The sequence below is a fragment of the Ovis canadensis genome, chromosome 1 (assembly GCF_042477335.2).
Source record: "Ovis canadensis isolate MfBH-ARS-UI-01 breed Bighorn chromosome 1, ARS-UI_OviCan_v2, whole genome shotgun sequence".
NCBI classification, from domain to species: domain Eukaryota; kingdom Metazoa; phylum Chordata; class Mammalia; order Artiodactyla; family Bovidae; genus Ovis; species Ovis canadensis.
In genome coordinates, this window is record NC_091245.1 from 84,710,622 (window position 1) to 84,854,800 (window position 144,179).

Genomic DNA, 144,179 nt, shown 5'->3' on the forward strand with positions numbered 1-144,179 from the left:
TAAATTAGAAAGCACCATAGTTCAGTTCAGTTCAGTTCAGTTCACTTACTCAGTCATGTCCAAATTTTTGTAACCCCAAGAATTGTAGCAGGCCAGGCCTCCCTGTCCATCACCAACTCCCCGAGTTCAATCAAACTCATGTCCATCGAGTTGGTGATGCCATCCAGCCATCTCATCCTCTGTTGTCCCCTTCTCCTCCTGCCCACAATCCCTCTCAGCATCAGAGTCTTTTTCAAGGAGTCAACTCTTCGCATGAGGTGGCCAAAGTATTGGAGTTTCAGTTTTAGCATCAGTCCTTCCAAAGAAATCCCAGGACTGATCTCCTTCAGAATGGACTGGTTGGATCTCCTTGCAGTCCAAGGGACTCTCAAGAGTCTTCTCCAACACCACAGTTCAAAACCATCAGTTCTTCGGTGCTCAGCTTTCTTCACAGTCCAACTCTCACATCCATACATGACTACTGGAAAAACCATAGCCTCAACTAGATGGACCTTTCTTGGCAAAGTAATGTCTCTGCTTTTGAATATGCTATCTAGGTTGGTCATAACTTTTCTTCCAAGGAGCAAGCGTCTTTTAATTTCATGGCTGCAGTCACCATCTGCAGTGATTTTGGAGCTCCAAAAAATAAAGTCTGACACTGTTTCCACTGTTTCCCCATCTATTTCCCATGAAGTGATGGGACCAGATGCCACAATCTTCATTTTCTGAATGTTGAGCTTTAAGCCAACTTTTTCACTGTCCTCTTTCACTTTCATCAAGAGGCTCTTTAGTTCCTCTTCACTTTCTGCCATAAGGCTGGTGTCGTCTGCATATCTGAGGTTATTGATATTTCTCCTAGAAGTCTTGATTCCAGCCTGGGCTTCTTCCAACCCAGCGTTTCTCATGATGTGCTCTGCATATAATTTAAATAAGCAGGGTGACAATATACAGCCTTGATGTACTCCTTTTCCTATTTGGAACCAGTGTGTTGTTCCATGTCCAGTTCTAACTGTTGCTGCCTGACATGCATATAGGTTTCTCAAGAGGCAGGTCAGGTGGTCTGGTATTCCCATCTCTTTCAGAATTTTCCACGGTTTATTGTGATCCGCAAATCAAAGGTTTTGGCCTAGTCAATAAAGCAGAAATAGATGTTTTTCTGGAACTCGCTTGCTTTTTCAATGATCCAGCGGATGTTGTCAATAAGTCACTTATTATTACACACACCAAACATTACACAACAGTAACCATCATAATAGTATTTTAAAAAACAGAACAGAGCGAGGATTTATTCTTCTCCCACTTTGTTCTGTATTCCACTTTGCTCTTGTACCCACATCTTCTCCTCTCCCAGAGAAAACAGTCTCCTCCTGCTTGGGGATGCTATTTCCCCTCCCATTCCACTTGGGTACAGTGCTCTTCTTCCTTCTAAGGAATTGGAATTCAGTGCATTTTCTTTTTGTTCTTTTCTTAACCTCACTGCTAGTGGTTCCTTCCCATCCAGTAGTCACTTTGCAGTACTTATATTACTTAAATTTGTTCTGTGAGTGAAGTGAAAAGTCATTTAGTCATGTCTGACTCTTTGTGATCCCATGGACTGTCGCCCATCAAGCTCCTCTGTCCACGGAATTCTCCAGCAAGAATACTGGAGTGGGTAGCCATGCCCTTCTCCAAGGGATCTTCCAGATCCAGGGATTGAGCTTGGATCTCCTGCATTGCAAGGGGATTCTTTACCATCTGAGCCACTAGAGAAGCCATTAAACTTGTTCTAGCTCATTATTTTTAGTTAACATCTGACCCTATTAACTAAATCCATGTAGTTAAAATATTATCTTTCCTCAGTTTTTCCCAACACTTCACTCTCCTTAACGTTCTTCTACTTTGAGAACTACTTGTCAGTTTAAACTTTGTTGCCAAGGGTTCTTAAAGGCTGGAATTTTCCTGGATTCTCTTTGGGGAACTCATGTCCCTTCATTCTACATTCCCATGGATGTTCTTTTCTAACCTCACTGCTTCCTGTGCCAACTCAATGTGGTGATTCTCCAGGCTCATTCTATCATTATTTGTTCCATGTTCCTAAATATAATTCTGATTCTCACAATTCCCTGCTTAAAGTTCACCAAAGATTCTTCATTTCCCTCAAACTAAAAGTCAAACTTACTAGCATACATTATAAATTTACACCGTTTCCCTCAAACCGTATCCCTTCCTGTCTCATTTCCATTTCCCTCTTTCTTACCGAATTCAATAGTTTCCTGAGCCCTCCCAGCTCCATGTCACTCGTGATAAAAGTTGCTCTTCTAGACTTTGTCCTACAATGAGTCCACACCTGTCTGAGTCCACACTTCACATCGATGCCTCCTATCACATGTATCTTAGTGTACGTGGCATTTACCCCTAGGCACATTTCCTCTCCTCTGTGGTCAGACTAGTTGCCACCTTACCTTTGTTCCCATTGCACCCTGAACTTTACCAATTCAGCATTATAAGGTAATGCAGGTTTCTTACTTATATCTCCCTCTATATCATGTGCTCCTGGAGGATGGAATTCATGTTTGCCAAGGTTGTGGTTCATATCTGTGAACAGCACAGTGCAGTACAAGGGCTTAATATGTCTTGCTGAAGAAATTAATTTGCAAGAAACTGTATCATTTCTCTGAGACTAACTGTAACTCAAGAGTTTAATACTGATCAACATTCCATAAACCATTTTGTGTGAAGCCATTCCCATGAAACAGTGAACGTTTAAAATTCTTATTATACACAGAGAAAATCCAACTCAACTAATGTGATGAAAAACATAGACACAAGACACTGTGTAAGCGACTATCAAAAGTACAAAACTCTCTTAAAGTGCTAATAAGAAAGAAATACTAATGAAAAAAATAAGAATGCAATATATAATGAGATCCATGCTACAGGAAAAGTTCACAGGGATGCAGAACTACAGAAAAAGGAAAAAATTATTACATGTTAGTGCATTGAACCACTCAAAAGTCTAGATTGTAAAGACCATCAGGCTGGAGTTAGAGCCCAATAACACCATCAAGACGATAAAGGATAAAATCTGGCATAAAAATTACCCCCAACTAGAAGAGGCTCATCTCTCCAGGCAAACAGTAGGAAGATGGCCTCCCTCTTTCTGATTACACTACCCATATTTGGCCCTGCATCTGAAGGAGCTGCTATTAATTCTTCAAATTTGAATTCACTCTGTCCAAGAGGGTATTATTCTGCATAATTGCCGTTCACCTAGTTTAAGTCTAAAATTTGCCAGTGTCAGTAGGAACTGAGCTGTTTTAAAATGTTGTTGCATGATAACAAACAACCAAAGAAAGCATCTTAAGGAAACAGACAATCTATTATTCTTCTTTTAAAAAACATAGACTCTCTCTGGTATTTGACATATATGTGTGGCAACTTTAAAATACAGCCCAAAAATCTTTGATCCCTCATCAAGATATGTGGCTATTGCCTCTGCATCTTGTATCTAGACAGATTTGACTTATAGGTCTGCTTAACCAAAAGAGCACAGTAAAAGTGACATGATGTGACTTCTGAAGAAAAGTCATAAAAGGCCACAAACTTCCTCTGAGTTCTCTTGGAATGCTGTCTCTTGACTTTAACTTCTAAGATGTTCTCTCTCAGAACCCAACAGGCATGCCATAAGAAAATTTAAGACATATGGAATATGTCCCAGCTGAGACCAGACATTTGAGTAAGAATATCTCCAGATTGTTCAGACATTTAAATCTTCCCATACAGGGCTCTAATAATTGTGTTGAGATAAGCAATACAGTGTTTTGTCCAAATTCCTGACTCATAAAATTCAGGAGTATAATAAAATAGCTGTTGTTTTTGTAATGCTGATATTGAGGTGACGTGCCTGGGAAAGGTATTTCCTGGTTTCATGTCTTCATTAAAGAGAAAATGATGTAGTGATGTTGTGTTGACAATGGGTCATTAGCACACCTGGCAAGTCCTAGTAAATAATGTGTCAGTGTGGAGAGACACAGGACATATTCAAAAAATAGCAAATCTATGCCTAAACTGGAGTCTATGGTAGAGCATAAGAACTGAAAAATAAGTTGAAGCCAAGTGTGTACTCTTTTTCTGTAGGAACTAGGAAAACAAACAGCAAAGAAAACAAAATATCTGGTAGATAAACTGTAGAAAAATAATTCATAAATAAAACTTGGTGATTGCTCATGTTGGATCTGGAACTGAGATTAAAAGTTAGAGATACCAAGGCTAACAAAAGCTATACTTTCCCGTCTAAGTGAATGTTTTCTATATTTCAGGTATTTTTATCTGCCATCTTGAAAATTTTTGCTAAACCAATGTATCACTCATAATATCACTTATTTAATATTTTTCTTTAAATTAGTTTGTTGTTGTTTAGTTGGTAAGTCATGTCCAACTCTTTTGCAGCCCCATGGACTGTAGCCTTTCAGGCTCCTCCATCCACAAGATTTCCTAGGCAAGAACACTGGAGAGGGTTGTCATTTGGGATCTTCCCAACCCAGGAATCAAATCTGAGTTTCCTGCATTGGCAGGCCAATTCTTTACCACTGAGCCACCAGGGAAGCCCAAATATGTTCATTACATTAAATTAATAATTTTATCTCACAAAGAAGATTTAAATCCTTGTCAAAAAATGGAATATATCTATATATCACTCTATAAAATAAAAGATATTGATATCAAGCCTGAACCTACTGCCCTGAAGATTTCTGATTATTTCATGCAAATAGAAACTGTTATCTTTCTTTAGCAGAGGGCAGGGGTTGGGGGGAATGGAATTAAACTATGACTATAAAGAAAGTTACACCAAAATTTATGCCTTCTTGCCCAAGAGACAAATTGTACATATATTGCCACAAGGAAAAAAACCATGTACTATTTGGGAAAAGCTCCTATAAGAGGCTTTCCTGATGCAAGATTATGCATTTTTTTTTAAATATTTGTATCAGTGAATAGAGAGCAACTTGCTCCCAGAGAAAACACTACAGGGACATCACAGAACAAAAAACACTGCTAAAGTGAAATCAGAGAAGTGTGCTGGGAGGTCATGCAGGCCTGTGACTTCTGCCTTCAGGGGCTTCACAGAGGCTCCTTGCAGGGATTGTCTGATCATGTCCCTGCAGCAGGGCTGGGGACCAAGCACCCACCCCTCTCTAGTTTAGAAGCCCTGCTGATGGTTAAAGTCATCCCACTTTTGACCAGAAGACTAAAGCACTGCAAGTAGCAGAGCTGAGCATTGTCTTGGACAGAGGAAAAGAAACACAAGTGAGGAGCGAAAGCAAACAAAAATCTTCAAAAATCTTTGAGGGGTGTGTGTCTCTTTTCTATGTCTACCTCACTGAAACTAAAAGAAAAAGAGCAGAGCTTAGTCCAGAAATGGAAGACAAGTCTGGTTTTGGAGAGTCCTAAAATAGCTATGAAAACAAAATAATCTTTCTAAATTTTGGCAACATGTTTTCACCTGTGAAGGTTTTACCCCTGAGATATTTTCATCCTTGCTCTTAAAAAAAAGATGATTATCAACTGCCACAGGAGCATAAAGTCATACAACCATCAAATATTCTGGTTTTCTTTGCTGTCATCAGGGCCTGAAAGAACACTGTAAAGAAATACTTGGTGAGACAGTTTTACTTAATGTTGCCTGAGAAACAAGACCAAGTTCATTATTGTTGATCTTGGCATTGTTGTTTTGCAGGTGAGATAAATCATTCAAATGCAGTTAGAATAATCCCTGGTGTGTGGGAGTTCATTTTAGAAAGTTATTACAGAAATACAAGTAGGAATGAGACAAAGTCTAATTTATTATAACAGAAAAACTAGGCTAGATTATCTAGAAAATATTTTAGTGAGTGATGTGGTGATAGTGAGACAGAGAGGGTTTGAGAACAGCCCAGTGGTTTCTAGATTAGAGGCAATTTAAACAATTATGTTGCTAATATAAAAGGAATACGTCAAGGCTGTATATTGTCACCCTGCTTATTTAACTTATATGCAGAGTACATCATGAGAAATGCTGGGCTGGAAGAAACACAAGCTGGAATCAAGATTGCCGGGAGAAATATCAAAAACCTCACATATGCAGATGACACTACTCTTATGGAAGAAAGAGAAGAAGAACTAAGGAGCCTCTTGATGAAAGTGAAAGAGGAGAGTGAAAAAATTGGCTTAAAGCTCAACGTTCAGAAAACGAAGATCATGGCATCTGGTCCCATCACTTCATGGGAAATAGATGAGGAAACAGTGGAAACAGTGTCAGACTTTATTCACTGCAGATGGTGACTGCAGCCATGAAATTAAAAGACGCTTGCTCCTTGGAAGGAAAGTTATGACCAACCTAGATAGCATATTGAAAAGCAGAGACATTACTTTGCCAACAAAGGTCTGTCTAGTCAAGGCTACGGCTTTTCCAGTGGCCATGTATGGATATGAGAGTTGGACTGTGAAGAAAGCTGAGTGCCAAAGAATTGATGCTTTTGAACTGTGGTGTTGGAGAAGACTCTTGAGAGTCCCTTGGACTGCAAGGAGATCCAACCAGTCCATCCTAAACGAGATCAGTCCTGGGTGTTCATTGGAAGGACTGATGCTGAAGCTGAAACTCCAATACTTTGGCAAAGAGTTGACTCATTGAAAAAGACTCTGATGCTGGAAGGGATTTGGGGCAGGAGAAGGGGAGGACAGAGGATGAGATGGCTGGATGGCATCACAGACTCGATGGACATGCGTTTGAGTGAACTCCAGGAGTTGGTGATGGACAGGGAGGCCTGGCGTGCTGCAGTTCATGGGGTCACAAAAAGTCAGACATGACTGAGCAACTGAACTGAACTGAACTGAATATGAAGTAAGATTACAGGAAGGAGGGCAGATTTTATTTTGGACAGGGGTTTAAAATAAATTTCTGTTAGAGTTCAAGTGCATGTAGAGCACTTTGTTGGATGTACCCAGGAGGCAGCTTGTATGTTGTGCTTAGAAATGCTCAGATCTAGTGATAGAGACTTGTGATTTGACACCCTCTGCTCCCTGGAATCATAGGATCGAAGAGAGAATGCTCAGAGGTGGGGCAGAGCAAGAACATGAGAAGACCAAAGGAAGATTCTGCAGTTAAATCCTATATGTAGAGGGATGTCAGGGAAGGTGAGGTGTAACCAAAGATCAGAGTGGCAGGAGAACACCAGATGCAGGTAACTCTGTCAATAACACAATGGTTAGAAACAAATTGATTGAAAATCAGTAACCCATAAAAGGAGAAATAAAGTTTTATGAGATACTAAAAAGAGAGGGAATGGGGTAAGAGTTTAATACCTGTTGTACCTGATTTCTCAACTTGTTCTATGAGTGGCCATGCTGTCACTTTAACTTTGTATTTCTTTCTGTCTTTCTTTCTTTGGTAAGATTTTGTTGTTGTTGTTGTTGTTGTTATGGACTGTCTCTAAAGTCTTTATTGAATTTGTTACAATACTGCTTCTATTTTATGTTTCAGTTTTTTTGGCTGTGAAGAATATGGAATATTAGCTCCCCAACCAGGGATTGGGCCCCCAGCTGTGGAAGGAAAAGTCTTAACCACTGGACTACCAGGGAAGTCCCCTCTCTTTGCATTTCAAGCCCATTAAATGCTCTGGGTCAAGTATCTCCCTTCCATCTTAATCCTGGCTAACTCCTGCTCATATCCACGTTTGCCTTTGTATAATCTCCAAATGAAGTTTTTTCCTAGTGGCTTAGCAGTAAAGGATTCGTGACAATGCAGGAGCTGCAGGTTCAATCCCTAGGGCAGGAAGATTCCCTGGAGAAGGAAATAACAACCCACTCCAGTATTCTTGTCTGGGAGAGGGGCTTAGAGGGGGCTACAATCCATGGGGTCACAAAGAATCAGACATTACTTAGTGACTAAATTGCAACATGTGAAGTGCAGATTTTGCCCTTTCTCCATTCTCTTATAAAAACATGTACCGCACTCCATTTGATACTGCATGTCTTCCTGTGTGGAAGCCTGTATGGCTTCCCTGGTGGCTCAGACAGTAAAGAATCTGCCTGCAGTGCAGAAGACCTGGGTTTGATCCCTGAGTCTGATCCTTGGATAGGGAAATCCCCCAGAGAAGGGCATGGTTACCCACTCCAGTCTTCTTGCCAGGAAGATTCCATGAACAGAGGAGCCTGAGGGGCTAGCATCCACTGGGGTCACAAAAAGTTGGACACGACTGAGCAACCAACATTTTCACTTTCATGACTGATATACTTTATTTCCCCAACAAAAATAGGAGCTCTTGGAAGAAAGGATGTTGTGCCTCTTTCTGAATGGAGCAACACTTGACACACTGAAGATGCTTCACATTTCACAGCCTCTTGATCAGAAATGAGGGAACTTGGCTGGAAGAGGCTCATCTCATACAGTTTTGATGGTATTAATTGGAGGTGAAGAAGGACTTAAGCAAATACATTAGGGAAAATTACAGCTTATCAGTGAAGTGTGCATAGTGAGAGTGGGCTTGTAGGGAGAGACAGAAAAAAAAAACTAATTACCTAATTTTCACTTCTAATGCAATATTCCCTGGTTATTTGACCACCAACTTCTGGGAATATCCTGTAATCAGTCTATTTATTCTCTACCCTTAATTTGTGTCTCCAAGTTTTCCTTGGCTCTCTCATCCCTGGCTTGTTGCCCTAAAATATCCCATTGCCTGATGGAACACTGCTTAGCATATAAATCAGTGACACTTTTGTCCCTCAGCATGGGGACTAGGAACCATATACTCTTTGAAGAACCTCAGTAAAACTGGAGAGGTCAATACATCTTACTTTCAAGGAGGTGAATAATTGCTTACCTATACTAGTTTGTTACTAGATTTTTTTTTAAGATATCTAGGTAAAAAGCCTCCCAACCACTGTCAGTATAACTTGTATGAACCACATAGGACAAAACAATATAAGGCTTAATTCTGCTTTTTTTTTTAAGGTGACTTGAGAATACGTCTCAAGTATAATTTATTTATCAAGTATTATTTATCAAGTATAAATTAATTTATATTAATTTAGGGATCCAAACTTCAAGTCAGTTCCAGTCACCTCAAGTAGTATTTGTTATTCTTCTGTAAATGTCAGATGATATGCTGATTCATCAGGATGAGAAATAAGATAGACACAGAACTTCTTTCATGTCTCTCACAATCTGGTAGGGAAATCAGATGAAGGTTTAATTAAAAATAAACAAGCAAATAGACAAATAAATAAATGACAGCATAAAAGACAAAAAAGTTTTTAGCATGTTGACAGTGATAAGATATTCTGACTTTTGAAAAAAACTAGTTTTAAATTTTCTTTGGTTTTTTTGGCCACTAAATTTTGTCCAACTCTTTTGCGATCCCATGGACTGTAGCCTGTCAGGCTCCTCTGTACATGGGATTTCCCAGGCAAGAATACTGAAGCGGGTTGCTATTTCCTTCTGCAGGGATCTTCCTTATCCAGGGATTGAACCTGAGTCTGCTGCATTGACAAGTGGATTCTTTACCACTGAGCCATTAGAGGACCCTAAAGTTTCTTAGAGACTCAATTAACTCTGTAAACCTCAGTAAAACGTGAAGATTTGAAAACTGTCATTCACATTTTTCCTTTCCTTTAGAAAGCAATGCTATTTTTATACCAAGAACAAGAGCAAGATCAAAGGATTCTCAAACTCACCTGTCCCTTTCATCCACTTACCCTCAGGTTTCTAAACTGCCAGTATGATCACACATTATCCCCCTGCTTATACATTTTCAGCAGGCTCTTGTTACCCACAGACCAAGCTTGAGTTCTTTCACATATCCTATGGGTTTGTTTGCGTTTTTGTCATCCAACCACTAACTCTAGACTTTCAATTCTATTTCTACCAAATACCTCCACCACCTTAATGGACACATCACACACACACAGACACTTTATATTTTGTAACAGAAAACCAAGAGTTCTTGAAATATCATATGAAGGCTTACACGGTCTTCCTTGCACAAACTTTTATCTTTGCCTGAAAGTTTTCCCTACCATGTCTGCCCTCTCTCTGACTTCACACTCCAGACTCCTTCCTCCTTTAAGATATAGAGGCTATGTCCTTATACTCACCTAGGAAATGTTGGAAGAGTCCCTCCTCCCTGTTCATGCTCTGTGCGCTCCCATGGCATCCTTTGCATGCTCTGTCTCAGCATTTGCCATATTGGATTTATTCACATATCTCCTCCACTAGACTACAGAGACGGTTATAGTATTTCCATCTCTCTAGTGCATAAACCAACACTTGCCATATAGTATGTACTCAGGACACATTTACTGAATAATGCATCTGTCCAAAACAATTTGCACCACTAATAATAATAAATATTTCACACAAAGCAATGATGCTTAAATTTAAAATAAAAGCAAGTAATAAAAGACTATTCAGTTCAGTTCAGTCACTCAGTCATGTCCAACTCTTTGCGACCCCATGAACTGCAGCACGCCAGGCCTCCCTGTCCATCACCAACTCCCAGAGTGCACCCAAACCCATGTCCATTGAGTTGATGAGGCCATCCAACCATCTCACCCTCTGTTGTCCCCTTCTCCTCCTACCCTCAATCTTTCCCAGCATCAGGGTCTTTTAAATGAGTCAGCTCTTCTCATCAGGTGACCAAAGTATTGGAGTTTCAGCTTCAACATCAGTCCTTCCAATGAAAACCCAGAACTGACTCCTTTAGGATGAACTGGCTGGATCTCCTTGCTGTCCAAGGGGATCTCAAGAGTCTTCTCCAACACCACAGTTCAAAAGCATCAGTTCATCGGTGCTCAGCTTTCTTTATAGTCCAACTCTCACATCCATACATGACTACTGGAAAAATCGTAGCCTTCACTAGATGGACCTTTGTTGACAAAGTAATGTCTCTGCTTTTTTAATATACTATCTAGATTGGTCATAACTTTCCTTCCAAGAAGCAAGCATCCTTTAAGTTCATGGCTACAATCACCATCTGCAGTGATTTTGAAGCCCCCCAAAATAAAGTCAGCTACTGCTCCCACTGTTTCCCCATTTATTTGCCATCAAGTGATGGGACTGGATGCTATTATCTTAGTTTTCTGAATGCTGAGTTTTAAGCCAACTTTTTCACTCTCCTCTTTCACTTTCATCAAGAGGCTCCTTAGTTCTTCTTCACTTTCTGCCATAGGGGTGATGTCATCTGCATATCTGAGGTTATTGATATTTCTCCCAGCAATCTTGATTCCAGCTTGTGCTTCATCCAGCCCAGCATTTTTCACGATGTACTCTGCATATAATTTAAATAAGCAGGGTGACAATATACAGCCTTGACGTACTCCTTTTCCTATTTGGAACCAGTCTGTTGTTCCATGTCCAGTTCTAACTCTTGCTTCCTGACCTGTATGCAGATTTCTCAAGAGGCAGTCAGGTGGTCTAGTTTTCCTATCTCTTTCAGAATTTTCCACAGTTTATTGTGATCCACACAGTCAAAGGCTTTGGCATGGTCAATAAAGCAGAAGTAGATGTTTTCTAGAACTCTCTTGCTTTTTCAATGATCCAGTGAATGTTGGCAATGTGATCTCTAGTTTCTCAGCCTTTTCTAAAACCAGCATGAATATCTGGAAATTTATGGTTCATGTATTGCTGAAGCCTAGCTTGGAGAATTTCGAGCATTACTTTGCTAGTGTGTGAGATGAGTGCAATTGTGAGGTAGTTTGAGCATTCTTTGGCATTGCCTTTCTTTGGAACTGGAATGAAAACTGACCTTTTCCAGTCCTGTGGCCACTGCTGAGTTTTCCAAATTTGCTGGCATATTGAGAGCAGCAGTTTCACAGCATCATCTTTTAGGATTTGAAATAGCTCAACTGGAATTCCATCGCTTCCACTAGCTTTGTTCATAGTGATGCTTCCTAAGGCCCACCTGACTTCACATTCCAGGATGTCTGGCTCTAGGTGAGTGATCACACCATCGTGGTTATCTGGGTCATGGAGATCTCTTTTGTGTAATTCTTCTGTGTATTCTTGTCACCTCTTCTTAATATCTTCTGCTTCTGTTAGGTCCATACCATTTCTGTCCTTTATTGTGCCCAAATTGCATGAAATGTTCCCTTGGTATCTCTAATTTCTTGAAGAGATCTCTAGTCCTTCCCATTCTATTGTTTTCCTTTATTTCTTTGCATTGTTCACTGGGGAAAGGTTTCTTATCTCTCCTTGTATTCTTTGGAACTCTGCATTCAAATGGGTATATCTTTCTTTTTCTCCTTTACCTTTCACTTCTCTTCTTTTCTCAGCTATTTGTAAGGCCTCCTCAGGCAACCATTTTGCCTGTGCAAGGTCACAAAGCTCCATCCATAGTTCTTCAGGCACTCTGTCTATCAAATCTAGTCCCTTAAATCTATTTCTCACTTCCACTGGACAATTGTAAGGGATTTGATTTAGGTCATATCTGAATGGTCTAGTGGTTTTCCCCACTTTCTTCAATTAAATCTGAATTTGGCAATAAGGAGTTTGTGATCTGAGCCACAGTCAGCTCCTGGTCTTGTTCTTGCTGACTGTTTTGAGCTTCTCCATCTTTAGCTGCAAAGAATATAATCAATCTGATTTCAGTGTTGGCCATCTGGTGATGTCCATGTGTAGAGTCTTCTCTTGTGTTGGAAGAGGGTTGGATTACTGTGATATTGAATGGTTTGCTTTGGAAATGAACAGAGATCATTCTGTCATTACTAATTTGGCAAGGACTAAAATTCTATTTATGTAAAAGCTGTCATATATCAGAAGTTAATCTGGGACTCGAAGGTACAATCTTGGTTCTTGGAGAGCATTTCAAAACATCAGTAAGTGTCAAGTACTTTTTTTTTCCTTAATGGCTATAGAGATAGGTTGTTGTTAAATGCTCCGGCCTCATGGCACTCTATATAATACTACAGACTAACACTTGGATGGCCCTTTAAATAATATTTATAAACATAAGCATATAAAACACTTAGCTGAGAACTGCTAGATCAAGACACATTTACAGCGAACTTTAAGCCACATTGAATTTTCCTCTTTTAACTTTTTTAATATATATTTCACAATAATCTTACTATAGCTTGCATTCATATGACAACCTAAATAGTTTCTGATTTTTATGGCTGGTTTTCTGTAGCATATCTGATGTAAAATGAAGTTTCAAATGCTTGCTTAATGAGGAATTTTAAATACAGATTATTTGATTCCTCCTTGCAACACTTTCTACCAAATGCCCTTGTTCTGCAGGAAGTTTCATTAGTATGTGCCCTGCTCATCCTCCCAGCCCTCATTGCTTCAGACAAGCATGGGTTTAATCGAGAGAAAACCTAGCTGTGACTGTGACTCAGGTGTGAAGGCTGTTTCTCTCAGCAAATTAAATCCAGTAGAATGACTGAGTGTTCTTTTCTATACCCTTCTGATAGATTTAATTCTGCATATTAATTGTTCTTATAGCCTCTACTCTGTGATTGTTTTCTTCAGGATCTTATTGAGGGTGATTGATGTTTAGATAAATTTGATGGTTTTATATAAAGAAAGAAAGATTACCATGTGCCAGCAAGAATACTAGGTCATAAGATCTTAGATTGGCTTACATAGGAATACAATATTAACTCATGCTGTTGCAGATTTGAAGAGTCTGGTAAATAAAATTTAAAGTCGATAATTAAGGTGTGAAAAAAAAAGTTAGTTTCTCAGATCGTTTCTAATATTTTTCTTTGCAATATCCAAACAGATATGTCTTTTGGTTTATCAGTTAACTCAATTGGAAAGATATTTTCTTGATCATATTCGTGTGTGCATGTTGTGCTATGTCACTTCGGTAATGTCCAACTTTTTGTGACAGTATGGACGGTATACAGCCTGCCAGGCTCCTCTGTCCATGGGATTCTCCAGGCAAGAATACTAGAGTGGGTTGCCATGCTCTCCTCCAGGGGATCTTCCTGACCCAGGGATCTAACCCACATACCCTGAGGCTACTGTACTGCAGGCAGATTTTTACCACTGAGCTATGCAGGAAGGTCAATCATATTCATAGTGATGCTAGAAGAACTGGAGAAAATGAAGATTTTAAACTTTCTGTTTCCACTACCGCCTCACCCCCATGCTGAACTATTAGGATCTTCAAGACAGGATGGGAGCATTGCTTAGAGGATCCATATGTGATTCTCGGACTTGAACATTACTGTAATATATTTAAGTTTACTTAGTCCAAGTATAAATGTATCATTTTTAAAGCAGCCCTCATATACCTTCCTCCCTGATTTCTTTATATTTTTTTATTATTCAGCACATAATTTTATTAATAGCCTCAAATCTTTTCTGAAATCAGGCAGAATATAAAAACAAAATGAAATGAAGAAAGTTAATTCAATATTTTCACATAGGAAGAAAAAGGAATCGATAAATTCACTTTCTAATTATATTTCTAGTTTACTTTAGATTATCAGAGTATCATTTAACAAAAAGCCTCTGCTTTGGGCTGCTAATAGTTTATGTAAAATGTCTTTGCTAAACTAGACTCCTTAGGGTGAAGCAAGTTCACTTGTGAAATCCATCCACATCTTTATTAACTAAAGGCCATAATGAAGGCAGAATTTCTTGCTGAAAAAAAAATTATCTTGGGTATAGATGCTAATCTAAAATCTACTTCATGAATTTGCTTATTTTTTTCCTGCTCCCTTCAGACATTAGCCAGCTAAAGCCATTACACATACATTAATTACACCAATTAGTCCCAACTGCACACACACATACATTCAAGACTTGATTATCTGAGCTAAAAGAAGTGGTTAGGCATGACACAAATAATACAAATGAGCAAAAAATTCAAATCCCAGGTACATTGAACTAATGAATGCATTATATATTTTTGGCACAGCTCAGTTACCTTATTATGCTTTTCTTAATTTAATAATGCAATTACCTTACATTTCCATATTCTATCCAGGTAATGATAAGGAGAGCAGGCCCAGATTTATAAATTGCTTTGGGAAAAAGCCAGTCTGCAATTTAAGGATTTGGTCACATCTTCTAGTCCTTCTTTATTTTCAAATATGTCTTTTATACCTACTTGAACATCCCCTACCTTGTTGATTTAATGCCCACAATGTCCAACACACCCAAGAAAGATTCAGTTCAGTCGCTCAGTCATGTCCGACTCTTTGCAACCGCATGAGTCGCAGAAAGCCAGGCCTCCCTGTCCATCACCTTACCCTACAGATATAAGTATTCATTCATTCACCTCCTATAATTAAAGGAAACTGGAGGGCAGACAGTCAGTCCCTACCTAAAAGTAATCCCAACTTTGATTTCCTTGGAGTTTGGGGAGTTTATTACTTTGTTGAGTTAACTTACATAAGGTTTTGCTAGTTTTGATCACCCTTTGACAACAGTGTGTAATGCGTTGATTTCAAACTTTACTGTGCCAAACAAAACAATTTTGAGAGCCTGGTTAAAACACAGATTGCTGGGCTCCCACAACCAGAGTTTTCAAATTAGTTAGTCTGGGAGGGTATCCAATAATTTGCATCACTTACAAGTTCTCTGGTGATGTGGATGCTAGTAGTCTGGGGATCTCACTTTGAGAATCATTAGTGTAAAGTTGGGCCTCCCAGGTGGCACTAGTGGTAAAGAACTTTCTTGCCAATGCCAAGACAGTGGTTCAGTCCCGGGTTGGGAACATTCCCTGGAGGAGGAAATGACAACTTACCCTACTATTCTTGCCTGGAGAATCCCACAGACAGAAGAGCCTGTTGGGTGACAGTCCATAGAGTTGCAGAGAGTCCGACACAACTGAAGTGACTTAGCATGCCTGCACACACAGTGTAATGATAAAGAATGTTGCTTAAACCCAGCATATTTAGCTATGTGACCTAGGTTTAACCTTGAGCCTCAATTTTCTTATCTGTAACCTGAGGGTAATTATAGCAACCCAGTGCACAGAGTTATTTTGGTTACTAAATGAGTTATATATTTTAAATGCTTACAATGATCCCTAGTAAGTGGTGTTGATTATTATTACTGTTGTTGTTTCTATTTACAGACATAAGTCATCCAGAATAATCATAAATGAATTAACACTAAAAAAAAGATCAAAATGCCTTTCTCTGAAACAGCTGGCTGAGCACTGGACATTGGGAGAAAAAGAATGTTGATAGACCAGTCCCTTAGAGTAACTTGAAGAGGAAGATCTTGGGAAAGCATGCAGGCCTTTACTATATTATAATATATTTCTCAAGGCAGGAAAAGAATACATGACAAAAGTGAGGGAAAGGGTACTAAGGAGAAAGTCCTTGGTTTTTCTCTGATGTGCTGACGCTGGATTCACATTAGGGATTCAGTAAATATGTGTTACATGTCTATTTGGCTATTTAATCCCTGAGTGAGACCTGAATACACAAATGTGAGCAAATCTGAAATGTTCTCTGCTTTCCTATCGCTTAAAATTTAGTTTAAAAAAACATTTCACTCCATGTGGAAAAGCAAATGGCACAAATACCAAAGAGGGTCTTATTTCTTTACAGATATCCAGTGAGACTTCTCAGAAAAAATGATTCAATAGTTACAGTCCACAAACATGGCAAGTTAAGTCAATAGAAATTTCTCAGTTTTCAAAATAAATAGATGATAGAGAGATGTATGAGTGACCAGATGGATAGATAGATAGGTGTTGAATCAAAGCTTATTGAGGGAATAAATTTTTCTAGTTAACAATAATTTATCGTATAGAAATTAAATAATAAGACCAAATCTAAAAATAAGACCAAACTTTTTAACAATCTAACAGAAAGTTAGAAAGTTATAGAAAATTCAAAGAAAGAAAGAAAGTTATAGAAAATTCAACTTTTCAGAGGCTTAAATGAATAAGAAATAATTTTTCTTAGATAAAAGAAACCTGGAAGCAAGTAATATCAGTTTGGTGGCTGAAAACTTCTGGATCCATGGCTCTGAAATTCCTTCAGCCTTTCTGTTACAGGAAGGCAGACCCCTTTTCAGGGCCCAGGAGTGGGCTCTTGTCTAATGCTTAGAAATGAATTGCCTGAGAAGACGCATGTGCTGACAAAGCAGGAGACTTTATTGGGAAGGGGCATCTGGGCGAAGAGCAGCAGGGTAAGGGAACCCAGAACTGCCCTGCCACAAGGCTCACAGTCTCAGGTTTTATGGTAATGAGGTTAGTTTCCACGTTGCCTCTGGCCAATCTTCCTGAGTAAGGGTTCTTCCTGTTGGCACTCGCAGCACCCAACCAAGATGGATTCTAACGAGAAGGATTCTGGGAGGCTGGTAGGACATATGGACTGACATCTCCTCTCTCCTTTTGACCTTTCCTGGTAGTTGCTTGTTAGTTCTGTGTTCCTTACCAAGATCTTCTCTCCTAAGATAAGTCATGCAAATGGTTACTGTGGTGCCTGACCAGGGTGGGTGGGCACCCCACTCCAGTACTCTTGCCTGGGAAATCCCATGGATGGAGGAGCCTCGTAGGCTACAGTCCATGGGGTCACTAAAAGACACGACTGAGCAACTTCACTTTCACTTTTCACTTTCATGCATTGGAGAAGGAAATGGCAACCCACTCCAATGTTCTTGCCTGGAGAATCCCAGGGACAGAGAAGCCTGGTTGGGCTTCCGTCTATGGGGTTACGCAGAGTCGGACACAACTGACGCGACTTAGCAGCAGCAGCAGCAGCCCCTAACATTTCCATCCTGATTGTTACCTCATGGTCACAAGACAATCTGCACTATTCAAGGCAGAAAAGGGATGCATTTTATACATTTTTTCCCTACTTTTCTGATATTCTTTAACTCCCCTGCCCACACCACCTACAAATATATTCTTCAAGCATCAAGGTCAGAATTGATTCACCAGGTGACTCCAGGGGCAAGGCAGAATGGAGAGTAGAAAAGGAATTGTCATAATTTCCCTTAGTTAAGCATGACCCCCTTTCTTAGGAGGAGTCTGAGTACAAAACTGGCATCCTCTTACCTAGGAAGAAGGAGCAACTGACAGTTTCTGCTACAAAAACATGCAATTTTGGTTTATAGGTTCATTTACAGTTATTGGGCTTCCCTTGTGGCTCAGCTGGTAAAGAATCTATCTGCAATCCTGGAGACCTAGGTTCAATCCCTGGTTTGGGAAGATCCCCTGGAGAAGGGAAAGGCTACCCGCTTCAGTATTCTGGCTATATAGTCCCATGGGGTCGCAGAGTTGGACATGACTGAGTGACTTTCATTTTCTTTCAAAATACTTGGTGCATATGATGGTGGAAAACTAGCATTTTAACAAATTATTTTCATGAATATCAACACTATCATGTACCAAGCATTATGATGAGTTCTTTTGCATTCTCTATGTTTAATCTTCACAATTTCCATTTTCTGCTGAAGAAATCAAAGGTTTAGAAAGGTCTAACAACTTGCTAAGGGCAAATAGTTTGAGTTAGAGATTGAAATCCATGTTTGTACAACTTTATCTAGAGTTTCTATTTTTCCTAGTTTTCCACTTATGTTTTAATCCAATAATTCTTTCTAGGTATAACATTTGCTATCCCTTGGAGGAAAATACTTAAAATTATTACTGACCAAATCATTGAAGTTGTTTTTATTCGAAAAATAATTCAAGAGAAAATTGACTTAAAGTCAATTCACTTAAAGTCACCAGCTTACTTCTTTTATTCACTTTCAGTTTTCCTGTCAGACTTGTGATGAGTCAGGCCCAGTTTGCTTTCTTTCCTCCCAAGTTAACTGTTAACTCCTCTGAGGGCCAGGATTGTCTCTTATATATCTCACTTAACCTATTCCCAGAACACATGGGAGAGCGAAGTGGTCAAGAAAGAGTTGCAGGAGTCAAGTAGTATAAGTCAGAAGCAGAGTGACCCTTAATGTGAAATGTCAGCTAGAAATGTAATAGATGAAGAATGAGATTATTTGATGGTAAAAAGAAACTGCTAAGAAAATTTCCACTTGTGCTCTCTTTATGACCTATGTATTCAAGCCCAGAGTAAAAGAATGTAGAGTTCACTGGCAATAGTTAAATGCATGGATGACTGCACTCAAAGCTTCTAGACAATGGATCTTTCAAAAGAATACATATGTGGACTGAGTTCTGTCTCTATATTCAAGTAGAAAAATCATCCCCTAATTTAATCAGAGATAGAAAGTGTGAAATGAAATGAAATGGGCAAATGAAAAAGGAAGGAATATAGTTGAATATTTATAGGAAAAAAAATGATGAGAAAAAGTGAAGAAGGATCTTAACAGCTAGAAGCCCCAACTTGCACAGAAAATATTCTCTATTTAAAAAAAGAAAAAGTAAGAAACAACTCAAATGACAATCAAATGCAGAATGATTGAATATATTAGGGTATGTACATAAAATAAAAGTTATTCAGAGACTACAAAAAATACTAATGTATACATATATCACATATGTCAGATTTTATACCATTTAATTCTTATAGCCACCTTATAAGTAATATACTATCATGATTCTTATTTTCTAGGTGATAAAACTAAGGCACAGCTATGTAAAGTAAGTTGTTCAAAGTCACACATCTGGTAAGTGAAAGAACTGGGATTCAAACCTAGGGAGATTTTGCTTAAGCCCTGAGCTGTATGAAATGACCTAAACTCACTATTAACCTTATATGAAATGAACAAGTCACTGAACAGCAGGTATGCTCGTGGTCCTGTTTTTTTCTTAATGTAATATATAACTACAAAGAAAGAGTGAGTAGAACAAAATCAAAGTTAAAGAAGAAAATGAGGCAATTTAAAACTCTCTGGCACATCCCCAACCAATTACAAAAAGCATTAAATTGTGTTTGGGAGATGCAACACTGTGAAATTCCTCTAAAGCATTTAGCTGGCTTTGAAATGCCCCTTTGGCAGTAAGAGAAGATCATTTTCATATCCCCTCTATGGATCCGCTTGATTGCGTGTCAGCTCTATTAGGAAGTTGCTTCTCGCTGATTCAAGTTGACTTTTTATTAGCCACTTACACCTCAAGCATCAGACACATGACCATTTGGGGGTTTAAAAGCTGCCATCACTTAGATCCAGGCAGGCTTACTTCTTGGCTATGACCAAGACACAGCGTTAGAATTTGAAGGTTAACTGAGTGCACTATTTTGGGGGTTCTTTACTTTTACTACCTGCTTTTAATTCTTCTGTGAGGAGAAATCTATGGAGAATGAAACAAACCAAGTGACCCCAAGCAAGTGTGGGGGAAGAAGAGAGTAGTTCTTTGTAATATAGGATTTCTCTCCAGCAGTAAGCTGACATGCACTAAAAGATAAAAGTGCCAAGGTCAGCCAGAAGCTCCAGGGGGTCCTTTCCCAAGATGGCCAGCCTGGGATAATTACCCTCACACAGGAAAATTACCTGAGTTGTCCCTCAGGCACAAAGACAAAATGAATCAAAGCAGTTGCAAAGCTTGGTTTTGTCAGACCGCCACTTTTCTGTTTTCAGTGCTTCGTGATTCTTTGCGTGATTTACTTATCCGTATAAATTTTGAAAGTAATTCATTAATATGAAAGAAAGGTTGGAACTTGATCTTTAGTGGGAGAGGGATTTGGAGTAAGAGGACTACTCATGAATAGACTGAGTCTTTCCTCTCCACCCTCTTGTAAGCATCACATCTACTTTCGTTATATTCTGACCTGAATTTCTTAGATCTGGGGGTCACTGAGATGTTATGAAGTGTTATTCCACAATTCCCAGTGAAATTTGAGACCCATGTACAAGAGAGGTACTGACAGGGGGCATCAGGCTTAATTTTTTATGTTATTTTATATCTTGAAAAACTTAAAATAAATAAATAAATAAAAATGAAGGCAGAGAACAATCCAAAGGGGGCTAGTGGGCTAAGACGCTGATTGGAAGTACAATTTTCAAGATCCCAGCTCTGCTACTAACATATCATTTGTTGTTGTATTCAGTAGCTCAGTCGTGGCCAACTCTTTGCAACCCCATGGACTGTAGCCCACTAGGCTCCTCTGAACATGGGATTCTCCAGGCAAGAATGCTGGAGTGGATTGCATTTCCTTCTCCAGGGGAATTTCTTGACTCAGGGATCAAACCCAAAGTCCCCTGCATTGGCAGGAGGATTTTCTTTTTTTTTTTTTTAACCACTGAGCCACTTGAGAAACCCATGGCATATCATTTACTCTAAGTCAAATTGCTTAATCCTTGTTGTTTCAGAATTTTCTATATACTAGAAAGAAAAGAAAACTTGTTATACTGATATACAAAATTTGGAACTAAATCAGGCATCACCACTGATCCCACAACTCATTATATAGAAGAAAAACCAAACATCTAGGGCTTTCATAAAGTTACATGAGTGGTAAGGTATAAAGATTCAGATGTCTGGACTCCCTGCTTGAGAAGTTTCCTGCTACCCTATGTTAACCATGGGCCAAGAGCCAGTGGGAAACTTAAGATGACAATAAGTCTAGTTTTTTGTTTTTTTTTTTTAGGTGGGGCTATTTACCTCATGGTTGGATGGCATCATGGACTCAATGGACAGTAGTTTGAGCAAACTCTGGGAGATAGTGAAGGACAGAGAAGTTCTGGTTTGCTGCAGTCCATGGGGTCACAAAGAGTCAGACACAACTTAGCAGCTGAACAACAACAATTTACTTCATATTTCTATGCTTCCATTTCTGTAAGTAGAGAATGAGAGGTCTAGAATTCCTTATACAAATAATTTTTAAGATTCAGTGACCATTCAGAAAAACAAATGAGTAAAGCAACAATAACCAAAAGTATATAGAAGCTGAGTGGAAAATCCTATGACGTCACTAAAGGATATGTGCTTGCTAAGTCACTTCAGTAGTATCTGACTGTTTGTGACCCTGAGGACAATAGCCCAGGCTCCTCTGTCCATGGGATTCTCCAGGCAAGAATACTGGAGTGGGTTGCCACGCCCTTCTCCAGGGGATCTTCCTGACCCAGGGATTGAACCTGCATCTCTTGTGCCTCCTACATCAGCAGGTGAATTTTTTATCACTAGCACCACCTGGGAAGTCTCACTAAAAGGATGGCCAATGAATTATTAAAGAAATCACCATCTTGTCCAAAGGCAACAGTATGTGGCGCTCAGGTTCTAAAGTGAGGCTTCCTGGAATGAGCGCCTACCCTGCAAGATGCTCCATAAAAAAGAGGGCTCCAAGATTGGATAGCTAAGTCTGGGTAACCAGAACATTGTATATAGCATGTGCAGAGATTACATGATAGTTGAGCACCTTCAAGGCTATAAGAAATCCAAAGTAAAGAAACCTATGTATTCTTGCTTAATATTGCATTTACTATACATAAATGACCAGAAAACTCTTGTTTATTCATGGACTATTAATATGTGATATAAGTGTTCTGCACAACACATAGTAGGAAACCTGAGGGCAAAGTAAAGAAGGCTTCTGTTGCCCATCCCCTTAGCCCTTTTCTCAGTTCAAGGCCATCTCCTCAACCTGGATCTAGTTTCCAACAACTCCTCTTCTGTCCTCTGGTAGTTCTCACCTTGGGGATTCTGGGTAGAGTATCATGCCCAGAATTCCTGTCTTTGTTGTGAGCTGGGGAGCAGGAGAGGGAGGGATATCTGGTACTAAGAGGCAAGATAGAAGCAGGGAAACAGTCAACCACTTTGGACATGAATGGGGGCTGGATGGATGACTGCACCAGTACAAAAAGTAAAAGCCAACACCGGACTCAGGCAAAATGATGTGGGTGATCACCCTGTTGCTCCAGGGGTGACTCTCAGGCTGCCACTAGTCAGGGGCCTCAGTAGGGCAGTTGAACATATCTCATCATATCAATGTCCTTTTCCCTTTTCCCTTTTCTTAAAGTAAAGCTATAGAGTTCCTTCTGAGAATTAATTGCTCCTTTTTCTAGGTTTGCATTGGCTCTTTGTTTATATTTGTTTATATATATTGCCTAGTTTTATAGCATAATTTGCATGTCTGCACTCCCAGCCAAAATATAAAGTACTAGGAAGTACAGCATCTACATTATTCATTGTTTCATCCTTAGAACTCTGCACATAGTGGGAACTTAATAAATGGTTAAATGGATAAACAAATGATGATAAATGCAAGAATGACAGAGAGCACAACTTGTAGATTAACCAACAATTGTGACACCCCAAATTTATGCTTTTTTTCATTCAGGTTTAAAGGCTATAAACATGTCAGCAATTATTTAATACCCACCTGCAGCCCCCACATGCTTATAGATCACATCCCCAGCCTTCACTATTCAAACTTATTGTTCTTACAAAGAACTGATGCTTTTGAACTGTGGTGCTGAAGAAAACTCATGAGAATCCTTTGGGCAGCAAGGAGATCAAACCAGTGAATCCTAAAGGAAATCAACCCTGCATATTCATTGGAAGGACTGATGTTGAAGCTGAAGCTCCAATACTTTGGCCACATAATGAAAAGAGCTGACTCATTAGAAAAGACCCTGATGCTGGGAAAGATTGAGGGCAGGAGGAGAAGGGGACAACAGAGGATGAGATGGTTAGATGGCATCACCGACTCGATGGATGTGAACTTGGGCAAACTGAGGGAGATGGTGAGGAACAGAGAAGCCTGGTGTGCTGCAGTCCATGGGGTTGCAGAGTTGGACACAACTTGGTGACTGAAAAACAACAATGGAATTCTAGCCCACAGCACACCTTTTCTTTTAGTACTCTTTAAGCACATCCCTTGGTGTCCAAGGAAATCCTGAGATATTGCTTTAAATTGTCTTAAAAGGTAAAGAGTTTGTATAAAAGGAAGAGAAAATACCTCAATTCCAAACACTTTGGTAAATGTAGTGATGAAAATTTAGAGGAAAACTGACCCAAAAAGTGTATACACAGCTAGTTTGTGTTGATCATAAGAAGGGAACAGATTCATCTCCCTCCTTGGGGTTAAACACGCCTTGCTCTTTATCAAGGACAAGCAAGGTGGAGGAGAGAGGAAAAACCGAAGGCCAAATGTTTAAGAGACAAGATTAATGACATTCATAAAACTGATGGAGGCCTGTGGGCTTGAAGTGATTGTGATAGCTCACATGAGTCCAAGGGTGTAAATATTTAACAAACAATCACTTCATGGTCTCATATTTACAAAAGTGAAAGTGGGGATATAATTCTCTCTTTGAGGACTCAGTTATTTAACATTTAAAGGAAGGAAAAAAGAAAATCTAAAGGGATTTCCCCTTCAAATGATTTCCTTCTGAAACCATATTCAATTCATTCACGGCTTGAGGTGAAGATTCTCTTTCTCATTGCTCCTTGTTTGCAACGCAGGCTTTGGGATGTTCTGACAACCACTCCTCCCCTTTTTTTTTTTTTTTTTAATTTTTATTGGAGTATAGCTGCTTTACAATGTTGTGTTAGTTTCTACTGCACAGCAAAATGAATCAGCCATACATATACATACATCTTCTCTCTTTTGGACTTTCTGTTCAGGTCACCACAGTGCGTTAAGTAGAGTTCCCTGTACTATAAGTGTGAACCTATGCATGTGGTCTTTGCTTCCCAGGTGGTGCTAGTGGTAAAGAACCCACCTGCTAATGCAGGTTAGACTTAAAAGATGTGGGTTCGATCCCTGGGTGGGGAAGATCCCATGGAGGAGGGCACAGCAACCCACTCCTAGTACTCTTGCCTGGAGAATCCCATGGACTGAAGAGCCTGGTGGGCCACAGTCCATAGGATTGCAAAAAGTCAGACAAGACTGAAGTGACTTAGCATGCAGCAAGCATGCAGTCTTTGCTCCCTGGAGTGAGTAAGTCTCTTTAGTAAATTGACTTGTAACCACAAGCTCACATCTCTCACTACTTAATTGCTCTTGGTTCAACCTATTTTGTGTTTTTTTCTTTTTCAGGGAGCATGTTTCAGTAAAGGGGTGTTCCTTCAGTGTCAACCAGGGGGAGCTTCCCAGATCCAGACCCATTTAGTGTCTCATACAGGGCTCTTGGCCAATTCAATCCTCCCCTCATCCCCACTCTCAGTCACTGTACTTTTAGGCCAAGGTGACAAAGGCACTGTAAGAATATATTGGTGAGCTTATTCCTGCCAGCAAGAGAGTGACATTGCTCACTTTGGAAAGGTAAATCAACTTCACAAAGTGCACCATCAGTTTAATAAGAGTCTATATTTATTGAACACTAATTATGGGCCAAGCACTGCACTGAGTGATTTACAAACATTATTTCATTAAACTATCACTACAGTTTTATGAAGTAGGTATTTTTATTATTCCCCAGCTTACAAATGATGTAACTAAGATTTAGAGAGGTTATGTAACATGCTCAAGGACACAAAGCTCGGAAGTGAATGAGCAAAGATTATAATCCATATCTGTCTGGCTCCCAGAGTTTGCCCTTTAATTAATCTACTATAATACCTCACAAATAATCAGTAAAAAAGACAAAGTGCTAAATAAATGATAGTCAATTTTAAAAATATGAGAAAGGAACTTGCTAAAATTATTATGGTGATTGAATATTTAAAAGAATCCTGAAAATTTCCAGAGCAGAAACCTATTAGCATTATACTAGGAGCAACAGGGTGAGTTTTTCATAAAGACCCTCCTGTGAGGGTGTCTTTATGGGAAGATGATAGCCAAGGCCCAGACAACTGAGTGGAAATAAATCACACTCAAGTTAGGGATGAAGAACAGTTCTGCAGGATAACTAATGCACTCAATATTCTTCCTTGTCTCTTCCTGTTGAGCTTCCCAGATCCCGTCCACCCAGTGTTTAATGTGGGAATCCTCTCTCTCCAGTTTTGTTTACACTACATGTCATCAATTCCGTCTGCTGATTCTTGTGACATCTGGAGTCTCTCAGTAACGCTCCATACTGTGTCTCTTTTCTTTGATCTCTCTTTTGCTTCTGAATACTCACCTCTCCCCACTTGCATTCCTCTACCACTCCCCATTTATGTATCTTTCCTTCTGTTAGAACTGAAGATAAGAAGTCAGTCTCCAAAGCTCATTGAGACACAGACTAGTTTTATACAGTATATATAAAAATGTGATCAAACTGGGCTTCGCCGGTGCCTCAGCAGTAAAGATTCCACCTGCAATGCAGGAGACACAGGTTCGATCCCTGGGTCAGGAAGATATCCAGCAGCAGGGTATGCAACCTACTCCAGTATTCTTGCCTGGAGAATCCCACGTACAGAGAAGCCCGGTGGGCTACAGTAGTCCATAGGGTCACAAATGGTCGGACACGACTGAAGCAACTGAGCACACAGGCATGAATGGTCAAACTGCAAGGTTCAAAATCAAAAGTCAAACAATTTCAGTACTTTAAGAATTGTACCCTAGACACTCAAGTATGGTATTAAAGTTGTAAATTCTATTTTATGCATTCAATAGTTAAAAAAAATTATTATCACTGAGGCATATATTGACACATGGTGAAAGATTTGGTGTCATGGCATTTAAATGTACAGGCTCTGGAGACAGGCTAAATTGGAATTCTGGCCCTGCCACTTACAGTCATGTGACCTTGAAAAAGTTCCTTCATTACACTGGGTCTCAGTTCTCTCATAAGTAAAACAAGGAACTCTGAACAACAGTTCATAGGGTTGTTGTGAATATAAAATGAATGAACATATGGAAAACATTGACAAGAGTAGCAGGTATAAGGTAAGCACTTAAAGATGTTACACTTACTATAATGTCTTCACAGTATCATAGACCTGCTCTAATAAACCAGAGAAGTGAGTGATAGATTTTCTATGGCTGACCAAGCAAATTCATGCCTAGATACATACATAAATATGTGCTTAAGATTTATACTCAGTCTATGCAGCATCCTTGGGCTTAAACAGGCAACGCAGCAATATAGAAGTAGTTTCTGTAAATAACTGCCCAAGAATAGAAGAGAAAAAAGAAAACTTATTATTTTAAGATTCTGTTGTGGTAGGAGAAGAATCGGGTATTTTGTCAGAAGACTTAGCTTTCACCCCTGATATTCTTATATATGAGTTTCAAGAACTTCTGCACCTCTTTGTTTTTAATTGCAAAAATAATATCACTAATCAATACCACCAAAGATAGCAATGGGCTCCCTGATGGCTCAGACAACAAAGAATCTGGCAGCAGTGCAGGAGACCCAGCTTCAATCCTTGGGTCCAGAAGATCCCCTGGAGAAGGGAATAGCTACCCATGCCAGTATTCTTGCCTGGAGAATTCCATGGACAGAGGAGCCTGGCAGACTGCAGTCCATGGGGTCACAAAACAGTTGGACAGGATTTAGTGATTAAACAACAATAATCATAGCAACATCCTAAAAGTTGTTTTAATGGGATAAAATAAGAGTATAAGTTGTAAATCATTGTATACTTCTAGTGCTTACTGTTTTAATTTTCAAGAAGCATTTTAGAGCATTGCTGAATAAAGAATTTATAACTTTTTGAACATAACTTTCTGAAAAGCAATATTTCACATACTAGATCTTTCAAGCCCATTTGCTATAATTCTCATAAAACCCCTCCACACAAATATCACTGTCTCTGTATCAGTAAGACCAAGGATCAAGAAGATTATGGAATGCTCAAAGTTACACAACTGATAAAGGACACCTAAACTTTAATGCAATATTTCAGTTTTCAAAGCCCAGATAATTCTTTCAGATATATAAAGCAACTTCTCTGTTGTAATTCTTTATTGGTACAATTGACTAAATTCAGGCATCATTCAGTTCAGTCGCTCAGTCGTGTCCGACTGTTTGTGACCCCATGGACTGCAGCACGCCAGGCTTCCCAGTCCATCACCAACTCCCAGAGCCTACTCAAATTCCTGTTCATCACTTCAGTGATGTCATCCAATCATCTCATCCTCTGTCATCCCCTTCTCCCGCCTTCAATCTTTTCCAGCATCAAGGTCTTTTCCAATGAGTTAGTTCTTCACATCTGGTGGCCAAAGTATTGGAGTTTCAGCTTCAACATCAGTCCTTCCAATGAATATCCATGACTGATTTCCTTTAGGATGGACTGGTTGGATCTCCTTGCAGTCCAAGGGACTCTCAAGGACTAAATAGACATTTCTCCAAAGAAGACATTCAGATGGCTAACAAACACATGAAAAGATGCTCAACATGACTCATTATCAGAGAAATGCAAATCAAAACCACAATGAGGTACCATTTCACACCAGTCAGAATGGCTGCGATCCAAAAGTCTACAAGTAATAAATGCTGGAGAGGGTGTGGAGAAAAGGGAACCCTCTTACACTGTTAGTGGGAATGCAAACTAGTACAGCCACTATGGAGAACAATGTGGAGATTCCTTAAAAAACCGGAAATAGAACTGCCTAATGACCCAGCAATCCCACTGCTGGGCATACACACCGAGGAAACCAGAATTGAAAGAGGCACGTGTACCCCAATGTTCATCGCAGCACTGTTTATAATAGCCAGGACATGGAAGCAACCTAGACGTCCATCAGCAGATGAATGGATAAGAAAGCCATGGTACATATACACAATGGAGTATTACTCAGCCATTAAAAAGAATACATTTGAATCAGTTTTAATGAGGTGGATGAAACTAGAGCCAATTATACAGAGTGAAGTAAGCCAGAAAGAAAAACACCCATAGAGTATACAAATGCATATATATGGAATTTAGAAAGATGGTAATGATAACCCTGTATGAGAGACAGCAAAAGAGACACATGTATAGAACAGTCTTTTGGACTCTGTGGGAGAGGGAGAGTGAGAGGGGGTGATGATTTGGGAGAATGGCACTGAAACATGTATAATATCACATATGAAATGAATCACCAGTCCTGGTTCGATGCATGATACTGGATGCTTGGGGCTGGTGCACTGGGATGACCCAGAGGGATGCTACGGGGAGGGAAGAGGGTGGGGATTCAGGAAGGGGAACACATGTATACCTGTGGCAGATTCATGTTGATGTATGGCAAAACCAATACAATATTGTAAAGCAATTAACCTCCAATTAAAATAAATAAATTTTTTTTTTTTTTTTAAAAAAAGAGTCTTCTCCAACACCACAGTTCAAAAGCATCGATTCTTTGGCACTCAGCTTTCTTCATAGCCCAAGTCTCACATTCATATATCACTGCTGGAAAAACATAGCTTTGACTAGATGGACCTTTGTTGGCAAAGTAATGTCCCTGCTTTTTAATATGCCGTCTAGGCTGTCATAGCTTTTCTTCCAAGAAGGAAGTGTCCTTTAATATCATGGCTGCAGCCACCATCTGGAGTAATTTTGGAGCCCAGAAAAATAAAGTCTCTCCCTGTTCCCACTGTTCCCCCATCTATTTGCCATGAAGTGATGGGACAGGCATGCTGCTACTGCTACTGCTAAGTTGCTTCAGTCGTGTCCGACTCTGTGAGACCCCATAGACGGCAGCCCACTGGGCTTCCCCGTCCCTGGGATTCTCTAGGCAAGAACACTGGAGTGGGTTGCCATTTCCTACTCCCCGGGACAGGCATAACATATAGTAATTTCCCTCAAAAATGTGTAATCTACTCAAAGATAGTAATTAATACTTAGAAGATAACACATAATCACAAGATACTAATAGAATATATATTTATGTATGCTGCTATAACAAACTAAAAATTCAGGATTTTTCACCAAGTAAATTTATTTATTATCTATCTGATGAAGGTGAAAGAGGAGAGTTAAAAAGCTGGCTTAAAATTCAATATACAGAAATCAAAGATAATGGCATCTGGTCGCATCACTTTATGGCAAATACTCACCTGGTAGATGGGGAAAAAATGGAAACAGTGACAGACTTTATTTTGGGGGCTCCAAAATCACTGAAAATGATGACTGCAGCCATTAAGTTAAAAGACCCTTGCTTCTTGGAAGAAAGGCTATGACAAAGCTAGACAACATATTAAAAAGCAGAGATATCACTTTGACAACAAAGTTCAGTCTAGCCAAAGCTATGGTTTTTCCAGTAGTCATGTACAGATGTGAGAGTTGGCCATAAATAAGGCTGAAGGCCAAAGAATTGATGCTTTTGAACTGTAATGCTGGAGAAGACTCTTGAGAGTCCCTTGGACAGCAAGGAAATCAAACCAGTCCATCCTACAGGAAATCAACCCTGAATATTCATTGGAAGGACTGATGCTGAAGCTGAAACTCCAATCCTTTGGCCACCTAATATGAAGAGCCAATTCATTTGAAAAGACCCTCATGCTGGGAAAGATTAAGGGCAGGAAGAGAAGAGGGCAACAGAGAATGAGATGGTTGGGTGGCATCATCGACTCAATGGACATGAGTTTGAACACACGCCTGGAGATAGTGAAGGACACGGAAACCTGGAGCGCTACTGTCAATGGTGTCACAAAGAGTCAGACAGGACTGAGCCATTGAACAACAAACCATTTAACAAGACAGCGTGGATGTTTCTGGCCAGTGAGCAGCTTTCCTCCTCTAATGACTCATGAACCCAGGTGTCTTCCACATTTTGGTTCGCCTTTTCCTTGGAGTCCTCTGCTTTCCATCAGCAGAAGGAGAAAGAAACAAATGCCCCGCCAGCTTTTTTTAATTTATTGAGGTATGCTGCTGCTGCTAAATTGCTTCAGTCGTGTCTGACTCTGTGCGACCCGATAGACGGCAGCCCACCAGGCTCCCACATCCCTGGGATTCTCTAGGCAAGAATACTGGAGTGGGGTGCCATTTCCTTCTCCAATGCATGAAAGTGAAAAGTCACGGTGAAGTCACTCAGTCGTGTCTGACTCTTCATGACCCCATGGACTGCAGCCTACCAGGTTCCTCTGTCCATGGGATTTTCCAGGCAAGAGTACTGGAGTGGGGTGCCATTGCCTTCTCCATTATTGAGGTATAGTTGCTTTAAAACATTATATTAATTTATCAATTAAATGGATCCATATACACACACATATATATATATACCAGATATACACACATATATCCCCTCTCTTGAGCCTTCCTCACACTTTCCCCCTATTCCACCCATCTAGGTCATCACAGAGCATTGAGATAAGCTCCCTGTGCTATACAGCATATTCCCACTAGCATCTATTTTACACAGGGTAGTGTATATACATCAATTCCAATCTCCCAATTCGTCCCACCTTCACCCATGTTCACACATCCACTCTATACGTCTGTGTATCTATCCCTGCCCTGAAAATATGTTCATTGGCACCATTTTTCTAGATTCCACATATACGCTTTAATATATTTGTTTTCCTCTTTCTGACTTACTTTACTCTGCCCAACAGGCTCTAGGTCCATCAGCATCACTGCAAATGACCCAACTTCATTTAATTGCTTTGTAGGAAATTCTTGGCCCCCAAATGACACTTCTCACTTACATTCCTATTCTCCTGGGGATAATTAGTCATGCGATTACATCTGGGGCAAGAGGGCCTGGAAAATGTTATGCCTGGGTAGGTAACCACCCCAACCACATAACACACTACAGAAGAGAGCACACAAACAAGAGTCAGAGCTGCTCAGGTATGTGATAGATAATAACTGATGGAAGTTTGTAATTCCCTAAAAGAAACTCTAGAGATTAGTTGGGTTTTAGAAATCAGAAATGTTTGGATTTTAGGAAGAAAATACAGTGCTTGTATCATATTTTATGTCACGTCCACACACAGGTAAACCTTATAGTTACACACAGTAGTCCTTCTGCAGTGAAACTAATATTCATACTAAAATGTGATAAATTAGAATAGAAATTGTCTCACATCTGTTGAAGTCAGAGGCTTTCTAAAAACCTTTAACAGATGAATAAACTTTGAAATTTATGAATTGCAGATTAGGAATTTGTGAACTTGCATCAGGACTATGGATATGATTCAACAAAAGCATAAGGGAAGGATTTCAGTGCTGCTAGTGAATTGTATATAGAAGAGCTCTCACTCAAGTGCAAGGAGGTCAAATGTGACTGGTCGATTACCATGTGCTTCAGCTCCTTAACAAGTTAAATGTTTTGATCTTTTATATTTCCAAATGCAAAGAGTTATTAGTCCAAGTGAGAGAATAGTACTTAACCATTTGTTATGCACACAGAACAGCTGCTGCATTGCATTTTCTTTCTACTTACAACACTAAGTGGATGAACTGACACTTTGAAACTAATAATCAAAATGTCCTTCCCACTAAGCTCTTGTCATCAAAATAGGTACTTTCAAATGAGTCATAAACCTTTCAACTCAGGAGCAGAGCAGAGCTCTGAGCATAAGCAGAGCTTATGCTTAGTTTTATGGTATAGACATTTCATTTTTTACTTTTTTACATTAAAAACAAGAGATAACTTATGAGCATCATGTGTGATCTTTTTAATCTACTTTAAAACCCAGACAATTTTAGATGTTTTCTTTGACCCAGAACATTCCTCAAGTGAAATTTTTTGAGCCAGGTGCTAAATGCAGATGACCACACAGAGACATATAGTATATTGCTATGAATTAATCATTATGAGCTTTAATCTTCAGTGAGTCAGATCTGATGGTGGTGATGTGACCTTGATGTTAATTTTTTTAATTATATATTTTTTCCAAATATAGGTCAGTTAACTTTCTCATGACTCACTGTGTTTTCTACTCTCCTGGGTTCTAACAAAAGCACTAACCTCAGGCAATTTGGAAAGGCTTTGCTGCATGATAATGAGAATTTGAACAGCACATTAAAAAAAACTGATATTTATTTAAATAGCATCATGAATTAAAAAACTTATAGATTACAATATTCATCTCATGACAACAAACTAGTTAAAAATGCTGTAAAACGTAAAAATAATGCATTTTAATTTTCCTAACACCTTGAAGCAAAATTGTATATTTTACAATGAAAACCATATAGGGCATTGACTGGTAGGTCTTAATTCAATTAAGGAGGCTGTATATGATATAGGAATTCATATTAGATCCAAGACATTAGCTCAATTATTTTTACTGGTATGAGAGAGATTGTGACAATTTACATAGTCCCCGCTCCTTGATTGTTATCAAACTATTTAGCAGAATAGAGATACTATCTTAGTTATATAAGATGTGCTTTTGTGACTAAGAGCCTGAAGATTCTTGAACAAATCTGCAACAGATATAAAACACAGGTCTGGTGTTAGAAAGTGATCTAGTTTCATTCTTTTACAGGTGGTTGGCCAGTTTTCCCAGCACCACTTGTTAAACAGTTTGTCTTTACTCCACTGTATAGTCTTGCCTCCTTTGTCAAAGATAAGGTGTCCATAGGTGTGTGGATTTACCTCTGGGCTTTCTATTTTGTTCCATTGATCTATATTTCTGTCTTTGTGCCAGGACCATACTGTCTTGATGACTGTGGCTTTGTAGTAGAACCTGAAGTCAGGCAAGTTGATTCCTCCAGTTTCATTCTTATTTCTCAAGATTGCTTTGGCTATTTGAGGTTTTTTGTATTTCCATACAAATCTTGAAACTATTTGTTCTAGTTCTGTGAAAAATACCGCTGGTAGCTTGATAGGGATTGCATTGAATCTGTAGATTGCTTTGGGTAGTATACTCATTTTCACTATATTGATTCTTCCAATCCATGAACATGGTATATTTCTCCATCTATTAGTGTCCTCTTTGATTTCTTTCACCAGTGTTTTATAGTTTTCTATATATAAGTCTTTAGTTTCTTTAGGTAGATATATTCCTAAGTATTTTATTCTTTTCGTTGCAATGGTGAGTGGAATTGTTTCCTTAATTTCTTTTTCTACTTTCTCATTATTAGTGTATAGGAATGCAAGGGATTTCTGTGTGTTGATTTTATATCCTACAACTTTACTATATTCATTGATTAGCTCTAGCAATTTTCTGGTGGAGTCTTTAGGGTTTTCTATGTAGAGGATCATGTCATCTGCAGTGAGAGTTTTACTTCTTCTTTTCCAATTTGGATTCCTTTTATTTCTTTTTCTGCTCTGATTGCTGTGGCCAAAACTTCCAGAACTATGTTGAATAGTAGCGGTGAAAGTAGGCACCTTTGTCTTGTTCCTGACTTTAGGGGAAATGCTTTCAATTTTTCACTATTGAGGATAATGTTTGCTGTGGGTTTGTCATATATAGCTTTTATTATGTCACCAATGTTCATTGCAGCACTGTTTATAATAGCCAGGACATGGAAGCAACCTAGACATCCATCAGCAGATGAATGGATAAGAAACCTGTGTACATATACACAATGGAGTATTACTCAGCCATTAAAAAGAATACATTTGAATCAGTTCTAATGAGATGGATGAAACTGGAGCCGATTATACAGAGTGAAGTAAGCCAGAAAGAAAAACACCAATACAGTATACTAACACATATATATGGAATTTAGAAATATGGTAATGATAACCCTGTATGTGAGACAGCAAAAGAGACACAGATGTATAGAACGGACTTTTGGACTCTGTGGGAGAGGGAGAGGGTGGGATGATTTGGGAGAATGGCACTGAAACATGTATACTATCATGTAAGAAACGAATCGCTAGTCTATGTCCAATACAGGATACAGGATGCTTGGGGCTGGCGCATGGGGATGATCCAGAGAGATGATATGGGGTGGGAGGTGGGAGGGGGGTTCAGGATTGGGAACTCATGTACACCCGTGGTGGATTCATGTCAATGTATGGCAAAACCAATACAGTATTGTAAAGTAAAATAAAGTAAAAATAAAAAATTTAAAAAAATAAAAAATAAAACACAGGTCTGTCCCAAGTGGGCTGAACTAGGTGTCCGAAGACAGCTTTACAATACGAACTTTGACCCTATGGGGAAGTGACCTGTTTTTTCATTGATAAACAAAAGAGATCAAACTTACAGATATTAGGAGTCCATTTTAGCTCTAGCATTCTATGGTTTTAATTAACATTATTTCGGGAATATAAATTCACTTTTCTAGAAGAACTTTGTTCAGGATTCCATGATTTCTGGCTCAAGTTACACATGATGAGAACCTTTTCCTGAGTATCTTTATCACTGCTATTGTATCCTGCTTCTTCTGGTTCTACCATGTCCACAGCACACGTGTGAAAGGAAAATTGCACTGATGGGTTAAACAGGCAAGGAAGACTTCATTCTAGACTACTACAATGGAAATGAGTGACTGAACTCAACTCTGCTGAAACTAAGCATTGTGGGGCTTTTAAGCACTGAGGTAAGCTAACAGAAAAGTACTTGAGGACGTTAGAAGGAGACTGGTAAAGTTGATTTTGATCATCTGTGTTTGCTAGTTGGTGCTTATCAAAGTTGGGTTCCTACTCTCCCACAGATATTGGGATTTAGGTGCCTTTCCTTCTTGATAAAAGAATTACATTTCAAAGGGATGGCTCACAATCCTTGAGAAAGATATTTTGGGGTTGTGTAAGATTTAAATTTCAAAGGAGCATTGAAAGAATTTACAATCTCAAGTTTTCAAATGTAAATGCTCTAAGAAAAGGGAGATCAAGGGTCTAGAGTCTGGAAGAAACCTGCCTAAAATTTTGTCAAACTGAGGGAGACATTAAGCCAGTCTTGGTGTTGTGTCTTCATAAACCAAACATTGTGGTGAATAAGGCCAAATAAGGAGTCTCCAGAGGACAAAAGCATCTGGAAATGAGCTCCACTAAGGCCTGATGAGGGGTTCCTAGGTGGTGCTAGTGGTAAAGAACCTGCCTGCCAATGCAGGAGACATAAGAGACAGGGGTTTGATCCTTGGGTCAGGAAGATCCCCTAGAGGAGGAACAGCAACCCACTCCAGTATCTTGCCTGGAGAATCTCATGGACAGAGGAACCTGGCAGGTTACAATCCACAGTGTCACAAAGAGCTGGACACGACTGAAGCAACTTAGCTCAGCATAGCCCAATGGCCAATGATCACAGATAAGACACGTGATTTAAGGCAGCTTGCCTAGAGGCAGCCTATTTAATGCCATTTCTCTAGTGCCCAACAGGTGCCTGTCACATAGTCATAATTCCATAAAGAAGTATTCAATGTGCAGACACTAATCTCTGTGGATCAGTTTGTGAAAAGGCCACTTGTTTTTCTTGTCTTTATCAATAGAGAATTTCTAGCCATATTATCACCATGATTCTCATAATTTTCTAATCCACAATTGTCTCCAAAGCAAGAATCTAATTTATCTCTCTCTCTGAACCCACAGTTGTGAACATGGACTGTGGAGCTCAAGTACTAAGTTCAAGTTTTAGATCTTATGCACAGCATCTGGTTGACCTTGAACAAATTTGTTAAGCTTCATGGATCTCAATGTTTACATCTTTACAAAAGAAATAATACAAGTACCTACTTTATAGGGTTGTTGTGAGGGTTAAATAAAAGAATGCAAATAATTTAGAAGACTCTTGAAGATAAAAGTATTTAGCAAAGCACTTTCCACAGTGAGTTCATGTCCGCTCAGTTGCTCAGTTGTGTCCAGCTCTTTTTGGCCTCATAGACTGTAGCCTACCAGGCTCCTCTGTCTATTGAATTTTCCAGGCAAGAATACTAGAGTGGGTTGCCATTTCCTACTCCAGACCAGGGATCAAACCCATGTCACTTGCATCTCCTGCATTAGCAGCTGGATTCTTTATCCCTGTGACACTTGGGAAGCCCACTTTGCCCAGAGTAAATATTGACTAGTAACTGGCTTGTTTTGAATTGTTAGTGCTTTTCATGTGTTTAATAGTGTGTTGAATAAATAAACAAACAAACAAACCAAAAAAAAAAAAAAAACATGAAAACTTCCCAAAAAAGATAGGTGGTATTTTAACTTTACTGCTGATTCTACCCTGGATATTTGAACTCTAAATAGAAAAGTAGAAAATCCTCCATTCACTAAAGAGACCAAATATAGCTAAATATGTCAAAGGTTTCCTCTCTACTGATACTAATAAGGGTGAATTAATACAAGTAAGAGCAGCGAGCGGCTGGGAGGAGACACCCCCATGTCCATGGTCAGGAGCAGCAGCTGTGCTTTGCTGGAGCAGCTGTGAACAGATACCCCACGTCCAAGGTAAGAGAAACCCCATTAAGGCATAGGTACTGAGAGAGGGCATCAGAAAGCAGACAGACTGAAACCACAATCACAGAAAACTAGGCAATCTGATCACATGGACCACAGCCTTGTCTAACTCAATGAAACTAAGCCATGCCATGTAGGGCCACCCAAGACAGATGGGTCATGGTGAAGAGTTCTGACAAAATGTGGTCCACTGGAGAAGGAAATGGCAAACCACTTCCGTATTCTTGCCTTGGGAACCTCATAAACAGTGTGAAAAGGCAAAAACATAGGACACTGAAAGAGGAACTCCTCAGGTCGGTAGGTGCCCAATATGCTACTGGAGATCAGTGAAGAAATAACTCCAGAAAGAATGAAGAGACGGAGTCAAAGCAAAAACAACACCCAGTTGTGGATGTGACTGGTAATAGAAGCAAGGTCCAATGCTGTAAAGAGCAATATTGCATAGGAACCTGGAATGTGAGATCCATGAATCAAGGCAAATTGGAAGTGATAGCAAGAGTGAACATCGGCATTCCAGGAATCAGCAAACTAAAATGGACTGGAACGGGTGAATTTAACTCAGATGACCATTATATCTATTACTGTGAGCAGGAATCCCTTAGAAGAAATGGAGTAGCCATCATGGTCAACAAGAGTCCAAAATGCAGCACTTGGATGCAGTCTCAAAAATGACAGAATGATCCCTGTTCATTTCCAAGGCAAACCATTCAATATCACAGTAATCCAAGACTATGCCCCTACCAGTAACACTGAAAAAGCTGAAGTTGAACGGTTCTGTGAAGACTTACAACACCTTTTAGAACTAACACCCCAAAAAGAGGTCTTTTTCATTATAGGGGACTGGAATGCAAAAAAGTAGGAAGTCAAGAAACACCTGGAGTAACAGGCAAATTTGGCCTTGGAGTACAGAATGAAGCACGGCAAAGGCTAATGGAGTTTTGCAAGAGAACGCACTGACCATAGCAAACACCCTCTTCCAACAACACAAGACTCTACACATGGACATCACCAAATGGACAACACTGAAATCAGATTGATTATATTATTTGCAGCCAAAGATGGAAAAGCTCTATACAGTCAGCAAGAACAAGACCAGGAGTTGACTGTGGCTCAGATCATGAACTCCTTATTGCCAAATTCAGACTGAAATTGAAGAAAGTGGATAAAACCACTACACCATTCAGGTATGACCTATATCAAATCCTTTATGAGTATCCAGTAGAAGTAAGAAATAGACTTAAGGGAGTAGATCTGATAGACAGAGTGCCTGATGAACCATGGATGGAAGTTCGTGACATTGTACAGGAGACAAGGAGAAAGACCAACCCCAAGAAAAATGCAAAAAAAGCAAATTGACTGTCTTGGAGGCCTTACAAATTATGAAAAGAAGAGAAGTGAAAAGCAAAGGAGAAAAGGAAAGATATTCCCATGTGAATGCAGAGTTCCAAAGAATGGCAAGAAGAGATAAGAAAGCCTTCTTCAGGGATCATTGCAAAGTAATAGAGTAAAACAATAGAATGGGAAAGACTAGAGATCTCTTCAAAAAAATTAGAGACACCGAGGGAAATTTTCATGCAAAGATGCTCTCAATAAAGGACAGAAATGGTATGGACCTAACAGAAGCTGAAAATATTAAGAAGAGGTGGCAAGAATACACAGAAGAACTGTACAAAAAAGAGCTTCACAACCCAGATAATCACGATGGTGTGATCACTCACCTATAGTCTGACATCCTGGAATGTGAAGTCAAGTGGGCCTTAGAAAGCATCACTATGAACAAAGCTAGTGGAGGTGATGGAATTCCAGGTGAGCTGTTTCAAATCCTGAAAGATGATGCTGTGAAAGTGCTGCACTCAATATGCCAGCAAATTTGGAAAACTCAGCAGTGGCCATAGGACTGGAAAGGGTCAGTTTTCATTCCAATCCCAAAGAAAGGCAATGCCAAAGATTATTCAAACTACTGCACAATTGCACTCATCTCACATGCTAGCAAAGTAATACTCAAACTTCTCCAATCCAGGCTTCAACAGTATGTGAACCATGAACTTCCAAATGTTCAAGCTAGATTTAGAAAAGGTAGAGGAACCGGAGATCAAAGTGCCAGTATCCACTGGATCATAGAAAAAGCAGGAGAATTCCAGAAAAATATCTACTTCCGTTTTACTGACTATGCCAATGTCTTTGATTGTGTGGATCACAACAAACTGCAGAAAATTTTTCTAGAGATGGAAATACCAGACCACCTGACCTGCCTCTTGAGAAACCTGTATGCAGGTCAGGAAGCAACAGTTAGAACTGGACATGGAACAACAGACTGGTTCCAAATAGGAAAAGGAGGATGTCAAGGCTGTATATTGTCACTCTGCTTATTTAACTTATATGCAGAGTACATCATGAGAAATGCTGGGCTGCATGAGCACAAGCTGGAATCAAGATTGCTGGGAGAAATATCAATAACCTCAGATATGCAGATGACACCACCCTTATGGCAGAAAGTGAAGAAGAACTAAAGAGCCTCTTGATGAAATTGAAAGAGGAGAGTGAAAAAGTTGGCTTAAAGCTCAACATTCAGAAAACTAAGATCATATCATCCAGTCCCATCACTTCATGGGAACTAGATGGGGAACAGTGGAAACAGTGAGAGAGTTTATTTTGGGGGGCTCCAAAATCACGCAGATGCTGACTGCAGCCATGAAATTAAAAGCTGATTACTCCTCGGAGAGGGCAATGGCACCCCACTCCAGTACTCTTGCCTGGGAAATCCCATGGACAGAGGAGCCTGGTGGGCTGCAGTCCATGGAGTCGCTAAGAGTCAGACACGACTGACTGACTTCACTTTCACTTTTCACTTTCATGCGTTGGAGAAGGAAATGGCAACCCACTCCAGTGTTCCTGCCTGGAGAATCCCAGGGACAGAGGAGCCTGGTGGGCTACCATCTATGGGGTCACATAGAGTCAAACACGACTGAAGCGACTTAGTAGTAGTAGTAGTACTCCTTGGAAGGAAAGTTATGACCAACATAGACAGCATATTAAAAAGCAGAGACATTACTTTGCCAACAAAGGTCCATCTAGTCAAGGCTATGGTTTTTCCAGTGGTCATGTATGGATGTGAGAGTTGGACTATAAAGAAAGCTGAGAGCCAAAAAATTGATGCCTTTGAACTGTGGTGTTGGAGAAGACTCTTGAGAGTTCCTTGGACTGCAAGGAGATCCAACCAGTCTATCCTAAAGTAAATCAGTCCTGGGTGTTCACTGGAAAGATTGTTGTTGAAGCTGAAACTCTGATACTTTGGCCACCTGATGAGAAGAGCTGACTCATTTGAAAACACCCTGCTGCTGGGAAAGATTGAGGGCAGGAAGAGAAGGGGACCACAGAGGATGAGATGATTGGATGGCATCAGTGACTCAATGGACATGAGTTTGGGTAAACTCTGGGAGTTGGTGATGGACAGAGAGGCCTGGCATGCTGCAGTCCATGGGGTTGCAAAAAGTCAGACACAACTGAGCGACTGAAGTGAACTGAACTGAATAAAAGTAAATTAAATATAATACTTACTTTCAAAGAAGATATCACATAAGAAAATTTCTTACAGATTTGTGTAATTAATAAACTCAATGCTTGTTTTCCAATTTAATTTTTTTTTTCTAACTTGGGCCTTTGTTTTGTTGCTTGAGATTGATTCCACTAAAATTTGAACTACTTTTCTTTTTCTGTTTACTTTGTAAAATACCTTGATGACCTCAGTCTAAAGGCATTTCATTAGTAATAAGAGGTTCAGGGAGGAAAGAGGTAAATCTTTCTTTACCTTCCTAGGTTCCTTTTGCTGGTCTAAGAATTCAATTGATGGAAATAGATTAACAGAAGATCAAACAAAAATTTAATAATAATTTCGCATGGGCAAGACCCAGGAAAATTTAATAACTTGGCAAAATGGCCAAAACCCTCAACTTCAATATCATCTTCAGCTAAAGACAAAAGAGGATGTTGGGATAATGGTTTTGGACTTCAAGTGTGGGGGAAGGAAATTCACATGGAGATGAAAAAGGCAAATGTCTGGTAAACAAATGTGGCTGGACCATGTCAAGATAATGGGACACAGAGAGGAATTTTAACAAACAAGTTTTGCTGGGCTCCTCTTTGTCTAACCTATCTAGTTCATACTATTAGTTATCTATGGTGATAGTTTCCTTCTGGAACAGGTCCTCTATCCACATATTTTTAGAGAGTTGTGGGGAAGTCACAGTCTTTGGGACCTTGTCTTCAGCTTGAAACAATCCATATGCCAAAAGAAACACATTATTGGAGTGGCAAATTTTGTTCCCCTATAGAGGATTCATTGTTCTTGTTGTTGTTCAGTTGCTAAGCAGTGTCTGACTCTTTGTGACCTCATGGAGTGCAGCACGCCAGACTTCCCTGTCCTTCACCATCTCCCAGAGTTTGTTCAAACTCAAGTCCATTGAGTTGGTGATGCCATCCAACCATCTCATCCTCTGTTGCCCCCTTTCCTCCTGCCCTCAACATTTGCCAATCAGGGTCTTTTCCAAAGAGTCATCTCTTTGCATCAGGTGGCAAAAATATTGGAGCTTCTCCTTCAACTTCAGTCCTCCCAATGAATATTCAGGGTTGTTGTCCTTTAGAATTGTTAGGTTTGATCATCTTGCTGTCCAAGGGATCCTCAAGAGTCTTCTCCAGCACCACGATATGAAAACATCAATTCTTCAGTGCTCTAAATAAAGGTCTTATTTAGAGATATTATATGACTTCTACAAAGGAAATTGTACCAGGTCATTCCCATCCTCCTGTGTGTACCTTTGGTGAGATCTCTAAGTGACAAATACTCACTACAGATGATAATCTTTTGGGGGTTATGGTCATTTATGGCAAATGCAAAAAAAATAGTGCTCTGTTCAAAATTAAAATCTGAATGGAAAAACCTAAGACGTTTCTATTAGGGAGAGAATTTTTCATCATTTCAAATAAGTTTGATAATGGTAATGTGTAAATGAACCAAAGAAGAAAAGCCTAGACATTTGGTTGAGAGAATATGTGAACAATATACCTATGTGTATTTCATCCAAGGAAATTGAATGCCCTTCACCTTATGTTCAGGGTTTCTTTTCAAGTATGATCCACTGCCTCTCAAAAAGTTATAAAGAATTTTCCAGAATAAATTAAAAACATACATATTCTATTGAGACTGTAATTGACAACAAAAGATGTCAAGGAAGAGCAATGCAACAGAAAGGAATTCATGTCAAACTTACAAGTAGACAACATATTCAAGCTTCAGATTCTGATTGGAATTATTTGAGTTTGCATGTTTCTCAGTATTAAGAATAAAGGACTTCTGGCTGAAAAAAAAAAATCATTTCAGACGAGACTCTCTAGGAAGGCATAAGGGATATTCCTACTGGAAAGCATTTCAACCCAAAGTCTATATTTTTGTCACAAAAATATTCAGAGTAACAAGTGCTATGAAGATACTGAACAGTATAAAGACACGGTGCCTATTCTTGAGACGCTGAACTTGCTGCCCATTTCTTTACTTCCTCATACAGTAAAAATTTTTGAAAGAGTAGTCTATACTACCAGTCTTTAATACCTTTCTTCCCCTGCCTATTCTTTCTTGAATCAAAACCAATCAAGTTTTCACTCCAACACCCACAAAAATTGCTCCTATAAAGACCTCAAAATTGCTAAATCCCATGGTCAGTTTTCAAATAATTTAACCTGTTTGTAACACGTCTCTCCACCTGAAAACACTTTCTCCAGGTGGCTTCCAGGACATCAAATTTCCCTTTTGATGTTTGTCTGCCTCTCTGAACATTCTTTCCTAGTCTTTTATCTGGTTCTTCCTCAGTTCCTCAACTTCTCTACATTAGAGAGCCCATGGGCTTAATTTTTATACATCTTTTCTAAATAACACTTTCTTTGGTGATCTCATCAAGTCTCAAGCATGTAAATATCACATATTTTTTATCAGAAAATTTTATCTCTAGCACAGACCATTCCTCTATACTGCAGACTTAAGTATCAGTTCTCAACAAATTCACTTGACTGTCCAATAGGTGACTGAAAATTAATATGTCCAAAACTGAAACTCTGACAGTGACTAAAAAACCTTTTTTTTCTTTTAAAGGCAATATCCCACGATGCAGTTAATAGAAATTTCTATTCTCTTTATTGCTCAGGTCAAAAATTTAGCTTTCCTCGTATAATAAAAGCACAAAACAATACAATCCCTAGATACTGTCAGATTTATAAAAATTCAAAATTTAGCAACATGCTGACTGCCAGAGTGGGAGCAGCTATGGGACGACAGGAACTTTCATATATTGCTTGTGGGAAAGCAAGAAAGACAACTCTAAAGGCTATTTCGGCCATATTTTACAAAACTATATTTGTATTACCTTTTGCAACAATCCTACTTCTAGGAATTTATTCTGAAAATATAGCTCAAAAAATAAGAAAATACATATGCATGAGGTTTTTTTATTGCAACATATTTTTGTTACTGAAAAATACTAGAAAAAACCTAAAAGTCCATACCTAGAAATTAATTGAATGAACTATGGATCATCCACCCAATAGAGTACTCAAAGCTCTACACTAAAAAATGGAAGATCTCTATGAATAAATTAGGAATTGTTTCCAATATTTATTGTTAAGTAAAAAAGATGGTACAAAGATGTACAAAGATATAAGTATAATTTACTCTCTGTTAGATAGGAAAAAGTAAGGGAAACATATACATTTATCTGTTTATTTTTGCAAAAAGATATGTAGGAATGATAAACTAAACACTAATATAATAAGCTAATTTGTTATGGGAATCAGAGAGTAGAAAGCAGCATCTCTCTGAGAATAGCTCTTTGTATAGGTTTGACTTTGGAAGAAATGTAATACTTTACATATTAAAAAAATTGAATTAAATCAAAATTAACTAGAACAAAGTAAAATTGAATGCAAATAGAAACAAATTAAACAGCATAACAAATGGATTATATAACTACATAGGGAAAGATGAAACTAATCCAAATAACATTTGTACACAATATTTTGATTATATATCCCCAGTCTAAAGACAATGTGAATAAATCCTCAACTTGATTTAGTAGATTTGTTTTTGTAGTAGTACAGGTGTAGAAATTCTCAAACTATTCTGTGTATATTTTGAGATTGAGCCAGTAATAAATATACTGAAATCTGGGGGACCCAAACTCGAAATGTAGGAGAAAAAAAGTACAAATTGGGAATGTGAGGAGGCAAGAAAGAATCTTGTGATTGGAATTGGAATTGGATATCTTAGTAGCAATGCATGATATTATAAAAAGTAATAATTATTTTCTGTCCACTGAAATGGCCCAGGATCGATGAGCATAGTGTCAAGATCTTGGTCTGTTTTATTGTTCTTTTCTGTTGTCTTGGGAGTCTGACCTAAGACAACATTGGTAAGATTTAAGTCAAAGAATGTTTTGCATATGGTCTTTTCTAGGAGTTTTATGTTGTATGTCTTAGGTTTAAGTCTTTAAGCCATTTTGAGTTTATTTTACTGCATGATGTGAGGATATTCTAACTTCATTGATTTACATACAGCTGTCCAACTTTTCCTGCACTATGAGTGGGTTTTTTCTGGACTCTATTCTGCTCCATTCTATTCTGTATGTCTGTTTTTGTGCCAATATCATACTGTTTTGATTACTGTAGCATTGTGGTACTATCTAATGTCTGGGAGACCTCCTGCTCAATTCAGGGTCTTTTATGGTTCCATATAAATTTTAGAATTATGTGTTCTAGTTCTGTGAAAAAAAATGTCATGGGTTATTTGATACAGATTATGTTAATTGCAGCCACGAAATTAAAAGATGCTTACTCCTTGGAAGGAAAGTTATGACCAACCTAGATAGCATATTAAAAAGCAGAGACATTACTTTGCCAACAAAGGTCCATCTAGTCAAGGCTATGGTTTTTCCAGTGGTCATGTATGGATGTGAGAGTTGGACTATAAAGAAAACTGAGTGCCAAAGAATTGATGCTTTTGAGCTGTGGTGTTGGAGAAGACTCTTGAGAGTCTGTTGGACTCTCAAGACTGATGTTGAAGCTAAAACTCCAATACTTTGGCCACCTGATGTGAAGAGATGACTCATTTGAAAAGACCCTGATGCTAGGAAAGATTGAGGGCAAAGAGGAGAAGGGGACAACAGATGATGAGATGGTTGGTTGGTTGGCATCACCGAATCGATGGACATGGGTTTGGGTTGGCTCCAGGAGTTGGTGATGGACAGGGAGGCCTGGCGTGCTGTGGTTCATGGTGTCACAAAGAGTCGGACACGACTGAGTGACTGAATTGAACTGAAATGAACTGAACTGATGTTAAATCTGTAGATCACTGTGAGTAGCGTGGCCATTTTAATATTAATTCTTCCAATCCAAGAGCGTGGGATATCTTTCCATTTCTCTGAATCACCTTTAATTTACTTTATTAACGTTTTATAGTTCTCAGGATAGAAGTCTTTCACCTCCTTGATCAGATTTATTCCTAAGTACTTTTTGGTGTAATTTTTAAAGGTGTTCTTCTTTACATTCACTTTCTGATATTTCGTTGTTAGTATAAAGAAATGTAACCAATTTCTGTATGTCAACCTTATACCTTGCTACATTGCTGAATTCATTGATCAGTTCTAGAATGTTTTGTATGTGGGGTCTTTAGGTCCAACTTTCTATATATATAGCATCATGTCCTCTGCATATAAGGACAATTTTACCCTTTCCTTTTCAGTTTGGATACTTTTTATTGATTTGTTCTTTTATTGCTGTGATTAGAACTTCCAACACTATGTTAGATAGCATTGGTAAGAGTGAGAGTCCTTTTCTTGTTCCAGATTTTAGAAGGAGGCTTTCAACCTTTCACCATTGAGTTTGGTATTGGCTGTGGGTTTGTCATAAATAGATTTTATTAAGTTGAGATAGGTTCCTGCTATATCCACTTTGGTAAGAGTTTTTATCATGAGTGGATGTTGAATTTTCTCAAATGCTTTCTCTGCATCAGTTTCTGTCTTTTGTTTTGTTGATTGATTTGTATTTGTTGATCCATCCTTGTGAATTGAGATTAATCCCACTTGCTTAGAGTGTATGATCTTTTTTTAATGTGTCACTGGATTTGGTTTTTAAACATTTTATTGAGAAATTCTATATCTATATTCATCAAAGATAGTGGCTTATTATTTTCTTTTTGGTGGTATCTTTGTCTGGTTTTGTTATCAGGATGATGGTTGCTTCATAAAATGTCCTTGGGAGTTTTCCCTCATCTTCAGTCCTTTGGAGGAGTTTGAGAAGGATTAATAAAAGGTCTTCTTTGTGTGTTTGGTATAATTCAACTCTGAAGCCATCTGATCTTGGACTTTTGTTTGCAGGGAGTTTTTAAGAGATCTTGATTTTTAAATACCCTTATCCATTAAAAAGAACCAAGGATCCTTCAGGGCTGGGGTAGAGAAAGTAATGGTGAAGTATAATGTAGAACTTTCTAGAATTAAACCACTTCTCCTCTCCTTCACCACTTGGATGATTGGAATAGCTTTCTGACTTGTTTCCCTGTTTCCACTTTTGCCCCATATATTCTATTTTCAAAGGGTGAAAATAGTATCATATTAAAACACAAGTCCAGTCATGTCAATCCTAAGTCCCCCGGTGTCTTTTCATTTCTATAAGAGCAAAAGCCTAAGTCTTTGAGGACTTCTAAATCCATACAGAATCAGCTTCCCCATTCTCTTTCCCTTTCTCTTCCAGCCACACTTACCACCTGGTTGCTTTCAAACACACCAAGAGCACTCTTAACTCAGGGTCCTTATATATGTTGCTCCCAAAAACTCAGAATGCTCTTCCACCAGATATCCATATGGCTTTCTCCCTTACTAGTGTTATTTGTTTACTCAGCTATCATCTTCTTGATGAGGTCCTCGTTGGTCACTCTATCCAAAATCACTAACCCTTAACTCACACCTTCTTATTGCCTGTCTTTTTCTCTTTTCCGGAGATATCACTTTCTATTTTATTCATCTTCATTTTTTATCCCCTTAGAAAGCATACTGTACATATCTGTTTTGTTCACTGCTCTGCTCCTAGAGCTTGGAATCATGCTAAGCATATCATAGATACTCAAATATTTATTTTCTTAATTAAGTAAGCAAGAGAGTAACAAAACACACAGAAAGTCCAAAGAATAAATCGTATATATACCACTGTAAGTAATTATAGTGTATTATAAAACAAGTACCATATAATATCATATATATAAATGGTATTGAAGCAACATGTGTTTATGAGTTTGCATAAAGATATTATATAGATGTCATATTAATGGAAAGTTAAAAATTGAACTGGAGCTTAACTAATGGCAATTGGTAGGATAAAAGAGTATTAATGGGAAGAAAACACTCAAGTGATGAGTGAATATATCTTGAAAAATTTTATTTTGAAAGTGTGATTTTTCAAAACATGGATTGCCAAATAGATTGAAAATTATCAATACCACTCCCACACTTGAATATTGCAAACTACCATTAATGTATCTCATGGGAAAAGAGGGAGAGAGTGGGAGAGAAAGAGTCGGGGGGGAGAGATAGGGAGAGAGGGAGGAAATAGAAAATAGTTACTCAGTCTAAAGACATTGAGCAATCATTGCTAACCCAACCTCCAAAATTAATTCAAATCACAGACCCATAATGCTACAAGTTTTCTAACCCTGTTTATGAATTATGTTAAACCAAAAGGCATTTTCTGATATTATGACACATTTTCTTTCACTTCATAAGTCTGATCGATTCATTTTTTTAAATTCAGAACTTGGGTGAAAAATTAGGAAGCATGTCACTATCTCTTCTGCACTTTTGTAGAATTTCAAACGTAATCTAGGAGACCCTTGGTAATATACTTTTTGAAGGGTCTGAGAATATCTAATCAGTCACCCTACAATTAATGATATTTCCTCTTTCAAGGAAAAAATGAACTCCATAAAATTGTGACCATTATAAATTATTTTTGAAGAGTACATCAACCTGTGTATGTCCACAAAATAAATTTCACATATTGTAGATAATATTTGCAAAATTCTGAGAAAAACTCCCTTTGTTCAGAAAGTATATTTTTTGTTATTTAATAAACAAAGAAAGAACTCCTGGCTAAAGTTCATTTAAATACTGTTGTGAAGATATGATGAGTTATCATTATGGTCTGTTGTTTATCTCCCAGAAGAGACAAGATCAGAACATCTTTGCCCTTATTCAAAAGTCATCCCGTCATGCAACAGAGCTTGGCTGAGGTTGTGAACAAACACTTCTGTATTACCTCTCTACCTCCAAGTGAATTCTGCCAGTGAAGAATCTGGAACTGCTCAGACATATAAAGAAAATCTTCCCTCTGGCAGGGTCTGAAAAAATCAATGGCTGATATCTGAAGTTGCTTAATGTTGTCTTAAACAGAGAAATAATACATTGTACATTAACCTTTTGTTTGGCTTCTTTCTTTTGGTGGACTGAAGCAATCAATTTTTGTTTTTGTTTTTATAAATAATCTGAGTGAAATCTTCTCCAGAGACAGAAGTCATCCCTAATTTGGCAAGTTCTAAAACAATGCCAAATTGCACCATCATTATCAATCACATTACATTGCAGAGTAATTCTTTGGGTGTTAATCCATTTGTCCACCAGCCTGTGACCAACTCAAAAATAAGAATTTTATCCTAATGGGCCTCCATTTTCTGTATGAAATAATATTTGGTATATGGATGACATGAAATGAATATTCTTAGAAGAATACACAAAATGAAGCTCATAGAATCTGTGAATGATACAAAGTTCAGGAAATGAACAGCTCATGCATTGAGTTACAAAATTATTAGTTCAAATCATCTCTAAAATCAAACTATAATCTAGTAAATGACATTTTCAAATCTTCCATTCAGACTTTTTAATAAAGTACCCAAATACAGATCAAAAGAAAATGCGCTAAACTGCAATTCATAAAGAAAACTCTCATGAATTTTAGCTCACAACAAGCTGTAAAATAGCTAATGTGAAATGACCCTTGATGAGCTAACGCAGGACTGAGGTGCCCAGCTAACACCCCCTCCTCACCTCCAGCACCTGCACATCAGGCTACAAGAAGAGTGATGCTCTTCCCCTGTTTTAACAGAGAGAGAACATTTTTAATTCTAGAGAGGAAGAGACTTGCTATTGAAAATATCCAGTGTGACATAGAAGTAATGGGCAAAGAATATACAGAGGAACTACAAAGTCCCAGAAACTGAAAAAAAAATAGATGGAGACACAGTTCCAACAAATCAGAAATAAGAAAAGGGCTTTCTGGTCAGAAAATAACTGCCTTCTGATGAAGCTAAAATCTCTCTGAAAAGCAATATTCAGAAATCGTCCAAGAGGTCTTAGCATTAGAGAAGAGCCTTGTAAAGACTAAAAGAATCACTTGTTAAAGAGATTGTCTTTACTCCATTGTATATTCTTGCCTCCTTTGTCAAAGATAAGGTGTCCATATGTGTGTGGATTTATCTCTGGGCTTTCTATTTTGTTCCATTGATCTATATGTCTGTCTTTGTGCCAGTACCATACTGTCTTGATGACTGTGGCTTTGTAGTAGAACCTGAAGTCAGGCAAGTTGATTCCTCCAGTTCCATTCTTCTTTCTCAAGATTGCTTTGGCTATTCGAGGTTTTTTGTATTTCCATACAAATCTTGAAATTATTTGTTCTAGTTCTGTGAAAAATACTGCTGGTAGCTTGATAGGGATTGCATTGAATCTGTAGATTGCTTTGGGTAGTATACTCATTTTCACTATATTGATTCTTCCAATCCATGAACATGGTATATTTCTCCATCTATTAGTGTCCTCTTTGATTTCTTTCACCAGTGTTTTATAGTTTTCTATATATAGGTCTTTAGTTTCTTTAGGTAGATATATTCCTAAGTATTTTATTCTTTTCGTTGCAATGGTGAATGGAATTGTTTCCTTAATTTCTTTTCCTACTTTCTCATTATTAGTGTATAGGAATGCAAGGGATTTCTGTGTGTTGATTTTATATCCTGCAACTTTACTATATTCATTGATTAGCTCTAGCAATTTTCTGGTGGAGTCTTTAGGGTTTTCCATGTAGAGGATCATGTCATCTGCAAACAGTGAGAGTTTTACTTCTTCTTTTCCAATTTGGATTCCTTTTATTTCTTTTTCTGCTCTGATTGCTGTGGCCAAAACTTCCAGAACTATGTTGAATAGTAGTGGTGAAAGTGGACACCCTGGTCTTGTTCCTGACTTTAGGGGAAATGCTTTCAATTTTTCACCATTGAGGATAATGTTTGCTGTGGGTTTGTCATAGATAGCTTTTATTATGTTGAGGTATGTTCCTTCTATTCCTGCTTTCTGGAGAGTTTTTATCATAAATGGATGTTGAATTTTGTCAAAGGCCTTCTCTGCATCTATTGAGATAATCATATGGTTTTTATTTTTCAATTTGTTAATGTGGTGAATTACATTGATTGATTTGCAGATATTGAAGAATCCTTGCATCCCTGGGATAAAGCCCACTTGGTCATGGTGTTCTTTTTAATGTGTTGTTGGATTCTGATTGCTAGAATTTTGTTGAGGATTTTTGCATCTATGTTCATCAGTGATATTGGCCTGTAGTTTTCTTTTTTTGTGACATCTTTGTCAGGTTTTGGTATTAGGGTGATGGTGGCCTCATAGAATGAGTTTGGAATCTCTTTAACAAGTGGTGCTGGGAAAACTGGTCAACCACTTGTAAAAGAATGAAACTAGATCACTTTCTAACACCATACACAAAAATAAACTCAAAATGGATTAAAGATCTAAATGTAAGATCAGAAACTATAAAACTCCTAGAGGAGAACATAGGCAAAACACTCTCAGACATAAATCACAGCAGGATCCTCTATGATCCACCTCCCAGAATTCTGGAAATGAAAGCAAAAATAAACAAATGGGATGCAATTAAAATTAAAAGCTTCTGCACAACAAAGGAAAATATAAGCAAGGTGAAAAGACAGCCTTCTGAATGGGAGAAAATAATAGCAAATGAAGCAACTGACAAACAACTAATCTCAAAAATATACAAGCAACTTATGCAGCTCAATTCCAGAAAAATAAACAACCCAATCAAAAAATGGGCCAAAGAACTAAATAGACATTTCTCCAAAGAAGACATACGGATGGCTAACAAACACATGAAAAGATGCTCAACTTCACTTATTATTAGAGAAATGCAAATCAAAACCACAATGAGATACCACTTCACACCAGTCAGAATGGCTGCGATCCAAAAATCTGCAAGCAATAAATGCTGGCGAGGGTGTGAAGAAAAGGGAACCCTCCTACACTGTTGGTGGGAATGCAAACTAGTACAGCCACTATGGAGAACAGTGTGGAGATTCCTTAAAAAATTGCAAATAGAACTACCTTATGACCTAGCAATCCCGCTGCTGGGCATACACACCAAGGAAACCAGAATTGAAGGAGACACATGTACCCCAATGTTCATCTCAGCACTGTTTATAATAGCCAGGACATGGAAACAACATAGACGTCCATCAGCAGATGAATGGATAAGGAAGCTGTGGTACATATACACAATGGAGTATTACTCAGCCGTTAAAAAGAATTCATTTGAATCAGTTCTGATGAGATGGATGAAACTGGAGCCGATTATACAGAGTGAAGTAAGCCAGAAAGAAAAACACCAATACAGTATACTAACACATATATATGGAATTTAGGAAGATGGCAATGACGACCCTGTATGCAAGACAGGGAAAGAGACACAGATGTGTATAACGGACCTTTGGACTCAGAGGGAGAGGGAGAGGGTGGGATGATTTGGGAGAATGACATTCTAACATGTATACTATCATGTAAGAATTGAATCGCCAGTCTATGTCTGACGCAGGTTGCAGCATGCTTGGGGCTGGTGCATGGGGATGACCCAGAGAGATGTTATGTGGAGGGAGGTGGGAGGGGGGTTCATGTTTGGGAACGCATGTAAGAATTAAAGATATTAAAATTTAAAAAATAAAAAGCTAAAAAAAAAAGACTAAAAGAATCAAAGATGGATTACAAAAATATATTAGAGAGCTAGACAAGCAAATGATGACATGGAATAAGTACAATGAGCTTCTGCCAAATCTCTGAAAGACGTTAAGCTACGCTTGAATTAAACCATTAAAGGATACACCTTTCTGGAAAGAAAACTTGCTATGGATGAGAATCTCCTAAAATATACATAGCAGATGAAAGATGAAGCTAAGGATGTGCAGCAGAAATGTAGAATAAAGAAAATCTCAGATCTCATGCCCAGGTGAGTGGAGACTAAGAAGTTGGACATAGTAATTCAAGTCCAAAGCAACGGCTTCATGGAGCTCACCAAGGAGGAACTGATTCCAATCTAAACATATCGAGGAATTCTAGTGTGATCTGGTGCCTCATCCAAGCCCTCTCACATCGCAGTGCCTGTGGCATCAATATCTTCACTTAGTCTAAAAATGAATTTACTATCGTAAATAGGGTGTCCTGGCAGGCCTTTATGTCTGATTATTCTCGAAACTGGGCAAAGATCCTGGCATTATGACAAGAGAACAGTGACTAACAGCCTGCCAGTATCCATGTACTTTTAAGACATAAAATTCTGGGTAAAGCTTGGAATCTGGGATGCTGCCTTCAAGGATTTCCCTACTGTCATTGTCATTCCCATACACTGTAGTTAAGATGCTGCTTTAAGAAATTCAGAAAGTTCTTGATCGGTTTACTCACTCAGTTGGTTCATGCATATTCCTATATCACCTAGCTCTCAATCTGCTGAAGTTGCAACTGCCATCCATATCTATAAGAGCAAAACCTCCAGTGCTCCATGATACATTAAAGATTAACATTTTAAACTATTCCTTAGGATTTGACTGGCAATCAAGCAGATTATGTTTTTCTAAAATGACAGCAAGCTGTCTCAATGTGTAGCTACAGAATGACTAACCTGTTACTAGGAAATTGGAGGTATGCTAGCCTCTGACTTAGGCTGCAGTCCATGGGGTCGCTAAGAGTCGGACACGACTGAGGGACTTCACTTTCACTTTTCACTTTCATGCATTGGAGAAGGCAATGGCAACCCACTCCAGTGTTCTTGCCTGGAGAATCCCAGGGACGGGGGAGCTGGTGGGCTGCCATCTATGGGGTCACACAGAGTCGGACACGACTGAAGCGACTTGGCAGCAGCAGCAGCAGCAGCCTCTGACTTCTGTTTGAAACTGAAGGTAAATTTCTTCTTGACCAAATCCAGTGAAACATCTTCTATTGTTTAGGCATTTCCTGACCATTCCATGACTTTCCATTCCTGACCATTCCATTTCCTGACTTTCCATGTGTGACTGACCTCACTTTCTGACCTCAATGGGGTTCTCTGTCAAGACAAACTAGCCCTAGAAATATGGCATTTGATAGAAATAATAGAGATATGCTTCAGTGGAAATTCAGAAATGAAAACTATTGTTGGAAGCTTACATTTTGAAGAAGTGAAATATCGAAAACACAGGATATTATATGATCTACTAAGGGTATACTCATCATTGCTTTTCATGAATGGATGTCTGACATTTTTAGACTAGAGTAAAAGAACAAATTAATTTCAGGGGCACTATTCCCAGCATAATAACTTTTCTTTTGTTACTAAGTAATTTTCTAGAAAAAAAGAAAATGTATCTTTGAGTTAGAAATATAACTTTTATGTACTATTGAAATTCAGCAGAAGAAATAAGTCAAAGTACCAGACTTCTTAACCTAAGAAATTTTCTTAATTTGCATCAAAAAGACAGGCTTTTATTTTTTTTAACTAAAAAATAAGCCAGAGAAAGAAATGTTCACTTTTTTTTCAGCTCAATGTAAAACCCATGATAGTGTTTAATAGTGGAATATGTACTTACATTTCTGTGCTGTCTTACATGTTTGGCTTCTGTTCGTTTTAATTTAGCTTAGTCACTAAACATGAAAAATCAAATACATTTTTAAAGACTTCCCATTCAATAGGCTTTTTAAGAGTAAATAATCCAAAAGATGTTTCACAATTGATCATTTAATTTGAGTCTTCTAGGTTACCATTACAGATGGTACAAGTTCATTTTCTTCCCCTTCTCTCAAATGCATCTTATTCCACAGAGTTACTATGCAGAATAACATTTGTTTTGAATGGTAGGAAAAAAATAACCTAAACTAATGCAGACTTAAGGGTCTCTAGGAGGTTCAGATCAGGGGTGGAACTGGTCCTATTCTGCTTTGCACAAGATAGTCCACATCAGTGATACAGTGTTCCCCTAAGAATCAGGCACTCTTTAGTTAATTATCAGAAGCACAAAAGTTCGAAGAAGTGCATTGCCTAATAAGGGTAATTGAATGATAATCAACATGATGAGAAATGATTAACGATGCTGGGAATACTACAAAGAAAAAAGAATACTGTGGGTTCAATTCCAGACCACAACAATAAAGCAAATATCAGTATAAAACAAGTCACATGAAGTTTTTGGATTCCCAGTGCATATAAAAGTTCTTACCCTATATTGTAGTCCACTAGGTATGCAATAGCATTGCTTAAAAAAAAAAATGTAGATACATTGATTTAAAATATAACACTAAAAAATGCTCACCATTATCTGAAGTTTCAAAGAGTTAAAGATCATTAATGACAGATCACCACAGCAAATATAATAATACTGCAAAAGTTTGCAACATTGCAAGGATGGCCAAAAGTGACACAAGACATGAAGTGAGCACATGCCATCGACAAAATGACACCAATAGAACTGATTGACTCAGAGTTGCCACAAACCTTCAATTTGTAAAAAAAGTCAATATCTACGAAGCACTAAATAAAGTACAATAAAATAAAGTATGCTTGTACATAATCAGAGGATTATCTTCAAAATGCCTTTTTTCCAGGGCTGCTGTACTTCATCCACTAACACCAAATTTGGAACACATTTCCATAATATTAATAGAGCTCCTGTCATCCTTTCTGTTCTGGGAGCTAAGTGAATTGATATAGAAAAAAAACTCAGATGTGATCATATCTACAGATGGGAATAAACACTCAGCAGCCAGGGACCAGCATTTAGCTTCCTCAACTGAGTCCATCTTTGTCTGTCCCTCTCAGGCCTTCAGAGTCAAAGTCAAACTCCTAAGAGAATATGAGTCACGGTCATATTCTCCTTGGTGGTCCAGTGGCTAAGACTCTGCATTCCCTACGCAGGAGGCCCGAGTTTGATCCATGGTCAGGGAACTAGATCCCACATGCCGCAACTAAGAGTTTGTATGCTGCAACTAAATATCGACATGCTACAACTGAGAGCTGGCCCAGCCAAATAGATAAGTATTAACACGTAAACTGAAAAAGAATATGACTCACAAACTGAGTCAAGTGGCTCTTATCACCTTCAAAAAGGCTTTGAGGCTTGTATTCTTCTGTTGGGAAAGGTAGTCCCATGTGTGCAGTCTTTTGACTCCCATCCAGCTGTATAAGAATGGGCCTTGGGTCTGGAATACTTTTTATTGAGAAATAAAGAACACAGCCTGGGCTGGGTTTATCACTTTTTGTGAAAATATCTTTCTCTGTTTCTGATTCAATGAGTGCTCTGCTATTCTCCTTAAAATATGGGCATTATATGGCACTAGCCAACCCCACTAGTACATCTAGCTTATCTGGAAAGGGGACAGGGAAGGGGACCTTGGAAGATTCAAGTGGGAAGCCATTCAAATTTGTCTCTCTGCCCCAAGGGTAGGGTATCTAGTTTTCAGCCTATCTGTACACAATGAAAAAATAAAGGATTCTTAAGGGAAATTCAAAACTCCATAGCATTTCCTACAAGCAGAGCATGGATAAAAGTGTTGGGGAGACAATATTTAAGGAGATGTTTATTCTCAAGGTCCTGTTAAGAGTCTTTTCATGATCTGATCTTTTCTAGTTTCATCTTTCAGAATGCATGCCTTATATTCTGTACCCCAAGTCTTCTGAATGCCTGGCTGGCTACACGTGCTAGGCTCATAATTGTCTATCAGAAACTATCAGAAGCTCTTCTCTATCTAAATCTATACGTGCATGCGTGCATGCCTGCTCAGTTGCTTCAGTCGTGTCCGACTCTTTGTGACCCCCCCATGAACTGCATAGCCTGCCAGGCTCCTCTGTCCATGGGATTTCCCAGACAAGAATACTGGAGTGGGTTGCCATTTCCTCCTCCAGGGTATCTTCCTAACCCAGGGATCAAACTGGTATTGTCTTTTGTCTCCTGCATTGGCAGGTGGGTTCTTTACCACTAGCACTGCCTGGGAAGCCCACAGCTCTCACATATATTTAAGTAAATTCAGTCCTAGATATAGTACATGTTTTTGCTGTCGACTTGACATTGACACATTTATATAGTACTAATTTCAGTTTTTAGTTATTCATTGCTAGTATGGAGAAATACAACTGATGTTTCTACAGTGATTTTGTATTTTCTGATCTTGTTAAATTCATTTTTTAGTTTCCAACAGCTTTTTGTGTGGATTCTTAAGATTATGTGCATATACAAGTATGTAATCTGCAAATCAATAAAAATTTACTTCTTTCTTTCCAGTTTATATTTGTTTTATCTCTTCTACTTGCCTTATTACACTGACTGGGACATCCAGTAAAATCCTGAAGACAAATGTTGAAGATGGAGATCTTTATCTTTTTTCCTAAACTTAGAACCTGTAAATGTGATATTAGATGAAGGACTGGGAAGATGCTCTTTTTAACTTGAAGTTCTTATCCACTTCTACTATCTTGAGAGCTTTCATCATAATTTGGTATTGCATTGCCAAACTAACTTTCTGCATCTATTGAGAATATTAAATGTTTTTTCTCCCTTATTTTACTAATATGGTAAAAATCCATTGGTCTTCAAATTATAAATCGATTTTATACTCTACAGACAAATTTCATTTGTTCAAGATATATTAGTTATTATGCATTGTTGGATATGATTTTTCTAATGTTTTGTAAAGGATTTTATTATGTATGTTCACATAGGAGTTTATAAGAGCATTCATCTGTAGTTCTATATTCTGGAATGCTATAATTTTGTAACATTAATACTCGAGGAAACAGTGGCTGACTTTATTTTTGGGGGCTCCAAATTCACTGCAGATGGTGACTGCAGCCATGAAATTAAAAGATGCTTACTCCTTGGAAGGAAAGTTATGACCAACCTAAACAGCATATTAAAAAGCAGAGACATTACTTTGGCAACAAAGGTCCATCTAGTCAAGGCTTTGTTTTTTCCAGTAGTCATGTATAGATGTGAGAGTTGGGCTATAAAGAAAGCTGAGCACTGAAGAATTGATACTTTTGAACTGTGGTGTTAGAGACAACTCTTGAGAGTCCCTTGGATTGCAAGGAGATCCAACCAGTCCATCCTAAAGGACAATAGTCTTGAGTGTTCATTGGAAGAACCAATGTTGAAGCTGAAACTCCAATACTTTGGCCACCTGATGCAAAGAGCTGACTCATTTGGAAAGACCATAATGCTAGGAAAGATTGAAGGCAGGAGGAGAAGGGGACAACAGAGGATGAGATGGTTGGATGGCATCACTGACTCAATGGACATGGATTTGGGTAAACTCCGGGAGTTGGTGATGGACAGGGAGGCCTGGTGAGCTGTGATCCATGGGGTCGCAAAGAGTCAGACACAACTGAGTGACTGAACTGAACTGAACTGAATACTGTAAAGTGAGTTTAGAAGTGTTTGTTTTGTATTTTGTAAACGATGGATATAATTTCTTTCCTGAATGTTTGTATAGAATTTGCAAGTGAAGTTATCCTGAACTGGACTTTTCTTCATGGTAAAGTTTTTAATTATAAAATTATTTTTTAGGTATATGGCTATTCAAATTTTATTTCTTCTTGAACCAATATCTGTAAAATGTGTCTTTCAAGGAACTTATTATAATGAAAATGCCAAATGTATTGACATATTATATCATGCCATGATATTCCTTTGTTATTCTTTTAATTTCTATAAAATCTGTAGTCTTTTGACAATCTGTATCTATTGACATTGATAATTTATACCATTTTCTTTTTTTCCTGTTCAGTTAACTTGAGTGTTTTCGATTTTAGATGTTGTCAAAGAAACATCCTTATATTTTCTCTATTTCTTTCCCATTTTTCTTTCATTGGTTTCCATTCCTATTGACTCCTACTTACTTATTACCTTCTACTTTTCTATTATTTTTATTTCACTTATTTATATTGCTTCTACTTCGTCTTCTTCTTACTTTAAGTTTAATTTATTTTTTTTGGTAACATTTATGAAGGAAATGGATAATTAATTTTAGACATCTTTTCTTTTTTTCTAAAATAAGTAATTTTAAAGCTATAAATTTCCCTTTATATAATGCTTTAGTCACAGCACCCAAATTTTGATATGCTGTTTTCAATGTCATTAAGTAAAAAATATTTTCTAAATCCTCATGTAATTTCCACTTGACCTATGTATACTTTGAGTTATTAGATCTAGTAAGTTGATACCTGTTAACATGTGTATTTGTTCTATCAGTTACTGAGAGAGAATTGTGGAAATTTACAAATATGATTGCCAATCTGTCCATATCATTTTTAGTCTCATAAGTTTTTTCCTCATGTACTACTTGGTACTATCTCATATACCACTGCTGCTGCTGCTGCTGCTAAGTCACTTCAGTCGTGTCCAACTCTGTGCAACCCCATAGACAGCAGCCCACCAGGCTCCTCTGTCCCTGGGAGTCTCCAGGCAAGAATCCTGGAGTGGGTTGCCATTTCCTTCTCCAGTGCATGCATGCCTGCTATGTCGCTTCAGTGATGTCTGACTCTGTGCGATCCCATGGACAGCAGTCCACCAGGCTCCTCTGACCACGGGATTCTCTAGGCAAGAATACTGGAGTGGGTTGCCATTTCTTCCCCAGGTATACCATTAAGATATTTCATTTCCTTTTTAGATTTTTTCTCTATGTATTTTTGCTTGAATAAATTTTGTTAATATATATCCAAGATCATTAAACTTTTCTTCTGCAATTTTCAATCTGTTGTTAATACCACTCATTAATATTTTCACTTTATATAGTACATCTTCCACTCTAAAATGATTCTTTAGTCCTTTTAAAAGTATTTTCCACTTGTAGCATCATTATGTTTATATTTTTCCATAAATCCCAGCACACTTAAATTAAAAATTTTAAGTCTATTGACCATTATAAATCATTGATAATCCTATTAACTCTGTCATTTCTGGGTTTATTCCTATTAACTATTTTTTTCAGCTTGTAATAGGTCACATTATCCTGCTTCTTGTGATTTTTAAGTTAATTTGGACAAAGTGAACTTTATATTGTTTGTTGTTTTAAAGACTTTCTGTAGAGAATGTTGGGTCTTGCTCTATCAGGCAACCAAGTAATCTGTGGGTTGGCTTAATTACTTAGAGATCTGTTTATAAATTTTGTTACAGTAAGTCTAAAGAAGATTTTTCTCTAACACTACTTTAGCCCTGCCATCATTCTGTGGTCTCTACCAAGTCCTGTATGTTCAATGACATTTCTTCACTTCGTCTGATTGGAGCTCAAATGTCCCACAGTAATATTTGAGCTTTGGGAATTGCTCAGCTTATAACTCAGTGGTAGTTTTCCTTTGTACATGTGCAGCTTAGTTTTCATCCTAAAGCACAAATAAATCTGTCCACATATTTCTAGGACTCTTTCTCTATTTAGATCTTAGATTTCAGCTAAGTTTGTCTCCTCAACTCAGTGAGACCACTGTACTTTGTTTAGATTCTCCTCTCACTCCATGATCCAGAAAAGTGCCTACAAGAAGAAAACTGGGACAAACATAGGGCTTATTTCATTTGTTTTCTTTATCTGAGGGACACGTTGCTGAAATGTCAACTGTCTAATGCCTGAAAACAGTTGTTTAATATATTTGGTCCATTTTTCCAGTTATTTATGGCATGAAAGCAAATCAGACACCAGTTGGTTAGAAGTGGGAGTCTATCACACTATATTTTATTCACTTATTTTTGTGTAATAGAAATCTCAGTTTGAGCATAGGCTACAATCAGGGCTGAATTTCAGGAATGTTTCATGTATTAGTCTTTTTTATTGCTACTGCAACAAATTACTAGAGACGTAGTGGTTTGAAACAACAGAAATTTATTCTGTTAGAATTTTGGAGGTCAGAAGTATGAAATGACTCTTGCAGGGCTAAAATCAAGCTGTTAATGAGGCTGCTTCCTTTTGGAGGCTCTAGAAGAGAATTCATTCTTTTGGGAGGCTACTATTCAGCCTATCACATTTGGCATTCTGTGCAACAATTACTTAATAATCTATTTACATCATCATTTTTAGTTAGGCAGCAAGGAAGAGATTTTATGAGTTGTTTATGAGGTGGGTTAGCAGATGATGAGGACAGTGTAGAGCAACGTGAGAGGTATTTTAAGGAACTAGTCCACATGACTGTGAGATTGGCAAGCTTAAAGTCTGCAGGATAGGCCAGCAGGCTCGAAATTCTGGCAGGAGTGAGTGTTGCAACTTGAGTTGAAGGCAGTCTTGAGACAGAATTCCTTCCTCTTCTGGGGACCTCAGACAATTCTCTTAAAGCCTCCAACTGGATGAGGCTCTCAAAATTACAGAGGGGAATGAGCTTTCCTCAAAGTCTGCCGATTTAAATATTCACATCTAAAAAATACCTTCACAGCAACATCTCACCTGGTGTTTGATCGAACAGTTGAACACCATAGACTAGCCATGTTGACACATGAAATTAACAAAAGTGAAAATAAATAAATGGACTACACCAAACTAAAAAGCTTTTGCATAGCAAAGGAAACAAAACAAAAGGCTGCCTAATAAACTGAAGAAGATATACACTTGATAAGGGGTTAATATCCAAAATAGACAAAGAACCTATACAATTCAACATCAAAGAAATAATCTGACTAAAAAAATGGGCAAAGGACCTGTATAGATATTTTTCCAAAAAAGACAACAGGCACATGAAAAGATAGATGTTCATCATCACTAGTCATCAAGGAAATGCAAATAAAAACCACAATGAGATAACACTTCACACACTTCAGAATGACAAAAAGACATTATTGAAAATGTCTGTTATCAAGGAGATAACAAATAACAAGTGTTAGAGAGGATATGAAGAAAGCAGAACTGTATGTATTGTTGGTGGGAATGTAAATTGGTATAGACACTATGGAAAAGAGTATGGCATTTCCCTCTCCCCAAATTAAAAATGCAGCTACCATATGATAAAGCAATTCCACTCCTGGGAATTTATCCAGAGAAAATAAATACACTAATTAGAAAAAACATATGCATGCCTCTTTTCACTGCAACTTGCTTTTTCCTACAATAGCCAAAATATGGAAACAACCTAAGTGTCCATCAATAGATAAAAGGAAAAAGAAGATGTGGTATATACACACACTGGAATATTAGTCATAAAAAATATATTAGTCATAAAAAATAGAGTTTTGCCTTTTGTGAAAACATGGGTAGACCTAAAAGGTATTATGCTAAGTGAAATAAATCAGACAGAAAAAGACAAATATTGCAGGATTTCACTTATATGTGAAATCTGAAAAACAAAATAGAAACAGATCCATAGGTAAAGAGAAGAAACAGTTATCAGGGAAGGAGATGGGGGGTAGGTAAGAAATAGGTGAGGAAGATGAAGAGATATAAACTTTCAGTTATGAGATGAATGAGTTACAGGTATGAAAGGTACAGTGTGGGGAATACAGTGTAATGTCTTTGTATGGTGATATATTATAACTAGACTTATAATGGCGTCAACTTTAAAAAGTACAGAAGTATTGAATCACTATGTTGGGTACCAGGAACTAACATAGCAATAGGTCAATCAAACTTAACAAACAAGCCTATAAGAAGAGATCAGATTTGTGGTTACCAGAGGTAAAGGGATTTGGATGAAGGTGGTCCAGAGGTACAAACTCCCAGTTATAAGATAAATAAGTCCTAGGGATGTAATGTAAAAAATGATTAAATACACCTAACACTGGTGTATATTATATATGCAAGTTGTTAAGAGAATAAATCTGAAGAGATCTCATCACTAAGAAGAATATTTTTTTATTTCCTTAATTTTCTAATGATATGACATGATGGATGGTCACTAAACTTGCTGTGATAATCATTTCATGATGTACATGAGCCAAATCATTATGCTGGACACCTTAAATGTATACAGTGCCATATGTCAATTATATCTTAATAAAACTGAAAAAAATAATGATAAGATATTTTGTTTTGTTTTCAAGCATAATTTATCAGCTACACTACAATTTATACTGGAATGGGTTGTCATTTCTTTCTTCAATATTACATTTCTGGTGTATTCATCCTTTAACCAAAAAAGAACCTAAAAATAAAACCAACTTTTAGTATATAAGGTATGAGACTTTTAAGGGAAAAGATGCATAGAAAAAAGTAAAATAGTTTACCATCTATTTGTTGGCTGGGAGGGACTGGGGGCAGGAGGAAAAGGGGACGACAGAGGATGAGATGGCTGGATGGCATCACCGACTCGATGGACATGAGTTTGGGTGAACTCCGGGAGTTGGTGATGGACAGGGAGGCCTGGCGTGCTGCAGTTCATGGGGTGGCAAAGAGTCAGGCATCACTGAGCAACTGAACTGACTGACTGACTGACTGATACACATTTAAGGGCTGTCCTGGTAGCTCAGCTGGTAAAGAATCCACCTGCAAGGCTGGAGATCCTGGTTCGATTCCTAGGTCAGGAATATCCCCTGGAGAAGGGATAAGCTACCCTCCCCAGTATTCTTGGGCTTCTCTGGTGGCTCAGACAGTAAAGAATCCGCCTGCAATGCAGGAGACCTGGGTTCAATCCCTGGGTTGGGAAGATCCCTTGGAGGAGGGCATGGCAACCCACTCCAGTATTCTTGCCTGGAGAATTCCATAGACAGAGGGGTTTGGTGGTCTACACGACTAAGCAACTAAGCAAAGCACAGCATATATATTCAAGGGGCTGGAGAAAGCGAGAGGCACAAAAGAAGAAGCTAGACAGATGGGAGGGGAACCAGAAGACTAAATTAAGAACAAATAGGAAAGGAGAAGATTTCAAGAAGTGGGAGGAAGAAATGGAAAGCACTGAATGATGCTGATTAGGGAGGACGATTAAAAAAAAAAAATAGGGCTTCCCTGGTGGCTCAGAGGTTAAAGTGTCGGCCTGCAATGCGGGAGACCTGGGTTCGATCCCTGAGTCAGGAAGATCCCCTGGAGAAGGAAATGGCAACCCACTCCAGTATTCTTGCCTGGAGAATCCCATGGGCAGAGGAGCCTGGTGGGCTACAGCCCACAGGGTCGCAAAGAGTCAGACATAACGGAGCGACTTCACTTTCTTTTCACTTTCACTTTCATAAAGAAAATATGGTAATAGGTAAAGTAATGTCTCTGAGGAGATGGGAGGAGAATGATGTAAAATAGCCAGGATTATCCTCAGACAACTGAATGGAGGAATCCAGTGAAGGAAGGTTGGAAAATCAATTTGTGAAGGTGATAGCAGAAAGTGGCCCGATCAGATTCACATTTTTGAAATGATCATTCTGACTGCAGTGTGAAGGGAGTGAAAGTGAAAAGGTCTCCAGCATTGCAGGCGGTTTCTTTACTAGCTGAGCCACAAGGGAAGCCTGTGAAGGGGTTGGAGGGTGCCAAAATGAGTGGAATTTTGACCACTTGGGAGAGTGTTATAATTATTCCAGGTTAAAGGTGATTGTGACTTAGAAAAGGTGATGATGGAGAAAGGAGTGACTGCCTGAGAGATATTTAGAAACAAATTTGAGAATCTTGTTGATAAGTAGAACTTCTTCTATGTGACACTCACTTGATGAGGTCAACAGGCTGATGATTACTGCATCTCTAAATATGGATTCCATCGTCACATTTACATGTTAACAACATACAACCTACACACTAACAACATGAATTTTCCTCCATATTAAGAAGAAATAGAACACTCACAGTGAGGAAAAATAGTCCTGATTTTTCTAATAGATATTAGAGTGTTATCTGAATTTGACAGCAAAATTCACAGACTTTGTAGCTTTCTGTGCTTTGTCATTGAGTCCACAAGCTAATGAACAATGTCACCATTTATTCTAGAATAAGGAATAAGCACCCAACCAAATCAGAGGGCTGAGTAACGGCTCTCAGTAATATTCTCATCAGAATTCATTTTGGCATCAAACTAAGTTCCCTAGACAAATTACCAAGTTTTACACATAAATTCTTGTTCTCCATATTTCTCTCAGCCAAAGCTTTACTTTAAATTTCTTTCCTGTTTTTCTTCTCTCCCATAAAATGAGTGCCAGTACTTTCACCTCAAAGTGCCTCCTCTATTTTATTGTCTTATAACAAATTCTCCTCAGCATCCAGTAGCATATTTTGCACTGAGAATGAAGTTGGGGGAAAAAATCATTAGATTTTAAGCTCTTTGTGGGAGTTTTTTTGTCTATCTTTTTTCTTCCAAAATATCCCTAAAATCTATCAATGTTTAGTAAATAATTGTTGATTAAGTAATAAATATATGAATGAATGAATAAAGTTAGTTTAAATAATATTTCCTTAGATCAGACTTCTCTCGTCCCCTGTAATAAGTCATATTTCTTTATTCTGAATCAATGTCACTTAAGAAATTGTAAGTGTAACAAGAACATTCTGACCCTCTTTTTTAATTCCTAAAAGCCAGAAATAAAACCCCCGTTGAAAGGCACCATCCCTGTACCAGGAAGAAGGAAAACATCTTATCACAGGGAATTTGGGGCTGAGAAATCTATTCAAACAAACCTTGTTAAACTCACCCTTATGTTCCTAGTTACTCCTTCACCATTTACTCCTGCTAGCTCAAATCCCTTTGTCTTAAATTCTTCACAAATGTTTCTTCATCTAAAAAATATAAAAGCTTCCTGCTCTGGTCACTTCTGTGGGTCTTCACTGTCTTTTGAAGGCTCTCATAGGGCTTCCCTCATAGCTCAGTTGGTAAAGAATCTGCCTGCAATGCAGGAGACCCTGGTTCGATTCCTGGGTCAGGAAGAACCGCTGGAGAAGGGATAGGCTACCCACTCCAGTATTCTTGGGCTTCCCTTGTGGCTCAGCTTGTAAAGAATCTTCCTGCAATGTGACAGACCTGGGTTTGATCCCTGGGTTGGGAAGATACCCTGGAGAAGGGAAGGGCTACCCACTACAGTATTCTGGCCTGGAGAATTCCAGAGACTGTATGGACTCACAAAGAGTCGGACACAACTCCAAGACTTTCACTTTCATAGATACCTAAAAGTTAATAAATTTGCATGCTTTTCTCCTGTTAATCCATTTCATGTTAGTTTAATTCTTAGACAGAGCCAGAGACTCAAAAAGGATTGTTGTTCAGTGCCAAAGTCATGCCCAACTCTTTGCCACCCCATGGACTGCAGCAAGCCAGGCTTCTCCATCCTTCACTATCTCCTAGAATTTGTCCAGACTCATGTCCATTGAGTTGATGACACCATCCAATCATCTCATCCTCTGCTGTCCCCTTCTCCTCTGATCTTTAATCTTTCCCAGCATCAGGATCCTTTCCAATGAGTCGGCTCAATACTTAGGCTCATCAGGTAGCCTAAGTATTGGAACTTCAGCTTCTGCATCACTCCTCCCAATAAATATTCACGGTTGATTTCCTTTAGATTGATTGGTTTGATCTCCTTGCTGTCCAAGGGACTCTTAAGAGTCTTCTCCAAAGAAGATAGAGGAGCAATTTTTCTCCCCTACATTCCTACTGATCACTTTTATAAGCCCCCATTTTTCTCCTTCTAGCACTATTCACAATTGTAATTGAGCAATTAAGTGGGTTACAGGTTATCTAACTGAATTTCCTAGCATACTCTTACCTCCAAAATAGCAATGATCATGCTGTCTTATTCACTGCTGTCTCCCTGGTGCCAAATACCGTGATGGCACATAGAAATAGAACAATTGATTTTGGTTGCCAGATTTTAAAAATGATAAATCAAATAATCAAAAGACATAAAGTCTGTTAGATAAGAGAAGGAATTTGCAATTTTAGATGCACCCTGATTGTGCAGTTAGTTGAGGGAGTGGAGGCCCAGAGAAGTTAAGTGACTTGCTCAGTGTTTCATAGCTAATAAGTAGTCAGAGCTGTATTTCATTCCCAGTTCTCTCCAACTCTGTAGCTTGTGCTTTGAAATGGAAACACTATGCCATGCTGCACCATTTAAGCTATGATATATTCATTTAAAGCACCAGAGATCACATTTTTGTAAGAAAAAGAGTTTGTAGTATGAGATGAATCAATCAGCCATATGGAAGGAAGGGAAAAAGAACAGGCTGAAAAGCTTCCTTTCGCTTTGTACAATATGAATTGTCACAGGAATCAAATTTGGCACATACTGTAAAGAAGAGGGGAAAAAAATTATTCCACATTGGATGTAGAATGTGACTTGCATTTTGTCTGTGTTCTTGAAATCCTGAAGAGGATACCAAAAGACTTGTGGAGTTGAGGGCATAATGTTTTGATGATAGGCTTTTTATGCACTTATCTCCAGGCACTGAGATGAAGACCCGAAAAATTAAAGCTGACCTCAGACATAATGAATATATTAAATGATGAAGCAGCTGGTCAGGGTCAGGCAGCCTCCTTGAAACAGAGTGGATGTGTCTCAGGACTTCAAGTCTCCAGACAGAGGCAGGGGCAAGGAAATGGCCTATTTGGCCATAAAATATATACATCTGTTCTTCTCCTGTCACTTCCCTTTGAGGTTGTTTCCCATGCCTTCAGCAACATCCTAGGTTCACAGCCAGTCTAAAACTTGCTAATTAGAACCGAGGTCTAACAGCAGTGATCAAGTCTCCACCTGGGGCTGGCACCCAATTCTAGCAATATCAAGTAGATAATGGAGTTTATGGACTGTTAATGATTAAATCAATCTAACCTATCACATTCAAATTCCATAGATTGTCACTTTTCACGGACCTCTGCAGCACAGCCCTTTGCTACTCTAGAATATCAAGTTCTGACCTTCTGTGTGTGTATGTTAGTCACTTAGTTGTGTCTGACTCTTTGCGACCCCACAAATTGTAGCCTGCCAGGCTTCTCTGTCCATTGAATTCTCCAGGTAAGAATACTGGAGTATATTGCCACTCCCTTCTCCAGAGGATCTTCCTGACCCAGGGATCAAATTCTGGTCTCCTGCATCGCAGGCAGATTCTTTACCCTTTGAACTACAGGGAAGTCTTGACCTTCTAAAAGGCCCTAACCACAGAATTTCAGAATTTGAAGACATTTCATATATCACGAATAAAATACCGGGTTGGCCAAAAAATTAGTTCTGGTTTTTCTATATACTATCATGGGAAAACCCAAAGGAACTTTTTGGCCAACCTAATACATAGCAGGTGGCACAGTGGTAAAGAATCCACCTGATAATGCAGGAGACACAAGAGATATGGGTTAAGTCCCCAGGTTGGAAAGATCCTCTGGAGAAGGATAGGGCATCCTACTCCAGTATTCTTGCCTGGAAAATTCCATGGACGGAGGAGCCTGGCGGGCTCATGGATCACAAACAGTGGGACATGACTGAGCATGCAGGCACAGTATACACAACACGTGCATTAATCATCTTGAAAACTTTTGTCTTAAAGACTCAGCTAGCCTGTGTTGCAATTCTGTGGTGGGGAATCACTGCCTCATGAGGCAGCCTCATTCCACTGTTGGACAGAACAAATCATTAGAAAAATCTTCCATCATTAAACCAAAATTGGCTTCCCTGTATTTTCCACTCTTGTGCCTTCCTCTCCTCTCCAGAACTGCATACACCTTTTTATCTACATTGTCAGCCATGTTGCAAAGAACACAGCATATTAAAAAGAGCTCTAGAATCTTACAAATTTGAACTCAAATGATAATTCTGGAACTTAAAAATACTTCAGTTCAGTTCAGTCTCTCAGTCGTGTCTGACTCTTTGCGATCCCAGGAACCGCAGCACGCCAAGCCTCCCAGTCCATTACCAACTCCCAGAGTTCACCCAAACCCATGTCCATCGAATCAGTGGTGCCACCGAACCATCTCATCTTCTATCATCCCCTTCTCCTCCTGCCCTTGATCTTTCCCAGCATCAGGGTCTTTTCAAATGAATCAACTCTTCACATCAGGTGGCCAAAGTATTGGAGTTACAGCTTCAACATCAGTCCTTCCAATGAACACCCAGGACTGATCTCCTTTAGGATGGACTGGTTGGATCTCCTTGCAGTCCAAGGGACTCTCAAGAGTCTTCTCCAACACCACAGTTCAAAAGCATCAATTCTTTGGTGCTCCGCTTTCTTTACAGTCCAACTCTCACATCCATACGTGACCACTGGAAAAACCATAGCCTTGACGAGGTGGACCTTTAAATGCAATTTCTTCACCTATGTAAGGGAGACAACACTTCATGGAATTTCTGTAAGAATTAAATGTTTTACATGCTTCTCAGGGCCAAAGGGGAGAGTCCAGTGTAAAGAGCACAGACTCTGGAACAAGCATCGTTGATGAGAAACTTGGCACCAACACTTACTAGATATGTGACCTTGAGCAAGTTACATAAATATTTAGTCTCATCTTTCTCATTTGCATAATAGCTATATGGAAAATCACCTTGCCTATCTTCATGCCCTTCTATCTTAGAGGAATATCATCCACTAGGACCTCAGATTCTTCCACTGAATCCTGTGTATTTGGTCCAGAAATAATAGCCAGCAAAAGATTGGCAAAACACATAGTCTCTTAGTCACCATGGTCTGAAGCTATCACTCATCTCTTCTCACAGCCCATTGGTTAGAGCTAGCAACCTGCTACATCTGAACAGAAAACTTGGAAAATAAAGGATAGTGGTTTTCCAGGAAGAAAGAAAGTGAGTTTAATGAGTATATAGTAATGTCTCTGCTGAAAGCTCTAAGAAAGTGCCCAACAAACAGAGTCTCCCAATGAGTGGGTTATCACTATAACTACACTAGGAGATATCAGCAATTAAAGCAATTATGATGATTGTTGTTGTTGTTTAGACCCTAAATCATGTCTGACTCTTTTGCAACCCTATTAACTGTAGCCCCCCAGGCTCCTCTGTCCATGGGGCTCTCCAGGCAAGCATACTGGAGTGGGTTGCCATTTCCTTCTTCAGGGATCTGCCCAGCCAAGGGACTGAACCCACATTTCCTGCACTGGCAGGTGGATTTTTACCGCTGAGTCACCTGGAAAGCCCAATTATGAGGGTAAGAACTCTTATTACTTAAAAAGTGATCACATTTGCTGAGCAAAGTGTTCTTGCTTTTTCCAGTGGTTCTTAAAATATCATGATTAAGGGTCTTTTACTGGATCTTAGGCTTCATGCTTGCTCCTGGGCAATGCAGAATATATACCTCTCAGCTCAGAGAGTGCACAGAATATAAACATATGTCAACTGGTTCCACTTTGCATATCTTTTTCTCCAGCTCATGTTCTCCCTGAATCTGTGTCTTGTTAGCTCAGACTTATCTTCAGGCAATGCCATTGATCAGGGACTGTCAACTGTAAATTTTGATCCATGGGTAAGAAAAGAAAACCTTAGCAGATCTAAACCTGGATTTTTAGAACAGAATAGAAAAAATTTAGAGTTGCTGTTATGCTTAAATGTGTTTGTATATGTAAAGCATTTAGAATGTTAACTTTGCCCTTATTATAAAATTTATTTGTGAATAATATTGTATTCATTGATGATAATAATTCATTAGTTGCTATATCAACTTAATGTTTTCAATATCACATAATTTAATACATGAGCATATACAATCTCATGTACCTACTTCTCATCATGGACTACTCTCTGAAAACTAAGAAAACAAAAGTATACATTAATACCTCTGGGCCTGTCTAGATAATAGGAAAGTAATTCATGTCAAGCAAATAATCAGTCTTATTAATGAGCCCTAAACCAATGAGGTGTGTTGTTTTGGAAGTAAAAAAATAGAACATAAAGGGAAAACAGATGAAAAAGAAAGGGGGAAAAGGATGGAATAACTTGCCTCCAACTGTGGCTGAGAAAAGCAATGACATGTTATAGCAAAAGAAGATCTATAATACATGCAATTCATATTTCATAAAAGAAGATAACAGAAGGAAGGGTGGGAAGAAAGGATCAAGGTCCAATATCTTAGGATAGAAGGAAGTGATCCAGAATCAACCCCTTTTTAAATAGAAGACTCCGGGCACCAGGAAACCTGACCCATGAGGAAAGGACGGTTATCCCTGTGTCTGAAAGGTCAGCCTTCAGATCTTCTCTGAGAAACAGGAAATTACTAGAAATGAATACCCTATCCAAAGAATAAAAGTTTCTGCATTTTCATTGCAAAGTATACAACCATACAACACTAACTTAAAGTTGGAGACAATCTTATAAAGGGAGAAAATTCTCACATAGCTATGACATGAATGAAACTTGAAGACGTATACTATGTGAAACGAGTCACGAAAGGACAGATATTGTTGTTCTACTTATGTGAGGTACTGGAGTAGTCAGACTCATAGAGGTAGAAAGTTGAAGAATGGTTGCCAAGGTTTGGGGGTGGGAAACTAAAGAGTTGGTGCTTAATGGGTAGAAAGTTTCTCTTTGGAAAGATGAGAAAAGTTCTAGCAATGGATAGTGGTAGGGGTTACTTGCCCAACAATGTAAATGAGCATTGCATTACTGAACTCTACATTTGAAAATGGTTAAAATGACACAATTCATCACAATAAGAAAGAAAATGATAAGTGTGCATGCTTCACACTTCAATGAAGTAGGTACTGTTTTCTGGAGCTTTCCTGGTGGCTCAGTGGTAAAGAATCTGCCTGCAATGCAGGAGATGCAGGTTCAATCCCTGGGTCGGGAAGATCCCCTGGAAGAAGAAATGGCAACCCACTCTGGTGTTCTTGCCTGGGAAATCCCATGGACAGAGGAGCATGACCCCATAACAGTCCAAGGGGTCACAAATGAGTTGGACATGACTTAGCAACAACTAAACAACAATTGCTTTGTGACACCATTATCTCATATACATGTGTACATTTACATGAAGTAAATGTGTTTCTTACTGGGGGTCAAGACTTTTTGAAAAAGCCACTATGCCAGAGAAAAACTACCAAAACCACAAAACAAAACACATATACTATTTCCCCAAGCAGCATTGCCCTTGCTGAATCTAAGATTCTTAATTAACTGTTGCATTTGAAGCCCCAGAAATAGTCCCAGCAGTGTATACAAACACCCATGCTCTCTTCCCGCACGCACATCACCTTCCACTTACTGAAATCACTGCATGCTCTTACATCCCTTCCTTTTCTCCTGCTCACTTCCTGCCATCTTTCCAGGGCCAAGTTGGACATCTTTTTTCTGAGAGCTCTCCTTAATATCACCTCTGACCATGACTAGAGAAAAACATACTTCTCCACCCAAGCATTTATTTTGCTATCTGCAATGCGTGTTTAATTTTCTATATCCCTCACTCAGTTATGAACTCTAAGAAGAAAGGGTTTATCTGCTCACTGCTAATTTTCCAGGATTTATCACAATGTCTGTATACTATTAAGTGTTTAATAGTCATCAGTGAATGAATAAATGGTGACTGAATATGGAGGCAGCGCTACCTCACTAACAATCTCATTAACAATATCAAAATATATAACATGTACTGTTAGGTAGCCTAGATAAACACTGATTTCATCCCTATGTTTTAGTTCCCTATGGTCTATTCTCAAGAGACAAGGGAATAATATAGACATTAATTTCCTAGTTATTTATATGGCCCCACTTCCAATGTGACAGTAAGGAGCTTAGAGTTAAAGGAAAGTATGCAATAAGCTCATAAAAGCAAAGAAAACTTTAAAGAAATGAAACATGATTATGAGAGTTTATCTCATGGTGAAATTGAGCTCCACTTTAGCTCTGTGTTTTGTGGAACCACAGATGTCTGAAATTCACAGATGTACCTGAAAACTCCTAGCCCCCGAAACCATTAATAGCTCCTTTGAAGGTGTTATTTGTACAAATGCATATTTAAAAGGAGGTAGTTTTCTAGACTGCAGACCCTGGCAGTGAAGCCTTGTCATATTGCTCTTACCTTCTTCCTGGCATCATCCCTCTCCCTCTTCTGGCCTCCAAATCTACCAAAATTGAGAGATACACCGCTCTATGCTTCCGTTCACCAGCTCTCAGTTTTCCAGAGAGGAGGCTCATCTGAGAGAAATTGGAAGCAGGCAGGTAAAAGGCCAATCTTTGCACTTTTTGTTTTTCCCATGTTGAACTAACTTTCAGCCAGATATATATATACACATATATAATATATTAATATAAAATTATATTAAATATATACCACTGTCATATATGCATAATAAAAATGTATTAATATAAAATTATATATAATGTAAAATAATACCTACTTCACTGAAGAGTGAGGTATTCATTGTTTCTAATCTTTTTCTTTTTTATTGTGATAAAAATACATAACAGGAAATGTACCATTTTAATCCTGTCATATATATATATATATATATATATATATATATATATATATATCTCCACACACATATGTAACAGTCTACTATAATATTTAGTCTACTGCTACTTCTACTGGATACTCCATACTCTAAAGTAGACGTAAGAGAATAAATATAAACATTGGATCATTATTTATTCTCACTGTGGAATAAACCTCTCATGGTTATTTGAAGTGCAATTTGGTTCTCTAATGCCATTCTCCACATCACATTTAGTATCTTCTGCTAACACAGGAAGTTAATTTGCTTTTCCTTCACCCAAGATATTGATGAATATTTATGAAAATGGGCTTTCAGACCACCCTGCAGCATATCATCAATAAACAGCTGACTATCGGCAAAATTGCCATTGAACCAAAACTCAGAATATCTGCCCCTCCAGGAAATTCGAACTTTGAGAATGTAAAGTGAAAATCAGAAACTAACAGTGGCTTTTATAATCGGCAAGTAACTATCAAATACTCCTATGGGACCCCAGAACTCCCAAGGCCCTTAGAATCAAATGAATTACCTTAATGTTAAAGTCCCTTTTTCTATCCAGCCTTGCATATCCATACTCCAGACTTGAAAAAATACTATAATTAGATGTGAAAATTTACTCATGACATAAGTTTTCAGGTACCATGCCCCCCAAAATAGAAAAAGTACATTCCTCAAAATCTGTAGGAATATTATCTAGCTAAAAAACTGACAATGGAGTTCAAACAAGAAGTCTATATTTTTGAACACAGGAAGAATAGAATAGAACGCTAATAAGAACATCACACCCACTGATGTAAGTGGCCAATGACTTTCTGGTACCCAAGATGCAATGCATGGGCAAGAGGGCAAGGTCCAGGATTCTGGGACCAGGTAACCAGAGCTGTGCACCTCCAAAGAGCCAGAGGTAGGACAGGGGCTACACCAGGGAGGAGGTACTGAAATGAAGGAACAAGAGAATTTTGCACTTCTGATATCTCTGCCCAGAATGTTTTTCTCTTGCACCATTACATGACTTTCTTTTATATTCTTCAGTTCTCAGTATAAACGGTAACTTCCTCAGAAAAGCCTTCTCTGGACACCCATCTTTATATATATTCTCAGTATCCCAGACAGTTTTGATTACATTTCCAGCTTATATTTTATGGTTCTTATGTATCTTAAATTATCTTAATTTGGATTTTACTTGTACTTATTTCTCTCTCTTCAGATAGAATGTAAGTTTCATAAGACCAGGGGCCTTCTCTGTGTTCCCTACAGCCCAGAATATGACTGAATGAAGAAAAGGTTCAGGGTACTTCTGACATGAATGAATGAATGATGGAATGCATTCATACTTGCCTCATTCAAACTTTGACATGCATATTACATGCATATTCCGCTGCCTCTCATATTTGCCTTTATTATACATTTCTTCCCAATAGGAGATAGTGTAATATAACTATTTCTCTCTAAAAGAGCTAGAATCCCTTGTCATGAAGGATGCCCTATCGCTGCGCAAAGCCTCATTTAATCCTCATAATGCTCTGTGAGAGTGGTATTATGAACCTACGTCAGGGGTAAGGAAACTCACAAGTGGTACATAAACTGAGATTCTGACTCCAAATCCCTTGCTTTTTCTTCCAAATGAAATTCTGAGTCTCTTGGTATCTATGGTGCTGAAATGAAAGAGACATCAACACTGGTAGTTTTGCTAATCTTCTTTTTGTTTCGTTTTCTTTTACCTGGTTTTCATGACTGCAAGAGGTAGGGAGGGTGTGTGTGTGTGTGTGTGTGTGTGTGTGTGTGTGTGTAGTGTGTGAGAAAAAGAGAAAGAGAGAGAATAGATTCTGTGTGAGTCCCCAACATTCATCACATTCCCTAAAATTAATCAGCTAAAATGTTTCAACTCTTAATTTCTTACCCTAGGTCAGAGCAGCATATCTGGAAGAACACTGACTTTGAAGATAGAAAACATAAATTCTACAATATATCTCCTCCTCTGACTTACTTCACTTAGTATACACTCTCAAGATCCATCCATGTTGCTGCAAATGGCATTATTTCATTCTTCTTAATGGCTGAGTAATATTCCAAATCATAAGGCATCCCTTATATGTGGAATCTAAAAGGAAACCATACAAATGAAGTTAAAAAACAGAAACAGACTCACAGACTTTGACAATGAGCTTATGATTGCCAGGGAGAAGGATGGGGGAAGGGATAGTTAGGGAGTTTGGGATGGACACATACACACTGCTATATTTAAAATGGATAACCAATAAGGACCTATTGAATAGCACATGGAACTCTGCTCAATGTTATGTGGCAGCCTGGATGGGAGGGAAGCTTGGAGGAGAATGGATACATGTACTTATATGACTGGTCCTTTCCCTGTTCTCCTTAAACTCTTATATCATTGTTAATTGAATATACCCCAATACAAAATAGAAATTTAAAAAAAAAAGAAAACATAAATTCTAATATTAACATCAGTGTAGCTTTAGGTAAATTACTTACACTTTCTAAATTTCAGTTTTCCTAAAATGAGAATAATAATATTATTTACCTAATAGAGTTGTTAGGCATAAATAAGATTATATATCTAAAACTGTTAAAAATGTATTGGGCCTCTAAGATTCCTGAAAAGTTTATTTCCCTCTTCCTTATTTAGATTCTATTTTTCCTTTACATTATTCTAAATATAGCACATATAAGGATTAGTTATTGTTTATGCCTTTCTATATTTACTCAAGTAAATAATAAATATTTTGTTTTCACCAATCACTTTTTTGTATCTCATAAACCAAATTTAAGCTATTATTGGTGTTAGATATCTATTTAATTATTTTATTCTTTGACCCATTCCTCCTGATAATTCATAAATATAGAAGTAATCTCTCTGTGGTTGTGATATTTTTCTAGCTACAACTCTAATTGAACTTAAAAAGAATTATAGAGTCTTAAAATTTAGAAAGAAACTTAGAGGTCATTAGTTTCAAAGGCCAGCTGAATAAAACTTGCCTGGGGATCTTGGTAAAAATAAAGATATTACAACTCAGCCCCATAGATTCTGATTTAGTGGGTATGGAAAAATACCCAAAAATTAGTACTTTTAAGAAGCTTCCCCACAGGATTCTGACATACAGCCAAGTTCAAGAAGAAATGAAATATAGACTAGCAGCTTCCAAATGTTGTTAAATCAGTGAAAGCATTTTTCACTTATTTTCTTAGAACTTTAATGTGTAAAATTAATAAAAGTAAAATTCTTCTAATTAAACAGGAAGATGAAAACCTTGACTGCACCCCCTTCCCCATGGTTCCCAAGGACCACTAAGAAACATCCCTAACGAGTTTGGAAACTATTGATCTAGACCAAAGCTTCCAAAATATTACTAATATATGGTCATTCAGGTTCAATTTGAAATCTCCCAATGATGTAAAATATTTTTATAAATGGTCTTTACAACTGAGAGGTACAGTTATTTCTTATTTGCTAGCAATATATTGCTCCCCTAGACTTCAAGCTTGTGTACTGACATAATTCAATAGCTCAATTGGGCATAAAACTAAAAATCTCTCTGGGATGAACAAAAAACTTGCTCTTTCCTCTCATCTCTACCTCCTGGTGTTCTAATCACCTTTTCTGTCCCCTTCTTAATTCTTTTTTAATTCTCCCTTCTTTTCTTCCCAGTTAGTCATGGTGGTGGTGGTTTAGTTGCTAAGTCATTTTTGACTCTTGCAACGCCATGGGATGTAGCCCTCTGTCCATGGGATTTCCCAGGCAAGAATCCTGGAGTGGGACACCATTTCCTTTTCTAGGGGATCTTCCCAATCCAGAGACTGACCCCAGGTCTCCTACACCTCAGGCAGATTCTTTACCAACTGAGCCACCAGGGAAGCCCCAGTTAGTCATAATATAACCAAAAACAAACAAACAAATAAACAAAAAAAAGAAACAGCATCCAAAAGGTCAAAATGTTAAAAAAATTTTTTTTTCATTTTCATGTAAAATGAAAAGATAGGAAATCTATCTCTTTGATAAGAAGAAAAAAGTAAGCTAGCTTTTTTTGTGTCTTGTGATACAGTTTGGACATATCACAAAGATTTTTAAATTTCTGCTTACTCCACAGCACAAACTCACAAAAATATTTTTGAGCATCAATCCCATATCCAGCCATTTGCTAGCACTGGACACATAAAGGTGAGTATGATTCAGATTCTGCCCTCCATCCACTCACAAATTTAAAAAGGAGACAAACACACAGACAATTGTAATATAAACAGTGTTCAATTCAGTTCAGTCGCTCAGTCATGTTCGACTCTGCAACACCATGGACTGCAGCATGCCAGGTTTCCCTTTTCCTCACCAACTCCCTGGAGAAGGAAATGGCAACCCACTCCAGTATTCTTGCCTAGAGAATCCTGTGCACAGAGGAGCCTTGTGGGCTGCTGTCCATAGGGTTGCACAGAGTCGGACACAGCTGAAGCGACTTAGCATGCATGATGCATTGGAGAGGGAAATGGCAACCCACTGCAGGATTCTTGCCTGGAGACTCCCAGGGACAGAGGAGCCTGGTGGGCTGCTGTCTATAGGGTCACACAGGGTCGGACATGACTGAAGCGACCTAGCAGCAGCACCACCACCACCAACTCCCAGAACTTGCTCAAACTCATGTCCATCGAGTCAGTGATGCCATCCATCCATCTCATCCTCTGTCATCCTCTTGTCCTCCTGCCTTCAGTCTTTCCCAGCATCAGGGTCTTTTCCAATGAGTCAGTTCTTCACATCAGGTGGCCAAAGTATTGGAGTTTCAGCTTCAGCATCAGTCCTTCCAAAGAATATTCAGAACTGATTTCCTTTAGGATGGACTGGTTGGATCTCCCTGCAGTCCAAGGGACTCTCAAGAGTCTTCTCCAACACCACAGTTCAAAAGCATCAATTCTTCAGCACTCAGCTTTCTTTATAGTCCAACTTTCACATCCATACATGACTACTAGAAAAACCATAGCTTTGACTAGATGGACCTTTGTTGACAAAGTAATGTCTCTGCTTTTAGGTTGGTCATAGCTTTTATTCCAAGGGGCAAGCATCTTTTAATTTCATGGCTACAGTCACCATCTGCAGGGATTTTGAAGCCCCCCAAAATAAAGTCTCTCGCTGTTTCCATTGTTTCCTCATCTATTTGCCATGAGGTGATGGGACTGGATGCCATGATCTTAGTCTTCTGAATGTTGAGTGTTAAGACAACTTTTTCACTCTCCTCTTTCATCAAGAGACTCTTTAGTTCTTCCTCATTTTTTGTCATAAGGATGGTGTCAAAAACAATGTGTTAAGTGCCAAAAAGACATAATAGGAGCAAAAAAGGAGAAGGTAACTAGCTACAGTGGTTAAGAGCTATTTGAATTGGTCCAAGAAGAATTAACAAAACCAGATGAAGCAGAGAGGGAAGGAAGAGAAAGAATAGATAAGTAAAATCATACAAAATAGTTTTTCTCAATGTTGAAAAATAAAAAAGAAATGAAATAGTTGGAATTTTACCAAAACAGTTATGAGGAACACAAGATCTCTGAGAAACCTCTGTTGTTCCCAAATGTGAATTCTAAATAAACCTGAGCTTTGAAAGACAACCAATGTAATTTCATCCACATCATGACTGAAAAGATATCTATTAAGATCAGCAGCATAAACTTTTGTTAAGGAATCCGTGGGGTGTAATATGATGGGGTAAGAATTACTATTTGTTATTATTAAGCTTATAAAACTATTTAACTTTTTAATCTGTGTATACAAAACAATTATAGAAGAGCACAGTATAACATAACAGATTTAATTCTCCTTTAGAACAATAAAAAATAACCCTTTGGATCAGCACACCTGTATGTTGGCAAATCAGATTTACCACCACCTTCTTTCAAAATGCCTTCTACATTGCAGAGGACACACTGAAAACTATGTTTCCCAACATCCTCTTCCTTCTCCTATAGATTCCAACATTTCCATTCCTTATAGATGGAGATCCTTCATGCAAAAATTGGAATACTAAAGAAAAGTAGATCATCATTTCTTAGCAGAAGTTGCAGCCAAATGCCTGGGCAAAAAGCTGTCATGAAGTTTGGAACAGATTTCATGGGGTCTTAAGAATCATACACAACAAAGCTACAGACTGAGATTTAGTGGGAGCTCTTGCTTGTTGTTCCATTGCTAAGTCCTGTCCAACTCTGCCATCCCAGGGACTGCAGCACGCCAAGCTTCCCAGTCCACTATCTCCCAGAGTTTGCACAAATGAATGTCCATTGAGTCAATGATACCATCCATCCACCTCATCCTCTCTCACCCACTTCTCCTCTTGTCTTCAATCTTCCCCAGCAGCGGGGTCTTTTCCAATGAGTCGGATCTTTGCATCAGGTGGACAAAATACTGGAGCTTCAGCTTTAGCATCCGTCCTTCTGATGAATATTCAGGGTTGATTTCCTTTAGGATTGACTGGTTTGATCTCCTTACTATCTGAAGAACTCTCAAGAGTCTTATCTAGCACCCCAACTTGAAAGCATTAATTTTTTGGTACTCAACCTTCTTTATGGTCCAAATCTAACAACTGTACATGACTACTGGAAAAACCACAGCTTTCACTATACAGACCTTTGTCAGCAAAGTGATGTCTCTGCTTTTTAATATGCTGTTTGTCATGGCTTTTCTTCCAAGAAGCAAGCTAGTTTTAATTTCATGGCTGCAGTCAGAAGTGATTTTGGAGAACAAGAAAGTAAAATCTGCCACTGTTCCCATTTTTCCCCATCCATTTGCCATGAAGTGATGGGGCTGGATACCACAGTCTTAATATTTTGAGTGCTGAGTTTTAAGCCAGCGTCTTCGCTCTCCTCTTTCACCTTCATCAAGAAGCTCTTTAGTTCCTCTTTGCTTTCTTCCATTGGAGTGGTATCATCTGCACACCTGAGGTTGTTGATATTTCTCCCAGCAATCTTGATTACAGCTTGTCCTTCATGCAGCCCAGCATTTCACATGATGTACTCTGCATACAAGTTAAATAAGCAGGGTGACAATATACAGCCTTGACGTACTCCTTTCCCAATTTTGAATCAGTCTGTTGTTTCATGTCCAGTTCTAACTCTTGCTTCTTGACCTGCATGCAGATTTCTCTCAGGAGGCAGGTCGGGTGGTCTGGTATTCCCATCTCTTTGAAAATTTTCCAGAGTTTTTTGTGATCCACACAATCAAAGGCTTTACCATAGTTAAAGAAGCAGACATAGATGTTTTTCTGGAATTTCCTTGCTTTTTCTATGATCCAAGAGATGTTGGCAATTTGATCTCTGGTTCCTCTGCCTTTTCTAAATCCAGCTTGTACATCTGGAAGTTCTCAGTTCACATAGTGTTGAAGGCCTAGCTTGAAGGATTTTGAGCATTACTTTGCTAGTGTGTGAAAGGAGCACAGTGGTACAGCAGTCTGAACATTCTTTGGCATTGCCATTCTTTGGGACTGGAATGAAAATTGACCTTTTCTAGTCCTGTGGCCACTGCTGAGTTTTTCAAATTGTCTGGCATATTGAATGCAGCACTTTAACAGCATCATCCTTTATGACTTGAAACACCTCAGCTGGAATTCCATCAACTCCCCTAGCTCTATTCATACTAATACTTCCTAAGGTCCACTTGATTTCACACTACAGGATGTCTGGCTCTAAGTGAGTGACCACAACATCACAGTTATCTGGGTTATTAAAACCTTTTTGGTACAGTTCTGTGTATTTTTTGCCACCTCTTCTTAATCTCTCCTGCTTCTGTTAGGCCCTTTTGTTTTCTGTCCTTTATTGTACCCATCTTTGCTTGAAATGTTCCCTTGGCATCTCTAATTTTCTTGAAGAGATCTCTAGTTTTTCCCATTCTATTATTTTCCTCTGTTTCTTTGTACTGTTCATTTAAGAAGGCTTTCTTATCTCTTCTTGCTATTCTTTTGAACTCTGCATTCAATTGGGTATATTTTTCTCTTTCTCCTTTGCATTTGCTTCTCTTCTTTTCTCAGTTATTTGTAAGACATTGTCAGACAACCAATCATTTTGCCTTTTTGCATTTATTTTTCTTTGGGATGGTTTTTGTCACTGCCTCCTGTAAATGTTATGAACCTCCATTCATAATTCTTCAAGCATTCTATCAGATCTAATCCCTTGAATCTATCTGTCACTTCTGCCATATAATCATAAAGAATTTGATTTAGGTCAGATCTGAATGGCCTAGTCATTTTCCCTACTTTCTTCAATTAAATCTGAATTTTGTAATAAGGAGCTCATGATCTGAGCCACAGTCAACTCCTGATCAAGTTTCTGCTGACTATATAGAGCTTCTCCCTCTTTGGGAGAATATAGTCAATCTGATTATGGTGTTGACTGTCTGGTGAGTTCCATGTGTAGAGTCCTCTCTTGTGTTGTTGGAAGAAGGTATTTACTATGACCAGTGTGTTCTCTTGGCAAAACTCTGTTAGCCTTCATTTTGTACTCCAAGGCCAAACTTGCCTGTTAGTCCAGGTGTCTCTTGGCTTCCTAATTTTGTATTCCAATCCCCTATCATGAAAACGGGACTTTTGTGTGTGTGTGTGTTATTTCTAGCAGGAGCTCTGGTGGTTGGGTCATTTCCTGGTGAGCTCTTAAAACCACAAGCATGAATGCTTACAAGCAGAGAAAATCTAAGATAGCTTCCTTGTCCTTGGTGTGAGCACTGCAATGGTTGATTAAGACTCCAATTCTCTATATGAAAACCCTTGCACACATTTACATTGGCTTCATTGTCCTGATGAAACCTAGCCGATACAATCAGTTTCTGAAAATTCTTCATTACTTGTAAATGATATCTACTTTATCATAAATAACACTACAGTGATGACAATTGTTGTACTAGTTACTAAAATCAGTGATATTGCACAGAGAATGATTAGTAAGAGTGTAGTCTGTGGAACAAGGGTCCTGGGGTTCATAATCCAGCATAGCAATTTTCAGGCTATGTCATGTTGCAAACATACTTAACCCTAGTGAGCTTATTTTCTTCTCCTGTGAAATGAGGATAATAAGTGCTCATTACATAGATGGTCACCTGATAATTAAATGTTTATCTGGGAAAGTTTTATACTATACTTTTACACAAAGTAAACTTCAATAAGTGTTAATTATCAATATTGTTATCTATTCTTTACATTTTTTCTGAAATGTCCTAAAAGCCCCCAGCTGATGAGTAGTGACATAGGATCGCTCCTTGACAGACTCCTTTGAGCTCTGTTACCATTTAGGAAATCTTAAATAAAGCCTTTCTTGATATTTGAGACAAGTGTCCAGTTATTCATTTATTCATTTATTTATTGCCAGTTGTTACTGTTAAGTCGCTAAGTCATGTTTTACTCTTTTGCAACACTTCTTCTGTCCATGGGATTTCCCAGGTGAGAACACTAGAGTAGGTTGCCATTTTCTTCTCCAGGGGATCCTCTCGACCCAGAGATCTAACCCACATCTCCTGCATTGGCAAGTGGATTCTTTACCACAGAGCCACCAGGGGAGCTGCCCCTTTAACAATAGCAATAATTTTTTTAAAATCTAATTTTGTTTGAATCTTTTTATACTTAATAATTTAAACATTCTTTTTAAATGTGGCCCAGTCTTTGTTTCTTTCCTTCTTTCCTATGCTTCTGTTTAAATTGTTACTTGGATGCTTGACCTTGTGCTAGACTTTTGGCATGTACCACATAGAAGGAAATCAGTCTTGAATATTCACTGAAAGGATTGATGTTGAAGCTGAAGCGCCAAGATTTTGGCCACCTGATGTGAAGAACTGACTCATTGGGAAAAAAATCCCTGATGCTGGGAAAGATAAAAAGCAGGAGAAGGAGACAACAAAGGAAGAGATGGTTGGATGGCATCACCAACTCGATATACATGAGTTTGAGCAAGCTCTGGGGGTTGGTGGTGGACAGAGAAGGCTGGCATGCTGCAGTCCATGGGGTTGCAAAGAGTCGGACACAACTAAGCAACTGAAATGAACTGAACTGAACTGAACTGACATAGAGTCTGCTAGTGTTTAGCTGGCTTTATCCTTATATCTGTTGGGCGCTTCTCTTTAGCTAATGAAATTGTGACCTATAATTTCTCAGTTTGATCAGCAAGCTGACTAAGACTTTATTGGACAATCAGTGATGCTGATGGAGTAGGAAATGGCAACTCACTCTAGTATTCTTACATGGAAAATCCCATAGATAGAGGAGCCTGGTGGGCTATCCTCCATGGGGTGGCAAAGAGTTGGATGAGACTTACCTAGTAAACAACAACAGTAATGTTGAAGACCACGCTGTCTCCATGATACCTCATGTGGCACCTGATTCAGGTATGCCTTCCCTCCCCAATCCTGCACCACGAAAGACTCTGCTATATGATACCTGGTTTCCTCTATGGCCTATGGAACTCTTACTGGTGCTCAAATCTGTGTTCACAAAGAGACCCAAAAGAGCTCCTCGTGTACAGAATAGATTCTTTCTATGGTTGACCATGGTTCCATGTTGGCATGGGCTTGTTTTCCATAGATCCCTTCAACTTACCAATGGTGAATAGGCAAATGTTCTCCCCCATATAGAATTTCAAAACCAAAAAACAAGACCTTGTGGACTAAAAGATTTCATCCACTATCTCTCCAACTTCACTCTCATATTATTTCAATTATCTCTATTCATAATGCTCTCAAGATCAAAAAAGAGACAGAGTTCCCTTTTAATTATTCCATGCTATGTGGTGACTTGGTACCACTATGGAAGAAACTGTGATGTGACATCAAGCCTAGTACTTTATAATAAAATTTTAAATGAGGTAAAGGACTTGGAAATTTTTCTTTTATAAAATATTATTAACTTGCTGCAGTATTCTATTAACTTTTTATTTCCCTACAAATTCATTTAATCCCTCCCCTAATTGAAGAAAAGTTATGACCAACCTAGATAGCATATTCAAAAGCAGAGACATTACTTTGCTGACTAAGGTCCACCTAGTCAAGGCTATGGTTTGTCCTGTGGTCATGTATGGATGTGAGAGTTGGACTGTGAAGAAGGCTGAGTGCTGAAGAATTGATGAGTTTGAACTGTGGTGTTGGAGAAGACTCTTGAGAGTCCCTTGGACTGAAAGGAGATCCAACCAGTCCATTCTGAAGGAGATCAACCTTGGGATTTCTCTGGAGGCAATGATGCTAAAGCTGAAGCTCCAGTACTTTGGCCACCTCATGTGAAGAGTTGACTCATTGGAAAAGACTCTGATGCTGGGAGAGATTGAGGGCAGAAGGAGAAGGGGACGACCCAGGATGAGATGGCTGGATGGTATCATGGACTATATGGACGTGAGCCTGAGTGAACTCTGGGAGCTGATGATGGACAGGGAGGCCTGGCGTGCTGCGGTTCATGGGGTCGCAGGGAGTCAGATACGACTGAGCGACTGAACTGCACTGAACTGAATTTCTACTCCAAGCCCCTCAAAAACAGACAAAAAGTAAAAACATAAACTACTCCAGTGTCACAGGTATTATTCAGTTCTGTCCCCTTCTCCTCCTCCCCCAAATCCCTCCCAGCAACAGAGTCTTTTCCAATGAGTCAACTCTTTGCGTGAGGTGGCCAAAGTACTTGAGTTTCAGCTTTAGCATCATTCCCTCCAAAGAAATCCCAGAGCTGATCTCCTTCAGAATGGACTGGTTGGATCTCCTTGCAGTCCAAGGGAGTCTCAAGAGTCTTCTCCAACACCACAGTTCAAAAGCATCAATTCTTCGGTGCTCAGCCTTTTTCACAGTCCAACTCTCACATCCATACATGACCACAGGAAAAACCATAGCCTTGATTAGAAGAACCTTTGTTGGCAAAGTAATGTCTCTGCTTTATAACATGCTATATAGTTTGGTCATAACTTTTCTCCCAAGGAGTAAGCGTGTTTTATTTCATGGCTGCAATCACCATCTGCAGTGATTTTGGAGCCCCCAAATAGAAAGTCTGACACTATTTCCACTGTTTCCCCATCTATTTCTCATGAAGTGATGGGACCAGATGCCATGATCTTCATTTTCTGAATGTTGAGCTTTAAGCCAACTTTTTCACTCTCCTATTTCACTTTCATCAAGAGGCTCTTTAGTTCCTCTTCACTTTCTGCCATAAGGGTGGTGTCATCTGCATATCTGAGGTTATTGATATTTCTCCCAGCAATCTTGAATCCAGCTTGTGTTTCTTTCAACCCAGCGTTTCACATGATGTACTCTGCATATAAGTTAAATAAGCAGGGTGACAATATCCAGCCTTGACGGACTCCTTTTCCTATTTGGAACCAGTCTGTTGTTCCATGTCCAGTTCTAACTGTTGCTTCCTGACCTGCATATAGGTTTCTCAAGAGGCAGGTCAGGTGGTCTGGTATTCCCATCTCTTTCGGAATTTTCCACAGTTTATTGTGATCCACACAGTCAAAGGCTTTGGCCTAGTCAATAAAGCAGAAATAGATGTTTTTCTGGAACTCTCTTGCTTTTTCTATGATCCAGTGGATGTTGGCAATTTGATCTCTGGTTCCTCTGCCTTTTCTAAAACCAGCTTGAACACCTGGAAGTTCACGGTTCACGTATTGCTGAAGCCTGGCTTGGAGAATTTTGAGCATTACTTTACTAGCCTGTGAGATGAATGCAATTGTGCAGTAGTTTGAACAATCTTTGGCATTGCCTTTTTTTGGGATTGGAATGAAAACTGACCTTTTCCAGTCCTGTGGCCACTGCTGAGTTTTCCAAATTTGCTGGCATATTGAGTGCAGCACTTTCACAGCATCATCTTTTAGGATTTTAAACAGCTCAACTGGAATTCCATCACCTTCACTAGCTTTGTTCATAGTGATGCTTTCTAAGGCCCACTTGACTTCACATTCTAGGATGTCTGGCTCTAGGTGAGTGATCACACCATCGTGATTATCTTAGTCATGAAAATCTTTTTTGTATAGTTCTTCTGAGTCTTCTTGCCACCTCTTCTTAATATCTTCTGCTTCTGTTAGGTCCATACCATTTCTGTCCTTTTTCGAGCCCATCTTTGCATGAAATGTTCCCTTGGTGTCTTTAATTTTCTTGAAGAGAACTCTAGTCTTTCCCATTCTGTTCTTTTCCTCTCTTTCTTTGCATTGATCACTGAGGAAGGCTTTCTTATCTCTCTTTGCTATTCTTTGGAAGTCTTCATTCAGATGCTTGTATCTTTCCTTTTCTCCTTTGCTTTTCACTTCTCTTCTTTTCACAGCTATTTGTGGTCCACTGGAGAAGGGAATGGCAAACCACTTCAGTATTCTTGCCTTGAGAACCCCATGAACAGTATGAAAAGGAAAAATGATAGCATACTGAAAGAGGAACTCCCCAGGTCAATAGGTGCCCAACATGCTACTGGAGATCAGTGGAGAAATAACTCCAGAAAGAATGAAGGGGTGGAGCCAAAGGAAGAACAATACCCAGCTGTGGATGTGACTGGTGATAGAAGCAAGGTCCGATGCTATAAAGAACAATATTGCATAGGAACCTGGAATGTCAGATCCATGAATCAAGACAAACTGGAAGTGGTCAAACAAGAGATGGCAAGAGTGAACGTCGACATTCTAGGAATCAGCAAACTAAAATGGACTGGAATGGGTGAATTTAACTCAGATGACCATTATATCTACTACTGCAAGCAGGAATCCCTTAGAAGAAATAGAGTAGCCATCATGGTCAACAAAAGAGTCCAAAATGCAGTACTTGGATGCAATCTCAGAAATGACAGAATGATCTCTGTTCGTTTCCAAGGCAAAGCATTCAATATCAACAGTAATCCAAGTCTATGGCCCAACCAGTAATGCTGAAGAAGCTGAAGTTGAACGGTTCTATGAAGACCTGCAAGATCTTTTAGAGCTAACACCCAAAAAAGATGTCCTTTTCATTATAGGGAACTGGAATGCAAAAGTAGGAAGTCAAGAAACACCTGGAGTAACAGGCAAACTTGGCCTTGGAATACGGAATGATTCAGGGCAAAGACTAAGAGTGTTTTGCCAAGAAAATGCACTGGTCATAGCAAACACCCTCTTCCAACAACACAAAAGACTCTACACATGGACATCACTAGATGGTCAACACCAAAATCAGATTGATTATATTCTTTGCAGCCAAAGATGGAGAAGCTCTATACAGTCAACAAAAACAAGACCAGAAGCTGACTGTGGCTCAGATCATGAACTCCTTATTGCCAAATTCAGACTGAAATTGAATAAAGTAGGGAAAACCACTAGACCATTCAGGTATCACCTAAATCAAATCCCTTATGATTATACAGTGGAAGTGAGAAATAGATTTAAGGGCCTCGATCTGATAGATAGAGTGCTTGATGAACTATGGACGGAGGTTCGTGACATTGTACAGGAGACAGGGATCAAGACCATCCCCATGGAAAAGAAAAAGAGCTATTGTTACAAGATATAAAACAAAAATCAATAACTTTTCTATACTAGTAAAACTGCTTTAAACTGTAATGGGATGAAGTAATCATTCACATTAGTAACAAAAACTATTATATACTAAGGCATTAATTTTTTAAAAAAATCAAGATTTATGTGAAAAACACCATACAAAGCCTTTTTATTAAGAGGCACAGAACCAAGTACAAAAACGAAAAGATATCATCTTGAATGGAAAACTTTGTATCATTAAGGTGTGAGTTTCTCCCAATATCTGACTGATTTTTCTTCTTAATCAAAGTTTTTTTTAAGTGGGTAGGGAATGAATAAAATTATCTTAGAGTTCATGTGACTGAATTATATGAACTTTTAAAGAAACAGTGTAAAGAAAGAGGACTTATCCTACCTGATATTAAAAATTATTGTGAATTCTCCATAATCCAAAAGCATCATCAAAGGAAGAAAACATAAATCAATGAAATAAAATAGTCTAGAAATATACCATAACATATGTAGAGATCTACTATTTGATAAAGGTGATTTTAAGTTAATCAGCAGAAATAGAGTTTATTTAATGAATGATGTTGGCACAATTGGCTATCCATCTGGCAGAAAATAAAGTTGAACTGGTGCTTCACACTGGAGAGATAAAAAAATAAATTCCAGATGGATTAAGAGCTTAAATATAAAACAAAGTACATAGGGAAAAATAGATATGTAGATATAACTTTGGGTGGGGAAACTTTCTTAACTAAAATGGAAAATCCAGAACATCTAAGAAATAAGATAGATGTATTTCACCAACCAGAAATTAAATATACCTATATAGAAAATTATACCCTAACCAAAGTTAAAAAAAAAAAGATTAAGAAAAATATTTGCAACATATTGGACAGAAAAAAAATGCTACCTATACTGTGCAAAGAGAGAGTAGCATTGATAGATATACACTGCCATGTGTAAAAGTAATACTAGTGGGAAGCAGAAGAATAGCACAGGGAGCCCAATTTGGTGCTCTGTGATGAGCTAGAGGAGTGGGATGAAGGGGAAGGCTCCAAAAAGAGGGGTATTTTTTAAAAATGTTTATCTTCTGAAAAAAAAAAGTGAAAAAATTACCCAAAAATTACACGAAGTGAAATAAAGGATGTGTATCAACAGAAAAAAAAAAAAATGGGCAAGGATCACTGAAATTTGAAAACTGTACCCACACCATCAGTTCAGTTCAGTCACTCAGTCGTGTCCGACTCTTTGCGACCCCATGAATCACAGCAGGCCAGACCTCCCTGTCCATCACCAACTCCCGGAGTACACTCAGACTCACGTCCATTGAGTCAGTGATGCCATTCAGCCATCTCATCCTCCATCATCCCCTTTTCCTCCTGCCCCCAATCCCTCCCAGCAACAGTCTTTTCCAATGAGTCGACTCTTCACATGAGGTGGCCAAAGTACTGGAGTTTCAGCTTTAGCATCATTCCCTCCAAAGAAATCCCAGAGCTGATCTCCTTCAGAATGGACTGGTTGGATCTCCTTGCAGTCCAAGGGACTCTCAAGAGTCTTCTCCAACACCACAGTTCAAAAGCATCAATTGTTCGGCACTCAGCTTTCTTCACAGTCCAACTGTCACATCCATACATGACCACAGGAAAAACCATAGCCTTGACTAGACAGACCTTAGTCGACAAAGTAATGTCTCTGGTTTTTAATATACTATCTAGGTTGGTCATAACTTTTCTTCCAAGGAGTAAGCGTGTTTTAATTTCATGGCTGCAATCACCATCTGCAGTCATTTTGGAGCCCCCCCAAAATAAAGTCTGACACTGTTTCCACTGTTTCCCCATCTATTTCTCATGAAGTGATGGGACCAGATGCCATGATCTTCATTTTCTGAATATTGAGCTTTAAGCCAACTTTCTCACTCTCCTCTTTCACTTTCATCAAGAGGCTCTTTAGTTCCTCTTCACTTTCTGCCATAAGGGTGGTGTCATCTGCATATCTGAGGTTATTGATATTTCTCCTGGCAATCTTGATTCCAGCTTGTGTTTCTTCCAGTCCAGCGTTTCTCATGATATACTCTGCATATAAGTTAAATAAGCAAGGTGACAATATACAGCCTTGACCTACTCCTTTTCCTATTTGGAACCAGTCTGTTGTTCCATGTCCAGTTCTATGTCCAGTTCAAGATTTGAAATAGCACCCACAACATGGGTAAGCCCCCAAACAGCCCACTTAGGGCATCTCTGTTGCTGCATGTGGATGCCAGACAGCACTGTTGACACTAAATTCAATTTTCAATAAAAGACAAACTTCAAACTCTTAAATTTAAAAATGGGTATTTTTTCCTAACCTGAGAAAGCCATTAAGAATACCAATGTATTTTTAGGTGAAAGCATACTCTAAAAAGTTTTTGATTCCTTCAGTTTCAAGTTTAATTTCATTTTGCTAGAAAAAAATTTGCAAAAAATTAAGTAGAACTTTATTAAATATTAATATGTATATGTTGATATATATGTATATAATTTTTTTCAAAATAAGGCTATGATCCAGTCCACTTTTAGTCAACAATAATAGTGTTTTTAAAGTAAAATGCTATTCCTAATCATAAAAAATTACTGGTTATTAAAATGCATATACAAATCTGAACTATTCCACTACCCAAAAATGATTATTACAAATTGATGAGTATTATGCATATATTACTGAAGTAGGAAATGGCAGCCCACTCCAGTATTCTTGCCCGGAAAATTCCATGAACAGAGGAGCCTGGTGGGCTACAGTCTGTGGCGTCACAAAAAGTCAGACATGGGTGAGCACACACACACACATATACATTCGACTGAACTGAACTGAATGTATATATGTATATATGTGTGTGTGTGTGCTCACCCATGTCTGATTCTTTGTGACCCCACAGACTGTAGCCCACCAGGCTCCTCTGTTCATGGAATTTTCCAGGCAAGAATACTGGAGTGGGCTGCCATTTCCTACTTCTATAATATATGCATAATACTCATCAATTTGTAATAATCATTTTTGGGTAGTGGAATAGTTCAGATTTGTATATGCATTTTAATAATTAGTAATTTTTATGATTAGGAATAATAGTTTTATTTTTTAAGTGCTATCATTGTTTGACTAAAAGTGGAATGAGTCACAGCCTTATTTTGAAAAAAAAATTTATATTGCTTTATATTATTTACCTCTATAAACCATGGATTATTTTTTCCATAACAAGGTTCCTTGAGGGAATCACTTCCAGATTTGGTTCCAGAAATACAGTCCCAAGACCCTAGACTGAAATTTCAGTCATTTTCAGCATTCCTAGTTTAGTTTGAAGAAGGCTGTGGGAGCTTCAATTATCTTGGATCCACACACTATCTTCAAGAGTAGAAAAAGCAAAGCATTGCCTCTGTCTTCTGAGGGATACACCTCACCAGCCTTCTCCTTATTTCTACCCCAATGTCCTATCTGACTCTCCTGAGATTAAGTAGGGGATATCTTTATGCTATTAGAACAAAATTAGGCTTCTGTTGGCCAGGAAAGGGGGAGAAGGATGTGACAGCTTTTGAAGAAGCAGTCTACATTATCCACTACACTACTTTTGTTACTTTTCATGTGAGGGGAAAGCGAGAGAGAGAAAGGGTTTGTTAACAGCTCCAAATTTCTGAGTTTATTTTTGTAAGGAATATAATTAGGAATTCAAGATCTTAACTAATTACCCAGGAAAGGAATTTGACATTTTCATAAGATTGTTCCTTATTTTGCTCTTCATTGATCCTTAACTACAGTGACAACAGTCTCTCTTTCCAATATATTTCCTTGGCTTTTGCTGTGAAGCAATGATATGTGTGGTTTAAAAGGCTTAGACAACTGGTAGATTTGTAATCCAATAATAGTGTTATCTCTAAATTACTGAAAATAAAAAATAAATAAATAAATTACTGAGAATAAGCTATATTGATATTAGCATTCAATTTATACCTTATGATGTTTTCTATAATCTTTTGGATGTTTATAGCTAATAAATTTCTTTTTTTAATAATAATTTTTTTCCTTTATTTTAATTTACAATACTGTATTGGTTTTGCCATACATTGACATGAATCAACCACGGGTATACATGCGTTCCCAAACATGAACCCCCCACCCACCTCCCTCCCCATAACGTCTCTCTGGGTCATCACCGTGTACCAGCCCCAAGCATGCTGTATCCTGCATCGGACATAGACTGGCGATTCGATTCTTACATGGTAGTATACATGTTACAATGCCATTCTCCCAAATCATCCCACCCTCTCCCTCTCCCTCTGAGTCCAAAAGTCCGTTATACACATCTGTGTCTTTTTGCTGTCTTACATACAGGGTCGTCATTGCCATCTTTCTAAATTCCATATATATGTGTTAGTATACTGTATTGGTGTTTTTCTTTCTGGCTTACTTCACTCTGTATAATCGGCTCCAGTTTCATCCATCTCATTAGAACTGATTCAAATGTATTTTTTTAACGGCTGAGTAATACTCCATTGTGTATATGTACCACAGCTTTCTTATCCATTCATCTGCTGATGGACATCTAGGTTGTTTCCATGTCCTGGCTATCATAAACAGTGTGTTTATAGCTAATAAATTTCATAACTTAAAACAATATGAACTTTTCCCTCCAAAAATCCAAACGTGATTTTCTTTTTCTCTTTCAAGCTTTTTGCTTCATAGGTTTGCCATAAATTTGACATTGAGAAAAGAGCAGTAAAGAAGAGATATCAATTAATATCATTTAACAAAAACTGGAAGGTGACAATCAGAAAACTTCATACAGCAATGACTAAAATTTCCTCCTTCTTTGCTTTTGAAGAAAGCTATAGCTAAATGACTGATTGAAAGTATGGGGGAAGCACATGGAGGCCTTAATGAAAGAGGAAAGTAAGTTACAAAATTCTTATCTAAGTTGAGGGAAACTACTTCTAATTTCTATGCATATTTCCATGATCCAGAAAGGTTTCTTTTGCCCCTTGAATTAAGAAAAATTGATGAGTTTTAAAAAAACATTCTCATCAGAGTCTCATAAAATTGGGTTTGGAATAAGTAGGTAACAATTACAGATAATGAAAAGGAATCTAATTGCAGCTATATGCTTGTTTTCTTCAAAACCTTCATCTCTTTGTAATTCTTTTAAAGATAGCACTTAGTAATCCTGGTTAATGTTCTGCTGTTTTAATAATGAGTTCTATTTTTATATAAATTTAAAAGTATTAGAGTCCCTTTTGGTTAACTCCATCTAGTCCATAAACCCCACTATGTGGAGCACATTCCAAACCACTGCTCAGTGGCAATGCAAATAGTCTGAAGCAGAATAACCAACTAAATTCCAGGACCTATAATTCAAAGGAAAGTGTGGCAGAACTACTCTTCCTTGATGGAGAGTTAGACCAGGACATCTAAGAGTACTAAAAGAAAGAAAAGAAGAAGAGAAAAGAAAGAAAGAAAGAATAATCAAGAGCCCTGACATGAAACCCAGGGCAAACAAGCCCCATAATTAAGCCACATGATAGAACCACAGTGTGTGAGGAGCTTGTATTTTGGCCAATAAATTAGCAGGTAATTTCATTCTTTTATTTTTTTTTTTCTCCACCCTTGGTTAAGTTGCTTGAGATAAATATAACATTTGGACAAATATTTGGAACCAGATTGTAACATGTATGCCACTTAAAGTCCACTGTGGGAACAACTTCATCTGTCTCAAATATGGTTTGACTTTGAACCAGTTATTCAAGTGTCTTATCTTTCATAATGTGTTGATCCTTAATCAGATAACCTTGTTATTTTGTGTTATTTCTGGAACCCTTCCATTTAAAACATGTAAATGGCAATCTGGGGTTTGATTTGGTTATTTTTAACTAGACTATAATGATTATCAAATTGTCTTGTTTATGTGGCTAGGGAGTGAAAATTTGGGCTGTAAGATTTAATTAAGACAAGAGTCATCTTATAAAAGATTTGGCAATGTTCTTTCCCTAAACGATGCTTCAGTAAAACTGCTTCCCAAGTAGTGAACACAGCAGACTGACTTGATTGTTGAAAAACTGAATAAAATCTGCATCAACTCGTTCCAAACTAATTCTGAGTTTGAATCATTTTTGCCTGATCCTATGGAAACCTAATAACTAAAGGCTAGTAAATTTAATTTGAGAGACAACAAGATTTCTTCTTAAAGGAAGCAAAAAAAAAAAAGCCACATCTAAGAACTGTAAACAAAATTTTCAGTCATTAGAGAAGGAATAAAAAACATATCTGAGATTCTTTCTTCCAATATGTTTGTCACTTTAAGCTTATTTTGAGACATGGAAGTAAATTTGCAAAGAGTACAGTAGCACAGGCAACAGAATTTTGTATAGCCTCTCCTTCCTTTATTGTGTACAAAAAGTCAGGAGGAAGGGTTTCTCTGTCATTCCTTTTTTCATTCTCTCTCTCTCTCCGTCTCTCTCTCTCTCTCTCAGCCTCTGTAGTATGTGTCTTTATAGTAACCCAGCATTCAGAATTTAATTTCCGGCCCAGAGTTTTATGCAAAAAAAGGTCTAGGCATAAGGAAGAAAACAGTATTCCGGTGAGGAGTCTCTAGTCAAGGGTCAAAGCAGTCATGTTAGCTCTTTTATTTTTCTTTATTCTGCCTCTCATACAGGGACACAATCTACCAATGGGAATTAATTATTTAGTCATAGAAAATACATGAAAGCGGTCAATGCTTATACTTGTCAAGCACCACAATCAACAAATTTTCATTAAAGGAGTGCATTCACAGGTAGAGTAGTGCCTGGAACTCCTAAGAGACAGAAAGACAATCAACAAGGATGAGTACAAATTGACTAATGAAACCAGCTACAAGTTGGCAATACCCCTTAGTTTTAGAAGAATTTTTTAAATATTTAAACCTGATTTATAAACTTTGCTTTCCTTTTATTTTAACTCAATTCACAAAAGCCCTCATATTTTATCATGTTATGGACTGTTTTCCTGATTAAATTAGTTCTGTCTTAGACTACAAAACAGAAGATGCCCTTTTAAATGATAAATCCTTTAAAGTAGTGATACCTGTATAAAAATTCAGTCTATACATCTCAAAAAAAAAGATAATACCCTAAATCCATTATCACAGTGTTGTAGACTAAATGTTTGTAGCCCTAAAAATTCATAAATTGAAGCCTTCCCCCTTAATTTGATGGTATATGGAGATGTGTCCTTTTGTAGGTAATTAGAGTTAGATGAGATCATGAGGTTGGGAAACTCATGATAGGATTAGATGCCCTTTTAAGAAGAAACTCTGGCTTCCCAGGTGGCTCAGTGGTGAAGAATCTGCCTGCCAATGTGGAAGGCATGAGTTTGATCACTGCGTCAGGAAGATCCCCTGGAGAAGGAAATGGAAACCTACCTCAATATTGTTGCCAGAATAATCTGATGGATAGAGGAGGCTGGTGGGTTACAGCCCATGGGCTGCAAAGAGTGGAATATAACTGAGCACACACATGTGAAGAGACTCCAGAGAACTTTATGTTTCTCTACCACATGAGGACACAGAAAGCGACCAGCGGTAAGCCTGGAAGAGAGCCCTCACCAAGAACCAAACTTGCAAGCACCTTGATCTTGGACTTCCAGCCTCCAGAACTGTAAGAAAAATATTTAATGTCTGTTGTTTAAGCCACCCAATCCATGATATTTTGTTATAGAGCCTAAGGAGACAAATACACATGACCTATGAGAACTGATATTTTGCAAAAACATCCTTGTTTAGGATGAAGAAGTCAGATTGGTCTTAACTCTGTGTGAACTTGAATAAGTTATGAAATGCCTTTACCTATTTTGTTATGTAAAAGATAGGATTCAATAATACTTGCCTCACACAAGTGTGTGAAAATTTGAACATGAAACAAAAGGCTTTATGGTATCTTCTTGTTGTTGTTGTTTAGTCACTAAATTGTGTTCAATTTTTTGTGACCCCATGGACTATAGCCCACCAGGCTCCTCTGTCCATGGGACTTTTTAGGCAAGAATATTAGAGTGAGTAGCAATTGCCTTCTCTAGGGATCTTCCTGACCTAGGGATCAAACCTGCATCTCCTGCATTGGCAGGCAGATTCTTTAGCACTGATCCACCAAGGAACTCCTCACAGAATGTCTGACAAGTAGTAAAAACAAAAATAATCATTACTTGAGCCCATCCCCAACACTTTCTTAGCAAGTCACAGTCCCTTACAGTTGACAGCACGGAATGTGACTTGATCAGCTGCTTGCTATTTTTACAAAAAGCAGCAGATTCCATTCCATATTTTCACCAGTACTTCATTGTACATTAAAAAATACTTTGCATTTATGTTTCATGATATAAACAAGAGGTATCAGTTCAGTTCAGTTCAGTTGCTCAGTCATGTCCGACTCTTTGCGACCCCATGAATCGCAGCACGGCAGGCCTCCCTGTCCATCACCAACTCCCAGAGTTCACTCAGACTCACGTCCATTGAGTCAGTGATGCCATCCAGCCATCTCATCCTCGGTCATCCCCTTCTCCTCCTGCCCCCAATCCCTCCCAGCATCAGAGTCTTTTCCAATGGGTCAACTCTTCGCATGAGGTGGCCAAAGTACTGGAGTTTCAGCTTTAGCATCATTCCCTCCAAAGAAATCTCAGGGCTGATCTACTTCAGAATGGACTGGTTGGATCTCCTTGCAGTCCAAGGGACCCTCAAGAGTCTTCTCCAACACCACAGTTCAAAAGCATCAATTCATCGGCGCTCAGCCTTCTTCACAGTCCAACTCTCACATCCATACATGACCACAGGAAAAACCATAGCCTTGACTAGACGGACCTTAGTCGGCAAAGTAATGTCTCTGCTTATGAATATGCTATATAGGTTGGTCATAACTTTTATTCCAAAGAGTAAGCGTCTTTTAATTTCATGGCTGCAGTCACCATATCGCTCATCAAATAACTCATCTGAAATGTATTATCACTTTTCTTGGAATATGATGTTACCATCTAAATTTCTGGTTGTTTTCCAAGGGCCTTAAAACATAATTATAAATGCATCTGAATAACACACTAAAAATTCGATATAGTAAATGTTTTTGAATACTTAATACAGCTGGGGGGAAAAAAATGTTCTGAGAGCTATAGAGCATACAGCGGTGGATAAGACAAGACCTGTCCTAAAAGAGCCCTAGTGAAAGAAAGAGATAAGCAAATAAACATCTTGGAAGTGAAGTGTGTGCTGTGATAGGCAGAACCATAAGACAGTGAAAGCACAAAAGAAGATTGGCCCGTTCTTATCAGGGTAGACAGCAAAGTCATCCTACAGAATGTAAGACAATTAAAAGATGTTTTCCAGCATTGCTTGAACCCTGTACCTTACTTCAAGAACTGACACCAAAGTAAAATAAATGAAATAAAATTGTGGAGGAATCATGGTTTGCAATGTGAGCACTTGATAGTTTTATTCACGACTATTTTCAATTCCAGGGTCCAACAGAGGATACTACATTATACTGAACAATTCATTGTTGTTATTCAGAAACTGTCATGACTGACTCTGAGACCCCATGGACTATAGCATCCCAAGCTCCCATGTCCTTCACTATCTCCTGGAGTTAGGTCATATTTGTGTCCATTGAGTCAGCGATGCCATCTTACCATCTCATCTTCTGCTGCCCTCTTCTCCTGCCCTCAATCATTCCCAGGATCAGTATCTATTCCAGTGAATCAGCTCTTCACATCAGCTTGTCAAATGCTGGGGCTTCAGTTTTTACATCAGTTCCTTCAGTGAATATTCAGGGTTGATTTCCTTTAAGATTGACTGATTTGATCTCCTTGCAGTCTAACAGACTGTCAAGAGTTTTCTCCAGCAACAATTCAAAAGCGGCAGTTCCTTGGAGTGCTCAGTCTTCTTTATGTTCCATCTCTCAGAGTGAATACTGGAAAAACCGTATCATTGACTATATGGATCTTTGTCAGCAGAGTGATGTCTCTGCATTTAAATACGCTATCTAGGTTGGTCACAGCGTTTATTCCAAGGAGCAAGCATCTTTTAATTTCATTGCTGCAGTCACTGTCCACAGTCACTGTCTGCAGTGATTTTGGAGCCCAAGAAAATAAAACCTGTCACTGTTTCCACTTTTTTCCACATCTATTTGCCAAGGAGTGATGGGATCAGTTTCCATGATCTTAGTTTTTGAATGCTGAGTTTCAAGACAGCTTTTTCATTCTCTTTCACTTTCATCAAGAGTTCCTCTTCATTTTCTGTCATTAGAGTGTTATCACCTGCTTATCTGAGGTTGTTGATATTTCTCCTGGGAATCTTGATTTCAGTTGGTGATTCATTCAGCCCAGCATTTTGTATGATGTACTCTGCACACTCTCCTTTGGGGTCAGCCCACCCTCATACCGCTAGGGTATACTGTCCTTTGCTTTTTGAATAAAACTCTGACCTGTAATCAAGCTGTAACACTGGTCCACCATTTCAAATCTTTGCTGTCCCATGACCTGGATGTAACCTGGCTGAAGCAACCTTGGCTTGGCCCCCATCAGGCAGAGGCCAAGCACAGAAGAAAACTCATACTGTGAAAGCTCAAAGTAGTGGAAACCCAGCACAGTGGAAGTAACGAGAAGCCCAGCATGCTGGAAACAGGGACAACAAAAACAAACTCAGCAGAAAGCTCATGCAGCTCAGTCTCAGATTCCAGAAGACCTCTGGTTAAGGTAGGAAGTCCTCACCCCTATGGCTGGAAGGACATATGAATAACAAAATCTTAATTCCTTTACAATGTCTTATTTCTTGTTTCCTCAATCCCCCTGTGAATAGGCAAGCAGCAGTGGTTGCAATTGAGGGACTCTGGCAGGGACTACTCCCCAGTGTGTCCCAAAGACTTCACTATCTGCTGCGCCTTAGTAGTTGTTGCCCAAGTGGGTGAGGGTTCTTCTGTCCTTAGCCTCCTTTTGTGCCAAGGATCAGGCCAATGAAAATTGTGGCAAGGGTCAGGCATTTAGCAATTTTTCCACCAAGTTATGAAAGGGGTTCCTAAGCACATTTTCCCCACTGCTTTTTCTTCCCACCTTTCAGCTCCTCTCTCCATCTGTGCCACTGTTTGCAAAGTTTTGTGCAGGTCATCATCTCTCTATTTCCAAAAGTTGTCCTTGAAATTGTTTACCTAAGATGGGGACTCAAACCCACATGGAAGGGACTCTGCTATACTTAGTTACTCAGTCATGTCCAACCAGGACTTGAGCCCAGCCAAAACCCATGGAGCCTAGTTTCAGAACCTAACGAAGCTCAGGTTATTTATGTCTCATTGAAGAAAGAATTCAGTGAGAGACACAGTGATAAGTAACCGGTAAATTCATTTGAATTTAAAGAGAAGCACACTCCAAGGATGTGGGCCATCACAGAGGGTGAGTGTGGTGGCCATGAAATGTGTGGTTAGTTTTTTATGACCTGGGGAAATTCATATGCTAATCTGTGGGAAGATCATTCCAACAACTGGGGAACCACTCATTCCTTAGTCTTTTTATAGTGCCTTGGAACTGAATGTGAGTGTCTCCTGTGGATGTATGGGTCAGCAATGGCCTGCCTCAGGGGTAGGGGTTTTGAGTGCAGCAGATCTGGGTGTGGCATAAGCCCTCTTGGAGGAGGCCACCATTAACCCCTCCGTGGAGCTGCCAGAACTTACACAGGACTGGGGAAACAGACTCTTGAAGGGCACAAACAAAATCTTGTGCACATCAGGACCCAGGAGAAAGGAGCATTAATCCCATAAGACACTGACCCAGACTTGCCTGTGTGTCCAAGAATCTCTGGCAGAGGTGTGGGTCTGCAGTGGCCTGCAGCAGGGTCAGGGGCATTAAATGGATAGTGCCTGGAGGAGGTTAACATTATCTTCATTAGCTCCACCATAATTTGGTCTCATAATAAGGAGGGAATACAGCCCCACCCAACAACAGAAACTTGGATTAAAGATTTACTGAGCATGGCCTCACCATCAGAATAAGACCCAGTTTCCCCCTCAGTCAGTCTCTACCATCAGGAAGCTTCCATAAGCCTCTCATCCTTATCCATCAGAGGGCCAAAAGAATGAAAACCACAATCACGGAAAACTAATCCAACTTATCACATGGACCACAGCCATGTCTAACTAAATGAAACTATGAGCCATGCCATGTAGGGCCACCCAAGGCAGACGGGTCATGGTGGAGAGTTCTGACAAAATGTGGTCCACTGGAGAAGGGAATGGCAAACCACTTCAGTATTCTTGCCTTGAGAACCCCATGAACAGTATGAAAAAGCAAAAAGATAAGACATTGAAAGATGAACTCCCCAGGTCAGTAGGTGCCCAATATTCTACTAGACAAAAGTGGAGATACAACTCCAGAAAGAATGAACACACGGAGCCAAAGTAAAAACAACACCCAGTTGTGGATGTGACTGGTGATAGAAATAAAGTTCTATGCTGTAAAGAATAATATTGCATACGAACCTGGAATGTTAGGCCCATGAATCATGGTAAACTGGAAGTGGTCAAACAGGACATGGCAAGTGTGAACACCAACATTTTAGAATTCAGTGAACTAATACGGACTGGAATGGGCAAATCTAACTCAGATGACCATTATATCTACTACTGTGGGCAAGAGTAACTTAGAAGAAATGGAGTAGTCCTTATAGTCAACAAGAGTGAAATGCAGTTCATAGGTACAATCTCAAAAATGACAGAATGATCTCTATTCGTTTCCAAGGCAAAGCATTCCATATCATAGTAATCCAAGTCTACGCCCCAATGAATAATGCTGAAGAAGCTGAAGTTGAATAGTTCTATGAAGACCTACAAGACCTTCTAGAACTAACACCCAAAAGAAGATGTCCTTTTCATTATAGGGGACTGGAATACAAAAGTAGGAAGTCAAGAGACACCTGGAGTAACAAGAAAATTTGGTCTTGGAGGTCAAAATGAACCAAGGCAAAGGCTAATAGAGTTTGGCAAAGAGAACACACTGGTCATAGCAAACACCCTCTTCCAACAACACAAGAGAAGACTCTACACATGGATATCACCAGATGGCCAATACCAAAATCAGATTGATTATATTCTTTGCAGCCAAAGATGGAGAAGCTCTATACTGTCAGCAAAAACAAGACTGGGAGCTGACTGTGGCTCAGATCATGAACTCCTTATTGCCAAATTCAGACTGAAATTGAAAAAAGTAGGAAAAACCACTAGATCATTCAGGTATGACCTAAATCAAATCCTTTACAGTTATACAATGAAAGTGACAAATAGATTCAAGGGATTAGATCTAATAGACAGAGTGCCTGAAGATCTATGGATGAAGGTTCGTAACATTGTACAGGAGGCAGTGATCAAGACTATCCCCAAGAAAAAGAAATGCAAAAAGTTGAAATGATTGTCTGAGGAGGCCTTACAAATAGCTGAGAAAAGAATTGAAATGCAAAGGAGAAAAAGAAAGATACACCCATCTGAATGCAGTGGTCCAAAGAATAGAAAGGAGAGATTAAAAAAAGTCTTCCTCAGTGATCAATGTAAAGAAGTAGAGGAAAACAGTAGAATGGGAAAGACTAGAGATTTCTTCAAGAAAATTAGAGATACCAAGGGAACATCATGCAAATTTGGCACAATAAAGGGCAGAAATGGTATGGACCTAACAGAAGCAGAAGATATTAAGAAGAAGTGGTAAGAATACATAGGAGAACTGTAAAAATATCTTCTTGACCAAATAACCACAATGGTGTGATCACTAACCTAGAGCCAGACATCTCGGAATGTGAAGTCAAGTGAACCTTAGGAAGCACCACTACTAACCAAGTTAGTGGAGGTGATGGAATTCCAGTTGAGCTATTTCAAACCCTAAAATATGATGCTGTGAAAGTCCTCCATTCAATATGCCAGCAAATTTGGAAAACTCAGCTGCGGCCACAGGACTGGAAAAGGTCAGTTTTCATTCCAATCCCAAAGAAAGAAAATGTCAAAGAATGTTCAAAATACTGCACTATTGTATTCAGCTAAGTAATGCTCAAAATTCTCCAAGCCAGGCTTCAACAGTACATGAACCGTGAAATTCCAGATGTTCAAGCTGGATTTAGAAAAGGCAGAGGAACCAGATATCAAATTGCCAACATCTGCTGGATCATCAAAAAACCAAGAGAGTTCCAGAAAAATATCTACTTCTGCTTTATTGACTTTGCCAAAGCCTTTGACTGTGTGGATCACAACAAACTGTGGGAAATTCTGCAAAAGATAGGAATACCAGACCACCTGACCTGCCTCTTGAGAAATCTGTATGCAGTTCAAGAAGCAATAGTTAGAACTGGACATGGAAAAACAGACTGGCTTCAAATCGGGATAGGAGTATGTCAAGGCTGTATATTGTCACCCTGCTTATTCAACTTACAAGCAGAGTACATCACGAGAAACGCTGGGCTGGAAGAAGCACAAGCTGGAATCAAGATTACCAGGATAAATAATCAATAACCTTAGATATGCAGATGACACCACCCTTATAGCAGAAAGCAAAGAACTAAAGAGCCTCTTGATGAAAGTGAAAGAAGAGAGTAAAAAAGTTGGCTTAAAACTCAACATTCAGAAATGAAGATCATGGCATCTGCTCCCATCACTCATGGCAAATAGATGGGGAAACAGTGGAAACAGTGAGAGACTTTATTTTGGGGGACTCCAAAATCACTGCAGATGGTGACTGTAGTCATGTATTAAAAGATGCTTGCTTCTTAGAAGAAAAGCTATGACCAACCTAGACAGCGAATTAAAAAGCAGAGACATTACTTTGTCAACAAAGATCCATCTAGTCAAAGTTATGGTTTTTCCAGTAGTCATGTACGGATGTGAGATTAGGACTATAAAGAAAACTGACTGTCAAAGAATTGATGCTTTTGAACTGTGGTGTTGGTGAAGACTCTTTTGAGTCCCTTGGAATGCAAGGAGATACAACCTGTCCATCCTAAAAGAAATCAGTCCTGAATATTCATTGGAAGGACTGATGCTGAAGCTGAAACTCCAACACTTTTGCCACCTGATGTGAAGATCTGACTCATTGGAAAAGACCCTGATGCAGGGAAAGATTGAAAGCAGGAGGAGAAGGGGATGACAGAGGATGAGATGGTTGCATGGCATCACTGACTCAATGGACATGAGTTTGGGCAAGCTCCGGGAGTTGGTTTTGGATAGGTAAGGCTGGCATGCTGCAGTCCATGGGATCACAAGGAGTTGGACATGACTGAGCAACTGAACTGAACTGACTCTGCATATAAATAAGTGGGGTGATAATATATAGCCTTTACATACTTTTTTTTTTTTCCAATTTCAACAAGTCAGTTGTTCTATTTCCATTTCTAACTGTTGCTTCTTGACCTGCATACAGGTTTCTAAGGAGACAGGTAAGATTGTCTGGTATTCCCATCTTTTCAAGACTTTTCCACAGTTTGTTATGATACATGCAGTCAAAGACTTTAACATGGTCAATGAAGTAGAAGCAGATGTGTTGTGGTTTTTTTTTCAACTCCCTTGCTTTCTCCATGATCCAAAAAATTTTGGCAACTGGATCTTGGTTCCTCTGCCTTTTCTAAATCCAGCTTATGCATCTGGAATTTCTTTGTTCACAGACTGCTAAAGCCTAGTTTGAAGGGCTTTGAGCATAATCTTACTAGCATAAGAAATGAGCACAGTGATTTAGTAGTTTGAACATTCTTTGGCATTGTCTTTCTTTGGGATTGGAATGAAAACTAGCCTTTTCCACTCCTCTGGCCTCTGTTGATTTTTCCAAATTTTCTGACATTAATGAGTGCACCACTTTAACAGCATATTTTCTTAGGATTTTAGATAGTTCAGCTGGAATTCCATTACCTCCACTAGCTTTGTTCGTAGTAATGCTTCCCAAGGCACACTTGACTTCACATTCTGGTACATCCAGCTTTTGGTGCGTGAACACATCACTGTGGTTATTTAAGTCTTTAAGATCTTTCTTGTATAGTTTTTCCATATTTTCTTGCCACAGTCTCTTAATCTCTTCTGCTTCTGTTAGGTCCTTACATTTTCTGTTCTTCATTGCACCCATACTTGCTTGAAATGTTCCCTTGATATCACCCATTTTCTTGAAGAGATTTCTAATCTTTCCCATTCTGTTGTTTTCCTCTATTTCTCCTTCCTATTCTCTGGAACAATGCATTCAGCTGAGTATATCTTTCCCTTTCTCCCTTACCTTTCACTTCTCTTCTTTCCTCAGCTATTTTTAAAGCTTCCTCAGACAACTACTTTCCTTCTTGCATTACTTTTTGTTTGGGGTGTTTTTGGTCACTGCCTCCTTATACAATGTTATGAAGCTTTGTACATAGATCTTCAGGCACTCTGTCTACCTGACCTAATCCCTTGAATCTATTTGTCGCCTCCACTGTATAATCACAAGGGATTTGATTTAGGTTATATCTGAATGGCCTAGTGGTTTTCTGTACTTTCTTCAATTTAAGCCTGAATTTTGCAATGAGCTCTCCATATGAGCCACCATCAGCTTGTTTTTGCTGACTGTACCGAGTTTTTCCATCTTTGTCTGCAAAGGACATAAGAAATCTGATTTCAGTGTTGACTATCTGGTTATGTCCATATGTAGAGTCATCTCTTGGGTTGTTGGAAAAGGATGTTTGCGATGACCAGCATGTTCTCTTGACAAAACTCTGTTAGCCTTTAGTTTGACTTAAGACTCCAGGGCCAAACTTGCCTGTTATTCTGGGCATCTCTTGACTTCCTACTTTTGCATTCCAATCCCCTGTGATGAAGAGGACATCTTTTTTTTTTTGGGGGGGGGGTGGGAGGGGTAGTTCACTTTCTAGTGTTATAGGTCTTCATAGAAATGGTCGATTTCAACTTCTTCAGCATCAGTGGTTTGGGCACAGACTTGTATTACTGTGATGTTAAACAGTTTGCCTTTGAAATGAACTGACATTTCTCCATCCATTTTGAGATTGCACCCAAGTATTGCATTCCAGACTCTTTTGTTGGATATGAGGGCTACTCCATCTCCATCTCTACTCCTCTTGTCCACAGCAGTAGATATAATGGTCATCTGAGTTAAATTCTCCCATTCCCATCCATTTTAGTTCACTGATTCCTAAGATTTTGATATTCAATCTTGCCATCTCTTGCTTGACCACATCCAATATACCTTGATTCAAGGACCTAACATTCCAGGTTCCCATGCAATATTATTCTTTACAGCATCAGACTTAAATTTCACTATCAGAAATATCCACACCCTGCATTATTTCTGCTTTGGTCAAGCTGCTCCATTCTTTCTGGAGCTATTAATAATTGCCTCCCACTGTTTCTCAGTAGCATATTAGACATCTTCTGACCTGGGGGACTCAACTTCCCTTGTCGTATCTTTTTGCCTCTTCCTATCATCCATGGTTGTTCTCCAGGCTTCCCTGTTGCCTAAGTGGTAAAGAATTCACCTACCAATGCAGGGGATGCGGGTTTGATCCCTAGGTTGGAAAGATCCCCTAGAGAAAGAAATGGCAACTCACTCCAGTATTCTTGCCTGGAAAATCTCACAGAGGAGCCTGATGAGCTACAGTCCTTGGGGTTGCAAAGAGTAAGATATAACTTAGTGACTAAATAACAACAACAAAATGGTGTTCTCCAGGTAAGAATGCTGGAGTAGGTTGCCATTGCCTCCTCCAGTGGGCCACATTTTGTTAGAACTCCTCACTATGACCTGTCCATCTTGGGTGGGCCTGCACAGCATGACTCCTAGCTTCATCAAGTTTCACAAGCCACTTCACATAACAAGGCTATGACCTATGAAGAGGATACTGAAGAATACTGAACAATAATAGTTGCAAATTGCAACCCCTGTATTAATACTACTAATAATAATAATCTCTAACATTTGCATAATTCTTTGCAAAGTAGTTACATATTTCATCCCAATTTTACCCTATATTTGGTATTCTTAATTTAGTGCCAACTAAGGAAACTGGGGTTCAGACAAACTCAATTTGCAAAGTTGATTCTTTCTGTAGTAGGAATGGGAAGAAAGCATCAACAACACTGACACTTACTTTCTCAAAAGTGATGAAGTATCAGAAAACAGAAAGCTATTCTACATCCTCCAGATGCTTCACCCAACTAGTGTCCTGGCTCCCACTGTACTTGTTCTGAACTACTTGAAAAAATTAGTTAATGTTCTCATTTGCATCAATTAACATTCTGAGAACTCTAACAAATGCTGTTCATAAGCTGTATTTATACTACATTGCCTTTCCTTTTTTCACATTTTTAATTATGAAAGTGAAATATGTTCATTATCAGCAAGTAAAAATATAGACAAACATTAAAGGGAGGAAAAATTAATCCAAAATCCTAAAATCGAGAGACAATCAGTTGATGATATATTAATTTTTCCTTCCTCTCACCTGTTTTCCTTTTTGTTTGTGTTTGCGCATGTATTTTTATTAGGGCATATATTGTATAAACAGATATGCTATGCTGCACTTATTTTATTAATTTGGGAGGAATAACACTGTATTTATAGAATATTTCCAAAAATAGTACAGAGAGTAATTATAAACCCTTCATCCAGCTTCCTTTAGTTAACATCTTATGTAACTATGGTCTATTTTTTAAAATTAAGAAATTATAACTTTGTTGTTCAGTCGCAAAGTCGTATCTGATGCTTTGTGACTCCATGGACTTCAGCATGCCAGGCTTCCCAGTCCTTTACTCTCTCCCAGAGTTTGCTCAAAAATTATTCACTAAACTACTTATTTTCTCCAGATTTTACCAGTTTTTTCATCAGCATTCTTTTCCGTTCTATGACAAAAGCCACCATGTCATATTTATCCATCATGCCTCCTTGGTCTCTTCTGATTTATTTTTTATGGTCTGGATACTCTGAAGACCACTGGTTCCATATTCCATAGTTCAGTTCAGTTCATTTCAGTCGCTCAGTCGTGTCTGACTCTTGCAACCCCATGGACTGAAGCACGCCCATCCTAACTTCCTTGCCCATCACTAACTCACGGAGTTTATGAAAACTTATACCCATTGAGTCGGTGATGCCATCCAACCATCTCATCCTCTGTTGTCCCCTTCTTCTCCTGTCCTCAATCTTTCCCAGCATCAGGATCTTTTCTAGTGAGTCAGTTCTTCATATCAGGTGGCCAAAGTATTGGAGTTTCAGCTTCAGCATCAGTCCTTCCAATGAATATTCAAGACTGATTTCCTTTAGCATAAGACTGGTTGGATCTCCTTGCAGTCCAAGTGACTCTCAAGAGTCTTCTCCAACACCGCAGTTCAAAAGCACCAATTCTTCAGCACTCAGCCTTCTTTATGGTCCAACTCTCACATCCATGCATGACTACTGGAAAAACCATAGCTTTGCCTGCAATTTGGATTTTTAATGTTTTCTCATAATTAGAGCCCTTCTCATCACATTCAGTCAGGGAGTGCATGATGTCAATATAACTTATCACTGGTGAAGTTAACCTTGATCTCTTGATTAAGGCGGTGTCTGTCAGGTTTTTTCACTGCAAAGTTACTATTTTTCACTCTCCATACTCTTCTCTTTGGAAAGCGAAAGTGTTAGTCGCTCAGTCATGTTCCAACTCTTTTCGACCCATGGACTTATAGCCTGCCAGGCTCCTCTGTCCATGGAATTCTCCAGGCAAGAATACTGGAGTGGGTTGCCATTCTCTTCTCCAGTGGATCTTCCTGATCCAAAGATCAAACCTGGATCTCCTACACTGCCGGCAGAATTTTTACCATCTGAGCCACCATGTAATTAATTATTCACTACACCCAGCCCACCCTAAAGATGAAAGAAATTAAGCTGTACCTCCTAAAGGAAAATTAGTTATATATATTATTTGGATTTTTTTAAGAATGATTTGTCTCTTCACTGTTTATTTCCATCAGGATGAATTAATGAATATTTATTTTACACATTGAGTTAGACTACTTCTTGTTGTTGTTGTGCAGTTTGGCCCCAATTTGGCTACTGAGAGCTCTTTCATGTTGGCTCTTGTGTCCTCTTGAAATACCCAATCCTACTTTTTTGTTTGTTTTTGAGCATTTTTTGAATTTCTGGCATTATAAGATGTTCCAGGCTTTTCTTGTGTTTTTCCTACCCCAGCCATAGGTTTAGCCATTTCCCCAAGAAGCCTTGATATCCTTTATTCAAGAATGGTGTTAAAAATTAAGACCTGGGTTCTAGATATTAATCACTTAAATGGAAACACAATACTATTGACCAAGTATATTATAGTACAAGTAAGCATGAAATTGGGAGAAGACAACAGCACCCCACTCCAGTACTCTTGCCTGGAAAATCCCATGGATGGAGGAGCCTGGTAGGCTGCAGTCCGCGGGGTCACTAAGAGTCTGACACGACTGAGCAACTTCACTTTCACTATTCACGTTCATGCATTGGAGAAGGAAATGGCAACCCACTCCAGTGTTCTTGCCTGGAGAATCCCAGGGATGGGGGAGCCTGGTGGGCTGCCGTCTATAGGGTTGCACAGAGTGGGACATGACTAAAGTGACTTAGCAGCAGCAGCAAGCATGACATTGAACAACCTGTGATTTGTTCTACAATTTTTACTTTCTTTTTTTCCCCCACTAAAAGTATAATCTACATAGTATAGTACACTGGTTAAGAGATCCTTAACCAGTGTAAGTGTCCTTGCAGGATCCTTGGTTATATACCAGTTCTGTCATCTACTTACTGTGTGACCTTGGGCAAGTTGCTTAAACTTTCTACGTCTCAGTTTTATCATGAAACTAGCAATAATACCTATCTTACAGTGTAATTGTGAGGTTAGTATAGGTTAGTATTTGCAAAGCACTTGGAATGGTACCTGGTATACATTAATTGTCATATAAATGTAAGAGGTTATCACTGTTATTCCGACAACTTTCAGTTCAGTTCAGTTCAGTCACTCAGTCATGTGACTCTTTGTGACCCCATGAATCGCAGCACACCAGATCGCCCTGTCCATCACCAACTCCCAGAGTTCACTCAGACTCACGTCCATTGAGTCCGTGATGCCATCCAGACATCTCATCTTCTGTCGTCCCCTTCTCCTCCTGCCCTCAATCCCTCCCAGCATCAGAGTCTTTTCCAATGAGTCACCTCTTTGCATGAGGTGGCCAAAGTACTAGAGTTTCAGCTTTAGCATCATTCCTTCCAAAGAAATCTCAGGGCTGATCTCCTTCAGAATGGACTGGTTGGATCTCCTTGCAGTCCAAGGGACTCTCAAGAATCTTCTCCAACACCACAGTTCAAAAGCATCAATTCTTCAGCGTTCAGCCTTCTTCACAGTCCCAACTCTCACATCCATACATGACCACAGGAAAAACCATAGCCTTGACTAGACAGACCTTAGTTGGCAAAGTAATAAACATCTCTGCTTTTGAATATGTTATCTAGGTTGATCATAACTTTTCTTCCAAGGAGTAAGCCTCTTTTAATTTCATGGCTGCAGTCACCATCTGCAGTGATTTTGGAGCCCCCCAAAATAAAGTCTGACACTGTTTCCACTGTTTCCCCATCTATTTCTCATGAAGTGATGGGACCAGATGCCATGATCTTCGTTCTCTGAATGTTGAGCTTTAAGCCAACTTTTTCACTCTCCTCTTTCACTTTCATCAAGAGGCTTTTTAGTTCCTCTTCACTTTCTGCCATAAGGGTGGTGTCATCTGCATATCTGAGGTTATTGATATTTTTCCTGGCAATCTTGATTCCAACTTGTGATTCTTCCAGCCCAGCATTTCTCATGATGTACTCTTAACCAAGTGCAATACTGAAAAGTCAACATTCAATAACAGCTAACCTTACTGAGTCTATCAGAGAAAGTAATGGCCACCCACTCCAGTACTCTTGCCTGGAAAATCCCATGGATGGAGGAGCCTGGTAAGCTACAGTCCATGGGGTCGCAAAGGGTCAGACACGACTGAGCAACTTCATTTTCACTTTTCACTTTCATGCACTGGAAAAGGAAGTGGCAACCCACTCTAGTGTTCTTGCCTGGAGAATCAAGGCATCAATTGCCAACTATCTGGGATACCCTGCTCATCTTAGTCAAACTTCAAATGACTAGAACCAGCTGAAAACTGGTGCCACCATATAAGAGATCCAAAGCCAAATTGTATGTTTAATCAGCCTACAGAACTGTAAGCAATAATAACTTATTGCTTTAAGCCACAAAGTCTTTGGGCTCTTTGCTGTGTAGAAATAAGTAACCAAAACAGATAACCTCTTCAATTTTTTATACTCAACCATTAATGAGAAACTTTGTTCACACAAGTAAAGGTAGCAAATATCATTAAGATTATTAATAGTCTTCTGACTTGTAAATGGAATTCTCATCACTGCCAGAATTTGGAGCATTTTTTTTCTTTAGTATGCACAAAATCTAGGGCTTCCCTGGTGGCTCAGCAGAAAAGAATTTCCCTGCCAATGCAGAAGATTGGGGTTCAATTGCAGGGCCAGGAAGATCCCTGGGAGAAGGAAATTGCAACCTACTCCAGTATTCTTGCCTGGGAAATCTCATGGACAGAGGAGTCTGGCAGGCTCCTCTGTCTTGGGGTAGCAAAAGAGTAGTACATGACTTAATGACTCAACAACACTGTGAAATCTAACAACTCTTTTTTTCCTTTCATTCACCAAAGCAATTTTGAAAAATCTTGTGATAATCTATTTGGATTTCAAATCCAATACAACTTTTTCATGTCAAGTATTTCAAAATGATGATACACCCAAATGTTCTACTGTATGCTAATGATTCTTCATTATGATTAATATTATAATATCTACTAAATATTATTAGCAAAATATTTTTCACTCGATGTTTTCAAGATTTGTTTTTCACTTGAGCTATAAACTCTGTACATATTAATGTTTTCATGGAGTCCTTATTGTTTTCATTAAATTCCTTAGAAGTCCAATGCTGTAAAGTTGAGCAAGCCAATAACTATGATTCAAAACAGTCATTCAGGGAAAAAATATTTTTTATTCCTACAGCTCATTTAAATTTTTGACAAAATTCTTCCCTTGGATGAGTAACAAAGTTCAGTATGAAATAGCAGAAAGTGGTGCCTGATCCCATTTCTCCACATAAAGCTGAAAACAGGATGGGGAAGCTTAGATATTATTAAATTCACCACTTTGATAACATCATTAAATGTAGAATTCTGATCTACAGCCAATGTCTACATCTGAAAGACTCACTGTGAAGAATATAATATATTTCTTGAAACTTAAGGTTTATAATATGAGCTGATGTAAAAGCCTTTACAACTTTCTGTCATTGTTCCCTCACTCTCAGGACACACACATTAGGGTTTCCATGATATCTGGTTTACATCTAACGTATTCACTTATCAGTTGAAATAATTCATCTCCTGTAAGCTCTTCTGATATTTTATAGAACAAATAAAGTTCTTCAAAGCATTTCTCTTTAGGGATACTCACTAGCATCATTACTGAAGTACTATTCAATCTGTAATGAAACTTCTTAGTGTGACCTCTATGTAATGCAACCTGTCGTCAATGTATCTACTAATCTCATTAGTCAAAAGTGGTACATTTTCTATTTTATTTGCATCATTGACCCCTGTATTATGTTAGCAGTTTCAAGGCTGACTGTAAAGACAAAAATCTACAATTGAGTGAGGCTTTCTGTATTTGGACATTACAGAACTTTGCAATTGGTTCTTTGAGCATAACCTAATATAGCATAAATAATTTCATAGAGAAAATTTGTTTCTTGGTCATTCATTCAATAATATTTGTCTAGACCCAACTATATGCCAGGCATGGATCTTTGCCAGTGACCAAAATGTGCAAAGATCCTGGCCCTTAAGATGATTACATTTCAATAAGACAACACAGTGTGTGTATGCTCAGTCACTCAGTTGTGTCCAACTCTTTGTGACCCAATGGATTTTAGCCCAGGCTCCTCTGTCCATGGAATTTTCCAGGCAAGAATACTTGAAGGGGTTGCCATTTCTTCCTCCAAGGAATCTTCCTGACCCAGGGATCAAACCTGCATCTTGTGTGGCACACAGTAAACTATTAATATACAAATAATAAAAATTAAGTTGCTAATATAATAAGAGATGATATATCAATTTTCTAGGCATCCCACAACAAGGTAATACAAATTAGGTGGCTTAAAAAACAATCATCTATCAGTTCTGAAAGCTAGAAGACTAAGATCAAGGTGTAGGCCAGCCCTTCTGAGGGCTATGAGAAAGAATCTATTTCAAGCTTCTCGTCTAGCTTCTGGTGGTTTGCAGGCAATCTTTGGCATTCTTTGGCTTGAAGACACGTTACCATGATCTTTGCCTTCATCTTCACATGGTTTTCTTTCTCTGTGTGTGTCTGTGTCCTAACCCTCTGTTTATAAGGACGCCAGTCATATTTGACTAGGGGCCCACTCTATTTCAATTAGACCTCATCTTAACTAATTATATCTACAGTGACCTTATTTCAAATAAAGTCACATTCTGACAAAATGAGAGTTAAAACTTCATCATATGACTCTTTTTGGAAGAACTTATTTCAATTCATAGGAGATGATATGTGCTATATTATAAAGAAAGTAGATCAGGTTGGAGGGATGGAGGTGAGGAGGATAGGTTGGTATACAAAACTTGAATGATCAGGGCAGGCTTTATCAAGGTTTAAAAGAGGACTTATGTAGCAGAGAAAGTTAGCCAAGCAGATATTTAGGGAAAGAGCCTTACAGGCAGATGAGAAAGCCATAGGAAAGGCCCCTGGCCATAGCCTGTCCTTCAGCTAGAGGAATAGAGGGAAGTCAGTGTGGCTGGAGTGGAGCACATGAGAGAGCAGTAAAGAATGAAGAGCCAACTCATGAAAAGCTTTGCAGTGCATCATAAATTTTGGTTCTTCTTGGAGTTAAATGGAAAGCCAAAGGAGAATTTGAAGAGAAGGACATGGCTGATTTCTGTTTTATAAGGATCTCTCTGGCTGTCGTGTAGAGAATAGACTTATGGTGGGTAAGGACAAAAGCAGAAACACCTATTAGGAGGCTCTTTCAGTCATCTAGACTCAAGGTGCTGGGGTCTAAGGCCAGGGTGATAGTGGTGAAAGCATGGGAAGTGATAAAAGTCTGCATTTATTTTTAAAGTAGAACTAACAAGACTTCCTCACAGTCTAGAATGTCATTTGAGGGGGAAAAAAGACAGTTCAAAGTTGGCTCTGAAGTTTTTGATTGTCCCAAAGAAAGGAAGTGTTGCTCTCAGCTTAGTGAAGGAGAGTTGTTGGTGAAGCAGGTTTGTTGTAAGCAGATGCTAAAACAACTCTTAATGAACCCTATTTCTTGGAATTCATTGTTCTTGCCTCTGACTCTCCCTTCAGGGTGGGTTGCAGCTAGAGAATTGTTTCATGAAATATATTACAGCAAAAGTGATGGGAAGTCAACTCCTACATTAAGTTAAAGAAAGACCATGGCTTCAGTCTTTAATACTCTCTCTCACCTTAGGAACACCAGCTGCCATGATGAGCCTCCGTAATGTGGACAGTTCATGTGGTCAGGAACTGAGGGAGGCTTCTGGTCAAGAGCCAGTGAGCAACTGAGGTTTAAGTACAATAGCCCACAAGGAGGTCAGTTCTTCCAACAACCACAGGAGTAGATTTAGAAGTGAATCTTCTCCTTGTCAAGCCTGCAGATGAGACCAAGCCTGGTCCACAAGCATGACTTCAATCAAGCTCATGACTGACCTTGAGCCCAAAGGACCCAGCTAAGCCATGTCTAGATTTAAGACCTATAGAAACTGTGAGATAGTGAATGTCTATTTTTTTAAGCCAGGAAGTTATGACATAATTCAGTATGCAGCAATGGATAAGTAAACCATTCTTTAAAAGCTCAATGCTGTTTTTGAGAAAAATGATCACAATGTTTTGAGGTAAGATACCAAATAATTTTCTTACAACCATTGATTCATTTACTAATATTCTGAGCAAAAAAAAAAAGAGAGAGAGAGAGAGAGATACTTAAAATGAGAGAGGAGAGAATTATAGGAACTCTCCAATGCATATTTGAAGAGAGTCTCATTATATTGTTTAATGAGAGCTTAATATTTTTGCACTATTAAGTTTATCTTGGGTGTATGACAGCTCTCCAACTTTAATCAGGAGTTTGTCCATTAGGATGGGAAAACATATGAATGTAAAACTCATCTAAATAGAAAGTCCTTAAAGGAACCACAGGTTATAAAACCTCAAAAAAATGCATTTTCAAAAAAAGATTTTTTATATCCTCTACATTCTTAATAAAATTTAAAGACATATTCTAAAAATATGAATAATTAAACATGCATTATACAAAATAAGAATAAAGTATTTTACTTTTTCAATTAAAATTTTGAAAATTGTTACATTAAAATATCCTTGATAGTCATACTTATGTCAATATGCTATATATTGATATTTATGTAACTATAGTATTCTAGAGTCCCTTTTTAAAATCAATTAAATTGAAAAAGGGCCTGAGGGAATTCCCAAGAAGGCAAAGTACAGAGACCCGAACTCACTTTCTCTCACAACAAAATTGCAACTATTTACAGAACAACTATCTATGAAAAGGGCTTCCCAGGTGGCATTAGGGGTAAAGAACCTCACCCCATTCCCACCCCCGCCAATGCAGTAGTTGCAAGAGATGCAGGTTTGATCCCTGGGTCAGGAAGATCCCCTGGAGAAGGGCATGGGAATCCACTCCAGTATTCTTGCCTGAAGAATCCCATGGACAGAGGAGTCTGGCAGGCTGCAGTCCAACTGGTCGCACAGATTCGGCCACAATTTAAGTGACTTAGCACATATGCACAATCATGAAAAAGATGGGAAGCTACCAGGAAAGATCTTCTATGACTAAAGATTAAAGGAGGACCTACGAGACAGGTAGGAGGAGTGGAGTCATAGCATAGTCAAGATCCATACCCACTGGAGTGGCAGCCCGCAGACAAGAGAATAATTACAATTACATGGTTCTCCCCAAGGAGCAAGGGCTCTGAGCCTCACTTCTGGTTGTATGGCCCAGGGGCCCTAACCAGGAAGATGAGCCCCCAAAACATTTGACTTTGAAAGCCAATGGGCTTATTGCAGGAGTTCCAGAGGGCTGTGGGAAATGAGACTCCACTCTTAAAGCAAGCACAGAAAATCTCACAAACTGTGGACCAGGGAAGAAGCAGTAATTGGAGAAGGGCCTAGGTCAGACCCACCTGCTAATCTTGGAGAGTCTCATGCTACAGATTTGGACACTGGTGGCAGACATTTGGGAGCTCCTTCTACCATAAAAACACTGGTGTTGGCAAGCACTATTTTGGAATCTTCCCTCTAACTTATTAGCCTCAGGACCCAGCCCTGCCCATGCTCACCAGCCTATAGTACCCACTGCTTCTCTACCCTTGCACCACACCTCCAAGTCTTTCCCAAAAGTACATCACTGCTTCAGGGGTTATTTTTAAGCCCTACGACACAAACTACCAGCTCTTTAACTCTCTGATTGGCTCCTGCTGTGCCCATGATCCATGATCTCAAGGAATCTGTGGGCTGTTCTGGATGCTGTCATGAAATACCACAGACAAGGGGCCTTAAACCATACACATTTATTTCTCACTTTCTGAAGGTTGGAAGTCTGACATCAGAGTGCCATACATGGTCAGGTTCTTGATAAGGGCCCTCTTTCTGGTTATGTATCCTAGCCTTCCCTTGGTGTATACAAGCAGAGAGTCATTGCATGTCTCTTCTTTCTTGTTTAAGGCATTAACCCCATCATGAGCCCATGATTTTATTTAAACCAAAAATACTTTCCAAAGGCTCCACCTCCAAATAGCATCATACTGGAGATTAGGGCTTAAATTTAGGAATTTTGTGGGAACATAGGCATTCAGTTTATATCAGAACCCTAGAATAACTAATAAGGAAGAAGGTGGCAGTGATCATTTAGCTTTAAGAAGTATAGGAGATTGTATTGATTATATGACATCCATCAGGCCTTGGGGAATAAGCAGGCCTGCCTCAGAGAAAGAAAACAAGAAAAATAATTTAAGCCTCATTGTAAACATGTATTCTACAGATTCTCTATTCTGTTCCATCAAAATGTACACACCAGAGTGGCGCTTCTCTCAGAGGAATGGAAGAAAACAAATATGATTAAAGCAGTTGCTAGAAACAATAAGGAGTGAAAAGTCAGGAAGAGAGGCAGTGCCATTCATATTTCAGAGGGAAGAGGGATTTCCAAGGTGGCACAATGATAATCCACCTGACAATGCAGGAGATGCAGGAGACAAGGGTTCAATCCCTGGGTTGGGAAGATCCCCTGGAGGAGGAAATGGCAACCCACTCAGTGTTCTTGCCTGGAAAATTCCTTGGACAGAGGAGCCTGGCAGACTACAGTCCATGGGATAACAAAGAGATGGACATGATTGAGCAAGTGAGAATGAGCACACAAGGGACTCCCAAGTAGAGAGTGGCAACGTAGGTCCAAACATCTTTTCATTCACCCCAAATCCTAGTGAATACTAATTTTTTGTGTTATCACTATTAAACTTCCCCTGGTCTCTTAATTTGTTATCACTCTTCAAGTCCTCCAAGAAATAACATTTAAGTTAGAATTTGAGAATAGAATAATATACCAACTCCCAAAAAAATGCATAAAGGAGAAGGAAGAAAAGGAGAAAACAGGGATAAAAGCAGAACACTCTAGACTGAAAAGGAAGAATAAATGTAATGGTCCTGCAGCAAGAAGGAGCTTGCCTTTAAGGAAAATTAAAAATTAAGATAATACTATACAAAGAGGTCATAGAGGATAAACCAGAGAATGGATCACTGGCTTTGAGATTGGAAGGAATAGGAGAAAATGGTAGGATCTTTAAGAATTACAATGAAAACAGATACCCAAATTCATCAGTCTTTAAAGTTATCATATTTGACAGCAAACTTTGACCAGACTTTTCAAAAAATAGAAGCAGAGAGGGTAATAAATATTTTCACAATTAGGTATCTTTTGCTATATATTATCTGGTTTATGTTGTATTAGCACAATTTAAAAGCAAAAATAATTAAATGGCTACTTGATGCTACTTCCTAGCAAAGGAGACAAGTTGTGGTTTAATTATTCAACAAGTTTTTAATTTTTCAACATGTTTTCACTCAGTAGAGATATGAAGCTATCTAGTTGAAAGAAGAGGAAAATAACAGGAGTGCATGAGAAGTGTAAGGTGATGTTTAAAAGATATTAAAATTTAAAAAATAATAATAAAAAAATAAAAGGTGTTGAGTCGCAAAAAATAAAAATAAAAAAATAAATAAAAGAAAGAGAATACAAGGAGATGCTGTTCTCAGAACTTCAAGACCCCCTTGGGATATGAATTATTTATCACAAACAATATGTCAGTAATTAAAGTTCTTTTAAACATCATTTACACCCTCACTTCTAACATAAAATCCTCTACGGTAACTATAAGACTCCATCACATGATTTTGTATCAGTCAGTACAGGTGACACAGCAAAAAAGACAACCACTGTTCAATCATCACCTAGGAGATGCTGTTAAATTTTTAAAAATATAGTGAGTGGGTGGAAAGTTAGAAGGGAATTGTCTAGTGCAATGTGAAAAAGCCTTTCATACAGGACAAATCATGTTTTAATTCATTGTTGAAGGTGAAAGCTATTCACACACTACCCTGGTAGTTCAGCTGGTAAAGAATTAGCCTGCAATGCAGGAGACCACGGTTCAGATCCTGGGTTAGGAAAGTCTATGGAGAAGGGATAGTCTATGCACTCCAGTATTCTTGGGCTTCCCTGGTGGCTCAGCTCGTAAAGAATTCGCCTGCAATGAGGGAGACCTGGGTTCGATACCTGGGTTGGGAAGATCCCCTGGAGAAGGAAACAGCTACCCACTCCAGCATTGGTGGCCTATAGAATGGCCTAGAGAATTCCATGGACTGTGCAGTCCATGGGGTCGCAAAGTTGGACACAGCGGAGCAACTTTCACTTTCATTGCAGTAGCAAATTCATGTATTTTGAAGATTTGCATATCACTTATCCTAGTACTTTTTAAAATCATAAGTAACTTTGCCTAAAGGACAAATGCTCTGATAAACACTTATATGTTGATTGTGAGCACCATCCTAGTAATTATTAAACCATGGTTTGAAGAGGGAAACTTTTATCACTCTTCAACTGGTAATTTTTAAATATTGTTTTTGTATTAATCAGTTATTTTATCAAGTTAATCTGGATAGAGTTTTGATTAAAGATGGTGTAGATTTCTGATGTGTAATGAAATAAACCAGTTTTCAAATCTAAAATTCCTTTTTAACAAAGGTATTATGAAGCTACTTCACACACACACACACACTCATAACTAGACTTCCCTGGTGGCTCAGTGGTAAAGAATCTGCCTGCCAATGCAGGAGACACAGGTTACATCCCTGGGTCAGGAAGATCCCCTGGAGGAGGGCATGACAACCCACTCCAGTATTCTTGCCTGGGAAACCCCATGGACAGAGGAGCCTGGTGGGCTACTGTCCATGGGGTCACAAAAGAATCAGACATGATTTAGTAACTAAACAAGAACAACAACAAAAAACCCACAACTACACAATACTGTATTTTTGAGAATCTTCTCTCAGGGTCTACAGAGTATAAACAATGATTTATTTGTGTGATATTTATCTTTCCCCTAAAGTGCATTTAATAAAAAGATGCTGCATTAAATATTTTCCAGATTTAAATTCAAACACACATTTACCGAGCACAGATTAAGTCTTTCTGGAATGTACAGGATGTGCAAAGGTGAGTGAGACTCCTTCTGCTTTAACATCTCGCATTCCAGAAGGAGAGCTAAGATATATGCTTAAAGAACATAATATAAATAGAATGTGAGGACTGCTAAAAAGAGATATATGAACAATTGTCAAGGGAACATAAAAGAACCAGAGATTAATGGCTGCTAAACCCAAGTTCAGTTCAGTTGCTCATCGTGTCCAACTCTCTGCAACCCCATGGACTGCAGCAAGCCAGGCTTCCCTTTCCATCACCAATTCCTGGAGCCTACTCAAACTCATGTTCATCGAGTCCGTGATGCTATCCAACCATCTCATCCTCTGTCGTCCCTTTCTCCTCCCACTTTCAATCTTTCCCAGGATCAGGGTCTTTTCCAGTGAGTCAGTTCTTCACATCAGGTAGCCAGCGTATTGAAGTTTCAGCTTCAGCATCATCCTTCCAGTAAATATTCAGGACTGATTTCCTTTAGGATAGAATGGTTGGATCTCCTTGCAGTCCAAGGGACTCTCAAGAGTCTTCTCCAAAACCATAGTTCAAAAGCATCAATTCTTCAGTGCTCAGCTTTCTTTATGGTCCAACTCTAACATTCATACATGACTGTTGGAAAAACCATAGCCTTGACTAGATGGACCTTTGTTGGAAAAGTAATGTCTCTGCTTTTTAATATGCTCTCTAGGTTGGTCATAGCTTTTCTTCCAAGGAGCAAGTGTTTTTTAATTTCATGGTTGCAGTCACCATCTGCAGTGATTTTGGAGCCCCCAAAAATAAAGTCTGACACTGCTTCCTTTGTTTCCCCATCTATTTGCCATGAGTGATGGGACCAGATGCCATGATCTTAGTTTTCTGAATGTTGTGTTTTAAGCCCACTTTTTCACTCTCCTCTTTCACTTTCATCAAGAGGTTCTTTAGTTCCTTTTCACTTTCTTCCATAAGGGTGGTGTCATCTGCATATGTGAAAGTGAAAGTGAACTCGCTCAGTCGTGCCCGACTCTTAGAGATCCCATGGACTGCAGCCTACCAGGCTCCTCCGTCCATGGGATTTTCCAGGCAACAGTACCGGAGTGGGGTGCCATTGCATATGTGAGGTTATTGATATTTCTCCCGGCAATCTTGATTCCAGCTTGTGCTTCTTCCAGCCCAGCGTTTCTCATGATGTACTCTGCATAGAAGTTAAATAAGCAGGGTGACAATATACAACCTGACATACTCCTTTCCCTATTTGGAACCAGTATATTGTTCCATGTCCAGTTTTAACTGTTGCTCCTTGACCTGAATCCAGATTTCTCAGGGCAGGTCAGGTGGTCTTGTTTTCCCAACTCTTTAAGAATTTTCCACAGTTTGTTTTGATCCATATAGTCAAAGGCTTTGTTGTAGCCAATAAAGCAAAGTAGATGATTTTCTGGAACTCAGTTGCTTTTATGATGATCCAGCAGATGTTGGCAATTTGATCTCTGCTTCCTCTGCCTTTTCTAAATCCAGGTTGAACATCTGGAAGTTCATGGTTCATATACCGTTGAAGCCTGGCTTGAAGAATTTTGAGCATTACTTTACTAGCGTGTGAGATGAGTGCAATTGTGCAGTAGTTTGAACATTCTTTGGCACTGCTTTTCTTTGGGATTGGAACAAAGTGCCTACTTGAGAAAGAAAAGGGCTCAAAAGGCTTCTTGGAAACAATAGACTTAAATTGCTGGGGTGCATTTTCTAAGTCATATGTCATTCTTTAAATATAATTTCCTTGCATCTGCATCCAATATTTATGTCACAGATTTGAGATATAAGGAGTTTCATATAACCTAAATCTTTATGCAGTTAAAAAGCAGTAAAATTATTATTACATCATTATTATTGCTATGTCCACAGCCCTGTGCCAAGCACTAATAAGACTGTAAAAGCTGTGCCAGTGCTGCCTTGAAAATCTCAGACATATGGGGTAGACAGAGACAAAATACTCCAAAACACATAAGATTAATAATACAAGGAAACAGATAATTGGTATTGCTGGTGGCTTTCTGTACTCCCCATAGACTAGCCAACAACAGGGCCCCAGCTATAGACTTCTGCATGGGCCCAGCATGCCAGGCAAGAGCCTCCATTTATACTCTGGCTCCAAGTAAAAAGCACAAATATTAAGGGTGGGCCTATTATTCACCTGGGGACTCATAAAACAGTTGCAAGACTTCTCATGCCCATCTTTAAAGCAGGAGTCCCAAGATACTCTATTGTACTGGATGTTTTGAAAGAGGCTAGAAAAACGAAAATGAATTACCAAGTTGACTCTCCAGTTCATTTGATGTCCTCTAATAACATCACAGGCTACTGTTATCTAACAACTGTTAAATAATGCATTTTTTTATACAACAAATCACTGAAGGTGAGAAGTAACCTTCTTCCACACTGTAAGTATTTGAAAATCCACAAACCTGTGTTGGACACAGAATATGTGCCAGTTTGTTTCCTATTTTAGACTTTATCCTGAAAAGAAAATTAAGCCCCTCACTGACTTTTTTTTAACATGAAAAGAGCTTCTCCCCAAAGCTACCTGCACTGCCTTAAGGCTCCAAGAGTTTTAAGTGAAGCAAGGTGGGGAAAGTAGGAGCAGAGACGACTGGAGTGAATACACACAAGTCAAAAACCCTAAGTGTTCCCTGGGTCTGCTTCCCTTCCAGCAGCTGAGATTACTCACAGTCCACGTGAACAACGTAGAGTGCCCAAAACTACTCTGAGGAAATCTGCAGGGTTTGTTTTAAAGCTTGCCTCCCTGAGCCTACCGGCTTCCTGAAAGTTTAACTCATCAACTCAGGAAGCTAAGGTCCCCTTTAGGGTATTGAAACAAACAATTACAAAGTGAGGGCCACAGGGTCAGAAGGAGTTAATATAGCTTCCCAAAGTGTCCAACTCTTACAAGAGAATGTCTTCAGAATATTGGCCCTAATGAGCAGGAATAGATTCATAAAGCAAAGTGAAATTAAAAGAATGTAAAGAGAAAGAAAGAAAAAGAATGGCCCAAAAGATACACTTGAGTAGAATAGTGTTTAGCTTAATAAATAATGCACATCATAAAATATATATTTATTTAGTAAACATCTAGTATATATACCACAATGTCAGTCACAGAAATCGCCCTGGTTTTGCAACTGAATAATAAATATAGCACCTTAAAATATCTGACTGTGAACTTGCATAAAAGAATGAAGCCAGTACATACTAACCTCAGACTCCACAGCCTTCTCCTGCCTCTAGGGAAGAAGACTCAGTGGATGCTGAGTGATGAAGCTGTGGAAGTAGCCACAGCACACTGAGGTTCTGAATAATGGATATCCTTGGTGGAGGCTGCAAGTCGCCATGGGAGGAGAGGAAGGTGATGAAGAACCTTAAGGGTCTTGCTGTGACCAGGGGAAAAACCAGGAGAGATTGGCAATAAATATTTCAATACCCAAGAAAACTGGCTACCAGATAAAGGATTTCATCCATTTTAGCAGAAAAGCATTTATTCTCTTGCTGTATAGTCGCTCATGTGAAATGAATATATTAATGCTATTAGATCCAGTCTGAGAAAGATAGACTGATATCTCCCATTTGAAACCATTAGTTGTTTAACCCTGGCTTGCAAATTAGCACAAATTAATTGACAGGGCAGGCTCTTCCAGGAATGTTCAGAATGCTTTCCAAATAGTTCAACTGAGACACGTTATTGATCATAAAGGGTTCCTAATGCAAATGGAGGAATGCTGAGGTGGCACTACTGTCGACAACAGGCCGCAGTTTACAGCGATAAACTCCCCGTCTCCTATCAAGCCTTCAGCACGCTGTTCACTGAGCAGCCCTTATCTTCACATGCTGACACATGTAATCTAACATTCTCACTTTGCCACAGTCAAAGCAATTGCTTGACAATATGATTGCAATTTCCTGTTAGCTCAGGCATGAAATATTTCTGTGAGCTTTCAACAACTGCAAAATATTTTGATTTTGAAATGATAGTAATCCAGGAAGGGAAAAAAAAAGTCTTCAAAATGTTGATTTCTGATAAGAAATCAAGATCTACATAAAGGAAATTGTTTAAGAATCTATGCATAAGGATGTGTTGGAGTATAGAGAGAAGGAGAGGCTATCATAATATGACGAAAAAGACAAGGACTTGGGTTGTGGAAACTACTGAAGGAAGCAGAGTTTGTCACAGAAAAACCACCATCTGTGGCCAATGGCCTGGTGGAGGTAACTGAATCACCACTCTGTTGGTCCACTGTAGAATGCCTGTTTCTGAATGTCATTTTAAACACCCTTTTCCTCCTTCAACCCAATAAAGGTTACTCATTGGTAGAAATCTTGGAGGAAATGGAAATGAAAACAGAAATGTCATCACTTAGAAGGTAAATATCTTTTAGTTTAATAAATAACATGTGTATGTATTTAAACAAAGTAATCTCAAACACTAAAGATCATACGTTTCCAGAAGAATTTTTGCCCCTTACTCTAAATTGGAGAGAGAATTTTTCACTAATTGAGTAAGGCTGGCTCCTTGTGACCCCGATAGAGATACGAAATAGGGTTTATCTGAATTGTTGACCTTTCCCCCTGAAATGAGAATGTGCTAAAGAAAGACCTCTACATTCTTTTTTGTTCCCTCAGAAACAAGTTGTCAGGCGAGTGTATGCTCCTCAGTTCTGTCTTGTCCACAACAAAGATTTGGAGTGACGGACATTAGAGCCCTCGGCGTGTCACAGCTCTCGGGTCTTGGACAGACCGTGTTATAGCTCTCAGGTTTCAAACGGACTGTGTTATAGCTCTTAGACAAATCAGTGTCACAGCTCCATGTTACAGCTCTATTTTATTTAGATAATAACAGGAAAATCCATCCTCCAGGCGTGAAGGCATGTAGACCCAAAGACGCAAAGAGAAGAGCACCCCAGGGTGCAGGGGAGAGAGAGCCTTTTGGCTCCTCTTTTTATATGTTTTTCTTTTCCCCCGGGCCTGCTCTATGTAAATTGGATTAGCCAGGAGTGTTGTTTGTTCTACCTGAGGTCCTCACTCCAGTACTCGGACCTTTCTTTGTTTTATTTTCGGGGGCTTTTTTCTTCCTTGTCTTTTAGCCGCAGCCATTCTGGACTCCTTTTCTTTATTCTAACTACCTAACATTCCCCCTCAAAAGATGGGAGGCCCAATTCTTTGGGAATAGGGGCATCGAGGTCTTTCTGGCTACTTCCTGCTGAACTGGGATGGTGAGGGGTATTGGGCCTCCCCCTCTTGCTAGTCTCAGGCCTCAGAGTCCTTACAGCGGTGCCTATTTAAGGGTAAGTGATATTTTCTGTGGTCGGCTGTAGTTTCACATCTTTGTTGAACTGGCACTGCATGTTGTAGCTTGTTCACCTGGGCAGAGACAAAACAGGTTAGACAATTGACAGTACATGGAATAATCATAAGCATCATCAATATAGCATAACAAGGACTAGTAGGGGCATTAGCCAATTCCAAATTCACATCGCCAGGATGGCTCAAGTCCCTCCTTGTTTAGGGATCAGAAGATCTATCTCATATCTGTTTTGGAGTACTCTCCCTGCCAAGCTGTGTTGGCTCTTTAGAGTTATCCTAAGAAATCTTTTCCCCAGAGACCAGATTTTGGGGGTGTTCATTAGAATGGCACTCATTGGTAGTCTTGAATAGGTATCTGAGATCTCTCAGGGGCTCACAAGAGTATTGAGTGTCGTCTTCTGTTTTCTTCCACAACTTGACTCGTAAGTAGTGAATCCAGGAGTCATGTCCTGGTTCCTTGACTACTGTGGGGGTAGAAAGTATTACAGGGTAGGGGCCCTTCCATGTGGGCTGGAGTTGAGCTTTTGGGGACCCATCTTTCCAGACTTTAATTAGGACTTGAGTCCCTGGAGCATATAGTGGTGATGCCTTAGAATCTTTTGGGTCCTGGTTCATACCCCACAAGCGTATATCCTGTTGGAATTGCCCAGTGGCCATGGTATAAGACTGAAGGATCTGAGCCTCTGGATCTAGGAAGAGGTCATTGACATAAACAAAAGGTCTCCCATATAGCATCTCATAACGACTAAGACCAACCTGTTCCTTAGGGGCAATGCAGGTGCGGAGGAGAAGCCTCCTTCCATCCAGGGAGGTCTCCTGGGTTATCTCTTTTATCGCTGATGTTAAGAATTGGTTGGCTCTTTCTACTTTTCCTGAAGAATGAGGCCTCCCGACACAATGGAGATAATAAGTAATGCCCCATGCTTTAGAGACCCCTTGGGTAACCTTAGAAGTAAATGATGGCCCATTGTCACTTTGTAATGACCTAGGCAGACCAAAGCTTGGAATGATTTCATGGAGCAGTTTTTTACCACCTCCTCAGCCTTCTCAGTCTGGGTGGGAAAGCCTTCAATCCATCCTGAGAATGTATCTATCATGACTAATATGTATTTATTCCCTTGAGAAACTGGCATCTGGGTGAAGTCCATCTGCCAGTCCTCTCCTGGGTAGGTCCCACGTCGTTGGATGGGCTGGGCCAGCTGGGGTCTTCAAGCTCCTTGGGGGTTGTTTGATTGGCAAGTGGGACAAGAGGAGACCACTTGTCTTATAGTTGTTTGGAAGCCTGTTCCTCTGAAGGACCTTTCTAGTAATCTTTGGAGGGCCTTTTCCCCTAAATGAGAGGTGGCATGTAAGGAGTTAACCAACTTCTATTGGAGGTTTCCAGGCAGAAAAAGGAGTCCCTCCTTTTGGAACCACTCCATATGATCTTGAAAGCTGTCACTCTTAGCTTTAAGAGTCTCACCTTTGGTATATGAAGGAGTTGTTGGCAAATTAGTCTGTGGAACTAGGGTGGCAACCCCTAATTAGGTCATGGTTATGTAATGCTTCTCTCTTAGCTGCCTGATTGGCTGCTTGGTTCCCTCATGCCACTTCTGTGCTCCTTTTTTGGTGTCCTTTACAGTAGGAGACTGAAACTTCAGTGGGCAGATGGACTGCCTCCAAGCGTCGAAGAATCTGATCACCATATTTGATTGGGGACCCTCAGGTGGTCAAGTGGCCCCTTTCTTTCCAAATAGCCACATGTGCATGTAGCACCAGAAAGGCATACTTGGAATCAGTGTAAATGGCTATTCTTTTTCCTTTTCCCAGCTCTAAAGCTCGAGTCAGGGCTATGAGCTCAGCTAATTGGGCTGAAGTACCTGGTGGCAGAGGCTTAGCCCCTATGATCTCAAAATTGGAGACTATTGCATACCCAGCTCTTCTTTTTCCATCCAAGACAATGCTGCGTCCATCAGTGTACCAGATTTCCTCAGGATTGGTCAGAGGATCTTCTAACAATCCCTCTCAGGGTTTTGTCCAGTGGTCCAAGGTTTCTAGACAAGAGTGAAAGGGGAGAGAGCCCTCGGAGGTAGGCAGGAGGGTGGCTGGGTTAAGAACCTCACTAGGGGATATAGTGAGGCCTATATTTTCCTTCAGCATTGCTTGATATGTGAGGATTCTTTGATCAGACATCCATAAATGGCCTCCCCCATTTAGGAGTTGTTTTACATGGTGGCTGGTAAAAATAGTTAGTTTGCTCCCAAAGGAGAGTTTTAAAGCATCTTCTATCATGATTGCAATAGCTGCAAGATTACAAAGGCAGGGGGGCCAGCCTCGAGGGGTTGGATCAAGCCTCTTGGATAAGTAAGCTACAGGCTGGGGCTCAGGTCCCAACCTTTGAGTTAACACTCCCAAGGCTATTCCCTCTCTTTCATGGACATAAAGTTGGAATGCTTTTTCTGGGTCTGGCAACCTCAAGGCAGGTGCCTGAGTTAAGGCCTGTTTTAGTGTAGCCCGACACGACTGAGCGACTTCACTTTCACTTTTCACTTTTATGCATTGGAGAAGAAAATGGCAACCCACTCCAGTGTTCTTGCCTGGAGAATCCCAGGGATGGCAGAGCCTGGTGGGCTGCTGTCTATGGGATCGCAGAGTCGGACACGACTGAAGCGACTTAGCAGCAGCAGCAGCAGCTGCTACTGCCTTCTTTTGAGGAGTTCCCCACATCAGTGGGATTGAATCCTCTCATCCCTTAAAGGTTTCATATAAGGGCTGGGCAATTAGAACATAGCTGGCTATCCAGATTCTACAATACCCAGTTAGCCCCAGGAAAGCTAGCAATTGTTTGCGAGTCGTGGGGGAGGGCAACTGGAGGATTCCTTGTACCCGATCAGAGGACAGCCTCCTGGACCCATGTGTATCTGAACTCCCAGGTAAATGACCATTGTCTCAACCATCTGTGCCTTAGCACAGGAGACTTTATATCCCCTTTCTGCCAAAAATCCTAGAACCTGAATTGCATGTTGTTGGGCATTTTTCTCATCTGGAGAGCAGATTAGTAGGTCATCTACATATTGTAATATTTCCCCATTAGATCCCAGGTCCAGATCTAGGAGATCCCAGCTAAGGGACTCTCCAAACAGGTGGGGGCTATCTCTATACCCCTGAGGCAACACTGTCCAAGTCATCTGTTGTTGTTTTTCTCCTGGGGCCTCCCACTCAAAGGCAAAAAGACATTGGGATTTTTTAGCCAGTGGTATGCAAAAAAAAAAAAAAAAAAACCCTCTATTAGCCTTTGCCCTGCTTCATTCCGTACACCAAGGCCAAATTTGCTTGTTACTCCTGGTATTTCTTGACTTCCTACTTTTACATTCCAGTCCCCTATAATGAAAAGGATATCTTTTGGGGGTATTAGTTCTAAAAGGTCTTTGAGGTCTTCATAGAACCATTCAACTTCAGCTTCTTTAGACTTACTGGTTGGGGCATAGGCTTGGATTACCGTGATATTGAATGGTTTGCCTTGGAAACGAACAGAGATCATGCTGTCATTTTTGAGATTGCATCCAAGTACTGCATTTCAGTACTTGGATGCATCTCTTGAGTACCCCTTGTCCAAGCTAAGGAGCAGTGGTTGCACTTTGCTGGAGCAGCTGTGAAGAGATACCCCACGTCCAAGGTAAGAGAAACCCAAGTAAGATGGTAGGTGTTGCAAGAGAGCAGACACGCTGAAACCATAATCACAGAAAACCAGTCAATCTAATCACACTAGGACCACAGCCTTGTCTAACTCAATGAAACTAAGCCATGCCCTGTGGGGTCGCCCAAGATGGGCGGGCATGGTGGAGAGGTCTGACACAATGCAGTCGACAGGAAAAGAGAACGGCAAACCATTTCAGTATTCTTGCCTTGAGAACCCCATGAACAGCAGGAAAAGGCAAAATGATAGGACACTGACAGAGGAACTCCCCAGGTCAGTAGGTGCCCAATATGCTACTGGAGATCAGTGGAGAAATAACTCCAGAAAGAATGAAGGGGTGGAGCCAAAGCAAAAACAACACCCAGTTGTGGGGGCGACTGGTGATAGAAGCAAGGTCCAATGATGAAAAGAGCAATATTGCATAGGAACCTGGAATGTCAGGTCCATGAATCAAGGCAAATTGGAAGTGGTCAAACAGCAGATGGCAAGAGTGAACGTCGACATTCTAGGAATCAGCGAACTAAAATGAACTGGAATGGGTGAATTTAACTCAGATGACCATTATATCTACTACTGCAAGCAGGAATCCCTTAGAAGAAATGGAGTAGCCATCATGGTCAACAAAAGAGTCTGAAATGCAGTACTTGCATGCAATCTCAAAAACAACAGAATGATCTCTGTTCATTTCCAAGGCAAACCATTTAATATCATGGTAATCCAAGTCTATGCCCCAACCAGTAACACTGAAGAAGCTGAAGTTGAATGGTTCTATGAAGACCTCCAAGACCTTTTAGAACTAACACCCAAAAAAGATGTCCTTTTCATTATAGGGGACTGGAATGCAAAAGTAGAAAGTCAAGAAACACCTGGAGTAGCAGGCAAATTTGGCCTTGGAATATGAAATGAATCAGGGCAAAGACTCATAGAGTTTTACCAAGAAAATGCACTGGTCATAGCAAACATCCTCTTCCAACAACACAAGAGAAGACTCTACACATGGACATCACCAGATGGTCAACACTGAAATCAGATTGATTATATTCTTTGCAGCCAAAGATGGAGAAGCTCTATACAGTCAACAAAAACAAGACCAGGAGCTGACTGTGGCTCAGATCATGAACTCTTTATTGCCAAATTCAGACTTAAATTGAAGAAAGTAGGGAAAACCGCTAGACCATTCAGGTATGACCTAAATCAAATCCCTTATGATTATACAGTGGAAGTGAGAAATAGATTTAAGGGACTAGATCTGATAGATAGAGTGCCTGATGAACTATGGATGGAAGTCCATGGCATCCCACTCCAGTACTCTTGCCTGGAAAATCCCATGTACGGAGGAGCCTGGTAGGCTGCAGTCCATGGCCTCGCTAGAGTCACACACGACTGAACAACTTTTCAGTCGTTCACTTTTCACTTTCATGCATTGGAGAGGGAAATGGCAACCCACTCTAGTGTTCTTGCCTGGAGAATCCCAGGGACGGGGAAGCCTGGCGGGCTGCCCTCTATGGGGTCGCACAAAGTCGGACACGACTGAAGCGACTTAGCAGTAGCAGCAGCAGCACACACTAGTAAGTAATGCTCAGAATTCTCCAAGCCAAGCTTCAGCAATACATCAACCATGAACTTCCAGATGTTCAAGCTGGTTTTAGAAAAGGCAGAGGAACCAGAGATCAAATTGCCAACATCCGCTGGATCATCAAAAAAGCCAGAGAGTTTCAGAAAACCAACTATTTCTGCCTTATTGACTATGCCAAAGCCTTTGACTGTGTGGATCACAATAAACTGTGGAAAATTCTGAAAGAGATGGGAATACCAGACCATCTGACCTGCCTCCTGAGAAACCTATATGCAGGTCAGGAACCAACAGTTAAAACTGGACATGGAACAACAGACTGGTTCCAAATAGGAAAAGGAGTACATCAAGGCTGTATATTGTCATCCTGCTTATTTAACTTAAATGCAGAGTACATCATGAGAAACACTGGGCTGGAAGAAACACAAGCTGGAATTAAGATTGACAGGAGAAATATTAACCTCAGATATGCAGATGACACCACCCTTATGGCAGAAAGTGAAGAGGAACTAAAGAGCCTCTTGATGAAATTGAAAGAGGAGAGTGAAAAAGTTGGCTTAAAGCTCAATATTCAGAAAACGAAGATAATGGCATCCAGTCCCATCAGTTCATGGGAAATAGATGGGGAAACAGTGGAAACGGTGTCAGACTTTATTTTTCGGGGCTCCAAAATGACTGCAGATGGTGACTGCAGCCATGAAATTAAAAGACGCTTACTCCTTGGAAGGAAAGTTATTACCAACCTTGATAGCATATTCAAAAGCGGAGACACTATTTTGCCGACAAAGGTCCATCTAGTCAAGGCTATGGTTTTTCCAGTGGTCATGTATGGATGTGAGAATTGGACTGTGAAGAAAGCTGAGTGCCGAAGAATTGATGCTTTTGAACTGTGGTGTTGGAAAAGATTCTTGAGAGTCCCTTGGACTGCAAAGAGATCCAACCAGTCCATTCTAAGGGAGATCAGTCCTGGGTATTCATTAGAAGGACTGATGCTAAAGCTCAAACTCCAATACTTTGGCCACCTCATACAAAGAGTTTAGTCATTGGAAAGGTCCCTGATGCTGGTAGGGATTTGGGGCAGGAGGAGAAGGGGATGACAGAGGATGAGATGGCTGGATGGCATCAACAACTCAATGGGCATGAGTTTGAGTAAGCTCCGGGAGTTGTTGATGGACAGGGAGGCCTGGCATGCTGCAGTTCATGGGGTGGCAAAGAGTCAGACAGGACTGAGTGACTGAATTGAACTGAACTGATGCAAAAAAAAAAAAAAATGCATCTTTGAGATCCACAACTGTAAATAACTTGGCACTGGGTGGGATTTCTCCCAAGATTACATAGGGATTGGATACTGCGGGATGGACGGGGACTACAGCTTCATTTATGATCCGAAGATCTTGAACCATTCGCCAGGTTATATGCAAGACAGCAAAAGAGACACAGATGTATAGAACAGATTTTGGACTCTGTGGGAGAGGGAGAGGGAGAGGGTGGGATGATTTGAGGGAATGGCATTGAAACATGTATAATATCATGTAAGAAACGAATCACCAGTCTAAGTTCGATGCAGGATACAGGATGCTTGGGGCTGGTACACTGGGATGAACTGTCCTTTTTCTTTACTGAGAGGATTGGGGTGTTACATGGAGAATTGGTGGGGACCAATAGCCTACAAGCAAGGAATTTATTTATTAAAGGCTGTAGTCCCTCCTGAGCCTCTTTTTTGAGGGGATATTGTTTCCGGTTAGGACACCGAGTGGGATCTCAGAGGACAATGATGACCGGTTCAGCTTGGTGGGCTCATCCAGGAATCCCCTGGTCCCACACCTGGGGGTTAATTTTGTCTTCCCATAATTTTTGGTTCCTCCCTATTGGAGAAGGTGTAATGGGTTCTTAGTAGTAACCAGGAGCTGTAGGGCTCTAAGAGCTGAAAAGTTTCCCATCACAAGGGTGGTCCCCAGTTTAGTGAGTATGTCTCTTCCCATTAAGGAACTAGGACACTCAGGGACCACCAGAAACTGGTGAGAAAATATTTGTCCATCCCAGCAACAAAGAAGTGCTTGGGTGAATCTTTTAGCAGTTGTTTTTCCTGTAGCACCCAAAATAGTACAGGTTTCGGAGGAGAAACCTCCAGAGAAGGAGATCAAGACAGAGTAGGTAGCCCCCGTGTCAATCAAGAAATTCTTGGACTTACCTGCCACATCCAGTTGCACCCTTGGCTCCAGCCCTTTGATGGTTATCTGTGACAGGCAGGCTGGCTGGAGCGGGTTGCTTCAGTCCTCTTGAACCATCGTGAGGGTAGGCTTGGCGTTTAACCTTGAGGCTCTTGGGTCCCACGGGCAGAGTGCCACCCAAAGTCCCAGTTGATGGCATTTGTAGCAAGCCATTTTAGAAGACTTGTCATGGTTTGGACTCTCTTTGGCCCAATGTCCCGCCTGTCTACAGATTAGGCATTTGCTTAGTGCCTTGTCCTTCAAGGACTCAGGGTTTGCCATAGGGCTCTGGAGAGCAGCCAGCATTTGGGCATGCCTTGTCTCTTTCCTTCTCTCCCTCTCCTAGGCCTTGGCCTCCTTCTCCTGTTCTCTGTTAAAAAAGGTATTCGTGGCTATCTGGACCATCTCATCTAAAGAGGAAGCAGGGTCCTGCTGCTGTATGTGTTGTAACTTAATTCTGATATCTGATGCACATTGGGACAGGAATTTGTCCTTTAAAATCACCTGTCCCTGATAAGAATCTAAGTCCAGATTGGTAAACTTTTGGAGGGCCTCTTTTAGCCTTTCCAGAAAGGCAATGGGGTTCTTATTGGGCTCCTGGGTTATTGCTGAGACCCAGGCATAGCTAATTACTTTTTGTTGGGCTGCTTTCAGTCCTGCCTTCACACAGATTAGAAAATGATCCCTTTCCCAGATGTGCTCAGGGTCATTATAATTCCAATTAGGATCGAAGGAGGGGACTGCAGTTTCCCCTACTGGGTATCTATCACTTGATATGTGAAGCCCTGTTGTATACCTTCAGGCTTGCTTTAAGACCCTAGTATGTTCTGCTGCTAAGTCACTTCAGTCGTGTCCGACTCTGTGTGACCCCATAGACAGCAGTCCACCAGGCTCCCCTGTCCCTGGGATTCTCCAGACAAGAATACTGGAGTGGGGTGCCATTGTCTTCTCCAAAGCATGAAAGTGAAAAGCGAAAGTGAAGTCACTCAGTCATGCCCAACTCTTAGCGACCCCATGAACTGCAGCCTACCAGGCTCCTCCACCCATGGAATTTTCCAGGCAAGAGTACTGGAGTGGGGTGCCATTGTATGTTCAGGGTCAGATAAAGTTTGACTAAATATGACGATGATGTCTTTCCACGTCAAGTCAAAGGCCAAGGTAATATGTTGGAATATATCTATATATTTGCCTGGGTCATCTGCCCAGGTCTTGTTTGATCTATTTTAGTTCTAAGAGAGAGAAGAGCTTATGGACCTGGGTTGGTCCGAATTCTCCTTCAGTTTCAACTAAGGGACATACTCGAGCTGGCTTCGGTGGAGGGGGTGCTCCACAAAATGGGGGCACGTTTGGATACAAGGAAGGAGCACCAGGCAACTCGGGAGCTGTGGGAAGTGAGCCTTTATGGGGGCGGGGGGGCGGTGTTCCTTTTTTTGGTTGCCTGTGCCTAACACCATTTGCCTAGTGGGCTCACTTTTAGGGCGTACAACAATTTCATACGTAAGACAGAGTTCCTTCATATCTCTTAGTCAGAAGAAAATTTGGACATAGGGGATCTCTGTCCATTTTCCTTGTCTTTTGCAGAATAAGTCTAATTGCAGAATGGCAATGGCACCCCACTCCGTACTCTTGCCTGGAAAATCCCATGGACAGAGGAGCCTGGTGGGCTGCAGTCCATGGGGTCGCTGAGAGTTGGACACGACTCAGTGACTTCACTTTCACTTTTCACTTTTATGCATTGGAGAAGGAAATGGCAACCCACTCCAGTGTTCTTGCCTGGAGAATCCCAGGGACGGTGGAGCCTGGTGGGCTGCCGTCTATGGGATCGCACAGAGTCGGACACGACTGAAGCGACTTAGCAGCAGCAGCAGCATTGTAATTTAAACTTCCATCCTCAGGCCAGTGTTCCTCATCCCCCAGTGGATATTGTGGCCACACAGTGGCACAAAAGAATTTTAAGCGACTCCTCCTCAGAGTTAGAGGATCGAACAGCTTCCAGTTATCAAGGATGCATCCCAAAGGCATCTTCCAGGAAGTGTATTGGTTATTTCCCATCTGAAAGACAATCATGACAGGGAGAAAAGAAAAAGAAAAAAACCAATAGGCCTCCCTCTATTTCCTTGGGTGGACTTCCTTAGGGGTGAGTCTTTTTGAAGCTTATCCTACTCAGTACTGTTGCAACCTGAAAGCCAGGAGTCTCCAGCTCATGGTGCAGATCCCCAGGCAGGCTGAGGCGTGCCAGACTCCTGGAGATCAAATCCCCGGGCAGGTCGAGGCGTGACGGCCTCCTGAGAATTGGGTCCCTGGACAGGTCGAGGCGTGATGATCTCCTGAGACCCCTGGACTGGCAGATCCCTGAACAGGTTGAAGCATGACAACCTTTCGAGGACCAGATCCCTAGGCAGGTCAAGGCAGGTTGACCTCCTGGGACCCCAAGACTGGAGTTGGGCATCCCCAGGATCTCCACTGTGACCAGTGTTGGGTAGGATTAACGAGTTGTAATCTTAACTCACTGCTGGCTTGTCCACCATGGATGGGAATAGATATCATGATGTAAAGTCATCCAAGCCTGTGCCCTGAGACTGGGAAACAGTGAAACAGTCATAAGCCTTATCCTCTTACCTAAGGGATCGTAAGGCACTGATTTCTTCCCCTAGTCCTCCATAAGAGCAGGTTAGGGTGTCTCCAATGGTAAACACTTCGTTGTCATAGACCCACTTTAGGTGATAACAGAAGTAGTGACAAAGGAGTGGTTTATCTGGCCCAGTTAGGGACATTAAGGTATTTTAATAGTAGGCTGGGTGGACTAAAAAGCCTCTTGATGAAAGTGAAAGAGGAGAGTGAAAAAGTTGGCTTAAAGCTCAACATTCAGAAAACAAAGATCATGGCATCCGGTCCCATCACTTCATGGGAAATAGATGGGGAAACAGTGGAAACAGTGTCAGACTTTATCTTTGGGGGCTCCAAAATCACTGCAGATGGTGATTGCAGCCATGAAATTAAAAGACGCTTACTCCTTGGAAGAAAAGTTATGACCAACCTAGATAGTATATTCAAAAGCAAAGACATTACTTTGCCAACAAAGGTCCGTCTAGTCAAGGCTATGGTTTTTCCTGTGGTTGTGTATGGATGTGAGAGTTGGACTGTGAAGAAGGCTGAGCACCGAAGAATTGATGCTTTTGAACTGTGGTGTTGGAGAAGACTCTTGAGAGTCCCTTGGACTGCAAGGAGATCCAACCAGTCCATTCTGAAGGAGATCAGCCCTGGGATTTCTTTGGAAGGAATGATGCTAAAGCTGAAGCTTCAATACTTTGGCCACTTCATGCGAAGAGTTGACTCACTGGAAAAGACTCTGATGCTGGGAGGGACTGGGGGCAGGAGGAGAAGGGGGCGGCCAAGGATGAGATGGCTGGATGGCATCACGGACTCGATGGACGTGAGTCTGAGTGAACTCTGGGAGATGGTGATGGACAGGGAGGCCTGGTGATTCATGGGGTCGAAAAGAGTCTGACACGACTGAGCTACTGAACTGAACTGAACTGAACTGGGTGGACCAATGTTGCCTACAAGGGGGCAGGTCCTGATTGTAGGAGTTAGTAATTGGCTGAAGAATAAATTGGTAAGAGGCAACCGACCAAATGTTCTATAAAAGTGGAGTGGAGATTTGATCCAGGGATATGTTTGTAACTTTAGAAAGGTGGCAAGGGTTTGGGCCCAAACAGCCTGCAGGACTAATTCCCAAAGTGGCAAACATTATCCCTGGAAGCCCAATTGCCTTTGAAGGGATGCCAACTGATGAACTTTTAGCAGGCATTGTGTGCCTGTCGCCCGCCATAGGGGGTTCACTGAGAGATGTTGCTGTTGCACACGTTGTGGGAAACATGGAAGATGAAGGCCTGAATATCTAGAAGGATTGGACATTGTACAGTATTTCCCTCCCAAGGGCCAGAAATTTTCTGGTTGTCCCTCCATAAGATTGTAGAGACAACAGTGTGGGCCTGGATGGGGCTGAGGAAAAGAGCATGAAACAGGAGGGAAGGGGGCAGAGCACAACCTTTGAAAGAATGACATAGCACAAGGGCATAAAGGCAAACTGATTGAAATCAATTGGGTCCAAGATGACAAGTCAAATTCAAGTAAACCTTAATCCTCAATCTGTAAACCAAAAGACACACCCAGAAGTGGCAGGACAGATCTAAGGCACTGTCAAAAGACAGAGGAGTGGGTGGTTCCCCAGTGGCTGGGATGATCATCCCACTCATTAGCATATGAATTCACCCCAATAGCAAAACCTAGCCAGGCCGCATTCCATGGCCCTGTACCAGTACCCTGTAGAGTGGGCGCTTCTCTCTGAATCCTAACAAATCCACTTCTCACTTATCGCTTTGTCTTTCACTGAATTTTTGCAATGAGACATCAGAGCCTGAGCTTCATTAGGTCCTGAAGTTGGGCATCCTGGGTTTTGGTCAGGCTCAAGCCCCGGGAGAGAGAGCTGAAAGACAGGAGGAAAAAGCAGTGGGAAAAACCTGCCAAGGAGTCCCCTTCACACCTTGCCAGAAATTTTGTTCAATATCTGACCAGTGTTCACAGTTTTCATTGGTTGGATCCTCGATACAAAGAAGAGTAAGGACAGAAGAACCCCCACCAGCTTGTGTAAGAACTACTGGGGCTCAGCAGATAGCACCTTTGGGACATACTTAGGAGTAGCCTCTCCAGAGTCCCTCAAGTGTGCCCACTGCCACCCACCTGTTCATGGGAGGTTCGAGGAGACAAGAAACAAGAGATTGTAAAGGAATTAGGATTTTGTTAGGCATATGTCCCTCCTGCCATAGGAGTGAGGATCTCCTACCTTAACTGGAGGTCTTCTGGAATCTGAGACTGAGCTGCATGAGCTTTCTGCTGAGTTCATTTTTTGCTGTCCAGGTTTCCAGCACGATGGGCCTGTTGTCACTTCCCCTCCACTGGGTTTTCTTCGCATTCTGCTTCTACCACAGGAGCTTTGCTGAGTTGGGCTCCTGCTGTGCTTGGCCTCCTCCTTGCGGGGGCCATGCTGAGGTTGTTACAGCCAGGTTAAACCCGAGTCACGGCACCATAGATGTCAGGCGAGTGTATGCTCCTCGGTTCTGTCTCGTCCACAACAAAGATTTGGAGTGACGGACATTAAAGCCCTAAGCGAGTCACAGCTCTTGGGTCTTGGACAGACCGTGTTATAGCTCTCAGGTCTCAAACAGACCGTGTTATAGCTCTTAGACAAATCAGTGTTACAGCTCCATGTTACAGCTCTATTTTATTTAGATAATAACAGGAAAATCCATCCCTGAGGCGTGAGGGCATGTCGACCCAAAGACCGAAGAGAAGAGAGCCCCAGAGCGCAGGAGAGAGAGAGAGAGCCCTTTGGCTTCTCTTTATGTTTTTCTTTTCCCCTTGGGCCTGCCCTACGTAAAGTGGGTTAGCCAGGAGTGTTGTTTGTTCTACCTGAGGCCCTCACTCTAGTCCTCGGACCTTCTTTTGTTCTATTTTCATGGGCTTTTTTCTTCCTTATCTTTTAGCTGCAGCCATTCTAGCCTCCTTTTCCCTATTTTAACTACCTAACAAAGTCGTTCAAATAATTATTACCAGCATTTTAGGCACTTCTACTGGATGGTCTCTGGGTTGGGAAGATCCCCTGGAGAAGGGAACAGCTACCCACTGCAGTATTCTGGCCTAGGTAATTCCATGAACTGTATGGTCTATGGGATCACAAAGAGTCAGACACAACTGAGTGACTTTCACTTCACTGGATGGTGGTTGTCTACCAAATAATACAAAATGGAAATTATTTCCACAAATGAATAATATAGAAGTGGGCAAAGGATTAGACTGAAAAAAATCATGGAATTTTAAATGGAGGAAAATGCTCTGAAATGAAAACCTATTACTGTAGCCCTGGAGCTGAGGGTAATTTATAGGTAGACCAGTAAAACATGTGTTCCTCAATAATACAATCAATCACTTTACCTGGAATCTAGCCACTCAGCAATGCAATGCTCTAGTATGAATCTAGATTCTTTTTCTAGCTGCTATCAGTCAAATAGCTTTTAATGACTTCTACTATTAGATGACATTTAAGGCTATTTAAATCTATAATTTGTCCTACATTTCTTCTTAAAACAGGCATGCAGTATACATGCTGACACTACTAACACTGTATATATTCAGAACAGGGAAGGCAAATGGTCATAAGACATGGACTTTGAAAGCATTAATAATTCAGAAAGAAAAAAAAATCTGCCACTAACTTTTTTTCATTCCTGTAATAAAGTATAATAAAGTGAATTTCATCCTTTTAGTGTACCACTCTGAGTTTTGACAAAGACATACAGTCATGTAACCATGATCACAATCAAAATACGGAACAGTTTATTGAAGGGAATTCAACCATACATATATGTGTATCCATTTGTTCACCTGAAGCTATCACAACGCTGTTAATCAGCTATTAATCAATTTTTTTTAAGTTTTTGGTGTTAAAAATTTTTTTAAAAATTTTTTTTTCTAAAGAGAGGGAGAAAAAAAGGAACATTTCAATAATCTCCCCAAATTTCCTCCTGCCCCTTTGTAATCAACCCCTTCCACACACTCTGTCCTTGGCAACTACTGATCTTTTTTCCATCCTTATAGTTTAATGTTTTCCAGAGTGTTACATCAGTGGGATTTTTAGTATATGGTCTATTAAGTCTGTGGTCTTTCACACAGGAAAATGCAACTGAGATCTATTCATGTTGTTGTGGTACTAGGAGTACATTCTTTTTTCACTGAGTAGTATTTCATTGATTGGATGTACCTCAGTTTGGATTGACTCCAGTTTTCAGTGATTACTAATGAATCTACTATGAATATTAACATATATACTTTTGTGTAGACATAAAATTTCACTTGGCTTGGGTAAAAACCTAACTGAATTGTATGGTAAGAGAATGTTTAACTTTACAAAAAGCTGCCAACTGTTTTGAAAAGTGACTATACCATTTTGACTTGCTATAAACAATGTATGGGAATTTCAGTTGCTCCACACCCTTGTCAGCATCTGGAATCTTTATTTTGCATATTTGTTTTAGCTATTCTAATAAATTTGCTGTGGCATCACAGTGTGGTTTTTAACTTGCATTTTCCTAATAACAATGTTAAGCATCTTTTCATGTTCTTATTTGCCATTCATATATTTTCTTTGATAAAGTGTCATTGTAAATCTTTTGCTCATTTTTTTTAAGATTGGATTTATAGTTTTCGTATTACTGCCTTCTGAGTATTTATGTAAACTGGATACAAGTCTTATATCACATATGTGATTTCAAAAATTTATCCCAGTTCATAGTCTATGTCTTTTAATTCTTTTAGCAATGTCATACATAGGGCAAAAGTCTTCATTCCAATGAAATTCAATTATCAATCTTTTTTTTTCCTACTATGGATTGTGCTTCTCATATTGTATCTGAGAAATATCTGCTTAATCCAAGATCACAAATGTTTTCTCCTATGTTTTCTTCTAGTCTATAGATTGTTTATGACAATCTGGTTTAAAATAGATATAACATTAATAAATTTCAGGGATATCTGAGTAAAAAGAATGGACTATTAATTTTTTAACTCAGAAGAATACTGTATTTAGTACTTTATATATTTGAAATTTCTGAAATCAGAATCTCTTCCCTAAAATATAAGAAAATCACACAATACAACAGTCACTCATTCATTCGTCAAGTATTTATTAATGGCCTTACTATTCTCCAATTACTCAGTTAGATGGTATGGTAATAGAGTTAAAGATATAGTTGATCCTTTCCCTCAAGAAGTTTTGCATCTGTGTCTTATATCACATCCTTATATAGAACAGAGAAGGTGAGTGAAAACATCGTAGCACAGTATGATATAAACAAGAATTAGGGTGGTGACCAGAAGCCATATGAGTGAAGAGCAAGACTCAACCCAAAATGATAGAGCACCCATGAAAGAAAGGAGATAAAACTTGTAGCCCTGAGGAGCACACAGTTTGGTGGAGGAGATGAAAATGCAAATACATAAATAATTATTTCATTACAAACATTCTAAGTGCTATGAAATAAAATTACCGAAAATGAAGACAGTACATAACAAGATATAATTATTCTACGAAGTTAAGGGAAGACAGTCCTAACAGTGTAACATGCAAACTGGAAGCTGAGTGTAATTAGAAATTATCTTAGAATAAAAATTCAATGTTCCAGATTAAGGAAATTGCACATTTAAAGACCCAAACACTAACTATAATAAGACACTGATGCAAGAAATTAAAGAAAACACAAATAAATGGAAAGAAATATCAGGTTCATTAGTTGAAATAATTAATGTTATTAAAATGTCTATAATGCCCAAAGCCATCTATAAGTCAATAAAATCTCTATCAAAATTCCAATAGTAACAGAAAAAAAATACTACAGTTTGTGTGGAACCACAAAAGACCCTAAATAGCCAAAGCAATCTTGATAAAAAAGAACAAAGCTGGAAGCATCACACTGCCTGATTTCAAACTATACTATAAAATTGTAGTATATAGTAATCAAAGTAGTATAGTACTGGCATAAAAATAGGTGCATAGACTAATGGAAATGTAATTAAGAGCCAAGAAATAAACCCACACACATATGGTCAACTAATATTTGACAAGGGAGCCACTAAGACTCTCAGTGGAGAAAACATAGTCTCTTCAGTAAATGGTGATGAGAAAACTGAATATCCTATCCAAAAAAATGAACTGGAGTCCTCTCCTAAATCATATGCAAAAATTAAGGAAAAAAGCATGAAAGACTTAGATGTAAGTCCTGAAATCATAAAACTCCTAGAAGGACATAGGCAAAAATTTCCTTGACATTGGTTTCAACAATAACTTTTTAGATATGACACCAAGAATGCAAACAACAAAAGCAAAAATAAACAAGTATTACTTTTGTTGTTTTGTTGTTGTGTTTTAGTTACTATGTCATGTATAACTCTTTTGCAACCCCAGGGAGTATTACTACAGCAAACTAAAAAGGCAATACAGCCAAAGAAATGAACAACAAAATAAAAAGATAACCTACTGAATGAGAAAAAACGTTTGCAAATCAAGTATCTGATAAGGAGTTAATATCTGTGATCTATAAGGACTTACAACTCAGTAGCAAAAAATAACCAAACAATTTTAAAATGGACAAATGACCTAAATAGTCTCCAAAGAATATATACAAATGTCCAACAGATACATACATGAAGTTATCAAGATCACTAATCACCACAAAAATGTTAGTCAAAACTACAATGAGAAATCTCTTCACACCGTTTAAGATGGCAGTTACACAAAAGAGAAGAGTTTACACGTGATGACAAGGATGATGGAGTAAAGGGAACCTTTGAGCACTCTTGGTAGAAATGTAAATTGGTCCAGCTATTATGATAAACACTAAGGAGATTCCTCCAAATATAGAACTACTATATGATCTAGCAGTTCTACTTCTGGGTATATATTCAAGGGAAATGAAATCACTATCTTGAAGAGATATCTGCACCCTCATATTTGTTGCAATTATTTATCTCAATAAAACTAAAAATAAATAAATAAATAAAAGAAAGTTTAATATCAAAGAAAAACAATAGAGTATCACTCATAGTACAATACAGTCCTTTAAACTGAATAAATAACTTTATGAAAAACACTCCTGTCTTATTATATCTTTGACTATGAAATGTTATCAAAAACCACAAACTTAAATGTGAAGATATGGTACATGTTTTTGAAAAATTAATAAACCCAGCAAGACAAATGAAAGAGTAAAGAGTCAAGTGAACAGTGTAGATGAGGCTCTTATGAGCCAAAATGAGAGTGAGCAAGCACTGGAGGTTGCGGAAAGTATTTACGTGCTCCAGGTTATATAGTAAGTGCTCTCTGTTACTGCTGTTCAGTCATTAAGTTGTGTCTGAGTCTTTGTGACCCCATAGACTATACCCTGCCAGGCTCCTCTGTCCTTGGAATTCTCCAAGCAAGAATACTGGAGTGCATAGCCATGCCGTTCTCCAGAGGATCTTCTCGACCCAGGGATCAAATCCAAGTCTCCTGCATTGCAGGTGGATTCTTTGCCATCTGAGTCATTTAAGTATTAGCTGACCTAAAATATATCGATTCCTGCTGTACAACCTAGTGATTCCATATTTCTATACATTTCAAAATGATCACCACGTAAGTAGAGTTTTGGTATGTCTGCATACAAAGGTATTACATAGTTATTGACTATATTCCCCATACTGTACCTGTCGTACCCATGACTCCTTTATTTCATAATGGAAGTTTATACCTCTTAAACACCCTCACTTATCTCTCCTCCTCTAAAGATTTATCTATTCAAATCCTCTAATACTTTTACAGTATTTTTTATTGATGAGTTACATGAGTTCCTTATATATATTGGATATTAACCCCTTATCAGATATATTGTTTGAAAATATCTTCACCCATTTGGTAGGCAGCATTTTCATCCTGTTGATAGTTTCTTTCACTATTCAAAAGCATTTTGGTTTGATGTAGTCCCATTTATTTATTTTCACTTTTGTTTCCCTTGCTTGGGATAAGGAGATATAGCTAAAAAAAAATATTACTGAGACTGATGCAAAAGAGTAATATTTCAGAGTTCCCTGCCTATATTTTCTTCTAGAAGGTTTATTTAGGGCATTGTATTTAAATGTCTTCAATCCATTTTGAAGTTATTTTTCCAACACTATTTATTGAAGAGGTGGTCTTTTCCCCAATGTATATTCTTGTCTTCTTTGTGGTAGATTTGTTATTACTGTTCAGTCGCTAAGTCGTTTTCTGGGCTTCCCTGGTGGCTCAGACAGTAAAAAATTTGCCTGCAATGTGGGAGACCTGGCTTCAATCCTTGGATTGGGAAGATCCCCTGGAGGAGGGCATGGCTTCCCACTTCAGTATTCCTGCCTGGAAAATCCCCCATGGACAGAGGAGCCTGGTGGGCTACAGCTCATGGTGTCACAGAGTCAGACAGGACTGAGCGACTAAGTACAGTCTGACTCTTTGTGACCCCATGAACTGCAGCCCACGAGGCTCCTCTGTCTTTCATTATCTCCCAGAGTTTGCTCAGATTCACGTGCTGGAGAAGACTCTTGAGAATCCCTTGGACTGCAAGGAGATCAAACCAGTCAATCTTAAAGGAAATCAACCCTGAATATTCATTGGAAGGACTGATGCTACCGCTGAAGCTCCAATCATCTGGCCACCTGACACCAAGAGCTGACTCATTGGAAAAGACCCTGATGCTGGGAAAGATTGAAGGCAGGAGGAAAACAGGATGACAGAAGATGAGAAGATGAGATGGTTGGATGGCATCACCAATTCAATGGACATGAATTTGAGTAAACTCTGGGAGATGGTGAAGGACAGGGAAGCCTGGCATGCTGCAGTCCATGGGGGTCACAAAGAGTAGGACATGACTAAGCAAGTAAACAACAACATATATAAATACATGATACCAAATATATATATATATATATATACACACACACATATATATTAAGTCCATCTTATCCATTTAAGGCCAAGGTATCCTTATTGATTTCCGTCTGGATGATCTGTCCATCGATGTTAAGGAGGTGTTCAAGTCCTCTACTATTATTGTGCCACTGTCAGTTTCTCCCTTTATGGCTGTGAATAATTATTTTATATATTTAGGCACTCATGTTGGGTACATACATATTTATGAATGTTAAATCTCCTTCTTGGATTGATCCCTTGATCATTATGCAACTCTCTTCTTTGCCTCTTGTGACAGTCTTTGTTTTGTCTATTTTGTCCTATTTTGTCTGACAGACATATTGCTACCCTGGCTTTATGTTCATTTCTATTTGCCTGGGATACTGTTCTCCATTCCCTCACTTTCTATCTGTGTGAATATTTAGATTTGGAGTCTCTTCTATGCATTACCTATTTGGGTCTTGGCTTTGTAGCTGTTCAGCCACTCTATGTCTTTTTATTGGATCAATTAGTCCATTTACATTTAAAGCAATTATCCTATGCATGTACTGACTGCCATTTTGTTCATTGTTTGGGGTTGTTTTTGTAGTTCTTTTTTTCTTCTTTTTGTCTCTTTCTGGTATTCTGATTATTTTTACTGTTATGTTTGAATTCCCTTCTTTTGTGTGTGTGTGTGTGTGTATCACATTACAGACCTTCAGTTTGTGATTATTATGAGCAATCCATATTTTATATATATATATATATATATATAAAAAATATCTTTTATCTGCAAAACTTTTGGTTTCTCCACCAAATTTGAATAAGAGCCTCGCTGGGTAAAAGATTTTCCCTTGGTGACAGGTTTTTCCCTTTCATCACTCTAAATATAGCATCCCTGCAGACTTTTAGCTAAACTGTCAGCTGGTAACCTTATAAAGTTCCTTTGTATATAAATTTACTTTTCCCTTCCTGCTTTTAAAATTCTTTTTTATCTTTAATTTTTGTGATTTTAATTACAATGTGTCTTGATGTGACCCTCTTTGAGTTGAAACTGCTTGAGACTTTAAGTTTCCTGGACCTGAGTGTCTGTTGCCTTTCAGGTTAGTGATATTTTAGCAATTAATTCTTCAGATATTTTCTCTGCTATTCTCTCGCATTCTTCTCCTTCTGGAACCTCTTTAATATGAATGTTAGAATGTTCATATACTTGACGTTTTCTCAGAGGTCTCATACTATCCACATTTTTTATTCATATTTTTCTTTCTTCTTTTCAGCAATTTCTACTCTTCTATCTTCCAGCTCACTGATCTGTTCCTCCTTATCATCTAATTTACTTTTGATTCCTACTAGTGTATTTCTTATTTCAGTTATTGTATTCCTCACTTATTTCTAGTTCTTTATATTTTCTCCTTGTTTATAACTTCTAATTTCTTGCGCTCTTTATCCAATCTTCTCCTGAGGTCTTTGAACCTCTTTACAGTCATAATCTTGAATTCTTTATAGGGTAAATTCCTTATCTCCACTTCATTTAGGTGTTCTTCTGGGGTTTTATGGTTGTTCCTTTGGAATTTATTCCACTGTTGCCTCATTTTGCCTAATTTGCTGGTTTTATTTATATGTATTTGGTAGATTAGTTATGCTTTCTGACCTTGGAGAAGTGGCCTTTTGTAGGAGACATGCTATGAAACTCAGCAATGCACTCCTCTCTTTTCACCAGATAATATGCTCTAGGGGATGCCCCCAATATGGGCTGCATGGGTCCTTCTTCTGTGGCAGGTTGACTACTACGGCTGGTATGGTACATGTGACTGGTCCCTAGTCAGGTAGGTTGCCAAGAACTGCCTTGTGCAGAGGCTGCTGGCCACAGGTAGGCAAGGTCAGGCCACACGGAGGCTGGCTGCAGGGCCACAGGGTTATGTGGGACTAGTGCTACCCTACTGGTGTACCAAGCTGTGTTCTGAGTGGGT